Genomic DNA, 132,578 nt, shown 5'->3' with positions numbered 1-132,578 from the left:
AGTTTGAGAATGATTCCAGTCTTTTGAAAAACATGACGGCCATAACAAAAACGAGGGAATTATGCTTTTCAGATAAACTTAAATTGAAAATTGCTTAAAAAAATCAAAATTCCTTATCTTTTCTTAGTGTTAAATGATTTTAGTTAGGTTATTGATATAACAACTTTAAATGCTACGCAAAGTATAATTAAAAGCAGTAAATTTTATCCCATATTAACCTTTACTGACAGCACTCTGTGATGCAAATCATTAACTAAAATGCTTTAAATGCAGTTTTTAATACTTACGTAGTCAAGCTCGGTTGCTAGAGCGCAGAACCACAGACATCATGGTCGGTGGGCTCGATTCTTGGCCCAGAAACATGGCTTATTTAGGAGATAGTCATAACATTATTTATATGACCAGTCTCTTTATACAAACCTAATCATCCAAATGTTTCACATATAGATATGCCCGGTATCATCCGTATTCCTGCTGACAATACCATTTTTATGTTTTTAGTAATTTGTGAATTGTATACCTGGTATTTAACATGCTCATTAAAACAGTGTTATTTACTTGGTTGTCTTTACCTGTAAATGTAAGTAAATAGTCGTCTAGAAAAAAGGCCTTGGCAAACAACGTAGACCCAGATGAGACGCCGCATGATGCGGCGTCTCATCAGGGTCGGCGCTGTTTGCCTAAAGGAATTTCTGAAAGAAATATTCTAAATATAGAAATAAATATACAAGACATCCCTAATTATGGAAATAAATTGATCCAATTAAGAAGGATGGGAGAGTCCACTAGGCATATATGGGTTAATCCCTCCATCTGTTGTCTGTAATTTGTGGTGCATCATCCGCCGTCTGTCGTTAACTTATGAAACTTAAGCCCTGTTATCACTCTAGAGACCACATTCTTCGTCAAATATTCATGAAACTTGGTAAAAACATTGTTCCCAGTACAATCTCGGCTCTGATTTCGAACCGGAATCACGCGCGGTCAAAAGTTTGATCTATAGGACAAATTAGACGGTCAGTTTCCCTTATATAGACATCGTAAGACAATTTTAACACACTAGAAGTCACACGTTTGGTCTAAACATAATGAAAAAAGCTCAAAACATTTGTTCTTATAATATTTCGACTGTGTTCGAAAATGATATTCGTACGTTGAACAAATTTCCGCCATGGGGTTTGGGAGTTTGCATTACATGTTTTCACTTAAGCCATGTTAAAACATTAAAGTTGATTTATTTACCCAGAACATAACCAGATCTCTAACTGTATTATAATGCCATTTCAGCAACGATTAAATTGATTCTGGATAAAAAAGAAGCTGAGAAGCCATATTTATTTCTTAAACACCATACACACTGATAAAACAGTTCAGTTCCTTCGGGTCTCAGGGGAGCGGCCTAGTGCTTATGGCCTCTTGTAAAAATGAAACCTTCAACACCGTATTCTGTTTATAACGAGCTTTATTTTTATTAGTATTATTATTGCTATTATTTCAGATCTTTTAAGCCGATTGATCGACCATTACCGTGACAGTGTAATTTGCGTACCCCTGTCTACATTGAACCCCAGTCTCGATATCCGAGTACAAGAAATATATGCCAATCAAAAAATACACAAGATGAAAATTGAAAAAGATGGTAAACGCGTGAAACAAGAACAAATATACAAATATAGAGATTGCTTTTGCGGAGAGTTTAAACGTATATATTTACAAGGTGAGCCTGGCAGCGGAAAATCGTATTTTGCTGCCAAATTAGTTCACGATTGGTGTAATGTACATGCGCCGATCGTGAAATCTACAAACGAACAAATGATGTTTGGTGACGTTGATACCCTTCAGAAATTCAGGTTTCTGTTTTTCATCTCGTTGCGCGATTCGAGAGAACAGACACATGTAACGCAGATGATAAAAACACAGCTCATCTACAAAATCTATGCAGAAGACGCATGGGAGAGTGCGTACAAACTGGTCTTAAAAATCATGAAAAATATGATGTCTCTCATCATTCAAGACGGTTTGGATGAGTGGCCATGCAAAGAAGCTCTGCCTTCCATGGACAGAATTCCTAAGGACCAGCGCATTGTACTCACAACTTCTCGACCATGGAAACTCGCTGATGAACGTATCAGAAATTCACAAATTGACATTCTGTTTGACCTAGAGGGTATAAGCGATCCTGAAGAATTCAATGAAAAGATACTACGATGTCTACTTGACGAATCAAATGATATAAAAAAAAGCGTGAAGCTGTTTACAAAATTCCTCGAAAGTCGCAATCTTAAGTCAATATCATCTTCGCCGATGCTGAACACTCTCGTCCTCTGTACCTGGGTTGATGATAGAGCTGAGCGTCTCACCGGATCGTCACTGTGTGAACTGTACACTACCCTGCTTGAAAATTTGTGTAAAAAAGCTAACCCACAAATAAGTTATTTCGATCGAAATCACACATCACCAGTAAACTGCTTTTCTCGCACGATGTATGTTAAACCAAACATGAAACATATAGATGCCATAGCCAAAGCTGCGTTCACATTTTTGTTTTCAAATGAAAAGGAATCATCACTAGTGTTCAGCGACATACACTTAATGGCTCATTTGTCTCCAACTGCAAAACAGTTCGCACTCAATTCAGGATTATTATCTCAAAGAAAAGGTAAAAAATGTACTGATCAAACATTGTCGTTTGTCCATAAAACCATCCAGGAATTCCTAGCTGCTTTTCATATCAATAGGAATGCAGACGTAATTGATGACGTCATTTCCGGATATCTCAAACGCCATGACAATGCATATCGTGATATATCTCAAATGTTTATATTCGTGTGTGGCTTTAACATCTCGGCAGCGAATAAACTGTCTTCAGTGATGAATAAGCTTAACGTGTATAGTAAATATGGCAATTATTTCCAAGACTGCATTATCTCGGGTTATAAGGAGGCTGTAGCCAACGAGAACACTCCAATACACCTACATCTGAGTCACTTTTACTTAAGAAGTGATAATGCTGAAGATTTGATCCAGATCTGGACACTGAACACTTCACGTGCTCGATCTTTAAAGGTTGACTATTGTTTAGGCATGCATGTAACAATACGTTCACAAGACGCGTCGTCTGCAGATTGTCATGGACCTGGACCTGTTGCCTTACCTGCACGTAAGGATCATGGGCTCCCTACACTAGACGATGAGGAAGGAGTCAGGTGGTCTAAATCTTGTATTGAGCTCGACTTGTCATCGAGTCACAACCTCGAACGGCTTGAGCTCAGTGGGGATGTAACCGTGCTAAAAAATGCACTGGTGGGTCTGAAAAAGTTGAAACATCTCACACTGCGTTGTAAATATAATTGTAAAGCGCTTGACTTGTCACATTTTGAACAAATAGAATCAATTGATATCTCCAACGGAGTAAATTTATTACCACTCTCTGTTAATAAATATAAGACTCTTAAATGTATTAAAATAACAACAAAATATGGCGGACTGGATTTGTCAATGTTTGAAAATTTAAATTCCATAACTATCAGCAATGATGTGAAAGTATTACCGAAACCACTTCTCATACATAACAAACTTTCTCACATTAAATTGCAAGGGTTTGATTTCAACCATGTTGACAATAAAGCCATTCATACATGGTGTCTTCTTAACGGTGCTGATCCAGCCCAATTTGCAGACTATACTCCAGTACTGCCCTCCATAGAACACTTTGAATTTGAGGGAGTCACATGTTCCTCCACCTGGCTACGCAGTTTGTTAAGCACGCTGTTGACTCTCGATCATAGGGTGCAGTGTAATCTGTTTTTCTGTATCATAACTGCACTCGATCGCGAGATGAAGAGTACGCTGCGGGGCAGTGACATGTTATCGTGTGTGAAGGATGCAGCCAGATTGTCATATACATTGATAACAACGGATTTAAACAATACATGTAAATTCAATACCGATGATGACTCTCCTGGTTTATGGGGGACTCTGCATGGTCTTAATGTCAACAATCTGATTCTGCAAGGAGTGCTTAACTGTTTGAACGTGCATCATGTTTCGTCAATGTCACGATCACTAGCATCCCTCTCACAGCTGGAAACGCTTACAATGCATTTATCTTCTTATATCGACCTACCGCTACCTCCATGTCTGACGCATTTGATTGTCTGTTATAAAACATTGTCTCCATCAGAACTTCGCCATCTGTTGAACAAACTTTCAGCATGTACTCGCTCACTGGAATGTAGATTTGAATTCTCTTGTTGTTATACAATTAAAAACAACACGTTAACTTACATTCCACCAGAGGAATACATTCCCATCCAGCAGGATCTCGAAGCTCGGGAGCATGTTGAAGTGAAACGATTTCGAATATATGACCGGAAACCTAAAACCTATACATGGTCTGATGATGCATGGTCTATACGTGACAGTGTTGTTGATGATGGTGATAACAGTGATGGTATCGGTGAAGATAAGCTTTATGAAAGCTATTTATACTGGATTGATAAAAGCGTGCTCAATTGCATATCAATGAGACTTCAGATTAACTGTAGTAAAGAACAAGCCTTGATAAACTGAAGTAATACATGAGTCATGAAATTCATATTTACATAGTCATCATATATTTCCGGAATAGTTTGGAATATTGTGTAAATACATATAATTAAACAAAAAATGGTTTGTGCAGTATTTTGGCTCGGATACCAATGTCACTTCTGTTAAAGATCCAAATCTATGAACATAGCAATACATGCGACTAAATGACACCAATAATATACTAAAATGTATGGTGTACATTTCACGCAAAGTATAATAAACTGCAAATACATTACAGGCATACTTGACTGATTACAGACATGTAATGTGTATTTAAATATGTTGAAGAGGTAAATAGTGAACAGTTGTAAATGATTCCCGTGTGAATACGATGACTTAATGCCATTTCTTATTGTTAATGTAGTTCTAATGATTATGATAATCTGATGCAAAAGTAAGTTCAGCTGAGTTGTTTTACGTGTTATTGACGATGATGCTTTTGATTTTGATGATAATATTAAGAGCGGAAGAATAATGAGGATAATTGATGACGTTTGTGCACATGATTTGGCAAGAATACCATTAACGACGACAATGACTGTGCTGTTGTTGTTGAAGCTACTGTACATTATTACGATGATGATGATGGTGATGATTACGATAATGATCATGATCCTTATTATAATAATAGCGGCGATTATGAAATAATGATGAATGTTATTATTATGTCGATGGTGGTGGTGGTGATGATGATGATGATGATGATGATGATGAAGGCGATGATTACGATAATGATACTGATGATGGGGAGGAGGAGGAGGAGGACGATGATGATGATGATGATGATGATAACTATTGTTAAAGTTATTACTAAAATTCACCTTAGCAAATATAAATGGCGTCATCGCCTGCCAGTTGAAATTGTTCTTATTAATATATGTATTTTAATCCAGCTCATATAAAAATGTATAAACCATTATTTAGAAGATACATTTTTTACTTCCAGCATTTTGCATATGGTATTTTGTTTAAGAAATAATTCGTGTACGTTATAGTTTGTTGTCGAATAACCCAAGGCCGGAAGATTAAATGCGTAGGGATTTAATCACGAGTGCGAAGCACGAGTGACTTGAAACAATGCATCTTAATTTCCGGCCGTGGGTTATTCAACAGCAAACTATAACGTACACGAATTATTTCGATTCTAACACGGTTTTTGCTAAAGATTTTTACAATGTATCTTATTTTTGTTGTACTATTTTATGTGAAGTTCCGCCCATACAAATAACTTTTGTCTGTTCTGTCGATCAGATCTCCGACTTTCATTCATAAAATACGCTGGTGGAAAATGTATCGGCATGTTTTGTTTAGTTACAGTGCGCGCTTTCAGTGTATAAGCTCCGCCCATAATTATTGCAGAATAACCCATATACGATTTTTTTTTCTTTGTTTATATGAAATTTTGCACGTGCCGTGTTAGAATAATTGATATATTTTATAGGTGATTGTTAAATCAAAATACTTGTAGTTGGTGATGCAATTTTAATAGTTTAATCTGCTCTAATATAGAGCATGAATGTCAAAGCTTAACTGTTAACCGATTCCATGCACTATTTAATTGTTCAGTGGAGTAATGATTTAGAAATTTCTGACACCTAAATTATTGAAGGTATGATTTCATGATGTTGTACGATTATTATGGTCTTATCATAATATAATTGATACTTTGATTCTTAAAGCTACCTTGATATAATTGTATTATTTATAAGTAGTAGTATTATTTTCCAGGCTTGATGCTAAACCGAAGTACCGTTCAGTAACTTCCAACATTTTCTTTTGCATTCTGGTGTTTGATTGGTTGTCAATTTTCCAGCATCCAGTCCCAGCATCCTTAAGCCTATATAAGGCGCACGAATCATACAATAGGAGCTAGTCATTGACCTAAGTTTGCAATCGCCAAGCTTTAAAACAGCATATTTTCCCAATATGAATCGCAAATCCAGGATAGTCAATGGTTAAATATATAATAACTGTTATTTGCACATTTTCGATTATGTCTATTTTGCATTATTCAACAAATGTAACCAGTCTATTGACGAGATGAAGAACATAGTATATTATTTTATTGATAATTGTTGTTGTCAAACAATCCGAGTTTCGATGATGGGAAACGATGAGAAAGCAATAAAGTTGTTATTTTAACTTATTGTTAGCGTCTGTTTATTCGATTGTCTTGGTACCGCTCTAAAACAACTATTGGTGCGTACAATGGCAAAGCGCTCAAATGACCGTTCGCTTTAACCCATTTATGCCTAGTGGACTCTCCTATCCTTCTAAATTGGATCAATTTATTTCCAAAATTAGGGATGTCTTGTATTTTTATTTCTATATTTTGAATATTTCTTACAGAAATTCCTTTAAGCAAACAGCGCAGACCCTGATGAGACGCCGCATAATGCGGCGTCTCATCTGGATCTACGCTGTTTGCCAAGGCCTTTTTCTAGACGCTAGGCATAAATGGGTTTAACAGGTCAAACGCCTTTCCCAAGGCTTAATAACCCCCCTTTCAAAGTTGAACTCTCCGAAGACGTTTTTGTTATGAAACTGTTACATGGTTTTAAAACAAGAGGGCCATAATTGCTATTTATCATTAACCTGCTTTCACGAACAACAGATACTGAAGACTTGACCTGATAGAAGACACGAAATTAGTAGGAGAAAAGTAGGAAAGGCCTTAATTAACCAGACAGTGTGTCTATAGGGTAGGGATGCCCCTTTATTCACAAAAAGTGCGATCTTTGTAACTTATTAAATGCACTAATCAACACAATAAAACATAACAATATTGAAGACTCCCAATGATATTGTTTCATGAACATGCATTATAATCACAAAAAGAAACATTTATTAAATATTTTTGACGTAGTTATAGTACTGGATTTTTAAGTTGGGGAGTATTTAAAGTGGTTCATATATCGTCACTGTGACGATCACTAGCATCCGTCCCACAACTGGAAACGCTTACAATGCATTTATCTTTTTATATCGACGTACCGCTACCCCCATCTCTGACGCTTTTGACTGTCTGTTATTATACATTGTCTCCATCAGAACTTCGTCCATCATCTGGTGAACAATCTGTGTGCATTGACTAACTCACTTGAATGTAGATTGAAATTGTGTTGTGGTAATGAAATTAAAAACAACACGTTAACTAACATTCCAGCAGAGCAATACATTCCCGTCGAACAGGATCTCGAAGCATTGGATCATGTTAAAGTGAAACGATTTCGAAGATATGACCGGAAACCTTACACCGATAAATGGGCTGATGCTGCCTGGTATGTCCGTAACAGTGTTGTTGATGATGGTGATTACACTGATGATATCGTTGAAAATGGGGTTGTAGAAGCCTTTTAAGTCATTTCGACATCCGCTTAAAAGATATTGAATGCCTCAATTGCATATCAATGCAACTTGAGAAAAATTGTCAACAACACAATTAGGTTTGTACATTTACATGCGTCTGGTACCAATTTGACTTCCGACCGACTGTGTTAAAGGGGCCTTTTCACGCATTGGTAAATTGACAAAATTGAAAAAAAAAGTTTCAGATTCGCAATTTTTTCTTGAAGTTATGATATTTGTGAGGAAACAGTAATACTGAACATTTACCATGCTCTAAAATATCCATTATGTGCATCTTTTGACGATTTAAAACCCTGAAAATTATAAAGCGTTGCAACGCGAAACGATTGAATAATTTGGATAATTTGGATAATTCTGTTGTTGTCGTTGTATTTTTTGATACAACGAGGATTGCATATATGACGTAAAAAATAAATTTAATTGTATAGGAGCGGATGGTCTAGTGGATAGAGCGGTGGACTTTTGCTCCATGGCTCCAGGGGTCAGTGGTTCGAGGCCCGCTGTTGGTTACTTTTTTATTATTCTTTAATTGTATTCTTGTTTTTTTTTTACTGGATAATTTTAGACCCAATGTTTACATTTATCAAAATAAAGCAATGAATGACAAACTTCAAAACATGCCAAAATCTGTGAAAAGGTCCCTTTAAAAGTCAAGCAATGAACTAGTGAAGTAATACATGAGACTTTATGACACCAGATCGATGTAAACGTGTGTGTTCTACATTTTCCGAATCGTTTTATTGATCTGCGAAATAAATTGCATGCGTAATTGAATAATTACGATTATTGTAATGTGTATTTTATTCTTGTGACGAGGTAAATAGTTTCAATTCTTTAATTCCATTCTTTCGTATTGTTCATGTATATCTAATCATTATGATAATGAGATGCAAATGTAATATATTCGGCTGTATTAAATGTTCTTATTGTATAGCACAAGGATAATGATGGTACACAAAAATTAAGTTTGTTCAAATAATATGACAACAATACCAAATACGACGACAGTCACTGTGTTGCTGTTGTTGCAGCTGCTGAAGGTGATAGTGAAGATATTGATGATGATGATGATGATGATGATGATGATGATGATGATGATGATGATGATGATGATGATAACGATGGTGATTATTGTTTGTTATAATAACTATGCTGGAGATGACAGTGATGATATGATGTTGATGTTTATTTTCATTAATATTATTATAATAAATATTATTATTATTATTATTATTATTATTATTATTATTATTATAAGTGTGATGATGATAATGATTATGCCTGATGACCGCCCGTCTGCCTGGTAAACCCAAACCTGTTTAATACCCGCCGACTTGCCGAATAACGGCCAAAATGCCTTGAGAACCGCCTTTGTGCACGGTAATATTCCGCCTGCCTTGTTACCTCACACTGCCAACCTGCATTGTTACCGGCTGCATTTATGGTAACATTCCGCCTGCGTGTTAACATCACACTCGCTAGCAACCACCAACCTGATTGGTAACTGAGCCCGTTTATGGTTACCTCCTGTCTGCATGATAAGCTCCTCCAGCCTGATAACCGGACACTCAATCAAAGCATATCAATGTTACTTCATGTAAACGGTGTTAAACCCTTACTGTGCTGGAACCGAATTGTGAAGGCCTTTGCAAACAGTTTGGATCCAGATGAGACGCCACAAAACGTGGCGTCTCATCTGGATCCAAACTGTTTGCTATTCTGATAGTATTCTTTGGAAAAAAATGAAGAAAATGCTTATTTTACAAATTCAGCAGACGACATTTTAGCAGACTACAAATTTCCCAGCATGCAAAGGGTTAAGAAACAGTCTTGACTTAGTGAAGTAAGGCGGGACAATCTCAGTTTTCTACATGTGTATGTGCATTCTATATTGACTGAACATATAGTAATAATCTGTTAACTTAATTGCTTGAATATTTATTAAAACAAGGCACGAGTATTGTAATTTTGATTAACAAGTTGTTACGTTAATAAGTGCATTCCAAAGGAATGCACGTGTTGTTATGAAATGTAATTTCTTTTTGTTGATTTAAGCTCTAATACTTATGATAACTGGATTATATCGTTGTTGCAGCTGTGTTGTTTTAAATGTTGTATTTGTTTCTGATTACGATGAGCATTATGATTCTGATTAAGGAGAAGGATGTCGATCGTTCATGATGGTGATGAGGACGATGATGAGGATGTTGGTGGTGGTGGTGGTGCTGCTGCTGCTTCTAATGATGATTATCATCATCATCATCATCATCATCATGATAAGAATGATGATGATCATGGTGATGGCGATGATGATGATGCTAATTATCCCGTTTCATGCAAATACAGACTTCTGTTTAATTCAGTACATTTTAAGTAAAGATGCGATAATCTAGAAAATGCATGTATACTTGTCCTTATCAACAAATATTCCTAAATCTCATACTTTTGTCACCAGTTAGCTATAATAATGACGTTTTAATTATGGAAAACGTCCGATATTTATTTTTATAATGGTTTTATAAAACTTACAAAATACATTTATTGTAAAGAGAGGATGTGTGTTTGTTTCCGGCGTTATGCATACATACATACATGCAGTTTGTCCAAAAATCGGGCATTTTTCTTGCTTAATTTTAGGTTAACTTTTAAAAAAATCTCGAATTCCTTTGCGATACCACAGGTTCAAAAGCTAGGTAATTAACATCGCGTTATCACAGGTTCACTTCCAAAATTAGGTAATATCCCTCGCGTTATCCCAGGTTCACTTCCAAAACTATATAATTTCCCTCGCGTTATCACAGGTTTGCTTACAAAAACTTGATAATTTTCCTCGCGTTAACACAGGTTCAGTCCCAAAACTAGGTACTTTCCCTCGCGTTATCACAGGTTAATTTCCTAAACTAGATAATTCCCCTCGCGTTATCACAGGTTCACTTCCAAAACTAGATAATTCCCCTCGCGTCATCACAGGTTTAGTCCCAAAACTTGATAATTTCCCTAGCGTTATCACATGTTCACATGAAAAACTTGATAATTTTACTCGCGTTATCACAGATTCAGTTAAAAAACTAGGTATTTTCCAACGCGTTTTCAAAGGTTCATCCCCTAAACTAGGTAATTTCCTTCGCATTATCGCGTTACGTCCAAAATGACATTTTTTATTATGAAGCTGTCAACGTAGTTTAACTTCAACGGCAAAACTATAATAAAATGTAAAAATCTGATTAAGCTCGTATTAGTTTTTCGTATTAAGGAAGTATAACAATTAAAATTAATTCAACAATGCTACTTCATTTTTAAGTCAAATATCACGTGAATGTATATTAAAATACATTGTAATGTCAGACAATATTTGCAATACAAACACATGTATTGTCTGTGTAAGCTTTCAAATGCTTGCATGCAATCAAATTTGCTTATCCTAGAATTTTATTTTTGAAAAATAATTGCCACTTTTGGGTGGAGCTGTCTAACCCAGGATTTGATCCTCAACAGAAGGGTTAATGATGTCATTTTGCATTTGTATATAAGAGTTTGTATGAACGAAAATAGTATTAACTATATCCCCGTTACATAGAATAAAATGTCTCATATATCATAATACATTGTAGTCGGATACATATTATATAAAAGTAACTACGAAGTGGGTCACTCCCAGAGTATGTGTTAATAGTCTCTTAGCTACTTTATGAAATCTAAAATGTACGTGATGCAGACAATTTCATTGGAAAAGTACAGTATGCTGTGTATGCCATTCCCATATTCTGCGCTTAAAAAAATAAATAAAAATATGGTGTTATAAAATGGGTTACATTTTTACTGTCAGTTTATTGCATATCGCGAAATATGAATACCCCAAATATGGATTTTTTTTACCTTGGTGTAAAATAAATTCAATGTTCAGATATATATTTAGCATTTATTTCATTTTATGTAAAAAATACCATTACTATGTAACAGTTCGCATACATATCGAAGCCCTGCCATATAGCATGAATAAAAAATGATGCGTTCATTCCCTGTACATATTACTTCGTTATGGAAAAAGGGGCACAGTAAAAAGTGCTTGTTACATATTTGTTTCTTGGGAAACAACAAGCAATATTAAGACATCCTTCCAAAAATGATTGAATACAAGTTTCGATATTAATCATTGTAGCCACAATTGAAGATATTCTTTACTTAACGTTTTATAATTTACCCTGTTTTGTCTTTCAAATATACAGTGTAAAAATAATTTAGGTTTTCAAAAGATTATTAAATAACGATATCATGAATGTTTAAGTACTGCAAGTCTGCATATGCCATTTTATTATAGAAATCGACCTAGCGTAATCAAATTTATTGAATTACTAACAACTGAAAATAAAACGTCGCTGCACAAATTATGCTGTTACATATATAAATCATTTATAGTAAGGGCTAGTAATACATATGTACTATGTACCCTGTTGATATATATACGTATTAAACGTACCTGTAAAATCTTTTTTAAAAACTGTTTTTGAATGTTTTTGATCAATTGTCACTATTATCTTTTCATTGAAGGTTATCTTACATTATCGTGCCTATTGATATATATATATATATATATATATATATATATATATATATATATATATATATATATATATATATATATATATATATATATATATATATATATATATACCACAATATGTTTGCAAAGCAGTTTACTAATTGTAATGAGTTGAATTACAGCGTACATGTACACATATTTTACTACAATAATCAACCATGTACAAAGCATGAATTGTGTTACTTGGTTAAGTATGACGTATTATTTCATATTAAAACCTAGTTTATGTAAAAATTATTAATATATGTATTGTTGAAATTGTACGTATTATTACTTTGTATCATCATGATTATTTACTCTGTAAACACTGTACGCTTAATTTGTCCACTTGGGCTTTTGGCCTTCTGGATGTTATGTTCAAATAAACTTGAAAACTTGAAACATAATTATATGGGTGTTGAAATTCGTTATTTCCAGGTTGAAAAATATTCTCCGTGTAAGCTATTTTGTTTTCACAGTTGATGTCTTATTTCGTATGTTGATCTACATTATAACGAATCCTTAGCATCTGAAAACTTTGTTAATTCAATTGAAGTTCCCTTTTAGTTTTATTACTTTCGGTACGCACGAATTTCTTCCCAATCCATAGTAAGTTTATTTTATTAAAGTTACGTTTAGACCACAAAAACATAATATATTATACAATTTAAGAAATGTCTAATTTAGGCGTGTATCAGTTCCATCAATTATAATAGTTGTATCACAAGCATATGGTGACTATTTGTTCTACTGATGTTTTTATCTTTGAGGTCGTTATTGTTTAATTAACAAATGTTCAAAATCGCATCTAGACTATATTTATTTCACAAGCTTTACCAATCACCAGAGAGCCTTAATGCTTACTCCACTAGTGTTCATGATCGTGAGAAGACCGATGGGCAGGAGAAGAAGCACTGACAGTCTATCAGGTCTGTGTGGAGGTGTAGTTAGGAACCGTCTGACATGTGGGATCAGTAGCACAGGACATGAATCTCATATAGCGGGATTGCCGTCATTTAAAATACATGTATATTTAATACAAAAATCATGGTGAATAGTAAGATTTTAATATTTTGCTGGGTCTTTTAAAAATACTGTAAAGAGACAGTAGATTTTTTCTTTAAAGCTATTGGAAATTTCCTCGCCATATTCCCCTCACAGCTGTTGCAAACAATGGAATCTTTCGATAATCTTCTCATGCATTAACTGGTTTGCCCTAAATGCAGACGTGCGATTTCTCTACAACCCTGGTGATTTCCATCATATATAGCGATTGAAATTAGTATTTATTAAAATAATGTTCTATTTAAATATGTTTATTGAGTTATAAACGATCATTTGGAGTTCGGGTTCTAAGATATTCAACAGCGATGTCTTCTGGATCTGAATGCGCAAGAGAATAAAAAAATAATAATTAGCTGATAATCCACCATCATCGGAAAACAATTTACTATTTTGTCTTCAGAACCATCTGTGTAAGTCATGAGAGATTTACTCATCAACAACGCTGGTTTATTTGTTAATATCCAAATTTAATAATTAGCACAGTCATACAGTAAACTGGCATAAATACCGTAATGCAAAAAACAAGAACTACAAATTTTGTTCGAAACCAATAACAACAAAACTATTCTTTCAATATCAATGCAACAAGTACCCTTAGCCCATGGTGAACAATACAAAAGTGACTCGATGCTATGGGCATTAATATTTCATCAATGGTCTTCTATCCGAAATTATGGAGAAATTTACAATTCATGACCGAAAAAAAAATGCAATCATTATCCCAAATTATATGGGTATCCAACTTTAGACGTCCTTGTCAAATGACGTTATGTTTTAATGAATAGGAATCAAAACCTATAGAAGTATATAAATTACTAACATAGGATTTAAGAATGTGTTCATTTAAATGTGAAAAAATCTTCCCTTTAGATTGCGATTGCTTTTTACCAGACCTCCTCAAATAAAATAATTTTAGATTTAGAAACGTATTCACTGTCATTATAAAACTCTTTAAGGATTGAAAGTTGACATATTTATAACCATCCTCAAATAAATATAGGATATAATATATAGATTGCTAGTGGCATTAAATCATCACTGTGATCAACATAAATCACTGCTTTTTTATAGTCAATGTCTTAAGGTAATTATCTCAATACATGAAGAACATCGCTCGGTCTTTAACAAGTATAAAAAAAGCAACTCCACAGCCTTTTAGTTCATGTTGTTGAATGTGTAGATGAACACGCCAATAAACAGCCCTTTAGTCCGATTTATTGAATCTGTTGGTAAACACGCCAAACCAGACGGCCAATATGACAACAGGGGCCACAACGCTGATGACGCCGACGGCGTAGCTGATTCGCACCATGGCCCGGGCCTGGTTGGAGGCTGACTGAGCTCCATATAGGTGACCCCGGGCCAGGGCGTCACGGGCCTAAAATGGATAAGTATTGTTTATAATTCAGCGATTCTTAACCAAAATACCAGACTTGTCTCATTAGCTTTAACACTCGCCAAAAGATGAGACTGATTTCAAGATATCCAGACTATCAGATAAACTTCGTAAGCTTTTAAGCGCACCAGCAGAGCGCAATATATCACCGGCTTACTTCAATAGCTTAAAAAATCGCTAGAAGATGAGACATAATTTCATGATCGCCAGTGGACCAAATTTACTTCACTGGTTTTTAAAAATCGTCAGTAGACCCGACTTGATTTCAAGATCTCAGAAGGCTAGTCTTACTTTACTTGCAATCAAGTTCGCAAGAAAACCAGATTTACTTAACAATCTTCAAAGACCAGACTTATTTCACTGGCTTTAAAGATCGAATACCATATTTACTTTAAACTCTTTTAAGATATCCAGAGAACCAGCTTTATTTAACTTGCTTTCAAGATCGCAAGATGACCAGATTAGTTCCACTTGCTTTCAAGATCGCCAGACGACCAGATTTACTTCTCAAATTTTGTCGAGAAGAACTGAATAAAGTGACTTTCGTTAAATATTACCAGTATACTAGACTTAATTTCATGATCGCCAGAAGTCTATATTTACTTCACTTACTTCTACAATCTCCTGAAAGCCAGACTTACTTCACAAGCTTAAAATATCGCCAGTAGACTAGACATATTTCACTAGCTCCAAAGATCTCCAGTAGACCAAACTTACTTCACTAGCTTTCAAGATCGCCAGAAGACCGGTGGGCCAGAAGCAGCAAAGACAGGCTATCCAGGCCTGCGAGGTGTACAGTCGATTGGTGTATAGCGGATTTTAGTGAGTAGCGGATAGGTTAAGCTTTTTTTGCAAAATACATTCATTTATGTTAAGATTTATAGTTTTCTACTAATTGAATACAAAAAGCCTATCATTGTTAAGTCGATTCATGTTTTTGTTGATGTGTGTCAATGTTTACAACTGTTTCTATTTTCGAAAGCAAAACAAGGTCACGTTATGTACGCACCGTTTTTGTGACGACAGGAAAAGTGCAGACGAATGGTTTCTTGAATTTTGCAGATTTTGTTTGGTAAACATAATGTTCATTGATGTAATATTTTAGTATTATGTGTCCTTAACAAAAGTAAGAATGCTCAGAAACCAAATTGATGCGTACCATATAAAATAAGCATGAAAGCTGCAACTCGGGATTTAGTGAATAACGGACATGTGATGACCCATATTCAGGAATGTGGGGATTGTCTCAAAATAAATATAAACTCAATTGAAGTTGTCCATGTGGTAAGCGTGTGGCTATAATATTAATAAGTAAAAACATCATTTTTAATGAAAAAACAATCAAATTATAACGAACAATCGATTTCTCTGAAAACATATTTTCCGCTATCAAATCTATATATAGATTCAACTCAAAATGACCCGAATATAGGGTGCATCGCTTTGAATAGCAATTACTTCATCAATTGTGCAGCGATTTCCATGAATTTGGTCTTTTTAAACGCAAAAATGAATTTCCTTTCTGGAAATGTACATATATTTCAATTATTTTTTTACAAATGCTGTGTCAAATTTCAAGAAATAACACGATACACATGTAATCCGATAAAGACCTAAGCGATCCGGTAATGGCTGAATCAGTGTACCATGAAATTCGCGCTGTAAACAAATAATATTTTTCGGAAATTTAAAACCGCTGGCATGTTTCAATAGGAAAGACATGTGTCTTTCGAGATTTAATGGTTTAATTACCGAATGCATGATGTATTAATTGAAATTCGACTCGGAGTGCTTAGCTATCCGCTATACACCAATCGACTGTAGTCATGCGGTACCGTCTGGTATATGGGTCCCGTGGCTCCCCCTACCTGGGTTACCTAACAGCAGAAAAAAACGGAAGTTACGCTACGGCGACATTATGAACCGTCAGATAGCAACAGGGTAAGAATACTGGTACTTTATGCCGGTTACTTAGTTGTTGGAATATTAACCGTCCCTTAGCTATATACCGATACAGTTGAAATTAAATGGTAGCAATAAAATTACTAAAATACATACTGCTAGTTAACAAGAACCTTGAAAATAAACTTAAAATACCAAGTTCCTGTTTATAATACATCAATCAGTTCCAAGCAATAGAAAATGAATCAAACATTTTTATTACACTGAATTTTAACAAACCGTTGCACAGCATCTGTGCCACTCTCTTACACTGCGGTTCATTACATTCACATGTAAGTTGCACGAACGACAACTCTGCTAGGAGAATGGCTGAAATATGGAGCCCTGTGTGTTTGTTAATTATAGAAACAATTATAAGCACTTTCCGTGCGTCAAGTTTGTGTATTGACACATGTTGCATGTATAAACAAAAAAGGATACTGGGAATTCTCAGGAGTAAATTTAAACTTCGCCATTACCTATAATGACCGTTTTGACCAACCGGTTTGTTCAAAACTATCTATTCTCACAACAGTCATATTTTCTTAGTCACAAGAAATTAAGTGTCCACTTCCGTATTTATCGGAAATCTTGAAAAATATGACAATACTCACTTCATAATCACTTAAAAAAGAGGCTGACCAGCAAAGAATTGATCATAATCTGCAACAGTGAGAGTTTCTTTTGCACACGAGATTTGCAACACCAATGTAATGTGACTTTCATCATGTTGACATTTCGACGACTCAAAATCTCACTTCTTCCGTGTTAGATAATATTACACTAGAAAGTTATTTTCAAGAATCAAACGAACCTAATAACTGATTCATATGACCTGAAATGAGCGATACTTTCAAAAATGAGATACAAATGTAAGTGACACAACTGAATAGCAAGGAATTACACATTATTTTGTAATTGTTAACATGGCAGGGCCTGCATTAAATTTTACCCATGACAAGTTTCCAAGAGTAAAGGTACTGTATGCCTACCAATATGAGGATGACCATAAAGAACAGATCCACATGGAAGAGGGTGAAATATTTTATTTGCTGAATTCTGATTCAAAAGAATGGTTTTGCGTTTGTCGGCCAGATTCACCAGAAAGCGAGTTTTATGTGCCCTCTGCCTATGTGGAGGTATTAGCAAGTGTGAGAGATGGCTACTTGCCACAGTCCAAAGTAGACCAAAGCAACAACACTGGTGTTATTGAACTACGTTTAAACAAGGAAATCAGTATAAGTGGCCAGGTTGAGTCAGGTTCAACAAATTCAAAACAAAACATGGATGATGATGATGATGATGACTATATGAATGTTGAAAGCCATGCACTCAAAAGTAATGTGGGAGTTAGTTCATTTAAGGGTCAAACTTTGGAAACAAATGCTAATCGTCCACCAAGTTTGGATGGGGATGCTGATGATGATTATGTTAACCTGGCAGATTACCGTGAAAAGGCTGGTTTAACAAGCGATGGCTCAACTATTCCTGTAAATGACTCCAACCAGGTAAGTGGTATAAGGCAAGAATGTTTGGAATTTTTATTTTGGCTGTTCTAGACCTAGGGCTAGAAGAGTTTAAATGTATTTCTAGGAATTGGTTTGTATTCCTTGACTTGGTTTATTTTTTGACACATTAGTTCTTCTAACAGAAAATTCTTTAAACAGCAAAAGTGGGATGTGTTTTATTGATTAATATCACAATTTAGATTTCATTCATCATTGAATTTTTGTAGAAGCATAATAATATGTTCATTTGTTTACATCCTTGTTCTATCCGACCATGATGTAAATAAGAAAAATAAACAGGATCATGAAAAGCTTGCACCGTATTTTTGTTGCACTAGGCATGTGCATTTTCCAATATGTCTTCCAAATATTCAAGTTATATTTTTCTGAAGTTTTGATAATTGTAGTTAATAACATGGAAACAATATTTTAGTAACAAGTATGGGAAATTGGCTCTGTGTTTTGTAGACTGACAATTTTACATAACATTTCTAAAATGCTTTTATTAATGTAAGTAAATCAGCAAGTAATTAGCCCCAAAAAATAAAAATATTATAGATTAAACTTTATTATTTAAGATCATATTAACTATTATATTACACTGTAACTCCAATATAACGCGCTTCGTTATAACGCTGAATCCAATATAACGCGGAGGGTGCTTGGATCCCATTTTTTCTCCAACCTTCCATTTGATTTCTGATTCAAATCCGTAATATGCAACTTCATGTATTTTCAGACAATTCAAAGATGGCGGCAATCACATGTTGATTGCTTTACTCAACCTTCCGTTGAACCGATTATAATCGCCTCAAGGTTAAACAACACCGACAGCTAATTGGTGTTAATCTGTTGTGTATTGTCAATAAAGGTGTGAAAAACTCGTTTGTCAGTGTTTATTACATGTATTCCTCATCAGAGCGGTTCAGTGCGATAATTTCCATAAGTGCAAGCGGGATAGTTATAAAATTAAAGTAATTCAAAACGATTGAAACATTCTTACTTTGATATGGTTGCAGTTTGACTATATTAAATGAGCAGCTGTGAAATATACTGCCTACTGTATAAAACAACTTTTTCTGTCATTTCATTATCATTCTAATATTATGTCATTTAATCTTTCAGTTCGTGTATAAGAAATTAAATAATGCAGACAATTTATTTACATGCGAACGCAGTGTACCGGTAATTGTTTACAGAGTTTTACTTTCATTTTCGCGCGGTATCAGAAAGTCCCCCGGAAACACGTTTTTTGCATGCCTATGAGGCAAATGCAACATTTTTTGTACATGAGTCGTATTGCATTCAATCTAATTTTAAGTCGCTCGTCCAATGAAAGCTCTGCCCCATAATGCACTGTACTCTTAACACTTCTGAAAATGGTATATATGCGTACGGTTGTGTTTACGAATTTCTTAAACATATATCGTCATTAATGTTCAAGATTATTATTTTTAAGTGATGTTGCAATTTTATTGGATTATCGGATAAATGTGCACATAAGAAAAGCGGTATGTATACTGTTATCGATACGATTCGGTTTATATGCATGTATTTGCGTCAACACAGCATGGCAATATACATGACCTATATTATAGGCTATTCTATACCTGTTTTTTATAGCGCCCTGCAGTAGATGAGCTCAAAACCTATAACGCGGATCCGTTATAACGCTGTTTCACGGCTTGGACCCCATTGACCGCGCTATATTGGAGTTACAGTGTACAGAAATTATAGATAAAGTACATTATAATTGAGGCAATACAGATATTAACAGCTACTTAGTTAGAATGGTAACTTATTAAGAACAACATAATTGATACAACTGAATTTACATCCTGCTTTTCTTCCTTTAACAAATGAACTTGAATTTCGAATTAATGATGCATAGTAAGATAGTCATTGTCAAACTATATATTCAATGATTCTGTTTGTTATATGCACACTTTTCTATTCCAGTCGAAATGGCCAAAACTGTTCTTTCATAGGAAGGTAGTGATTTCTGTTCTGCAGTTCACCTTTGTTCTTTTTGTTAGAGATAGCAAAATCAGTTTAGGGGTGTGGAAATTACTATATATATTATTTAAATAATACGTCTTCTTGACCATATGCAAAAGTCTTTAAACATTGTGTTAATTATTTAATTTCAACCTATACATTATTTTAAAGTCCGGTTCATTTTAACCCATGTATGCCTTGTGTCTAGAAAAAAGGCCTTGGCAAACAGCGTAGACCCCATGATGCGGCATCTCATCAGGGTCTGCACTGTTTGCTTAAAGGAATTTCTGTAAGAAATATCCTTAATATAGAAATAAATATACTAGACATCTCTAATTTTGGAAATAAATTGATCCAATTTAGAAGGATGGGAGAGTCCACTTGGCATAAATGGGTTAAAGTAAGCAGGAAAAGTATATTTGTCAGTTGAAGGATTTCCACTCCTCATGCATGGCTTTTTTTCCTTCTTAGAGAAAGACCATTTTTCACAATTTTGAGAAGTTTGCCATTGAAAAGTTTGCAACTCATTTTTTCTCAATTATGAAAATTTAGCAACATAATTGTACACAACTTTGAAAAGTTTAAGACTATTTTTTTCACTAATTGACAGCCAAATGTTGGTTCTCAAAGAAGGGAAAAAAGCGCTACCACAGTGTTCTTTAGTAAGTGCTTACTGCGTATTTCATGGGTGAGGGTATTGTCATTAGAGAATATTTAATCAAGTTGATAAATGCGAAATAACAGATGTCAGATAGTTGAGTCAAAGAAAGGAATGAAAGTGCTGTATTTTATAAAAAGTTTGGTTTCTTGTAAATACAAATTAAATTGGTCATGAATTGTTTAAATGAAGACCTACTTAAAATCATACAACTTACATTCATATAATTGTTATGATAATGAATGTCAGTTTGTGTTCACAGTTTATTTCGGACAAAAAATTGTATACCCCTGTAAAAATTACATGTGTGTAGTTTTTACAAATGTATGCCCCCTTCGAAGAAGAGGGGGTATATTGTTTTGCACATGTCGGTCCATCAGTCCGTCTGTCCGTCCACCAAATGGTTTTCGGATGATAACTCAAGAACCCTTACACCTGGCCTAGGATCATGAAACTTCATAGGTACATTGATCATGACTCGCAGATGACCCCTATTGATTTTCAGGTCACTAGGTCAAAGGTCAAGGTCACAGTGACTAGAACCAGTAAAATGGTTTCCAGATGATAACTCAAGAGCGCTTACGCCTAGGATCATGAAACTTCATAGGTACATTGATCATGACTGGTAGATGACCCATATTGATTTTTCAGGTCACTAGGTCAAAGGTCAAGGTCACAGTGACAAAAAACGTATTCACACAATTGCTGCCACTACAGCTGACAGCCCATATGGGGGGCATGCATGTTTTACAAACAGCCCTTGTTATGTATATAACTTAAAGTCCTCCAAATATAATTGATGACATTTATTTACAAAAAAAGTGATTTATTTCAATGTAACTTGTCTGCAACATTTTAGTTTATCTCCTATATGATCTCTTAGTGTGTCAAATTTTGATTTTTGTGTTGATATCTGTGCTGCTTATTTTAAGATTACAGCCATGTCCTTGAGGTTATCATATAAACACTGCATTGAGCAAAATGCATCAGGGCATACACCAAGGTAGATGATGAAGATTCAAGTTAGGTCCTTGAATACATGATACCTTAATGATATCTTATTATCAAGTATTATACAAGTATTTGTATTGCAAGGGCATTCAACACTATCTCAATAATATCAGATTACTGATAATGTCTCGGGGTTTTATTCATTGAAGATGTAATAAAATGTCTGTAATGTTTTGATTTGCGATTTTTGTCAGTTGGGTTAAAAGCATCGTATATTTGAAAAGTATCATAGTGTTTCCAATAGTCTTAAAAACTGTAAAATTATGGAAAACTAGTTTAATTAAAAAAAATGCCTTTCACAGTATTACCGGTAGAAACCTGGACCTTTAACACAGATCCCAGTGGTGTAGTGGAATATGGCCCCATGTGTCAAATTCGCATGCAGCCCTAAATTCGACCATAAAAATAATGGCTATAAATAATGTTTCTCAAAAATGTGTAAAGTGTAGAATTTCCGTCGGGTATAGAAAATCAATATTTCTTGCTATTGCTTACAAATGTTACATTGCACATGTAATATCAAATGTAATACCGGTAGTGTTTGAAGGCTGATCTATCATCTATTTGGGTGGCAAGCTGATGAACCCTTTTCGAAGTTGGATTCTGTCATCAAGGATTGTAACTAACATTTTACGATTTGTTTCCCAGGCAGGCAACTATCTCTAAAACCAATGACCCTTTTATGAGCCTGAATCTTTAGTGTTTTTTTAAATTAACAAATAAAATGGGAGAAAGCTGTTTCAAGCTTTTTAAAAAGCTAATTGCCCGGACAGGCTACATGTACACAATTTTGAAATCTACTTGCAGAGACATAAACCTACTCACCCTGGGGAACTGGTCACTAATTTCTATCCCTGTGAATATACATGATTTTTCATACACAGGGCTCAGCTGTGAGGGAGAAATGGGAGATAACTTTTCCCAGGACATATTAACTGCTCCCTCTAATAACATGAAGGAGTAGTGACTTTTCCTCCTTAGATTTCCTCCCCTGAGATTTACTTTTTGCCAGAAATTTACCAATAACACTTTGATTTAACTCAGTTAAATACAATAATAACACAACATAAACACTTAAGTATCTTTGTTGATATTTTGTTAACCCCTAAACTGCCCTTTAATGTGAGTTGTTTTTAATTAATTACAATGATGATGGATGTGGTGTAATGAAGGGATTGAATAACCTATAAGTGAAGAGTTGATTAAGCGGTGAACATAAACCACTTCTCCTTTAAGTTGCCTCTCTTCTCCCTTATTTAATGGAGAAGTCACTTTTCTACCTCAAATCCGATCATATGCTGAGCCCTTATACATAAACATGTACAATGATGATTCTTTTTGTTGTGGACTATCCTTCAAGTTGAAAGCTCATTATGAAAGATAACCAGATAGGATGATTGATACAGATGTTGCATGTGTGACAAGCTTTAATAGTAATCAAAAGAAAGATTTAATATTCCAGAGTTTTCTCCCTTATTTAAGCTTTTATGAACAATTTACCATGCTTCTGTTGAATCTGCATACATAAAAAAAAATAAAGAGAATGTTCATTCATAAAATAGAATTAAGAAAGGCATACACGTTTTAAAGTTGATTTTTGTTTGTGTTTCTGTATATTATGAGATTTGACGTAGATTTATTAAGTTTCTCCCATTCTGGGGGCTATCTCATGGTCTATTTTAAGGACACCAATAACTGGTTTTACCCAAGTTACAGACTTGAGATTGTTTTAATAGGCCATAGGTGTTCAATGCAATTGAGTTAAAATGAATAGATTTGAACTCAGTCTTTTCCACAGTTGCCTGCAAGCTGTTTACGAAAAACAAAAAATCCAGGCCTTTTTATGGCCATTTTGGGAAAAATGCAATTTTGGGATTTTGATTTTTTCATTCGAAAATTCCTCTGAATTGGGAAAAATGTGGACTAACACTCTCCTTATCACATAAAATAAGAACCAAATAATTTAAATTATAGTTATTTACTTTGTAACATGCAATTGAAATGAAATTGAGATTTAATAAGCATTAGGCCTTTATTTGTATTTTTTTTTTAATTGTGATTTTTTTAAATTGGAAATTTTTGTTCCTTTCTACTTTTGTAATGGGTCCACTTATAAATGGACCCATAGAAACGGCTGAAAAAGGCCTGCTTTCGGTTTCTATTTCATGAAGGGGAACTCTCCACTTTAGACCTGTCAATAATACTCGCAAGGGGAGTAAGACAGTATAGATAGATAGATAGACCTATGAATTCTACATGTAGGCCAGGATAGATAAAAAAGGTTTGTGTATATTTTGTTTGTTTTACATCAGTTTGTAGGTCATGACTTGATAATTAAGTGAAGTTTCAGTAATTAAATGTTGCTAAATCATGTGTTTAAATCTATTTATTTAAGTTTGATTGCACCAAATTCCTAATTTTTTATTGAAACACTATTGAGTCCTTTCCTGGGTAATACCAATAGTAAGTGTCTTGAACACTACAGAACCCTCCCACAGTGGTGATCGAACCCATCACCTTCCGGTTGCTAGACGGACACTATATGAACCTGGCAACTCTTTCTGTAGTTAATTGGAAATGTTTGGCCCTGCACCTGAAATTATTAGTAGGACAACATTAAGAGCACTTAATTACAGTACTTAAAATGTTTTAACAATATGTGTGATGCATATTTCTCAGCTATACATGTTTATGTAAATTTCAAATACAATTTCAAATAAAATTGTTTATAACAGAAGTATAGAACTGAAGAACACTGTGTTTTCAGGGCCCTCAATCTATCAAATCTGCGGCCAAAATTTTGGCCGCAGTCCCCCACCTAAAAAGTATACTTTTTCCCCTTTTGAGGGGAAAAATTCCCCCTGAAAAAATTTTTTTTTTTTTTTTTTTTTTTAATAAGATGTGTCTCATGATTATTATATCTCAATTCTATTTCAATTTAATCTTGTCAACCAAACTAAATTATGAAAAATGAAATGAATATAGTGCAAACATGTACAAATGTAATTATGAGAGAGTAAGAAAAAAAATCCCCCCAAAAGCAAATTGCTGCGAAAATTTCCCCTCATGAGGGTAGCGACCCACTTACCCTTAGATTGATTGAGGGCTCTGGTTTTATAGTCAGTACATAGTTAGTTGTAGGGAATATGTTTGGTTATGCTTATTTGGTTTAGTTATCGGGTCAGTAGTTGATTTGATTTTTATGTTGCATGCTTTCAAAATCAGAAATGTTGTTTGTTTCAATGATTTCTTCATTAACCCTTTCCCACTTAGAGGCAAAATGAAAATGTCTAATATTGTGCAAACAGCATAAAACCAGAACAGCCTGCAAAAAATTTGCAGTCTTTTGAGGTTTTGTGCTGTTTGCTGCTCATCAGTATCTAAGGGTTGGAAATGAAGCCTTTAAAAATTGAATCTATTCAGAAAGGTCTTTAATAAAATTTAGCTTTCCAAGGAACTATAAACAAGTCAAAATACAGATCTAAGTGGTAAACGGTTAATTTAATGTTCCTGAATCTGTTTCACTATCAGTTTGTAAAGTAAATGTGTAAATTATATGGCTTATCTCTCCGTTATTTAGTGCTTTCATATGCATGATGCCATTATGTGTAAAAAAAGTGTTGTAATATAGAGCCTTGTTCGGGAAAAACTAGGCTTAATGCAAGTGTCTGCGCAGGCTAATCAGGGACAATCTCTCTGCTTTTATAGAATTTTTGTTTTAAATGGAGTCTCTTCTTAACAAAAATCCAGTTTCGGAGGAAAGTGTTGTGCCCAATCAGCCTGTGTGGACTGCACAGGCAAATCAGTGACGACACTTAACACACAGAACTAGACTCTATATTTCTCAAGGCTTTATGGACCAGTGGTAGTTAGATACATTTTTTTCTCAAAGGTCCCAAATTAAAATCCTGGCAAGAACACAATTTTTTTTTTAACCACTGCCAAAGGCAGATTCAATTAGGATATAGAATTGGCATTGTCCGTTCATCAGTCTTTAAGTCGTTCAGTCTGTTTGTCACACAATTTTCAGGACTATGTCTAAGAACCTATATAAAATATCAACATGAAACTTCATGGTTCTATATATATCAATAGGGAGAAGTGCCATTCACAAGAACCATAACCCTGCACTTTCTTAAATAAAAGTTAATGCCCTTTGTTGTTTTTTGTTTGATGTACCTTTTCAAGGCATTATCTCAGAATATGATATAAGATTTCAACATTAAACTTAATGAGTGAATAGATACCAATAAGGAAAAGTGCCATGCATTAGAACCATAACCCTACACGTTTTTAAATTAGAGTAAGAGTTATTGTCCTTCTTTGTTTTTGTATGATGTTACTTTTCAGGGCTATATCTCAAACTTGATAAAAAGATTTTAACATGAAAATTCATGGGTGTGAAGGTTTCAATGAAGAGAAGTGACATGCACAAGAGCCATAAGCTGTTGTGATCCCCTATTGTTTGTCCTCCGGCGTACGTCGTCCAGCGTCAACATTGACCTTTTTAACACTCTAGAGGGCACATTTATTGTCCAATTTTCATTTAAGTTAGTAAGAACATTTGTTCTTATGATATCTGGGTTGAGTAAAAAAAATGGTTTCAATCTATTTGAAACAATACCGCATAGGGGCAGGGCAATTTTCCTTATACAGGATTCTCAATAACTTTTGAGCCAACAGGCCCAAATGTGAAACCAACAGGCCTTCTAGGGGGGTCCGTGGGGCATGCTCCCCCTGAACATTTTTAAATTGAGCACTTGATCTCCTGCATTTTGGGCCATTTTATGGCTATTTTAGTGGTCAACCAGGCACTTAAATTTGAGCATTTGTATGTGCATTTTATGAATTTTAGCTTTTTTAACTAACAAAAGATAAATGGATAAAGCTCTTTATTACGTTTGTAAAATTTTAACTCAACATGGGATGAAAAGAACGTCAAAATATTTTACTGCTTTTTGACCGATTCCAATATGCGCCTTTTCATTGTTGTTGTTGTAATGCATTAAGGGAGATAATGAAGCGACATCTTAGCTTAATAGCAAATAGGAGCCAAATTACAGAAAAAAACACAAATTTTGAAAAGTCGATTGCCGATTTACCAAATCTGAGCGATTTTCAACCGACAAAAATCTGATTTCAAACGGCTTATTTGGCCGGCGGCTGGCTCTTATTGAGAACCCTGCTTATATGGCTATAGTAAAACCGTGTGAACACTCTTGAAGTCACATTTATGGTCCAACTTGTTCAAAACTTTTGGTCTAATGACAGCTCAGCTGAGTTTCAAAATGGTGATGGTTCTTCGAAAAACATGTCTGTCAGGGGGCGGGGCATTTTTCTTTATATGGCTACATTCTAGAAGTCACATTTTTAGTGCAATTTTTATGAAACTTAGTCAGAACACTTGTTCTCATGACCTCTTGGTTGAGTTTGAAAATTATTGCGATTTGTTGAAAAAGATGGCCACCGGGGGTGGGGCAGTTTTCCGTCTATGGCTTATAGTGAAAACTTGTTGACACTATTAGCCACATTTATTCGCCAGTCTTCATGAAATTTTGTCAGAACATTTTTTATTGTTCCAATTAAATCTTGTCTGATATTGAAACTGGGTTATATGAGCTCAAACATTAGGTCACTAGGTCAAATAAAAAAACAAACATGTTAATACTGTAAAAGTCACTTTTTTGGTCCAATCTGCATGAATCAGCTATCACTTTCTCAGAATTGTCTAGTTCCTTTGGGTCTCAGGTAAGTGCCTTAAGTTCCATTGCCCTTTTGTTCTATTTGAAATACTGAGTAGTCAGGATTTTAGTTGTTGTTTGTTTCTGGTATTGTTTAAATATATTTTGTTGTTTCTTGTTGTTCCCACCCTATTGCTTGGAACACCGTGAATGTAACTAACCACAAGAGTTTAGCATGCATTTAATTATAACAAAAATGTTTTTATTCACAGTATAAATGTAGATGTCAATTGACATTGAGATCGCATCATAGTGGATCTAAATTTTACAATTTATACTTACATAAAGACTCTTTCCAAATACACACACAAAGAATTTAGCATGCTTTTAAAATCAGACTGGCATTTTATAAATTTAGCTTAAGAACATACGAGTCTAGTTTTAAGCCCTTTCTTCACTAAACCTGAGAGCTACTCATATCTCAATGTCTCTTTTCTAAACCTGAGGATTACTGATATCTCAATATCTAATTTCTAAACCTGAGAGTTCCATATACTGATATCTCAATACCTCATTTCAAAACCTGAGAGTTACTGATATTTTAATATACCATTTCAAAACCTGAGATTTACTGATATCCCAATATCTCGTTTCAAAATTCGAGAGTTACTGATATCTCAATATCTCATTTCAAGACGAAGTCTGATGTTGGGGACATTGGGGACTACGCAAACCTCGACGAGATTCGTAGTCATATGAAGTTACCTCCCCAGCAAGAAGCCTTACCGCAACTTTCGCAGGGTCGTTTGGTCAAACCTCTTGGCGAGGATTGGCAACAATTCGAAGAAATTAAGACCAAGCGACCGTTCTACCATAACACTAAAACCGGGGAGTGTAAATGGAAACCGCCAAAGGGCAACTATCACCAACAAAAAGAGAAAAAGGTGAGGGAAATATCTATGACGACATTTTATGCAAATTTTGACAAATGTATTTTGTTTTAGATTTTGAAAGTTATTTAAAGATATTTTATAGGCTTTTGTAAAGTTAGACTTATAACCTGTTATATGACTTGAAGCATCCTGTCAATGGTTTCCGTGGCAACGTGGATATGGGGTCTGTAGGGGTTCGATTCCCACTTGGAGCGTACCTTTGATCTCCCCCAAAGACACCAAGTACTGGTTCTTAGTCCCAGGAAACGGATTCGAGAGCGTTTCAATAAGCTGGAGGATTTCGATGCAATCGAGCAAAAATAAATAGGTTTAAAGTAAACTAAGGATCCTGTCTTTTTGATGCAAGATAATTGTAAAAATATGGATATGAGATTACACAAGCAGGAATGTATGAATGTATCAAATATGGATAAATGTATACTCTCTTTCATGTTTCCTTCTTATAAGAGAAAATTAACATTACAGGCCCATGCTATGAAAGATAATGATAGATGTTTTATCAGTGTTTTGTCACCCTTTTGGGAATGGGGCCGGGTCCCTTTCAATTGGGAAATATCGCATTCTTTTGACTAAATTTGGGAAATTAACGTTGTTGATTTTATGCTTAAAAATACTTTCAAATTGATAATCAAAGTGATTTCAATATGATATTTTCTAAGGTTCTACTTATAGAGCTGAACTTAGAGATAATTTACATGTTAAACAAAGCCAAATTTGAAAGAAAAAACACACTGTTTATTCTAACTTCACCTCATGTACATATACAATTATAATTGTGATGTATGCTGTCATATTACACATACATGTCACATTTTCAAATTAAAAATCTAATTTTTACCAATATTTGTGTAAAATAATCACTAAGTTAACAATTTTCATGGCCTTACTCCATATCAGTTTGAGAGATAATCCATGCTTTCAGCTCAACGTTTTTTTAATCAGGTTTCTTTCTAGATTAAAGTTGTCTTTTTATGGAACAATTGAAGAGAGGAAGAATATTGTGGAAAAATCTCTTGAGGCGGCAAATACACTTTCATAAATTCGATTGTTCATATATGATTTTTTGTAGGTCATATTTTTTGTCAGTGTCGCCTCAGCTCATGTTAGCAACACAGAAATTAAATGACTTTGTTAAAGATTGAATTTAAATAACTGCTTATACAAATTGGTTTTCAGTTCTTTCGGACAGAAGGAATTTATTGTATATATTGTAATTATCCAAACGTTAAGAAAACGTTACAAGTAAAATAATTACATAAAGAGACAAGGAGATTACTAATATGTAAGTATTAACAACTTGACTTTGGCAGGTATTGCCCCTTATTTTCTGCCTGAGGAGTGGCTATTGGTTTGAATTTATGTGTTAGTGTGTTTTTTTTTAAGAATTCATTTTGATCTTTGGGAGGCTTTTGAAGGCACAGATTTAGACAAAATGTCACCAAAAGCCTTGAGATGAAAGAGACTCACAACGCGATTGTTGTTAAGAGCTAAATTATAACTGTGGGATGATGGGCTTCCAAAAGTTTGTATTCATGAATATTGAAGAGCCGCATTCATACTGCGATAAAATACCATTTACCCGCTATAATTTGTTCTCGGCACTCTGTAAATGCCCTGACTCTAACCACTTTTGTTCTATTTGTTTCAAGGACTGCTCAAATGTTGGCAGTAAATATGTAAAAAAATCACTCAGTCTATAGGTAACGTGTTTTAAAATAATGAGTTGTTAAGTTGGTTGATTTTTAGCTCGACTATTATATATGAAATATATATAGTGGAGCTATCCTACCCCGGCGTCGGCGTTCCCGTTCCCGTGTCCGTTTGCGTGCAAATGTTAAAGTTTGCGTACTACCCCAAATATTTTCAATGCCCTTTGATATATTGCTTTCATATTTTGTATACTTGTTAACCGGCATGACCCCAACCTATAAACAAGAGCAGACAACTGTATCAAACATTTTGACAGAATTATGGCCCCTTTTATGCTTAGAATATGCATATTATTGATAAATCTATGTTAAAGTTTGACAAAACAACACCTTACATACCACAATGCACTCCACCCAAACCATCCCCCACGACCCCCCCCCCCCCCCAGACCCCCCCCCCCCCAAAAAAAATTAAATATTTTTTTTCTTATTTTTGAAAGATCATCTATCTATTAAATGATCACACACCCACATTTTACCCCCCCCCCCCCAACCCCCCTCCATGATGGCTTACTTTATACTGTCAAGCACTCGAATAGTGGAGCGCGCTGTCCTCTGACAGCTCTTGTTTTCTCACCACAGATTGAATTAGATGTCACTTAAAAGCCATTAGTTGTTTTCATCATCAATAATTCATGCTGATTAAGTTTTTGGTAGCCGATCTAACTATTTTTCTTTATGTAGCTTAGTGTTTTTGAGCAAAGGTGCATTTTGATGATGAAAAAATGCCTTTATAATTTACATTTTTCACTTTGGATGAAATCTAGTGGTCATCATCATCGGACGATTACGAAAATGTGACCTTGTGCCAAGCGTCTAGCGAAGTAGCAATCACAAAAAGTTCGCGTAAGAGTCGCTCGCTAGATCTAGGGCGGCCTCGTTTTGTCGTTGAAAGCGAGATTCCGCAGGGGTGGTCATTTAAGAAGAACGACGATGGTGAAGAAGTATTTGTGAATGATTACACACAGCAGCAGGTTCACTGTGCATGGAATTATGAGAATGTCACTATAAATAGAACATACACATATTTAATGGGCTGAATTTTTATTCTGTAATATACCATTTCTTTGTATGATTTTGTTGTGCTTAAGCATTGACTTATATTTAGTTTGAATGTACTTTTAATTTCTGAAAATAAAAGATTTATCCAAAATTAAAGTAGCCTTTCTTGTAAAAGACTATAATCTATTATTCTTTCTTTTTTCATTTTTTTATCTAACTGTTCTCAATATAGCCAGCTCATTTTATTTTAAGACAAAGTTTATTTTGCTCCAGCTTAATCCTTTAATTTCTAGTTTCTAATATTTTGTTTTGAATAATCCATTTTATATTAAGAGTATGAAATTAAATTCAGATAAATTCAAATAGCTGTTGATGCATTTTTACCATTGTAAAAAAATGTTCTGCGATCAAAATTTCTTAGGTTTGATCCCTTAAGCGTTGGATTTAAATGAGCTTAAATAAATTGTTTTAACCCAATATTATATATTTATTCAACAGCATGTTACAAGGGTTTTATGTGTACAACGTGCATCATGCAGAAAATAAAAAATCAGAATTTGAATCAGGAGTAAGCAAAGATTATGGCACTTGGCAATGGTTCTACCCAGGAAATAGGCTCAAACGTGCCTCTTTGGTTTTATGAAAATATATTGATGAAAATCTGTAGGTTTAAAATTTACAAACAATAAAACATATTAAATTAGCCCATGATTGTGAGTCCTGCTAGATAAAGAACTACCTTTCTTATTACTTACCCTCGGAAAGTGGTCTATAGAATGCAAGGCCCTTTATACTGTTGAATTCCAGTTTATATTATTTCCTTCAAATAGTCAAGCAAAGTTTTATAAGTTTCTTGTAATTAGATTTTTAACCCTTTCAGTGCGGGAACCGAATTTTGAAGGCTTTGCAAACAGTTTGGATCCAGATGAGACGCCACAGAATGTGGCGTCTCATCAGGATCCAAACTGTTTGCTATTCTGATAGTAATCTTTGAAAAAAATTGAAGAAAAAGCTAATTTTAGAAATTCAGCAGACAACATTTTAGCAGACGACAAATTTCCCAGCATGCAAAGGGTTAAAATTAGATTTTTTAAAAATCTGGACATTAAGACCTTCAGTATTCTCAAGATATATTTTTTCATTGATGTCCAATTTGGTTAGATTTTTTTATTTTCTATTCAAGACAATTGTAAATAATATCATAATTTGTGTCAGAAAGAGACATTAGGATGAACGTTATTGCCAAATAACTGTTTGTGTTTCCTATTGCTTTTATTACTTGACTGAAAAAATCAACCCTTTAAAAATGTATTGGATGTGTACAGGACTATTGTCCCAAACTCAAAATTACTTCATTTGGCCGTTTACATTTTGAATAAATAATAAAAATGCCAAATAAAGCTTAAGAATAACGCTTGTATGAAACTAATCACATAAAATGCCTGAATACTAAATCTTCAATTTTCACAATATAATCTTCTTCATAAAACCTTGGAATGCCAAAATCTTCCTTGTTTCTATCATTGTTTAATTTACAGTCAAGTGTGGTTGAAAATTATTAGTTGGAATGGACCATTGTCATTTAAGAACTTTTAAGTGTTTTGTCTAGCATTGGTTAAGAGGCTTTGATTTCTTTCCCCGTGTTCACAAAACATTTGACATTAATTTTCCATTGCATTTGACATTGATTTTATTATTTTTTGTAAACAATTTTTTGCAATTTGGTTTTCACAAGAAAACAAATCAATGTATAAGGGGATTTGAAGACGGCTTAAAGGGGACATGTGAAATATATGAAATATTGTATTAAGTGGTCTTTAGTAGGTATGCAAACAATTGCTTTGACATGCGCATGTGATAGCTGTCATGTGACAGTGTGCACATCTTAGCTAGCATGTATGGATGCAGCCTAAGGAAACTCGTCGAAATGTCATCCATTTGTTACTAGTGCGCTGAAGACATCTGTCCATTTCTTTTATATTGGCTAACCGTATTGGCATTCTCATGGGTCAACATACATGTGCACAAGTCATTTGATAGCTATGACGTGGGCACGCAATACAGACCGCTAAATAAAATATTTCCTATGTTTTCCTAATGCCACCATTAAATCCAGCAAGATTACCAATAAAATCTTACCATTTTCGCATCGGTTGATTTCAAAGCCATTTCTGGGAACAATGAATGTACATGTAGATCTTTTCTTTTTATTTTGGGTTACCGGTAAGTAGAGGGGCAAGCAACACACTCATTGGTTGATTACAAAGCCATTTCTGGGAACAATTAATGTAAATCTATTCTTTTTATTTTGGGTTAAATTGAGGGGCAAACAAAGAGCACTAAACATAATCTTGTTGGTGGATCTTTTAATTTCGTATGTCCTGGACAATTGACAGATTACATTAGATTTATTGCAATCTCTTTTAAACTTGATTGTATCAAAGTAGTTTTAAGAGTTAGTTTTCCTGGACACCTTAACTGAACAAAGAAAGTAATGACTTTCTGCGGGACTGAGTCCGTCTCAGTCAATTAACTTATATCATATTGACAATTAAATTAATACTGATCTTATGTTTATCTCTTAAATAAACAGCATGGACATGTATCACTCCAACATTCGAGATTTACTCTACCAAGCTCGGAAATTGCACTCTTCTCTTGAATATATACACATCTGTGACATGGTTGTCTTCTCACACTGAGAGTTTGTGAGAAAAAAACATTTGTAACTATATAAATTGCCCGTGCTCTGTGAAAATGGGGTTTATTGCATGTGCGTAAAATTATGTCCCAGATTGGATGTGTAAAATTATGTCCTAGTGCATTCTGCAGAGGCTAATCAGGGACAACACTTTCCGCTTTTATTATATTTTAAAGTCTCTTCTTAGCAAAACTGCAGTTAAGGTGTCAAGTGTCGTCACCGATAAGCTTGTGCAGACTGCACAGGCTAATCTGTGACAACACTTTACGCACATGCATTTAACCCCCTTTTCACAGAGCGTGGCTCAAATACATTTATGGAAGATAAATGAGACAAAAACTCTGGAGGTTATTCTTAACCCTTTCAGCGCTGGAACTGAATTTTAAAGGCCTTTGCAAACAATTTGGATCCAGATGAGACACCACAGAACGTGGCGTCTCATCAGGATCCAAACTGTTTGCTATTCTGATAGTATTCTTTGAAAAAAAATCAAAGAAAATGCTAATTTTAGAAATTTAGCAGACAACATTTTAGCAGACGACAAATTTCCCAGCATGCAAAGGGTTAATCTTAGAGAGATTGATATTGTATCATCATTTCTTTTTGAAATCATGATAAGTAAATGTTATTGAATCTGCAAATAATCTTTAGTCACATCATATATTAATATATTACCATACATGTATGTATAACTATAAATTACATTTTGTTGTTGTTTCTTTTTTCATGTCTGATTCCAAAACATTATTGTTATAATTCATATTGTATGTTTACTTGCTTGAAATCTTGAAATAAAATGTGTTGGAAAAAAAGAACAACATTATTATAAAATGTTCAATTATTATGAAGAGATCTACTTTGGAAAGTAAGTCCATTATGTTTAAAGGTCAAGTGTTTCTAGTTTATTTGTTAAGAATCTGTGTTATGTGCTCTGTCATTTAACTGTTTCAGTGCTGGAAACGAATTTTGAAGGCCTTTGCAAACAGTTTGGATCCAGATGAGACGCCACAGAATGTGGCGTCTCATCAGGATCCAAACTGTTTGCTATTCTGATAGTATTCTTTGAAAAAAAATCAAAGAAAATGCTAACTTTAGAAATTAAGCAGACAACAAAATTCCCAGCATGCAAAGGGTTAAGTAGATCTCTGTTGAGTGCTCAACCACAAATCAGTGGGTCCTGAGTTAGATCCCCGGTCTGGCCTCATAACTTATAATTGTTTGGGCATTGGTCATGAAATCCCTTATAGGGCCATTTCACATACACTTTCAACTGGTAAACCAGCTATCGCACGAAAGAGTGAGTTGCTCAACTGACCACGGTGTCGTGATTGAAATACGGTTGAAAACCGGGAGAAATCCAACTAAACAAATAAAAAATTAGAATAGTGGAAAAGTTGTCGACCAGTTTAAAACGTTTGTGTATTACTACTCCTGACAAAATATTAAAGTAAAAGTTATGTTATGTTAGAACAATATACACATAATTAAATGGAAAGTAGTTAAAATTATGGAGAGGAGATTGTTTCAAAAAAGAGAGAGAGGGAGGGAGTTTTACAACCATTGAGATTATGTTTACATGTGTTCTTTTTTATTATTTCATCAGTGGATTCGAACACAGGACGAATCGGGTAGGAACTATTTCTACCGGTTCAGCGAAGAAATAACACACACTAGTTGGCAACTTCCAGTGAGTATGTGCATGCAAATTGCATGTTCATGAACGGTACGACTAAAGTGCATATATAACTCATATTCGCGAATATGACTAAAAGGGGCGGATATGAACAGATATCGGCTGTTTTACAATGATTTTCTAACATGTTTTGATATGGAAATCCTTCTATGAATAAAAATCTTCCTAATATATTAATACTGTTAAAGATCGAGTGAATATTTAAGTGTTTTTTGTGACATTTTGTATTGTGGAGTCGTCATGGTTATATTGTTGGTAGTGTGTAGTCTAAAAGCAATGTTCATATTCGTGAACATGACCTGTGTTAACAGGTTTAATACATTATGTATAATTTTAATTAATACAGTAATTTGTTGATAAAAACATTGCAGAAAAGCAGCAATATTGCCAATATTCATTCATATTCGCTCGTTTCATTCATATTCGCAAATATGAGTCATATATGCATTTTAGACAGACCCCTCATGAAGGTTCATTATTGGTTTCTTATGCCCTCCTGTTGGTATTATGAAGCAACTCCCTGCAGTGGTTGGTATAATGAACATGCCATGTGCATGCAATGTGCGTGTTCAACAATTTTCGGTTATAAGTTTCTTATTCCCTTCTGTTGGTTTTGTTGAAGAAAGACTTATTACAGTGGTTAGTAAGCGCATGCCTTTTGCCTGTTCATCAGTGTTTGTTATTAATTTCTTACATCCTTCTGCTGGTTTTTAGGAAGCAAGAACACATTAAAAAATTAACATTCCCTTCTGTTCCCTTTCTTATCTTTTTAACATTGACGATGAAAGTCTACTGTAACAAGTTCCAATTTGCATGATACATTTTTGTTCAACCCCCCCCCCCCCTCTTCTCCCATGCATGTTGAGTATATTTAGAATATGGGTGGTTAAGTTAAGTTGAGTTCTGGCCCTATATTTTTTTAATGATTTGTATGTTATTTTTGTATTTAAAAGTCATTAAAAACTATTGTTTAAACAGCTTTGCTTAAAAACATGCATAATAACAAAATGTGTTGTAATACTTCAGGAATGGAATAATAATGAAACTTTTGTGTAAAATCTTCACATAAAGTCTTTTTCAGATAATAGAACTTGTTTGGTTCATAATTAAATCTATAAATTAATAATGCCTTTTCAGAAGTTATTTTTTTCCAAGCCTGCTTGCAGAAAGCTTGATATTATAGACAATCATTATTGCAGAAAGCTTGATAGTACAGTCAAGCAATTTTGCAGAAATCCTGATATTACAGTCAAGCAATTTTGCAGAAACCTTGATATAACAGTCAAGCAATATTGCAGAAAGCTTGATATTACAGTCAAGCAATATTGCAGAAAGCTTGATATTACAGTCAAGCAATATTGCAGAAAGCTTGATATAACAGTCAAGCAATATTGCAGAAAGCTTGATATGCCACAAATGATGCCAATGAGAAGATGACATGTGATGTGTAACACCGGCCTCCCTACCTTGAAGGTCAAGGTCAATTTGAAACTGGTTCACATGGGGTCAAAAAGTAGGTCAAACAAAATAAAAAGCTTGTGAACACGCTATATTTCTCATTTATAGTCCAATCAATATGAAACATAAACATTTGTCCCAATCAAATATGGGCTGAGAAACCTGGTCATATAGGGTCGAAATCTAGTTTACTTGGTCAAATAAAAGCTTGAGAGGCCATATTTATTGCCTAATTATCATGAAACTTCATTTGTCACAATAGTATTTCAGCAGAGTTCAAATCCCAGTTTTATGTGGCCCAAAACTAGGTAAAGTTAAAGAAAAAGCTAATTAACATTCTTAAGCCCACAAGTATAGCACATGAACCTTGATAAGCAAATATTTCCCAATAATATCTTGGATGAGTTTGAAACTGGGTCAATTAGTGTCAAACACTAGGTCATAAGGTGAGATGCTGAAATAAAAGAAAAAAAATTGAACACTTTAGAGAACACATTTATTGCCCAATCTTCATGAAACTTGTTCAGATTGTTTGTCCCATCGATATCTCGGCCGAGTTGGAAACTGTGTCATGTGGGGTCAAAAACTAGGTCACAAGGTCAAATAAAAGAAAGAACCAGGTGTTGGGGGCAACTTTCCTGATAAGTCTATTGTTAAATCTTGTGAACACAACCTGCTCAGAACACTTAAGTTCCTTGGCGTCTCAGGTGAGCATCTATGGGCCTTTTGACTTCTTGTTTGTTGGTCTGCACAATTGAATGGAAATACCTTTTGTTATTGTGTAAATTGAGCTTTTGTTGTATGATGTGCTTTTGATCCCAGTATGAGACATGGGTGTTTTTGATTGGTCAGTTGCGCTGTTTAGACTTTATTGGGAAAAAATAAAAATATTGGGAATAAACGAGACTAACAACAATCATATTTGTAACAAATAATAAAAGTAATAATACAAGATGTTTTTAAAATTTCACAAAAATGTCTCATTGATATGAACTGTGAATAAACTCACATTGATAATTCTTCAATTAATTCTCAAAAATGTTATTAATACATTTCTTTCAAAACATTAGTCCTTGATATGAAATGTGAATTAACTCACATTGATAGTTATTGCAATTAATTCTCAAAAACAGGGTTCACACAGACCTTGAAAAGTGCTTGAATTTCGATGTTCTTCTTGAAAAGTGCTTATAAAGTCAGTGGAGTGCTTAAAAAGTGCTTATTTGCGTATAAAAACTTAAAAATGCTTAAAAAGTGCTTTATTTGGGCTTCAAAAGTGCTTGAAAAACATACTAAGGGTAATTTTTTTTTTTTTATTTCATATTTTTTCTATGAGTCCGAAGTCGTAGTTTTTGTTCCCGATTTATGATGGTTCCGATCTGTTCATACTGGCAGGTACTGGATTGGTACTGGTTTTAGAACGTAAGGGAGGCAACTACTACTAATCTGCCAATTGGTCTACTTCGTGTTTTTTGTACGCATTATGCCATTACGGTGCTGACAAGTTTAAATATGCCAGAAAATTAGTGCATTTTTCAGAAAGGGTGGCTTTTGAAGTACCCTTGGGTTGTTGACATCGCCAACAACTTAATAAGTATACTTTTTACAAGCTTCAATTCATACATGGCATTTATTATTATGGTTGAACTTAACTTTATTTTTAGGAAGTTGTGAGATTCTGTACATTTGTCTAGTTTAGCGAAAATGTTGTCAGTATTGGACACAGAATAATATACAGTTTTTAGTAGGTCGGACTAAAAAATTGCTTGAATTTGGATTTTTTTCCCTTGAAAAGTGCTTAAAAAGTGCTTGAATTTCATTAGATAAAATCTGTATGATCCCTGAAAAATGTTATTAATACTTTTCTTTCAAAACATTAGTCCTTGATATGAAATGTGAACTAACTCACATTGATAGTTCTTGAAATTAGTTATCAAATAGGTTATTAAAACTTCTTTACAAACATTAGTCCTTGATATGAAATGTGAACTAACTCACATTGATAGTTCTTGAAATTAGTTATCAAATAGGTTATTAAAATCTTTACAAACATTTGTCCTTGATATGAAATGTGAACTAACTCACATTGATAGTTCTTGCTATATGTTATTAAACATGGAACGTAGCTTCATAATTTTTTTCCATGGACTGAGATGTAATTATTACAGGTACATAACAAGATGTTGCTGTTTTCAATCAATTATTCTGTGGTTAATGCACACATTTCTTCCTCAGAATTGCAAGCAGAATTAATCACCCCATTGATGCATAAAGGTACCATGTGTCTACTAATTTCAATGTCACATGGTACCTTTTTGCACCAAGGGGGCGGAATTTATTTTGTGTATTCAAGTATTTCCGGTATTGGTGTTTTGTATCTAATTCTTGTTCATGGAAATGATGACTGTCCACATTACGCTGAAAATCTTTGGAATATGGGTGTTAAAGTCATTGAAATGAAAGATGAAGATATTATAAATTAAGTGCAACAACTCTACTTGACTTGAGAACATAATATATGTTCACTGTGTAAATTCAGTTTGCAGGATAATGGACAGTAACTTTTTAGTTTGTTTTGATGAATAAAAAGATAGTTTTATGAAAAAATTGAGGAAGTAGTGGAGGAAAATTATATTAAATATAACACATATAAAACGTTTAAAAACATTGTAATATATGTGTTGTACTATCTCAAAAAGTAATTATTTTGTTCATCTTAAGGTATGGGATGTGCTTGACATTTCATGCTCACTTAATTTTAAATTATTTGGTAAAAAAGTGATCTTTCAAAATGTTGTATTGTAATGATTTAATAAAAATATTTAAATACAAACAAGTGACAGGCTCTCAGACTTACCTTTTTTGACCTAACTGATTTTGGTTAATTTCTTCTTAAATACTTAACAATACACCTAATGGGTTCATATTTTTTTAACTGATTTAAAGTAAGATAAAATTTATGTATTGTTACAGTAAATCATTCATGCACATGGAAAAAAATGACGGGAAAATGCGCAAATGCACTTTTCCATGTTGTTGTGACTGCAGAAAGAAGTTTGTCAATGTATCAACAAAATTTATATATTGTTGTCAGATGTAGTTGACCATGGACATTATCAGGTTGCATGATCAGTCTGTTTGCAATGATCCCATAAACATATATGACAGTTGTCCAATTTTTTAACCACCCTTGGGACATTTTAGGTGCACATCAGGTTTTGCTTGAAACCCTTGTTCTTCTTTACTTTTATACATTTTTACATTGGGCAGTGCTCTGTGAAGAGGGGTTTAATGCATGTGCTGAAAGTTTAGTCCCAGATAAGCCTGTGCAGTCTGCACAGGCTGAACAGGGATGAAGCTCTTCGCTTAAACTGGATTTTCATCAAGAACAGTCTTCATTTAAACCAAAAAATTCAATAAAAGCGGAAGGTGTCATCTCTGGTTAGCCTGTGAAGTTTACAGGCTTATCTGGGGGGACACTTGATGCACATGCATTAAACCCCCTTTTCACAGAGCACGGCCCATATTAAATACAGTAGTTAAGTGACCAACCTTCGAAATTTGAAAAGTATGTCTTACTGTTAAGTGTTGTTGCAAATTTTTAACAAGCGAACATTTCCAATGGTTTTGGTTTCGGTGTGGGCACTTTTGACTCCAAAGGGCTTTATAATTAGAATTTCAAATTGAAGTGAATTACACTTATATTACATGTGTTTCTGAAGTGTTTTAGTACCAGTGGATATTTTATTGTCGACCATTTTGTGCACATTTTGTCTTGTTTCGTTAATTGACATCTTGACAAATATTTTACTATTACCTGAAGTGAATTAATTTATTTACGTGAAGTCTTTAAACAGACAACTAGATCTGTTACTGTTTTGTTAGCATATGCAATCATCGCTTGAATGTGATAATGTGAACAATAATGATTCTGGTCTGCATACTGGTAACTAAACATTTTCACAGCCTTATGATAATAAGATGATTTCCAACCAATAATAATTATTATTAATGAGTTATACTGTAAATTAAATGTATGATTACAGAAGGTAAATAAGTTATGAGTATTTCAAGTAGAATATGATCAGTGCTCTGCGAAAAGGGGGCTTAATGCATTTTCGTAAAGTGCAGTCCCAGATTAGCCTGTGTAGTCTGCACAGGCTAATCAAGGACGACACTTTCCACTTTTATGATATTTTTCATTTAAAGAAAGTCTCTATGTGGCAAAAATCAAGTTTAGGGGTAAAGATTTGTACCTGATTAGCCTGTGTGGACTGCACAGGCTAATCTGGGACGACACTTTACGCACAATGCATTTAACCCCCTTTTCACAGAGCATGGCTCATATGTATTTTCTTCTTTCCTAAAGTGTAAAAGTACCCAGATATATGATAGTACCAACAGTGCACATAGCTTTAATTTTGTGTTGTTACAAGCTTCCCATGAATTAATGAAATTTAAGATGCTCAAATGCATCCTAATTGAAGACTTGAGATATGTTAATTACCAGTGACTCAGATTTGGCAGAATCTGTTGATCTTGTGTGACGAAATTTCATTCTTAAGTGCGTGGTCCCAAAACATGTACAAATCAATGGCAAACTTATGTTGGTGCTCAATTTGGGCTTATATGATATTGTGTGATAAAGTGTTTGTGTTTTGGATCGTATAGATTTCACTTATGTGTATATAAGGAAAAAGGTTGATCATGATACAGAAGATCTGGGCTTTTATGTCATTGTTTATTGCTAATATGAATTCCTGCAATGAATTTGTATTATTTTAGCTTTTTTCTTAGTTTCCATCAACTTTAATGAGAAAAGAGTACTTGTAAATTAATTCATAGCACAAACAGGTTTTTTTGTAATATTGACATATTTGCAACCTTTCTGATAAAAATTATCGTTTATGATTCAAGATAATGAAGGGACATAAGTGGCCCGATTGGTGCAAAAAGGCACCATGTAACATTGAAATTAAATATCATATGGTATCTTTTTGCCTCAATGGAGCAATAAATGGTGTTCAGTTGTCTATTTTTTAGAATGTGTGTTGCAATGAAGGTTCTTTATTTTAAATATCTACCAAAGTATTAAATGTTTGTAATAATCTATTTTACTTTTTGGCGGTTTTATTGAATCAAAGAATAAAAGGTGATTGGATCACAGAGGCAAACATTTATGGCCCACTTGTTGCAAAAAGGTACCATGTGCCATCTAATTTCAATGTCACACGGTACCTTTTTGCATCCTGGGGGAGATTTGACATAATAAATAATAAATCACTATCCCGTTGGAGGCACAATTTTATCAATGCACTTGTGATTTAGGTTAATAATTTATGATTTAAAAAAACATCATGGTAGAAGATTTACATTTTGGACCAGAGTTATCCATTTCATATACTTCCTTTATTTCTTATTTAACATAGATAGTGGAATAGATAACAGAATACAGGGATTGTTCCTTATTGACTTCCTGAACTTATATAAAGAATGATTTAAATAAAGAGTCAAAAACAGAAGAACAAATCTGGAATATTGTGTATTAGTGTAGTAACATTTATGTTGATATTAAAAACATCTTATTTTGTGGACAATATTATATTTAAAATCATTTTGAAATGTAATATTTATCAGTGATAATTTTTTCCTGTTCATTTATCAATTATTTTTTGTTGATTTTTTTTTTCTGGCAATTCCGTTAGCTTACTCATGCTTGAATAAGTTTGTCAGTAATTTAAATGTGTTCTGTCTTATAAGGACATTTTGGCAGTAAGTTCAATGAGTAGAGTCTTTTTTTCGGATTTGACCAGTTATTTCTGTGAGTTATGTCTTCTTTAGAAATCTTATCAGTTTTTTTAGTGAGTTACCTCTCCTTTGGAATGTTTGTCGGATATTTCTTTTGATGTTGTGCTGACACCATCTGGCGTTTCCTCATACAGGCACATGAAGTTGGGAAAACGTGTGATTTTACAGTGCAGGTAAAAGACGCCCATTATGCAGTCTAGCAGAGGGAGTTGGACTGTACTTTCTGTTTTGAAGCTGTAGATTGTAGATTGTTGAGCATCTTATGATGGTCTGGAAAAAACTATAGCCGAGCCTGATGATGTCTGGGCAGATCAACTTTTGGTAGCATTGGTTCCTAGCAAAGGGGACAGGATAGCCATTTCCCACTCGGAAGCAAAAAGTGAAACTGACTATGTGCAAACAGCAGTCTGTTCAGGTTTTATGCTGTTTGCTGCTCATCAGTATCTTAGGGTTGGAAATGAAGCCTTTTAAACTTGAATATATTAAAAAAGGACTTCAATTTAATATGATTTTCTAAGAGGGACATAGATAAGATTATGAACAATGTGGTACATCATCGCTACCTTCAACTAGGCCAAATGTTCTTGTAGCGTCAGCCACTGTTGAATCTTTGGTTTGACACTAAATGTTCTCACTTTGTCTAACCTTAATGTTCTCACATTGCCAAACCTTACCGTTGGCATGTAGACTTAGATTCGGCTGAATTCTTCAATACATAGTTCAGAAATAATAACCCCAAATTCTCACATCAGCAAGGTCGGAGATTACGGATATTGCGGTATACCCCCAGAGTGGGTTATCACGTGGTACACAAGATTGCGACGACCATGCTGAGACCAGTATTTTTTGCCAATTAATACCTTTTATTATTTTTTTTTCAATGCTGCTTTTTTTGCAGCCTTATCATCAAAACAGTTACTAGCGCTCTATTGGTCATTGTTGACTTTGGTACTACTAAAATGTACCCCGGCTACTCTTTAGAATACTTAAATGTACCACAGCTACAGAAAATATACTGAAAAGTGCGCGGGAATTCTAACGCTAAATTGATGGTTGTCGGCTATTTTATCAAATTAAATTGGTTCATATATATGTCAATATTCTGCAAATTGGCCTCTATATTATCAAAACTGCTCCTAAAAAAGCACGTCTAGGCAGGTTTTGTTCAAAGAGAATTTTGTTTCATATTCCGTGTTTTACGGGAATAAAACTCAGGTACAGTCTAAATCGACTGGGTACGTGTTAGCATCTTTTCTGTTCCCGGGGTACATTTTAAGTATACTTAAGAGTACCCAGGGTACATTAAAGTAGTACCCGAGCCCACAATGACCAATCGAGTGTTTCTAGCTTTTATTTTATATAAATATTCACTCTATATCTTGACTTTACTCGCTATGAAATTTCTTTGCGGGATGACCTAATTACAGCTCCTATAAGAACATTTGCCGCGAGTAAAAGTCAAGATATAATGCAACTTTTTTTACGAGATAAATGCAAATCACTTTCTTACTTATATCGCTGGATTGAGCGTCATTTAAACATTAAACAATAGTAATAATGGGTATAATTAACCGGCAAAAAAGACCTGTCTCGATACGGACGGCGCCAACTTGACTATTGAGTGATTATCCCTTCTGAGTACCCCACTGGCTTATAAACAAGAATTACTTATAATTATGAGAACATACCAACAATAGTGTCAGTCTTGACTCAAATAACAATACATAAGAACAAATCATTAATTGTAGGTTCAATCAACTGACCTTAACCCTTTGAGCGCTGGAACCGGATTCTGAAGGGCTTTGCAAACAGTTTGGATCCAGATGAGACGCCACAGAACGTGGCGTCTCATCTGGATCCAAACTGTTTGCTATTCTGATAGTATTCTTTGAAAAAAATTCGGAGAAAATGCTAATTTTAGAAATTCAACAGACGACATTTTAGCAGACGACAAATTTCCCAGCATGCAAAGGGTTAAAACAAGTAGCTCTACGCAACTGTAGCAATATTGAATGCATCAACAATGTAGACATAAATACAGTACAATTTTATTGGGGACTATTGAAGCATGGCATCTTCTATATATCAAAGGAGTTTCAAATTCAGATAAACGAAAGCAGTGGCTCTTCTGGGATGTCACTTTCTGGTCCTGCATTTCTTCCAAAGAATTTGTGGTCTCTTAGATGCCACTCAATTAAAGGGGTTATACATTCTGTTTTTGTTATACTGCGAGTAGATTTTGGAAACTTATCGTAATTCAGAGTTGATTGAGAAGCGTATAATTCTTCAATTTTTAGCTCGGCTGTTTTCGGAGAAAACCCCAGATATTGTCATAGCCAGCTCGTCTGCCGTCCGCGTCGTGCTAAAACCTCAACATTGGCTCTAAAATCAAAGTGCTTCCACCTACAACTTTGAAACTTCATATGTAGCTGCACCTTGATGAGTTCTACATGCCACACCCATTTTTGGGTCACTAGGTCAAAGGTCAAGGTCGCTGTAACCTCTAATATAAAACTTTAACATAGGCTCTAAAATCAAAGTGCTTCCACCTACAACTTTGAAACTTCATATGTAGATGCACTATGATGAGTTCTACATGCCACACCCATTTTTGGGTCACTAGGTCAAAGGTCAAGGTCACTGACAAGCTATCATTTATTAAAAAATGTACCCACAGCCGAGTGTTGGCACCCACTATGTGGTGCTCTTGTTGTAAAATTAGTGCTCCTCTGTTTTGTTGTCAATTATACAGAAAATCAGTAGTTAATATAATGTGGTGGGTTTGTCACTGTGAGCACAAGATTATGCTCTCAAACAAATGCATGTTTTAATTGGCAAATAACAAAATGGTGTCACACGTTGTTTTTTCAGTACTTGAATGCACAAAGCATATACTGGCTGTTGTATAAATATACGATATTTACATTACTGGCCAATTGCTTCTCACAATATTTTGATGGCCACTTGTTGGTCGGAAGGAAGTTGTTGGTTGTGGTGTGTAGTTTAATAAATATAAACAGATTTCGAAAAGTTGCAAGTTATGATCCTTGTGTTTTGTGGGTAAAAATGTTGTTGTGCATTTGTTGGAAGATTATTATATAATTTTTTGTACAATATAGGGTGTGTTCTTGTGTGAGGATTTTGTTCAGGAATCACTTAAGAAATAATTAGGAGTCTGAACATTTCTTTAAATTATACTTAATAATCCAACCTTTATTGGGAAAAATCTGAACATTTAAACTACATTATATTCAACAAAGTTTTGTATATACCTGCAGTATTGTGCAATGGTACTAGAATTTTGATAACCATTGCAATCAGTATTTTCAAATACTGACTACATGTCATTTTTAATGTGTTGCTCGTTAATTAAAAAAAAGTCTCTTGCAAAAAGTGGTGACGTAACATACTTGACTGTAAGAAGGGAATCCAATACTTTCGTCTTGTTGCCCAATTTTCTGGGAAACAGCTGGCAAGTTTGTGAAGGGCTAGCAAGATTGGTTGAATGAGTTGAAAAAATTTTTGTTTTGTAAAAGTTGCTATTTAGTGTTGGGTATATAAGTTAGTGTGCCAGTTTCAAAAAGTTATTTAGAATTCAAGCACTGAGTAGACATTTGATTTGTGTTTATGTAGAAAATACATGTAGTTGGTGTTGTAAAATAAGTTTGATATAAAATCAGCAAATTTATAGCTAACAAAATAAATGTGGGCATATTCTAATTTTGTTTTACTTGAAACAATTTTTTTTACTTTTAGTAAGTTTATTGTTTGTGAAAAATTGCTCAAACAGAGGAATGCTTTGCAGTAAACATATTTAGTTATAATTCATCGCAAGGTAGGATTCATCACATGTTACATTTCATACAACTTGGATGTTGAATAGGAACCTAAAGCAATTTCGATCCATTAAGAGTGTTAACAAAAGTGAATACGGAGAAAAAGCAATTTTGATTCATAAAGAGTGTTAACAAAAGTGAATACGGAGAAAAAGCAATTTCGATTCATAAAGAGTGTTAACAAAAGTGAATACGGAAAAAAATGCCAGTCAACAAGATGGCTACCCTGCCCAGAGCAAACGTACCTTGGTTCAAAATAGACGCGAACGAACTCAGTCAAGCGCGCGGTAGGCTGAAGAGTGACACGCCACGGCCGCGACGCACCAGTGCGCCTGAGGTTTCGAGACTCAAGGAAACAATTTCGGTGCCTGATTTCTTGACTGTTGCCGAGAGTGAGAGCGAGGAAAGTTTGTTTGAACGTTCCAGCAGTAGTGAAGCATCCATACAAGATGATGACGAGGTAGATTAAAGACAGTCATGTTTTTGTTTGTAGCTTCGTTGCTGTTCTTATTATTGTTGCAGGATATGGAGAGATTTTTTTTCTCAGATATGTTAAAAACAAATATCAACATTTTCACTTATTTTCAATAAACTTTGGTCAGCATGTTAGCTATTTGTCCCCCATGCCTTGAAAAATTGGACCGCCAGGGGAGACAAAGTCTTCTTTTTCAATACCCTTTTTTTGGTCCACTTATTATTACTTATTAGAACACTGTATTATGTGAATTGGGAATAAAACATCAAACTGGGATTATATTACCAAAATATATGTAGATCATGAAATGAATAGTTTTGTTTGAGAAAATCACCTAAATGATGTCCATTAAGCTTAATAAGAAATTTTCCATGACTTTTTCATTAACAGTGATTGAATTTGTATCATTTAAAGCGTATTTTTAAACCGTGTCCATGCGCCGCATGGACACAGTTTCATTTCATGAGGATTTTTTTTTTAAATTAATAAAAAATCCAGTTTTTAAGTAAAATCAATTTAAATGATGCTATTATATATGCAAGTATATGTTTAAATTATAATTTGTAAAACTAGATAAATGCAACATATAAAACTGCATATTATGCACTTTTGATAAAACACAATTTATTCCCAAATTGATGTCTTATTCCCAATTTACATAATACAGTGTTCTGTATACTCATTCATATTATTGTTTCACATTTTGGAGAGAATGTATATTTCTTTTCTCAGATATTTTAAAAATATAATTTTAATATCAATCGAATTATTTTAATTCAAAATGGGTCATCAATTTTTGCATTTTTTCACTGAGTAATAATTATTAAAATACAATGGAAAGCCCTGATATCGATGGAATTAAGGGTGCTGTCTTTATAATGTTGAGACTTTATCCCATTATGTTAGTTCTTGGTTATGAGGTGGTACTTAGCACTCACCCATTTTCCATGGCAACCATATTAAAAAGGGAGAAGGAAAAATGAAAGTCAATTGCCTAGGCAGAACATTAAGTCAGTAAATACATTAACTAATTATATCATTTACTTGATAATCATGTACAAAAAATGAAATATTGAATTAACATAGAATTGTAGCAGATAATTAGTAGTCTAAAATGACAAAATTACAGTAACACAAGCGTAAGCCATTGTTTTCAAGAAACTCTTGAAATGTTTCTTTTTTAGCTCGGCTGTTTTTCGGAGAAAACCCGAGGTATTGTCATAGCCAGCTCCTCGTCCGCCGTCAGCCGTCCGCCATAGGCGTCGTGCTAAAACCTTAACATTGGCTCTAAAATCAAAGTGCTTCCACCTACAACTTTGAAACTTCAGATGTAGATGCACCTTGATGAGTTCTACACACTACACCCAAATTTGGGTCACTAGGTCAAAGGTCAAGGTCACTGTGACCTCTAAAAAAAATAAAAAATTATGACAAGCTTTCGCAGGCGAGCGTTGGCACCTGTTATGCGGTGCTCTTGTTTAAACATTTGTCTTATTTAACGACCTATCAGCATGGATATTTCCATTATATATGTGGACATTTTACAGAAATTTGCGTGTGCATCAGACAAAGGTTATTTATTTAAAATATTGACCAATGTATTGTTTGGATGTAATTGGTGCAACTCTTTTTAAGTGCGATTACTCAAACTGTACAGGCATATTGTTTGCTTGAAATATTGGCAAGTTCCACTAAAAGAACTTTTTTTACATGAATGAGTAAATGCACAGGATTATTTGACACTTACCACAGAGGAAATTGAATAAGTATGTCTGATTTATATGTGGATCAAGTTTCAATCATATTCAACGAGTTGAACAAGCAAAATCGTTGAAATGATATCCTCAGCCTTTACTAAAAAGTTTGTGACAGACGGACAGACTGACAGAAGTACGGACGGACTGACAGAAGGACGGACGGACAATGCCAAAACTATATACCTCTTCCTTTAGTTGGGGAATAACAACAATAAAGAATGTGTACCACTACAAGCATTTTAAGTGATTTTGAGTGTGTTTTGTTTTCATACCAACCTAATATATAGATTAGCATTTCTTTGTTCTTTTATCAAATACCTTTTTGGATAATATTTTTGTCCTACATTTAAAAATGGAAAGTTTTGGTTATTTTGTTTAGTGGTTAGTGGACTGTAATTCTCCCATGATCTGTGAAAGTTCACAATTTTGGATTCATTAGTGAATTTACCCTTTCACGCTCAGAAGCCAAGTGAAAAATAAAACTCGCAGGCTGTTCAGGTTTTATGCTGTTTGCTGGTCAGCGGTATCTTAGGGTTGAAAATGAAGCCTTTACAACAAGAATTTCATAAGAATTTTATTTGATTTTCTATGGGACTTCAAAAGTGTCATTATTGGTATCTGAGTGGTAAAGGTTTAACCCTTTACCCCTTAGATACGTATTTTAACCCTTTGCATGCTGGGAAGTTTTTCGTCTGCTAAAATGTCGTCTGCTGAATTTATAAAATTCGCATTTTCTTCGATTTTTTTCAAAGAATACTATCAGAATAGTTCTGTGGCGTCTCATCTGGATCCAAACTGTTTGCAAAGGCCTTAAAAATTCGGTTCCCGCATTGTAAGGGTTAACCCATTTGTTTTTCCTTGGAAAGTTTAATTTAATATAAGACTTTTCTTACTAGATTTAAGTTTTTAAAGCTTCAATGCCAAAATTTATATACTGATGAGCAGCAAACAGCATAAAACCTAAACAGTCTGCGAGTTACTCACAGGCTGTTCTTGTTTTATGCTGTTTGCACATAGCCATTTTCACTTTGCTTCTAAGTGGTAAAGGTTTAAAATGTTGTATAAGGATGTTTGGAAGTTTATTCTGGACTCATGGATTCAAGTCTGGGCCAAGAAAAATGTCAAGCTACCAACACAGGTGTTGGGCGCGTGGCCAATTTATTGAAACACTACCAATATGTCATAAAACAACATTTTTATGCCCCCCTTCGAAGAAGAGGGGGTATATTGCTTTGCCCATGTTGGTAGGTCGGTCGGTACGTCCGTCCACCAGGTGTCGGTAGGTCAGTCGGTACGTCCGTCCACCAGGTGGTTGTCATACGATAACTTAAGAACGCTTGGGCCTAGGATCATGAAACTTCATAGGTACATTGATCATGACTCGCAGATGACCCCTATTGATTTTGAGGTCACTAGGTCAAAGGTCAAGGTCACGGTGACTCGAAATAGTAAAATGGTTTTTGAATGATAACTCAAGAAGGCATACGCCTAGGATCATGAAACTTCATGGGTAGATTGATCATGACTTGCAGATGACCCCTATTGATTTTGAGGTCACTAGGTCAAAGGTCAAGGTCACAGTGACCCGAAATAGTAAATTGGTTTCCGGATGATTACTCAAGAACGCATACGCCTAGGATCATGAAACTTCATAGGTAGATTGATCATGACTCGCAGATGACCCCTATTGATTTTGAGGTCACTAGGTCAAAGGTCAAGGTCACGATGACCCGAAATAGTAAAATGGTTTTTGGATGATAACTCAAGAACGCATACGCCTAGGATCATGAAACTTCATAGGTAGATTGATCATGACTTGCAGATGACCCTATTGATTTTGAGGTCACAAGGTCAAAAGTCAAGGTCACGGTGACCCGAAATAGTAAAATGATTTTGGGATGATAACTCAAGAACGCTTTTGCCTAGGATCATGACACTTCATAGGTACATTGATCGTGAACCGCAGATGACCCCTATTGATTTTCAGGTCACTAGGTCAAAGGTCAAGGTCACAGTGACAAAAATCGTATTCACACAATGGCTGCCACTACAACGGACAGCCCATATGGGGGGCATGCATGTTTTACAAACAGCCCTTGTTGTAATGCATACTACTACTACAACTACTACTACTACTACTACTACTACTGCTGCTGCTGCTGCTGCTGCTGCTGCTGCTGCTGCTGCTGCTACTACTACTAGTACTACTTCTACAACAACTACGACTACTACTACTACTACTACTACGACGACTACGACGACGACTACTACTACTACTACTACTACTACTACTACTACTACTACTACTACTACTACTACGACTACTACTACTACTACTACTACGACTACTACTACGACTACTACTACTACTACTACGACTACTACTACTACTACGACTACTACTACTTACTACGACTACGACGACTACTACTACGACTACGACGACTACTACTACTACTACGACGACTACTACTACGACTACGACTACTACTACGACTACTACTACTACTACTACTACTACGACTACTACGACGACTACTACGACTACTACTACTACTACTACTACTACTACTACGACTACTACTACTACTACTACTACTACTACTACTACTACGACTACTACTACTACGACTACTACTACTACTACTACGACTACTACTACACTACTACTACTACTACGACTACTACTACTACTACTACGACTACTACTACGACTACTACTACTACGACTACTACGACTACTACTACTACTACTACTACTACTACTACTACTACTACTACTACTACTACTACTACCTACTACTACTACTACTACTACTACTACTACTACTACTACTGCTACTACTACTACTACTACTATACGTTCTACTACTACTACTACTACTACTACTACTACTACTACTACTACTACTACTACTACTACTACTACTACTACTACTACAACTACTACTACTACTACTACTACTATTTCTACCACCACCACCACCACCACCACCACCACCACCACCACCACCACCACCACCACCACCACATAGTCTAAGAATAAAGAATATTCTTTAAGTTAGAATATTCAAGAATTGCTTTAACCCTTTCCCACTAAGAAGCAAAATGAAATTGGCATTGTTCAAACAGCATGAAACCAGAACAGCCTGTGAGTAACTCGCAGCCTGTTGAGGTTTTATGCTGTTTGCTGTTCACCAGTATCTAAGGGTTGGAAATAAGGCTTTTACAACTTGAATCTAGTAAGAAAGGTCTTTATCTAAATTTGACTTTCTAAGGGACTACAAATGCGCCAAAATATGTACCTAAAATGTAAAGGGTTAGTAAAACTTGCCATTTACCACATCTATCTACAGCATTAGTCATGCAGAACATTTTGTCGATGACACAATCACCAGTGGAGGCCTGTTTATATTCAAACACTGGACACATTGTTCTTGGTTCTAAGTCGGGTCTTTATTCTTAACTCTAAGAATGGGTTGGTCAATATGGGCCCAGGTTTTACTAACAGATGATGCATGAAATAGTTAGCTTTGACCTCAGTGCCAAAAAGGTTACATTTTGAATGGAGCTTGTATCTTTTGAAAGAAAAGTTTAGAAAACAAGAAATATCTTTAAACAAGATATGAAGTGTAAATCCTTACTTTGAAATAAAGGTAAAAAATGTACTTTTCTTTGTTATTCAATTTTTAAAAAAGGTTGAAGAATAGTTGTGTTATTTTTTCACTTAAAAATTGCATTTCCACCGCATATAATGTTTGTCATGAAGTGCATGTATATTAAACCGTATAGTAGTGTTTGTAAATTCAAATTTTACTATATGAGATCACATCATAGGTGTCCTTACATGGTTTATTTGTTTATTATGAATTATTTATTCGGCATAAACGTATGGTATATTGATATTTGATTGAGATTTACACGTTCAAATTACACTGCTATTTATTCCTTTTAATTGCAGACAAATGAAATATAATTATATTGAAGCATGCTACTTTTCTTCCTGAATACATATTGTTATGTTTTAAAAAATTGCAATAGCTTGTTAGCTTTTGAAAAAAGTATGCCTTGCATTTGATTTTTTTATGCACGAATGTATATGTATAATTTGTATATATCTTTTCCTAATGTTTGAATTCAGAGCTTAAAAAGCTTTTAAGCTTTTAATGGACAATATTAGTATATCACATGACACAATTTGTTTCAAAATGCGTGCTCTTTTGAATATATGAGCCTCGCTCTGTGAAAAGGGGGTTTAATGCATGTGCATTAAGTGTCGTCCCAGATTAGCCTTTGAAGTCCGCACAGACTAATCAGGGACGAAACTTTCTGTCTAAACTTGATTTTTGCTTAAAAGTGACTTTCTTGAAACGAAAAATATCATAAAAGCGGAAAGTGTCGTCCCTGATTAATCTTTCTTTTCATACGGCTTATATGTATGCTTTGCATTAGAAGTACCATGTAAATGTATGAGAAATTAAAAATTCAGTAAAATATTTCTGTAATGTTCATGTTTTCTTTACTGAATGTCATCAATTTTCTTCTTTTTTTAAATGAAAAAAGATGACTCTTTTTTTTCTATTTTCTAAACTCATTACTTTTGAAAAAGTTAAATAAAACACAATTTAAAAGTTAAATAAAACACAATTTTTAAATGATGGCCCTAAGTTATATCCAATTTGTAGCCGGAATTACAACACAAAAAATCATTATCTTTTGGATGAAAATGGTATAAATGTAATAAAATGTAATTCATGAGATTTTTGTAACACATATTTTAAAAATAATTAGAAATCCACTACTGTATTATCCATCTGAAGCAACTATTACAAACTTTAATTTTTTCAGCGCCAAGTGGGAGGTCAGAGCCCTACGGGAAGCTTGTCCCCAGAATCACCAGACCCAAACAAAACGTTCTTCCCGCAGAACGTAAGCACCGCCGAACAGAAATTTGCAAACTTGTTCGCGCCCCCATCGCAGTCTCGAGTCAATCGTCCCCCCCATCAGAGACACAACACCTTCTCAATGATCCTTGAAACGGGAAGCGGGAACGGTCCCGCTACGGTAATGACTGGTCCCCCTCCTCCGAAATCGGCCACTCTGCCTAAAAGTTTTTCCACTCAAGATTTTTCGGCACCCGTTGTAAGTCGAAGAGCCAATGGTAACGTAAAATGTCGTAGATCCCACTTGTAGAGGCTTTTAGTGATGCTCACTGTCACGTAATGTATGTAAACCCTGCTAACAGTTGCAGCCATGCTAGATACATGTATATAGATAGCACCAGTGTATTTATTTTTTCCCAATTATTTGGTTTAGCTGCTATGCCTTCTATCTTTATCCTCCGTGTTTAACTCTTTACCACTCAGATATGTATTTTTACGCATTTGTAGTCCCTTAGATAGTTACATTTAAGTAAATACCTTTCTTACTAGATTCAAATTTTTAAGGCTTCATTTTCAACCCTTAGAAACTGATGAGCAGCAAACAGCATAAAACCTGAACAGACTGCGAGTTATTCGCAGGTTGTTCTGGTTTTATGCTGTTTGCACATAGCCATTTTCACTTTGCTTCTGAGAAGGAAAGGGTTAACAAACAAGTTTCCTTTCTAACTGAAATGTAAGTTGTAAGGAATAAAGGAAATGAATTGGTTCTATCTAAATTTGTGAATGACATTCTTATATTTATTTACAGTTGGAATTTGTTTAGTTTAATTGTTAAATTAAAAAACATCAATAATATCAATTATATTTTAGATTAAATTTCAATCATTAGGTTTGAGATATCAGCTATTATATACCTTGTTACTTCCATGATTTGATTTTGTTCTTTCTGATCCACGCAACCTGTGCTGTAAAACTTACCTTTTTTGTGGCAAGTGCTTTTAGATTGCATGTATCATAGGGCAGTGTAGATAACCAGAAAAATACTAAAGACATTGAAGATACATAGAAAGCATAATTTGTCAACTCTTCCATCAATTGTTTCAGTCAAGCAACTCACGAATAATACAACAACTGAACTCATTAACTTCGCCATTCAAACACTTAATAAAACTAAAACAGTGTTTTTTCTTTCAAAGTTGGGGCAGGTATTCGGCCCCAATCCCAAAGGAAAAATGTATATATTTTCCCCAAATGGGCCCTAAAAATTCTCAATTGAAGGTTTCCAAAAAAAAAAAAAAAATTTTTTTTATTATGTCCCCCTTAGAAGAAGAGGGGGTATATTGTTTTGCTGGATGTCAGTCAGTTGGTCTGTCGGTAGACCAGTTCGTTTTTGATCAATAACTTGTCAACAAATTGACAGATAAACTTGATTCTTCACATGTGCATTTGTCTTTGATAGTAGATGACCCCTATTTAAATTGTGATCACTAGGTCAAAGGTCAAGGTCACTGTCACAATAAGTGTGAAAATTGTTTCTGATCAATTCCTTGTCAAAAACTGGTCAACCAATTGCCCGATTGGCTTGATACTTCACATCTGCTTTGGCTTTGGGCAGTTGATGACCTCTATTAAAATTTGGGTCATGAGGTAAAAGGTCAAGGGTACTGTCACAATAAGTGTGAACATTGTTTCCGATCAATAAATTGTCAACAAATTGACAGATTGGCTTGATACTTCATATATGCTTTGGCCTTGGACAGTGGATGACCCTATTGAAATTTGGATGACTAGGTCAAAGGTCAAGGTCACTGTCACAATGGGTGTGAAAATTGTTTCCGATCAATAACTCGTCCACGAATTGACCGATTGGCTTGATACTTCAAATGTGCATAGGCCTTGAACAGTAGATGACCCCGATTAAAATTGGGGTCACTAGGTCAAAGGTCAAGGTCACTGTCACAATAAGTGTGACTGTCTGCACAGGCTGATCAGTGACAACACTTTCTGCTTTGATGATAATTTCTGTTTAAAGAAAGTATCTCCATCGCAAAAATCCTGTTCAAGCGGAAAGTGTTGTCCCTGATAAGCCTTGCAAAATGCACAGGCTAATCTGGGACGACACAACAGACATGCATTAAACCCCCTTTTCACAGAGCATGGCTCATATGTTTATAATACTTTTAATACATTTAATATTTTGTTTACACTTGTCGCCATATTTGCCATCAGCAGGGAAGTTATTAATAAATAATATTTATTAACAATTTTCATAAACTTAGCATCTTTAAAAACATTATGGTTTTGGGGTAGCTTTTAGGTGCTTGTGTCATAAGTAAAGTTTTGGTTTTCGAATTCTTGTTTATCGTTCTATTCTACGTCATTTTCAATAGCATTATTGAAGATTATCTGAAACATTGGTAATAAGTTCGAAACACTATTTTTTGCTGAAGTTTAAAAAATGTTATTTGTTAGAATCAACTGGTTTTGTTATATCGAAGGCACTTTTCTTGATGTAATAAAGAGAAATAGCACTCCATATTATACAAGAGGTTTTAATGTGCATTAAGTGTGTGTACGATACAATACAACTTGTTCGAGAAAATGTTTTTTATGCCACCTGTGTATGATTATAGCATCTAGACACTATCCAAGATGGTAGACGGGAATCGAACGAATCTATTAACTCCCTTCACAACTGTGTAAATATTAACGTAAGTCACATTTCGGTGTTTTTTATTAGTTATATTTTGTGTAATTGGTTGTGGTTTTTTAAATACTTTGTTGTTTGTTCATTTATTTTATCGCTAGAGGCAAAAATGTAATCAACAAAGTTAATACAAAGGGCTGAATGGGAGAGTGGTGTACGTGCTTTGAGCGAGTATACACTCTCTTACTCGAAAAAATCAAAACAGAAATAAAGTTGTTGAATATAAAAATGAGCCGTGCTCTGTGAAAAAGGGTTTAATGCGTGTGCATAAAGGGTTGTCCCAGATTAGCCTGTGCAGTCTGCACAGGCTTATCAGGGATGATACTCTCCGCTTTTATGTCATTTTTCGTTTAACCCTTTCAGTGCTGGAACCGAATTTTGAAGGCCTTTGCAAACAGTTTGGATCCAGATGAGACGCCACAGAACGTGGCGTCTCATCAGGATCCAAACTGTTTGCTATTCTGATATTATTCTTTGAAAAAAAATTGAAGAAAATGCTAATTTTAGAAATTCAGCAGACAACATTTTAGCAGATGACAAATTTCCCAGCATGCAAAGGGTTAAAGAAAGTCTCTTCCTAGAAAAAATCCAGTCAAGGCGGAAAGTGTCCTCCCTGATTGGCCTGTGTGCACTATACAAGCTAATCTGGGAAGACACTTTACGCTCATGCATTAAACCCCATTTTCACAGAGCATGGCCCAAATATAAAGAAGTGGGACCAAAATATCTACTCAATTAGAGTTATATACAGGTATAAATAATTTTGGTTTGTTCAGCTTAGAAAACTCATTCATGTACAAAACATGTACATCTTTTGGGAAAAAACAACTATTCTGTTTAGATGTGTTCATATGACATGTAAACACAATTTTTATTATGCATTCATGGAGGTTGAGAAAATTTTATTTATGGTACCATAATAAGACAATATAATTATATTGTTTAACATTCCTTTTTTTTGCACTCATTTAATGGGTTTCCGATTGAGAAAACAAAATGTTGACATCGTATATTATAACTTGCCTCAACATTTTAGTGGCACTAGCCTAGTCTCACATTCAGAGTTCAAAATATGCATGCAATTTTTGGGGATGAATGGAAATGGAACAATGCAAAAATAATTTTACTTAGTCCTCAAGACTGTATTGACAAAATAACAAGAAAAGGGAGGTTATCCATGTGACAGCATTAGAGTTTTATTTAGAGTTACCTATCTTGCCAGATATTAGTGCTAACTAATTACTAACAAACATGCTGACATGTATGTTTCAATGATGTTTTATCTTCACTTATGTCTTGTAGGTCACTGGTTAATTACAAACATAGTCATACATGCTTGCATTTTAAGAATGTACAAACGTACTTACTTAAGTTGGTTGTAACTTAGTTGTCCTAAACTCGCTCATATATTTTGTTCTGGCTACTTCCTAACAGAAGAGGTCGCCGTGGTGTAATGGATATGGTGTCGGCCTAGCGACCGGGAGGTCACGGGTTCGATCCCCACCTTGGGAGCGTTCTTTAGATCTCCCCCAAAGACACCAAGTACTGGTTCTAGGCCCAGGAAACGGACTTGAGAGTGTTAATATAAGCCCCAGGCTTTCGATGCAATCAAGCTAAAATATATAGGTTTAAACTAAACTAACAGAAGAGGTGTTAGCCGCGCTCTGTGAAAAAGGGGTTTAATACATGTCCTTAAAGTGTCGTTCCAGATAAGCCTGTGTAGTCTGCACAGGCTAATCAGGAACAAGACTTTCTGCCTAAACTGGATTGTTGTCAATAAGAGTCTTGCTTGAAATGAAAATTTCAATAAAAGCGAAAAGTTTTGTCCCTGATTAGCCTGTGCGGACTGCACAGGCTAATCTTGGACAACACTTCAGGCACATGCACTAAACCGCCTTTTCACAGAACGTGGCCCATGACCTTTGTGTATTGAACGCCAAAAATACAAATTGCAAGAATCAGATTCATGGAGCATCAACAGTGAATACTTTATAATTTAAAGGGACTCCAAAAATGTCTGGAGTTGGGCCCAGTAACAAATATCATGTGAAAATAAAACCTCTACGAAATATTAAATTTGTGAAAAAGTGGTCATGTTATATCTTTTATTGTAACCCAACACCATTAAGAGAGACAACACACAACTTTTTTTAACGCTCATGTAAAGAACTGTTTTATTGCTCCGCTTGAGTGATGATTTCTCAATATGTTTTGTAACCTGATTTCTATAGAAAAAGTCATTTTACCAGTTTTAATATCGCATATTGTTGCAAACAGACTGATGTTTTAGCACCACTTTATGCCAATACTTTGCACACTTAAAGGGGATATTTGTAGGATATGAAAATCAAATGACTTTTAACAATGATAAGGTTGGAAATCAAATGACTTAACAATGATAAGGTTGGAAATCAAATGACTTAACAATGATTAGGTTGGAAAGCAACTGATGAACAATTATAAGTTTGGAAATGACTTAATAATGATTAGGTTGGAAATCAAATGACTTAATAACAACGATTAGGTTGGAAATCAAATGACTTAACAATGATAAGGTTGGAAATCAAATGACTTAACAATGATTATGTTGGAAATCAAATGACTTAACAATGATTAGGTTGGAAATCAAATGACTTAACAATGATTAGGTTGGAAATCAAATGACTTTATAAAAATGATTAGGTTGGAAATCAAATGACTTAACAATGATTAGGTTGGAAATCAAATGACTTAACAATGATAAGTTGGAAATCAACTGCAGATAAACAATTATAAGTTTGGAAATGACTTAACTATGATTATGTTGGAAATCAAATGACTTAACAATGATTATGTTGGAAATCAAATGACTTAACAATGATTAGGTTGGAAATCAAATGACTTAACAATGATTAGGTTGGAAATCAAATGACTTAACAATGATGAGGTTGAAAATCAAATGAGTTAACAATGATGATGTTGGAAATCAAATGACTTAACAATGATTAGGATGGAAATTCAACTGATTAACAATTATAAGTTTGGAAATGATTAACAATGATTATGTTGGAAATCAAATGACTTAACAATGATTATGTTGGGAATCAAATGACTTAACAATGATTTGGTTGGAAATCAAATGACTTTACAATGATTATGTTGGAAATCAATGACTTAACAATGATGAGATTGGAAATCAAATTACTTTACAATGATTAGGTTGGAAATCAAATGAAAAATCATTTGGTTGGTTATCTGTTAAAAAATACTAACTCATGTGTTATTATTATTAATTCACACTTATATAATATATATTTATGTGTTTCATTATAGCAAATCTAACATTTTTGCACACACCAGTATTAATTAAATTATTATTTGATATAAATGCTGCATCATGTGCATGGCATGAAAGTTTTGTGAAATATATAAGCTGTGCTCTGTAAAACGTGGGTTTAATGCATGTGCGTCAAGTGTCATCCCAGATTAGCCTGTGCAGTCCACACAGGCCAATCAGGGCATGGCCGAAACTTTCAGTTTAAACTAGATTTTTGCTGAGAAGAGACTTTCTTGAAACGAAAAATATCATAAAAGTGGAAAGTGTCATCCCACATTAGCCTGTGTGAACTGCACAGGCTTATGTGGGACGACACTTTACGCACATGCGTTAAACCACCTTTTCACAGAGCAAGGCTCATATAATTTAATATTGTGGCAATAGATGACAATGTATAGCATGAACATTTTCTAATATATGCAGTTCATAATTTATGAATGATGAATGCAATTTATAATTATGCATGAATGTTGCAACATGTATTATGTGAAGTTAAATATAAGAAATCTGCTTACAAAAAATGTATGCACCATTTCCATCAATTTTAGGGAAAACATTGTACCAAAAAGTTTCAAAAGTGAAGACACATGTTTAGCAGTTGACCCTCTGCCATTTTGAAACCCTTAGAATTTCATTTACCTCTAACCTGGTACAGTATAACCAATAGTGTTTGTGTGAAATGTTCTTGGATTTTCATGGGTCAACGTTTATGAGCGTTTAATATCATCTTTATCAGTCATTATGAAAAAATCCAGGAAATTAAGATCCAACAAATATTACAAACCTTATAAAAAATCAACCAAAATTCACGAACGAATGTAAATGAATCCAAGTTTCGCGGTTTACAGAGTTCAAGAGTTACGTGCAAAACTATTTTAAAGCAATTGTTTAGCTGTAGCAACAGTTTAACAATCAACCATGGATTTGGAATGTTCAGAAAATACTTGTCTGTTGGTTGTCTTATCCTAACTTCAGATAGTCACATGTTTTCTGCATGAATTTTGTATTATGTATTATCTGGATGAAGCTTAATGCTATGGGATCCACAAAGAAGGTATTAAAGATCTCGTTATGCCCCCCTTCGAAGAAGAGGGGGTATATTGCTTTGCACATGTCAGTCGGTCTGTCGGTCCGTCCACCAGGTGGTTTCTGGATATTAACTCAAGAACGCTTGGACCTAGGATCATGAAACTTCATAGGTACATTGATCATTACTCGCAGATGACCCCTATTGATTTTGAGGTCACTTGGTCAAAGGTCAAGGTCATGTTGACCCGAAATAGTTAAATGGTTTCCGGATGATAACTCAAGAATGCTTAGGCCTAGGATCATGAAACTTGATTGGTAGATTGATCATGACTCGCAGATGAGCCCTATTGATTTTCAAGTCACTAGGTCAAAGGTCAAGGTCACAGTGACCCGAAATAGTTAAATGGTTTCCGGATGATAACTCAAGAACGCTTAGGCCTAGGATCATGAAACTTGATAGGTCGATTGGTCATGACTCACAGATGAGCCCTATTGATTTTCAGGTCACTAGGTCAAAGGTCAAGGTCACAGTGACCCGAAATAGTAAAATGGTTTGCGGATGATAACTCAAGAACGCTTATGCCTAGGATCATGAAACTTCGTAGGTAGATTGATAATGGCTGGCAGATGACCCCTATTGATTTTCAGGTCACTAGATCAAAGGTCAAGGTCATGGTGACCCGAAATAGTAAAATGGTTTCGGGATGATAACTCGTGATCATAGAAAAATAATTATTTTCTATTATCACTCATGAAATAACAAACGATCATACACTGACAAGAACATATATCCTCTATTTCCATTTAAAGGAGAAGACTCATGTTTGTAATATTATAAGGCTCAGAAAAACATATATAAATTTTCGAGGTATATATATATATATATATATATATATATATATATATATGGCATTATCTTTTGACATTATGGTATTTCTTTGATGGAATTTTACTGTTTTGTCCAATTTTCTTGACACCCTGGAATTTTACCATTTTTTTCTAGCCCCGCCTCTTTCTGGAAGATCATGATTACATATCAGTTGTTATGACCGTTCAAAATTCAACCATATTGCCCAATTTGTTTTGTACATGAAATTATTTGTCTATAATTAATTCGATACTTTTATTTCAGTGATACTTTAATTAAGAATTTATCTCTTTGCCTCGCAATAAAACTACATACAACAAAAGGTACTACAATATATTTGTCTTATGACCATCTCAATTCCAACCATATGACCCAGGCTGGCAATGACCTTAACATTCGACCTTGGCCATTTGGACTTTAAATAATTCAAATGGTCACTCAAGCACTTGAAAAAGGCATTGTTTTTGTTGACAGAACCATTTATTTAAAGACTTCTCACAGAATGTGCTGACATTTTTGGAGAGAAAAACAACAACAGCTACACCCACAGCTAGCACAAATAAAACTGACCAATTTAAAATCCTTTTAAAATCTTTATACATGTACCTTATAAAGTTAATAAATTGTGATTACTGAAATTAACTATCATTGGCACTTTAAGTGTCAGTGTTTTTAGCATTTTTGTCTCTCTAAAATGCTGCTCAATGTGGAAAGTCTTTTGGTTACTGTTAATAGAAGTGAAATTGCAAATACTTGGGTATTTTATGGTTCAGTTTAATTGAAGTTTTTTTTAATGTTTTACTTCTTCAGGAAACGGTCGAAGGAATGCTCAACAAGTGCAAGATAGCCATAGGGAAGAAACCATCGTAAGTTGTACCTTATTGTGTTCCACTGAAAAAAGAAGTCATTTTAGACCATAAAAGCCACTTTCTGGGAAAACGGGGCTTAATCCATGTACATAAAGTGTCGTCCCAGATTTTCCTCTGCAGTTTGCACAGGCTAATCAGGAGCAACAGTTTCCACCTAAACTTGATTTTCCTTTAGATGAGACTTAGTTCAAACAAAACAATCCATACACACTTAAAGTGCTGTCTCTGATGATCTTTTTATGCCTCCGGTAGGGTGGCATATAGCAGTTGAACTGTCCGTCAGTGTGTCAGTATGTCAGTATGTGTGTATGTCAGTCTGTCCGTCCGTCCGAAAACTTTAATGGCTATAACTTTTTCAATATTGAAGATAGCAACTTGATATTTGGCATGCATGTGCATCTCACGAAGCTGCACATTTTGAGTGGTGAAAGGTGAAGGTGAAGGTCATCCTTCAAGGTCAAATGTCTAATATATGGCGTCTGTCCGCCATCCAAAAACTTTAACATTGGCCATAACTTTTTCACTATTGAAGATAGCAACTTGATATTTGGCATGCATGTGTATCTCATTGAGCTGGACATTTTGAGTGGTGAAATGTGAAGGTCAAGGTCATCCTTTAAAGTCCAATATCAAATATATGGCGTCTGTCCGTCCGAAACTTTATCATTGGCCATAACATTTTCAATATTGAAGATAGCAACTTGATATTTGGCATGCATGTGCATCTTACGAAGCTGCACATTTTGAGTGGTGAAAGGTGAAGGTCAAGGTCATCCTTAAAGGTCAAATGTCTAATATATGGCGTCTGTCCGTCCAAAAACTTTAACATTGGCCATAACTTTTTCACTATTGAAGATAGCAACTTGATATTTTGCATGCACGTGTATCTCATGGAGCTGAACATTTTGAGTGGTGAAAGGTGAAGGTCAAGGTCATCCTTCAAGGTCAATGTCAATTATATGGTGTCTGTCCATCCGAAAACTTTAACATTGGCCATAACATTTTCAATATTGAAGATAGCAACTTGATATTTGGCATGCATGTGTATCCCATAAAGCTGCACATTTTGAATGGTGGAAGTTCAAGGTCAAGGTCATCCTTCAATGTCAACGGTAAAAAAAATAAATATTCAAAGCGGCGTTTCTCACGAAGCTGCACATTTTGAGTGGTGGAAGTTCAAGGTCAAGGTCATCCTTCAATGTCAAAGGTCAAAAAATAAATAAAAATTTCAAAGCAGCATTCCCATGAAGCTGCACATTTTGAGTGGTGGAAGTTCAAGGTCATCCTTCAAGGTTAAAGGTCAAAAAAAAAAAAGTATTTATTTTCAAACCTGCGCAATAGGGGGCATTGCGTTTCTGACGAACACATCTCTTGTTACATGATATTTCTTATACATTTGTTCACCATTGTATGACATTTAATTCAATAAAGATTGCAAGAATTGTTTATTTTTTCATTGTAATTGAAAATATAACGTAAGTATTTATTGTTTTGTATGGGCCAGTATTCTCAAAGCTTTTTAGTGGAAACTTATTCATGTTAGGAACTCGAAGTGTGCGTTTAAGGGAAACCTTGTAAGCACATTTGAATTTCCATTAATATCAAATTCGTCATGAAATTTTATATTTGTCCCTATGATACTTAGTTTAATTTGAAACCAGGCTTTTTGTGTCTAAAATCTGGTCACTGGTTTACTGGCATATCAATTCTTTTTTTCAAATCGCTAATGTCATAAACAAAGGTTAGCTACCAAGGCCCATAGCAACGTCTTGTTCTTTATTTTAGTTGCGTTCTTGAAAAACCAAGCTTAAAGCCTGTGCGTCAAGTGCAAACCCAGATAAGCCTGTGCATACTGCAATGGCTTATCTGGGACAACACTTTACGCACATGCATTTATACTTTGGTCAAAATAGCAAGGTATTTTTCAGCCTCTTGTATCTCAATTACCAGTACATTCCATTGATCAATGTTCTTAACTGAGCTTAAAGCATATGCCTAAAGTGTCATCCCATACAGTCCGCACAAGCTTATCAGGGACAACACTTTCCACTAACGCTGGAATTCTTAAAAAAAAAAAATCCATTAAAGCAGAAAGTGGAGTGCTCAGGCTTATCTAGGACAACACTATATACACGCACATGCATTTGCATAAATAATAGACATAATATCGTACAGATTCACAAGTTCCTTATGTTCCCACCTCATTTCAGCAAAAAATGGGCGTCCCAATATGCAAAACTGGACGGCTCAAACCTAGTGTTCTATAAGGACAAGAAGGCATCAATTCCAACGAAACAAGACGTGCACGGGAAGGTAGAGCAGATGGTCTGTCTCGTGAATTGTTCCGTGTCCAAAGACTCCTTCGACAAAACTAGCAAGAAAAACACAATAGTGGTAGGTCATCAAGGTTGTTGTTTTTTAACCAATTTGGTAATGGGGCCAGAGCTCTTTCGATTGGGACAAAGTGTGTTGTTATGACTGAAATTGGAAAATTGGTGTTTTTTATGCCCCCGAAGGAGGGCATATAGTGATCGGACCATCCGCCCGTATGTCTGTCTGTCTTTCCGTCACACTTTGCATTTAGGTTTCACATTAAGGTTTCGAAAAATGCTCATAACTTCTATATTTTCCTTCACATAGCAACTTGATATTTGGCATGCATGTGTATCTCATGATGCTGCACATTTTGAATGGTGAAAGGTCAAGGTCATCCTTCAAGGTTAAAGGTAAAAAAACATTATCAAAGCGGCGCAGTAGGGGGCATTGTGTTTCTAACCAACACATCTCTTGTTGTTTTTTTTTAATAATTACAAATTGAGAATAAAAGTGTTTTCAATATTATATTTACCATGGTTCTACTAAAATAGCTGGATAGGGAGATAAATTACAAGTTGACATTTATTAGTCCCCTACCGGTTTCACCAGGTTTGCACTCTGTGTGTCTGTCAGTCTGCCTGTCACACTTTTCTGGATCCTGCGATAACTTTAAAAGTTCTTAATATTTATTATATGTCATTTCATTTTGTTCCTACGTCAAAAATTCTGGTTGCTATGGCAACAAATATAAAAACAAATAATTTTATTTTTTTATTTCTGACAATGGTGGAGCCAGTAGGGGACTTATATTGCTTGGCAATAGTCTTGTTTTTATTATGCCCCCTTCGAAGAAGAGGGGGTATATTGTTTTGCACATGTCGGTCTGTATGTCCATCCGTATGTCCGTCCACCAGATGGTTTCCGGATGATAACTCAAGAACGCTTAGGCCTAGGATCATGAAACTTCATAGGTATATTGATCATGACTCGCATATGACCCCTATAGATTTTGAGGTCACTAGGTCAAAGGTCAAGGTCAGGGTGACCCGAAATAGTAAAATGGTTTCCGGATGATTACTCAAGAACACTTATGCCTAGGATCATGAAACTTCATAGGTACATTGATCATGACTCGCAGATGACCCCTATTGATTTTCAGGTCACTAGGTCAAAGGTCAAGGTCACAGTGACCTGAAATAGTAAAATGGTTTCCGGATGATAACTTAAGAACGCTTATGCCTAGGATCACGAAACTTCATAAGTACATTGATCATGACTTGCAGATGACCCCTATTGATTTTCAGGTCACTAGGTCAAAGGTCAAGGTCATTTGAAAAAAGTTATGAGCTATTGTCATCACCTTGGCATCAGCGTCCCGTTAAGTTTTGTGTTTAGGTCCACTTTTCTCATAAAGTATCAAAGCTATTGCATTCAAACTTGGTACACTTACTTACTATCCTGAGGGGACTGGGCAGGCAAAGTAAGATAACTCTGGCGTGCATTTTGACAGAATTATGTGTCCTTTTTATACTTAGAAAATTGAAAATTTGATTAAGAAAAAAGTATACTTTTTGTGTTTAAGAATATAGCCGAATTTCGGCTATAAAATCGGGCCAAAAAAAAAACCTTCCTAGGATCATGAAACTTCATAGGTACATTGATCATGACTGGCAGATGACCCCTATTGATTTTCAGGTCGCTAGGTCAAAGGTCACGGTCACAGTGACTCGAAACAGTAAAATGGTTTCCGGGTGATAACTCAAGAATACTTAGGCCTAGGATCATGAAACTTCATAGGTACATTGATCATGACTTGCAGATGACCCTATTGATTTTCAGGTCACTAGGTCAAAGGTCAAGGTCACAGTGACAAAATATGTATTCACACAATGGCTGCCACTACAACTGACAGCCCATATGGGCCCATATTTTACAAACAGCCCTTGTTTAATTTAAAAAGAAAATAAATTTGGGAGCCTTCAACTGAAAACTTAAGTCAATAATTTGGGACACATGTAGTCTTTTTCAGATTGGGAATGGAGTCAAATGTTGGACTGATTTAAAAAGGCAACAATGTTGACTGTAGCGATTTTCAGAAGCGGTTTGAGATCTCAATGTTCCAACATATCTTCAAATTTTTTTTTGGTTTTTAGCTCACCTGAGCACAATTTGCTGATGGTGAGCTTTTGTGATTGCCTTTTGTCCCTCGTGCATCGTGCTGCGTCAACATTTGCCTTGTTACAGGCCACATTTATTGTCCGATATTCATAAAACTTGCTGAGAAGATTTGCTCCAATGATATCTTGGACGAGTGTGAAAATGGTTCCAGTTGTTTGAAAAGAATGGCCGCTAGGGGGCAGAGCATTTTCATTATATGGCTTTAGTAAAACTGTTAACACTCTAGAGGCCACATTTGTTGTCCTATCTTCATGAAACTTGGTCAGAAAATGTATCCCAATGATATCTTGGATGAGGTTAAAAATGGTTCTGGTTGGTTGAAAACCATGGCCACCAGAGGGTGGGGTATTTTTCCTAATATGGCTATTGTTAAACCTTGTTTAGACTCTAGAGGCCACATTTATTGTCCAATCTTCATGAAACTTGGTCAGAAGATTTTTGCCCAATTATATCTTGGACAAGTACTGGTTCCAGAAAAACATGGCTGCCTGGGGGCGGGTATTTTTCCTAATATGGCAATAGTAAAAATTTGTTAACACTCTAAAAGTAAGATTTACAGTCCAATTTTTATGAAACTTGGTCAGAACATTTGTTCTAATAATATCTTGGATGAGTTTGAAAATGGTTCTGGTCTGCAGAAAAATGTGGCCGACAGGCAGAGGGGCATTTTTATTTCCCCCACTATAGTGGGGGACATATTGTTTTTGCCCTGTCTGTTGGTTGGTTTGTGTGTTTGTTTGTTTGTCCAAACTTTAACATTTTTCCATAACTTTTGAAATATTGAAGATAGCAACTTCATATTTGGCATGCATGTGTATCTCATGGAGCTGCACATTTTGAGTGGTGAAAGGTCAAGGTCATCCTTCAAGGTCAAAGGTTAAACAAAACAAAATCAAAGTGGTGCAAAAGGGGACATAGTATTTCTAACAAACACATTTCTTGTTCCATTAAAACCTTGTAAACACTCTTAGGTCCACTTTCATTGTCCGATGTTCATGAAATGTGGTCAGAAGATATTTGTCCCACTGATATCTTGGAATAGTTTGAAAATTGCTCCAGTTTGCTGAATAACATGGCCACCATGGGATGGGGCATTTTTCCTTATTTGGCTTTAGCAAAAACTTGTAAACACTTTTTAAGTCACATTTATTGTTCAATCTTTATGAAACTTGGTCAGAATATTTGTTTCAATGATATCTAGGACGAGTTTGAAAATGGTTACAAAAAACATCGCCACAAGCGGGCGGGGAATTTATCCTTAAATGGCGATAGCAAAACCTTGTTAGCACTCTAGAGGCCACATTTATTTTCCAATCATCATGAAACTTAGTCAGATCATTTGTTCTAATGATATCTTGGGCTGCAGGTGGGCATCTCAGGTGGGCGACTTTGGGCCTTTCAGGCCCTGTTGTTGATAGGTGTTGGCAATGGTCAAGTATATTCTTGTTTTCTGAACATTTTCTTTCCATCACCATCATAGACAAGTGAAATGGGGTTGGTATCATTTTTCTCAATTCTGTTTATTAATCATTATTGTGTTATGCATAGGTGTGCGTTATACATCTATGTGCATTATTCATCATAATTGTGAGTTACAAGTCAAGGTGCCTCATTCATCCCTGTGGGTTATAGGCAGTAGATTATGGTCAACTAATATTGCTATAGGACAGATTTTCATTCAACTTTGGGCACTGCATTTTGTTGCTTTCAGCTGGTTACCGCGAACTTAGCAAATTTACAGATCAGGTTAAATTCATGTCTTACGAAATGAATATGTCAGTATTTATGATTACCTCTTGGGAAATATGCGCTTTGCCCCTCTTTTTAGAAAAAAAATCAGTTTTCTATATTTGGGGATACTAAGCCCCGTGCCTTCATTTTGGGGCAGAAAATATTGTCAGTTCTATATTGGATAATTTTTTTGCAAGTTACTGGATCTGTATTCTGTTTCCTTAGTGCATTACCAGTGTGTTTTTAGCTCACCTGAGCTGTGCTCATGGTGAGCTTTTGTGATCGCCTTTTGTCCGTCGTCTGTTGTGCGTTGTGCGGCTTCAACATTTGCCTTGTGAACACTCCAGAGGCCACATTATTGTCCGATCTTCGTGAAACTTGGTCAGAACATTTGTCTCATTGATACCTTGACTGAGTTTGAAACTGGGTCATCCTGGGTCAAAAACTAGGTCACTAGGTCAAAAAAAAAGAAAAACCTTGTGAACACTGTAGAAGTCATATTTGATGCCCAATCTTCATGTAACTGTGTCAAAATGTTTGTCTTAATGATATGTTGGTTGAGTTGAAAAATGGTTCCGGTCCATTAAAAAATATGGCCGCCAGGGGGACAGGGCATGCAGTTTTTTCATTATATGGCTATATAGAAAGATTGTGAACACTCTAGAAGTCACAATTTTAGCCCAATCATCATGAAACTTGGTCAAAACATTGGTTTCATTGATATCTTGGACGAGTTCGAAAATGGTCCAGATCGGTGAAAAAACATGGCCGCCAGGGGGTGGGGCATTTTTCTCTATATGTATATAGTGGAAACATGTGAACACTCTAGAAGTCACATTTTTGGCCCAATTTTCCATATATTTATATAGTAAAAAAAGCTTGTGAACACTCTAGAAGTCACATTTTTGGCCAAATCATCATGAAATTTTAGTCTAAAGATAGATTTTATAGATATCTTGGATGAGTTTAAAAATGGTCATGATGGGTGGAAAAACATGGCCGCCAGGGGGTGGGGCAGTTTTCTCTATATGTATATAGTGAAAACATGTCTGTTAAAGAAAGATAACCTGTACATACTTTCTAATACCAGTAGTTAACTCTCTAGAGGCCACATTTATTGTCCAACCTTCATGAAATTTGGTCAGAAGATTGGTCTAAATGATATCTTGGATGAGTTTAAAAATGGTTACGTTTGCTTGAAAAACATGGCTGTCAAGGGGCGGGACATTTCCTTATATGGCTATTTATGGCTATAGTAAAATCATGTTAACACTCTAAAGGCCACATTTATTGTCCTATCTTCATGAAACTTGGTCGGAAGATTCATCCAAATAATATCTTGGAAGAGTTCAAAAATGATGCTGGTTGGTTTAAAAACATGGCGGCCAGGGGGCGGGGCATTTGTCCTTATATGGCTATAGTAAAACCTTGTTCTGTTGAAAAATGTGCCTGCCAGAGTGGACATGGGCCAGGGTGGACACGAAACTATTTCCAAAATGGTGAAAAAAAATCACACTCAAATCCTGAGTTACACTTGTTACAGTAAGCCAATAGATATTGTGTTATTGCTCTAGTAAACCCAGACGTTGTGTAATTGCTGTAGTGAACTGTTTTTCAGCTCTCAAATCCGGAAGGACATTTGTTGCTGCAGGCAGACAGTGAGACCTCGATGCAGGAATGGTTTATCAAGATACACACCCGAATAGGAGAACTGGTAATTATCAATAGTGTTAACCCTTTGCATGCTGGAAATTTGTCATCTGCTCAAATCTTGTCTGCTGAGTTTGTAAAATTAGCATTTTCTTCGATTTTTTCCAAAGAATACTATCAGAATAGCAAACAGTTTGGATCCTGATGAGATACCACGTTCTGTTCCAGCACTGAAAGAGTTAAGCACAGAACAGAACAGTTTATTTTTGACCTAAGCATATAAATCTCATTGTCATTAACATACATATGGGCTGCCCTCTGTGAAAATTGGGTTGAAAGGATGTGCGTAAAGTGTCGTCCCAGATTAGCCTGTGCAGTCTGAACAGGCTTATCTGGGACGACACTTTCCACCTAATATGGATTTTTGCTAAGAAGAGACTTTCTTTAAACAACCAAATATTATGTATGTGAAAAGTGTCGTCCCTGATTAGCCTGTGCAGCCTGCACAGGCTTATCTTGGAGGACACATAAGGCACATGCATTAAATCCCCTTTTCACCGAGCAGGACTCATATTCATTTACAGCATACGTTTGAAGAAACACAAGGCATACACATTTCAAGAAAGTTAATTTTACATAAGCAAGTGATAAGCATGTTTTCGTTTGAATGTCACATGGATGAGGTATATACATAGTAACCACATTGTGACATTGACCTGATCTTGACCCATGAATGAGGGCTCAAATTCAAAAATTTTAGCCTCTGGCTAAATGTTGCTAGTGTCCTATTTCCCACATTGCAAAAATCACAATCTGTATTTGCTATATACATGTACTTATCTATCTTGTTTTATTTTAGGGATGTATATTTTCTATATATTTATCTCCCTTGTTTTTTTAGGGAGGTACATTTTCTATCTACTTATCTCTCTTGTTTTTTCAGGGAGGTACACCAGACAGCCCGGATACACCCATCTCAGGTCAGGACCATGAAACCGCAGGGGATAAACCCCGGTCCTTCCCCAAATCGCGTTCGTTCATCAATCTAAGTAGACGCGGTATACATTAATGTAGTCAATGTATTAATGTATACCTTTGGCTTTGCTCAAGTTTCGATGTAAACCTTTGGCTTTTACTCCTTCTCTCTAATAGGCTTACACAATAATTAATTTTAGGTTTGAGAAGTGTGGATTGCAGTTATTAATTGTTGATATTAAATCTGCTAATTAAATTGCTGTTTTTATGCCCCTGTTAGGGTTGCATAAAGCAGTTGAACTGCCCGTCTGTCAGTTAGTCTGTCTGTCCGAAAACTTTAACATTGGCCATATTTTTTGCAATATTGAAGATAGCAACTTGATATTTGGCATGCATGTGCATCTCATGGAGCTACACATTTTGAGTGGTGAAAGGTCAAGGTCATCCTTCAAGGTCACAAAACAAAATCCAAGGGAAGTAACAATCTTTAAAGGGAGATAATTTCTATTTTATATCATTTGGCAGGTACAGATCATTTTCACACGTGAAGTAATATTTTTTAAAGGGATATGATCAAAAAAATATTTTTTAATTTAAAGCGACGCAGTAGGGGGCATTGTGTTTCTGACAAAAACATCTCTTGTTAGTTAGAAAAGTTCACTGCTTTAAACCTGAATTTGCTTAATTGTGAACAAAATAATATGTGCATGAAAAAAAAGGGAATGAAACTTTACATCCTTTGCAAAAGGAAGAAATGAAAATGGCACAAAAATTGATCGGTTACCACTTTCATTTGCACCGATTCCATCACTATTTTACGAAACTTCATAAAAATGTGTGCTTATTTAAAGCAAGATGGCTTGGATTTAAAATTGACATTTTCACTTTTTTAACCTAGAATGGCATAAACTTCATGAAAATGTTCGTAAATTTAAAGCAAGATGCTATGGCTTGGATTTTAAATTTGAAATTAATATCTGAGCTTTTTTTACCCAGAGTTGCATAAACTTCATAAAATGTTCATAAATTTAAAGCAAGATGTAATGGCTTAGATTTTAAATTTAAAATTAACATTTTAGCTTTTTTAACCTAGAATGGCATAAACTTCATGAAAATGTTCGTAAATGTAAAGCAAGATGTAATGGCTAGGATTTTTAATTTTAATTAATTTCTGAGCTATTTTAACCTAGAGTAGCATAAGCGTTCTCTAACAGCTCTGTTCTTTGGTCTGTTATTAATGTATCATTGCCTAATACAATCTTTGGGCTCAGCTTTGGTGATATTTGTGGATGTTAAAATATTGTATATGTTACATATTTCTTTCAGTTTGCTTTCAGAATATATTAATTTGTATGCAATGAAAGTAATTTTTGTGATAAATTTTAAGTATAGGTACTTTGCATTTCACTGTCGACATTTGCTTTGGTAGGTCTGTTGGTTCTTTAACAATTGTTCCCGTACTATATGTATGGAACGCTTCAACCTACAGCCATGGTATGATTTTTTTTGGTAAGAAAATAAGATGTCTATTGATTTTGACATCATCAGGTCGAAGGTTAAGCTCAGAGGTTCTTGTCTTAGCACATTTATTACTGCAAGATATTTCAAGAATTCTTGAACTTAAAATAATAAAAATTTGTAAGAGAGATTTTTAAGTCACAAGGTCAAGGTTGCAGGGTCTTAAAACAGTAAATACCTTTCAAAACTATTTTTTTAGAATGCTTGACATGTTATCATAGGAATTGGTTAAGTGGTTACATGCAAGAAAAGAAAACAGACATTTTGTTTATGAAGTCACAAGGTCAATGAGCTTGTATTGTATAGATTTTGAGGTCACCAGGTCACAGGTCATTGTCAAAAAAAGGCTTGTAACAAGAAATTTGTTTACACACAATAATATGACAATCATTAAACTAGGATCATGCAGAATTGGTTAAGTGTTTACTTAAATAGATGCCTATTTAAATTGAGGTCATCAGGTCAAAGTCACAGAGGCTTTTATCCTCAAATTCGTCTTTTATTAAGACCTTAAAAAGTCTCAGTATCATATAAAACAGTATGCTCTGAGGTCTTGACAAAGGGATGACCCCTGATGATTTCATTGCTTGATTAAGTCTGGGTGGGGGGGGGGGGGCATACATGTGTTTCAAACATCTTTTGTTACACAATTACTGTTGGTATCACTACTGCTAAAAGTGATTATTATGATGATGATAGAAATTATAATGATGATGATATTAGTAATAATGATAATAATAATGATGATAATAATAATTATTATTATAATAAAGATGATAATAATAATAATACAAAAATGTGTTGTATGGTTATTTTGTTGAAAAGTGAAAACCCTCTATACCAGATTCTCTCTAAACCGTGAAACTTTCCAAAGATGACATAATGCTACTGTCCCATTTTATTTCACTTTTTGTCCCCTACCGGTGAAACCGGAGGGGACTTATGGTCTGTCAGTCTGTCCGTCACACTTTTCTGGATCCTGCGATAACTTTAAAAGTTCTTCATATTTTTTAATGAAACTTGAAACATGGATAGTTGGCAATATGGAGATAATGCATGTCATTTCATTTTGTTCCTACATCAAGAATTCTGGTTGCTATGGCAACAAAGCAATCTCTTGTATTACACATACAAAAATGTCTTCCCTGTTTTATCCTGGTCAAGGTGATGTCCAGTTTAGAGGGGTTCCACTGTAGTTTAAAATTAATATTTCTTAATAAATAAATTGTGCTGAATAAGATGCTTTATCAAAAAATGCTTTTTCTAGCTGCAAGCTCATTGTTTCTTTTTCAGATTCTGGGACGTTGGAGCGTAAAGGAAAAATCAAGAAATCCCTGGAGAGTTGGATCTCGAAAAGAAGTGACAAGAAAACACTGGAAAATAAAGGCATCTATAAAGGTACAAAATGAATTTGTGTATAGTCTGTTGTTGCACTTTTTTTCACCTTTGGGGGAAAATCGGGTGGACACTGAATATCAGGAATTTTATAGCAAAAGGTGAATTTATGTTTTAATAAGCATGGCAATAATTTATATATGCTTCTTTGTTTTATACATTAATGGAACGATTTGCTAAAAAGGCTAAATTAGATTATGCTCAAACTTGGTTTCATGCAAATTTTTGGCATTTTTTTTTACACAATTGCCACTTACTTTGTCTTTTTATGCCCCCAGTAGGGTGGCATATAGCATTTGAACTGTCTGTCCGTCCGTCCGTCCAAAAACTTTAAAATTGGCCATAACTTTGCAATATTGAAGATAGCAACTCTATATTTGGCATGCATGTGTATCTCATGGAGCTGCACATTTTGAGTGGTGAATGGTCATGGTCATCCTTCAAGGTCAAAGGTAAAAAAATTCAATCCAAGGGAAGTAATAAGCTTTAAATGAGAGATAATAACTAAACCTGCCAAATTATATATTGAAGTTTTATTTCAAAGTGACACAATAGGGGGCATTGTTTTTCTGACAAACACATCTCTTGTTTCTCTGAATTTAGTCCTTTTTATACGCCCGTATAAAATACGGGACGTATTATGTGAAACCCCTTGGCGGGCGGGCGGGCGGCGGGCGGGCGGCGGGCGGAAGGCATCACTTTGTCCGGACTCTAATTCAAATTGTATTCATCCGATCTTCACCAAACTTGGTCAGCAGTTGCATCTAGTTGATATCTAGGCCAAGTTCGAATATGGGTCATGCCGGGTCAAAAACTAGGTCATAGGGTCAATAAGTGCATTTTCAAAGGGGCCACTTTGTCCGGACTCTATTTCAAATTGTATTCATCCGATCTTCACCAAACTTGGTCAGCAGTTGCATCTAGTTGATATATAGGCCAAGTTCGAATATGGGTCATGCCGGGTCAAAAACTAGGTCACGGGGTCATTTAGTGCATTTCAAGCATTTAGCATGATGTCCGCTCTCTAATTGAAGTAGTTTTCATCCGATCTTCACCACATTTTGTCAGAAGTTGTGTCTAGACAATATCTAGGTCAAGTTCAAATATGGGTCATGCCGGGTCAAAAACTAGATCACGAGGTCATTTAGTGCATTTCGAGCATTTAGCATGGTGTCCACTCTCTAATTGAAGTAGTTTTCATCTGATCTTCACCAAATTTGGTCAGAAGTTGTGTCTAGATGATATGTAGGTCAAGTTCAAATATGGGTCATGGTAAAGTTATCAAGTTGTCCAAAACCTTTAAACGGGCGTATCTTGTGACAGTTTGGCACTCTTGTTTCAAATGAAATCTTTCAACGAGAGATAAATTTTAAAGTTATTATAGGAGAATAATATATGCATTGTAAAGTAGACATTTCAACCCATAATAGCGCTTAAAAATCAATTCATATGGTGTTTGTATGTTCTTTCTCTTTTGCCATTGTTTCATGTGAAAGTTTGCACATCTAGTGATGTATGTTGAGTTGATTGTATCCAGCCCAAAGCACAGGTGTTGGGGGCGTGGCCAATTCACTGAAACACTATCAATATGTTATAAAACAACATTTTTCATCACTGACCGAAAACAAAATTGTTAAGAACAAAATTTAAATATTTTACCATTAATATTGTTTGCCTTTAGATTGACTACAAGCCATTCGGGTTGGTTAGATGTCATGTCTGGTTGTATGTGTGGGTCTTAACCCTTTGCATGCTGGGAAATTTGTCGTCTGCTAAAATGTCGTCTGCTGAATTTCCAAAATTAGCATTCTCTTCGATTTATTTCAAAGAATACTATCAGAATAGCAAACAGTTTGGATCCTGATGAGACGCCACGTTCTGTGGCGCCTCATCTGGATCCAAACTGTTTGCAAAGGCCTTCAAAATTCAGTTCCAGCACTGAAAGAGTTAATCATTGTTGTCTCCCTTTGCTTCAGAAAACATGTTTGGAGGCGAGATTAAACAGATTTGTGCCAAAGAGAAATCAAAAGTGCCTACTTTTGTGACGAAGTGTGTGGAGGCCATTGAGAAACGAGGTGAGATCAATTAGTGGCATTAAGCCTTGAATAATTTTTAGCCACGCTCTGAGAAAATCAAGCTTAATCATGTGTTGTTCCAGATCAGCCTGTGTAATGTTCACAGGCTGATCAATCAGGGATGCCACTTTCTGCTTTTATGGTATTTTTTCATTTAAATAAGGTCTTTTCAAGTGAAAGTCTAGTTTAAATGGAGATAGTTGTCCCAGGTTAACTTGTGCAGATGCACAGCCTAACCAGGGACGACACTTTATACGCACATGCTTTTTACCTCATTTTCCTAGAGTGAACCTCATTTCATATAACAAAAAATTGACTGTGAAACAAAAATTGTTTTCTTCAAAATGTTTAACAATTTGTATGCAATCTTATTGGTCCTTGTCAAGACGATTTATTTAGAAGTTTCTTCAGCAAAAAACCTTGAAGAATTTATACCTATTCAATTCAAATGTAGGGATTTTTAATAAAACTGGTTTCACCCATGAGATGTTTAATGATAATGAGTCACATAAACAATGTGCTTTTGAATCAGTCCCTTAACACAAATTGCTAAATAATTCATTTTCTGAAAGTTTCCATATTACTTTGGCCAATTGAGGGCTTACTCTGAATTAGACCAAATTAGCCAATGGTACAAATTTGCAAATTTGGCTGAAGAAAATTGTATTAGCCACATTATTATGATACCTTTTTAGCTCACCTAACAGAAATTTTGCCCAGGTGAGCTTTTGTGACCGGTCTTTGTCCGTCTTCCGTCCGTTGGTCGTCCACATTTGGTTTGTAAACACTCTAGAGACCACATTTCATGTCGGATCTTCATGAAACTTGGTCAGAAGATTTGTCCCAATGATATCTCGATCGAGTTTGAAACTGGGTCATGCTGGGTCAAAAACTAGGTCACTAGGTCAAAAAAAAGAAAAACCTTGTTAACAATGTTGGCCCAATCTTCATGTAACTTTGTCAAAATGTTTGCCTTAATGATATGTTGGTCGAGGTCAAAAGTGGTTCCGGTCCGTTGAAAAACATGGCCGCCATTGGGCGTGGCAGTTTTCCTTATTTGGCTATAGAGAAACCTTGTAAACACTCTAGAAGTCACAATTTTTGCCCAATCATCATGAAAGTTGGTCAAAACATTGGTTTTATTGATATCACGGACGAGTTCGAAAATGGTCCAGATCGGTGAAAAAACATGGCTGCCAATGGGCGGGGCATTTTTCTCTATATGTATATAGTGAAAACATGTGAACACTCTAGAAGTCACATTTTTGGCCCAATTTTCATGAAATTTGGTCAGAACATTTGTTTCCTTGATATGAGAGTTGAGTTTGAAAATGGTTCCGGTCAGTTGAAAAACATGGCTGCCGGGGGGGGGGGGGGGGGGGGCAGTTTTCCTTATTTGGCTATAGAGAAACCTTGTAAACACTATAGAAGTCACAATTTTTGCCCAATCATCATGAAAGTTGGTCAAAACATTGGTTTTATTGATATCTCGGACGAGTTCGAAAATGGTCCAGATCGGTGAAAAAACATGGCCGCCAGTGGGCGGGGCATTTTTCTCTATATGTATATAGTAAAAACATGTGAACACTCTAGAAGTCACATTTTTGGCCCTATTTTCATGAAATTTGGTCAGAACATTTGTTTCCTTGATATGAGAGTTGAGATTGAAAATGGTTCTGGTCAGTTGAATAACATGGCTGCCAGGGGGGGGGGGGGGCAGTTTTCCTTATTTGGCTAAAGAGAAACCTTGTTAACACTCTAGACGTCACAATTTTTGCCCAATCATCATAAAAGTTGGTCAAAACATTGGTTTTATTGATATCTCGGACGAGTTCGAAAATGGTCCAGATCAGTGAAAAAACATGGCCGCCAGTGGGGCATTTTTCTCTATATGTATATAGTGCAAACATGTGAACACTCTAGAAGTCACATTTTTGGCCCAATTTTCATGAAATTTGGTCAGAACATTTGTTTCTTTGATATGAGAGTTGAGTTCGAAAATGGTTCTGGTCCGTTGACTAACATGGCTGCCGGGGGGGGGGGGGGGGGCAGTTTTCCTTATTTGGCTATAGAGAAACCTTGTAAACACTCTAGAAGTCACAATTTTTGCCCAATCATCATGAAAGTTGGTCAAAACATTGGTTTTATTGATATCTCAGATGAGTTCGAAAATGGTCCAGATCGATGAAAAAACATGGCCGCCAGTGGGCGGGGCATTTTTCTCTATATGTATATAGTGAATAACATGGCTGCCGGGGGGGGGGGGGGGGGGGGGGCAGTTTTCTTATATTTATATATAGTAAAAAAAGCTTGTGAACACTCTAGAAATCACATTTTTTGCCCAATCATCATGAAACTTGGTACAAAGATTGGTTTTATATATATCACATAATTAATGCCATAACTATTGCCCTTAGATTGTCCAAATTTTCATTTTATTATACAAAATCCTTGTAAACACTCTAGAGGTCACAATTTTGTTCCAGATTTTATGAATCTTGGTCATAATATTTATTTTTGTAAGCAAAGTTTGATGTTCGGTAAGGGGGGTCAACTCAAAAAATAGGTCACCAGGTCAAATCTTACAAAAACAAAAACACTCCATATGTTAGAGTTTTGGTTCAATAATGATGAAACTTGACCAGGATGTTTGTCTTGACAATATCTAGGTCAGGTTTGACGTTTGGTAAAGATTGAATGAACCGACTCCTCTCAGGTGAGCAAACTTGGGCCATCTTGACCCTCTTGTTTCTAAATAAAATTGGGCAGAAGAAGGTTTTAGCCAGGGAAAGATCTGCAATTAAGCAGTTTTCTAACACATAATGCCCCAACAATCTAAAATATGCAAATATGGTAGCCTGAGTCTTGGAAAAATGGTCTTAATTCATGTGCATAAAGTGTTGTCTCAGATTTGCCTGTGCAGTCTGCACAAACAATTCCATAAAAAGCATAAAGTGTTGTCTCAGGTTTGCCTGTGCAGTCTGCACAAACAATTCCATAAAAAGCATAAAGTGTTGTCTCAGATTTGCCTGTGCAGTCTGCACAAACAATTCCATAAAAAGCATAAAGTGTTGTCTCAGATTTGCCTGTGCAGTCTGCACAAACAATTCCATAAAAAGCATAAAGTGTTGTCTCAGGTTTGCCTGTGCAGTCTGCACAAACAATTCCATAAAAAGCATAAAGTGTTGTCTCAGATTTGCCTGTGCAGTCTGCACAAACAATTCCATAAAAAGCATAAAGTGTTGCCTCAGATTTGCCTGTGCAGTCTGCACAAACAATTCCATAAAAAGCATAAAGTGTTGTCTCAGATTTGCCCATGCAGTCTGCACAAACAATTCCATAAAAAGCATCAAGTGTTGTCTCAGGTTTGCCTGTGCAGTCTGCACAAACAATTCCATAAAAAGCATAAAGTGTTGTCTCAGATTTGCCTGTGCAGTGTGCACAAACAATTCCATAAAAAGCATAAAGTATTGTCTCAGATTTGCCTCTGCAGTCTGCACAAACAATTCCATAAAAAGCATAAAGTGTTGTCTCAGATTTGCCTGTGCAGTCTGCACAAACAATTCCATAAAAAGCATAAAGTGTTGTCTCAGGTTTGCCTGTGCAGTCTGCACAAACAATTCCATAAAAAGCATAAAGTGTTGTCTCAGGTTTGCCTGTGCAGTCTGCACAAACAATTCCATAGAAAGCATAAAGTGTTGTCCCTGTTTAGCCTGTGCAGTCTGCACAAACAATTCCATGAAAAGCATAAAGTGTTGTCCCTGTTTAGCCTGTGCAGTCTGCACAAACAATTCCATAAAAAGCATAAAGTGTTGTCTCAGATTTGCCTGTGCAGTCTGCACAAACAATTCCATAAAAAGCATAAAGTGTTGTCTCAGGTTTGCCTGTGCAGTCTGCACAAACAATTCCATAAAAAGCATAAAGTGTTGTCTCAGATTTGCCTGTGCAGTCTGCACAAACAATTCCATAAAAAGCATAAAGTGTTGTCTCAGATTTGCCCATGCAGTCTGCACAAACAATTCCATAAAAAGCATAAAGTGTTGTCCTTGTTAAGCCTGTGCAAACTGCACAAACAATTCCATAAAAAGCATAAAGTGTTGTCTCAGATTTGCCTGTGCAGTCTGCACAAACAATTCCATAAAAAGCATAAAGTGTTGTCTCAGATTTGCCTGTGCAGTGTGCACAAACAATTCCATAAAAAGCATAAAGTATTGTGTCAGATTTGCCTCTGCAGTCTGCACAAACAATTCCATAAAAAGCATAAAGTGTTGTCTCAGATTTGCCTGTGCAGTCTGCACAAACAATTCCATAAAAAGCATAAAGTGTTGTCCCTGTTTAGCCTGTGCAGTCTGCACAAACAATTCCATAAAAAGCATAAAGTGTTGTCTTTGTTAAGCCTGTGCAAACTGCACAGACTAATCTCAGATGACACTTTAGCCAAATGCATTTAGCCCAGTTTTCCCAAATCTGTATTGGAATTGTCATTTTCAGGACTGGAGCATGAGGGTATTTACAGAATTGCCGGCAGCATGTCACAGATTCAGAAACTGAGGTGTACTGTGGACCAGGGTAGGTTTTTAACACCCCACAATTTGGTTTTAAACATCTTGTCTGGACTTTAACTTTGTCATTCATTGTAACACTTGTCCCCCATATTTCAAAGGTAAAGGTTAACCGAATTTTCCAGAAAACAGATCACCTGGCCTGTATTTTTGTTATTCCGTATGCAATTTTAAAATAATCTACTACAAATGTACACCATGAGATGAGTTACTCACAGAATGTTCTGGTTTTGTGCTGGTTGCAGAAACCATTTCTACTTTGCTTCTGAGTGGGAAAGGGTTAAATAATTCCATGCATTATTGACACTTGCTCAAAATGTTGCCAACATTTAAAAACTTGCCACAAATGGACTTCTTGTAGAGTAGCTGTGTTGCAAATAGTAATAAGATATAATTTCCTGAAAAAATAAAAAATCATCAACAAGTCTTCTTACAAAAATACTTTAAGAACATGACAAAAGTGAAAACATTCGTAGAAAAAACAAATGACCATGGTATTAACCCTTTCCCTCTTAGAAGTGAAGTGAAAATGGCTGTGTGCAAACAACATAAAACCAGAACAGCCTGCGAGTAACTCACAGTCTGTTCAGTTTTCATGCTTTTTGCTGCTCATCAGTATCTAAATGTTGGAAATGAAGCCTTTAAAACTTGAATCTAGTAAGAAAGGTCTTAAATTATATTTAACTTTCTTAGGGACTGCAAATGAATACGTATCTGAGTTGTAAATGGTTAAATATTTTCAGGTGAACAATATAACCTTGATGACCAGATGTGGGATGTACACGTGCTCTGTGGAACCCTAAAACTGTTCTTTAGGGAGCTAAAGGACCCCTTGTTCACATACGCCTTGTTTGATAAGTTCCTTAAGGGGTTTTGTAAGTATTATGGTTTACCAACAATTCAATTATTATGCTCCCCCCCCCAAAAAAAATTGGGGGGAGCATACAGTCGCCGCTTCGTCTGTCCATCTGTGTGTCTGTGCGTCCGCGTGTCCGTCCGTGCACAATTTTTGGCCGAGCTATTTCTCAGCAAATAATGGTCGGAATTCAATGAAACTTTATGGGAAGCTTCTCTACCAAGAGGAGATGTGCATATTATCAGCCAGTTCTGGTCGGATGATTTTTAACAGAGTTATGGTCCTTTGAAATTTTCCATTATCTGTACATATAGTGCAATTCTTGTCCAGCCTATTTCTCAGCAACTAATGACCAGAATTCAATGAAACTTTATGGGAAGCTTCACTTCCAAGAGGAGATGTGCATATTATCAGCCGGTTCTGGTCGGATGATTTTTCACAGAGTTATGGCCCTTCGAAATTTTCTATTGTACATATAGTGCAATTCTTGTCCGAGCTATTTCTCAGCAACTTATTACGGGAATTCAATGAAACTTTATGGGAAGGTACACTACCAACAGGTGATGTGCATATTATCAGCCGGTTATGGTTGGATGATTTTTCACAGAGTTATGGCCCTTTGAAATATTCCATTGTACATATAGTGCAATTCTTGTCTGAGCTATTTCTCAGCAACTTATCACGGGAATTCAATGAAACTTTATGGGAAGGTTTGCTACCAACAGGAGATGTGCATATTATCAGCCGGTTATGGTCGGATGATTTTTCACAGAGTTATGGCCCTTTGAAATTTTCTATAAACTGTACATATAGTGCAATTCTTGTCCGGGCTGTTTCTCCCCAACTACTGACTGGACTTCAATGAAGCTTTATGGGAAGCTTAACTACCTTGGGGAGATGCGCATGTTATTAGTGGGTTCTGGTTAGATGATTTATTTAGAGAGTTATGGCCCTTTGAAATTTTTAAGTTGCTTAACCATCCATCGTATTATTTTGTCAAAAGTTATGCCCCTCAAGACGTTTCCTTTTATCTGAATATATAGTGCAATATTGTGACAAAAAAAAACTTTGGGGAGCATCACCCGTCTCCGACAGTTTCTTGTTATTTTAGCCTTGCTGTGGGTAAATGGGTTTTAATGCATCTGCTTGAAGTGCCATCCCAGATTAACCTGTGCAGAATGCACAAGCAAATAAGGGACAACACACTTTTGTTGTATTTTTTTGTTTAAAGGAAGTCTCTTCTTAGCAAAAATTCAGTGAAGGCTGAAACTTTCATCCCTTATTAGCCTGTGCAGACTGTGCAGGCTAATCTGAGATGATATTACACGCAAGCATTGGCCCTGTGAGATGATATTACACGCAAGCATTAGGCCCTGTGAGATGATATTACACGCAAGCATTGGCCCTGTGAGATGATATTACACGCAAGCATTAGGCCCTGTGAGATGATATTACACGCAAGCATTAGGCCCTGTGAGATGATATTACACGCAAGCATTAGGCCCTGTGAGATGATATTACACGCAAGCATTAGGCCCTGTGAGATGATATTACACGCAAGCATTAGGCCCTGTGAGATGATATTTCACGCAAGCATTAGGCCCTGTGAGATGATATTACACGCAAACATTAGGCCCTGTGAGATGATATTACACGCAAGCATTAGGCCCTGTGAGATGATATTACACGCAAGCATTAGGCCCTGTGAGATATTTCACGCAAGCATTAGGCCCTGTGAGATGATATTACACACAAGCATTAGGCCCTGTGAGATGATATTACACGCAAGCATTAGGCCCTGTGAGATGATATTTCACGCAAGCATTAGGCCCTGTGAGATGATATTACACACAAGCATTAGGCCCTGTGAGATGATATTACACGCAAGCATTAGGCCCTGTGAGATGATATTTCACGCAAGCATTAGCCCCTGTGAGATGATATTACACGCAAGCATTAGGCCCTGTGAGATGATATTACACGCAAGCATTAGGCCCTGTGAGATGATATTACACGCAAGCATTAGGCCCTGTGAGATGATATTTCACGCAAGCATTAGGCCCTGTGAGATGATATTACACACAAGCATTAGGCCCTGTGAGATGATATTACATGCAAGCATTAGGCCCTGTGAGATGATATTTCACGCAAGCATTAGGCCCTGTGAGATGATATTACACGCAAGCATTAGGCCCTGTGAGATGATATTACACGCAAGCATTAGGCCCTGTGAGATGATATTACGAGCAAGCATTAGCCCCTGTGAGATGATATTACACGCAAGCATTAGGCCCTGTGAGATGATATTACACGCAAGCATTGGGCCCTGTTTTCCCTGAGTGAGGCTAAGTTCTTGTGTATTTGTTATTTATATTAGTATTCAAATTAATATTTACAGGTACAAAATTAATATTTACCGGTACATAATACTAATGTTTCCATGATGAATCCAGATTGAACAATTAATGTAATCTGTTATTTGTAAAAGTTAAAATAGCTGGCATGTTGCATGAATGGGATTTCGTGACAGTACAGTTAATTTGTAAATGTATTCTAGTTTTAAAAATTTCAAGTACAAATGCCTGTATAGGTATTTAGAAATTTTACCTTATGGTATACATGAGTCCAGTGAAAACTGGATACATATTTTCAAGACCAGTATAATATTAATGTAATGACTTTAGTCTTGACTTTCGATGTCTGGAAAGGCAGCTGCGAGATAGAACAATTTCAAGTCTGTAATTCTGTATGTAGTCTTGACTTTCAGTGTCTGACAAATTATCTGTGGTAAAGACAGATAAAGTCTTACCCTAGCCTTGATTTTCAGTGTCTGAAAAGGCAGCTGAGAGATTTCCACATATCTAGTATGTCTGTACTCTTGAGTTTTAAGGTGTGACAAGGAACCTTTCAGAAAAAGACAGATCAAGCTCAGCATGATATGCAGTCTGATTGCAGTCTTGATTTCCAGTGTCTGACAAGGAAGCTGAGAGATTTATAAGACATAGGTCCTCATTTTCAGTGTCTGACAAGGAAGCTGAGAGATTTATAAGACATAAGTCCTCATTTTCAGTGTCTGACAAGGAAGCTGAAAGATTTATAAGACATAAGTCATCATTTTCAGTGTCTGACAAGGAAGCTGAGAGATTTATAAGACATAAGTCATCATTTTCAGTGTCTGACAAGGAAGCTGGGAGATTTATAAGACATAAGTCCTCATTTTCAGTGTCTGACAAGGAAGCTGAAAGATTTATAAGACATAGGTCCTCATTTTCAGTGTCTGACAAGGAAGCTGAGAGATTTATAAGACATAAGTCCTCATTTTCAGTGTCTGACAAGGAAGCTGAGAGATTTATAAGACATAAGTCCTCATTTTCAGTGTCTGACAAGGAAGCTGAGAGATTTATAAGACATAAGTCATCATTTTCAGTGTCTGACAAGGAAGCTGAGAGATTTATAAGACATAAGTCCTCATTTTCAGTGTCTGACAAGGAAGCTGAGAGATTTATAAGACATAAGTCATTATTTTCAGTGTCTGACAAGGAAGCTGAGAGATATATAAGACATAAGTCATCATTTTCAGTGTCTTACAAGGAAGCTGAGAGATTTATAAGACATAAGTCGTCATTTTCAGTGTCTGACAAGGAAGCTGAGAGATTTATAAGACATAAGTCGTCATTTTCAGTGTCTGACAAGGAAGCTGAGAGATTTATAAGACATAAGTCCTCATTTTCAGTGTCTGACAAGGAAGCTGAGAGATTTATAAGACATAAGTCCTCATTTTCAGTGTCTTACAAGGAAGCTGAGAGATTTATAAGACATAAGTCCTCATTTTCAGTGTCTGACAAGGAAGCTGAGAGATTTATAAGATATAAGTCCTCATTTTCAGTGTCTGACAAGGCAGCTGATAAATCAAATCTAGTATGATATGTAGGTCTAAACGGAGTCTTGATTGTCAATGTTTGACAAGCAGCAGGGAGATAATAGTAGATCAAATGGGTGATATACAGGTCTGACTGCATATAATTCTGACTTATGTCTTGATTTTCAGTGTCTGACAAGGCAGCTGATACATTTTGGCATATCTAGTCTTACTTGTGTCTTGATTTTTAGTGTCTGAGAGATCAAATCTTGATTTTCAATGTCATAAAAGGCAGCTGAAAATAAGGCATATCTTGTCTGACTGTAGCCTTGATTGTCAGTGTCCCACAAGGTAGCTAATAGGTGAAGACATATCAAATCTGAATGTAGTCTTGATTTTCAGTGTCCGAGAAGGCAGCTGAGAGATTTAAACAGATCAAGTCTGTCATGGACGAGCTTCCTAGACACAACTATGACACCATCAAGGCCCTCTTCAAACATTTCTGCAAGTAAGTGAGGGCAGTGTTTTTTTCACCATTTTGGGACTTGCTCAAAGCCCTTTTGATTGGTAAGATCGCGTCATGTTGACAAAAATTGTGAAATTGGTGTCTCTTTGTTATCAATTTGGTTTTAATTGAAAATAAGTGTTTTCAATATTATATTTATTCAGGTGGCTAGGGCATAAATGAAATATTTTGGATTTTTAGTAAAGTGGTAATATCAGGCAGGCATTTGGGAAAAAAATATGGTAAAAAAAATCAACCCCAAAAACACTGGAGGGAGAAGTTTGTCTACTACTGACAGTGGAAGTGAAACTAATTTGGCAATGCAAAACTTTAACAAAGACTAAAGCGTAACATTGAGTGTCACCTAATATGGCAACATTTTTTATCAGGTTTTCTATTACTTTTACAATTGTTGTACCATTATTTATGTTTTACTGACATGAAATTTGGAGGATTAAAAGAAAATTTCAGATATTAAGGTTTGTTGAACATTTTATTTTGTGGTTTAGGGTACCCAACAAAAATCCACAAAAAATTAATGTCTAACTAATAATTTTGGGTTCACATTCCTTTTCTGTACTTTCAATATCAACCAATAAAAACAGCTGTTTTGTTTGAAATACCCTTTAACTTACTACAAATATAATTGCTGAATTATTCCACATTTGTGTCATTAAGAATTTTAAATACCTCTTTATTTTAACGTGATACATATTTTATACATGCATTATAAACAAATAGTACTACAAAGAAGTCACTCTTTCAGTCAGCTTTCTGTCAAACTGTTTGTCCCTTAATGTAAAAAATATTTTTGGAACAAAGTACTTTTGTAGTGCTAAAGTTGTAATATGCCATCACCATGAAGTGTTGGTGTGCAAGATACTGTTTTCTGGCCCAGTAATTTACGCATTCCTGAGTAATGTGTCCTCATACCTCTGTTGATAAACGGTGATGGGATGTTGGTCATGTCTGTGGATTAAAGGTGGTGGGATGTTTGTCAAGTCTGTGACAAAATGAACATTGGTGGTAAGATGTTTGTCACTTCTGTGACAGAATGAAAAATGGTGTTGGGATGTCTGTCGAGTCTGTGACAAAATGAATAAAGGCGGTGGGACGTTTGTCACTTCTGTGACAAAATTACCAATGGTGGTGGGACGTTTGTCAAGTCTATGATAAAACTCTTTCCATTCTGTTTCAGTGTCATGGATTTACAAAAGGAAAACAAGATGGCTGCTCATCAACTCGCCATAGTTTTCGGGCCAACGTTGATATGGCCTGACCCGCAAACAACATCTATGCAACTGGCCACTAGCTTAGTCTACCAGAGCCAAATTGTGGAGTTTGTGCTTTTAGAATACAAGAACATTTTTAGATGAAACTGAAATCGCGAACTATTAAAAATCCATTTTTTAAAGTTTGTGCTGTCAGAGTACAAAAACATTTTGTATTCCCTCACTAGAATACAAGAACCTTTTTAGATGAAGCTGAACAAATTGAACTATTGAAATTAAAAAAATTTGCCCTGTCAGAGTACAAAAAAGATTTTGTTTCCCATCAGCGATTGATTGATTGATTATGATAGGATATGAAAATGCGATATCATTTTTAGATATTCTAAAATTCTGAACTTTCCTCTGCTAATTCTTACCAAGGTAGCTGTGGCATAGTGGATATGGTGTCCGCCTAGCGACCAGGAGGTCATGGGTTCCATCCCCACTGTGAGAGCATTCTTTTTATCTCATTCAAAGACATTTAAGTACTGGCTCCACCCAGGAAACCGACTCGAAAGCATTTCAATAAGCATTAGGCTTTCAACGCATTTTAGCTCAAATAATTAAGGTTGAAATAATGCTTGATAATGAGAAGCAGGAGGCTGGCACTGCTGTCTGGAAACAAAAGAAAGTTTGTGCTCTTAGTATATGAGACGTTTTCTGATGAAACTAAAATTATTAACATTCCATCAGTGAGCCACTTTTGTGATAAAGTCTTGTTCAGGCTCTTTTTTTAAAATTAAAATTACATACTACATAGTCAAGTTTAGTAAAAAGCAACACAATGTCATCCACATTTTTTCAATCTAAATATGTTCATAAACACAGGGCATTTTATGATTATGTATTACTGTGCCTAATTCATATCATTCTGTCTGGAGTGTTTTGTGCTAAATATAAAGTGTACTGTTAATGGAGAATTTCTCTTTACATAATGTTAGCTGTTATTTGTAAAATTAATCATTTTAAGATTGGGATTGATTGTGAACAAACTACTATTTTAAGATTTCATTCAAGCATCAAAACTACATGGGTGTGTCAGGGCTCCGCCTACAATCAAATTTGAAGGAAGAAGTTTTATTTTATGCTTTCTGATGGTTTATAGAGTAATATTAGTGAATTAATACTGATATTTTACTAATTCAAACAGTGAAAAATAACATATTTTTAGATATTTTTGGTTTCCCCATGATGACCCCCCCAATGTTACCAAGGGTGATTACTCTGCATTGAAGTTTATAAAAACAAGCTTCCCTTGAACATACATGTAATAACATTTCAGGGCGCACAAAGGGGAATTATATTGTTCGGAATGGCAAAAATACAAAAATAATCGTTTGAATGCATAAAAGAAAAAATGTTTGATTTGGTGGAATTCACATGTGATCATAGAAAAATATATTTTCACAAGTGGTGCATATCATTTTCTATGATCACTAATGAATTAAATCGATATTCCACCAAAAACAACAAATATCCTCATCTCCCTCACGGCTGAGTCTTGACTGTGTGAAATAATTTGTTATCATTAATGTGGGAACAATTTGTAAAATAAATACTATTCACTATTGTTGAATTGTAAGCATGTTAATTACATGCGTGTGTTGTGTTAAAGAATGTCTACAAAATCCATGTACGAAATATGAGTCAAATTTGTCTACAAAATCCATGGACGAAATACAAGTCAAATTTGACATATATATAGATATATTGATGTTTCTCAGATATTGTGCTAAATCTGCAAATCATTTTAAGTATTCTGTGTTTTTGTTTATTGGTTAATGTTTTTTTACAATCTGAAAACTGGTTATTCAGTCATGCTTGTACGGTCAAGTGAAGTTATATGTATTTGTTAATTAATATAAGAACTATTTTTTTATACTTCTTTACTCAGTATTTGCATATCACTTTTAATGAACATTCCATTTTATATGACTATAGCGATATATTATCTAAATATGTATTAAACATTTACAATTGTAAAAGAGATGATTTTTAATAGGGAGAAAAAACTTTTGAAGTCATAAACGTCCGCAGCAGCCTACATTGGGCATTAAATTTGTAGTCAAAAAAAGATTTCTTTATGGGGATATTACACTGAAGTAATCAACGTTTGCAGAAGCCCCCCCCCCCCCCTCCCCCCCCCCCCCCCCCAAATAATTAATGTCAAAGTGCATTTTAAGGGCTTTTGATATCATTACGATATGATAAATATGATATTATGTGAAATGTGTTGTACAGAAATCATAATTTAAAGGTGATTGGTACTCAGTATGAATATTTTTGTACTGAACTTTTTATTTCATATGCAAAAAACTTGTTATTTTGCATGTATATTTTTTTTCTTATAAAATGTTTAAATTGCCTATTTGATTTTGGTCCTTTGCATGCTAATTATTCTAGAATTAATTTTCAGAATATATTCTAGATTAAAATACTCGCCTAAAATGAATATTTTTTAATGGATAGTAATGTCATCTATTCATTCTACCGTTCCCCTCATTTAAATGGAATTGTTTTGTTCAAAGGAGCTGATAGTCTTATTTCTTTTTTGTACAGAGTTTTTTTTATATTTTAATGCTACAAAAGCCAATCATATCATTATTGTGCAACATTTCATTGCGTTTCTTAAAAATGTATGCTATGGTAACAGTTAAATTATTATTAAAATTGTGTTCAATCATACTTTCAAATAAATCCCTATATTTTCCATGTATTAAAAGTAAAGACATTCCATTTCTATGTGCCTTCCAAGCATGAACTTTTTGGTATTTTTTCACAGTATGTTAACGTGCTATTCATTTTCATAAACATCTGGTTTAAAGTAATTGGAAATAAAAAAATTGGTAAAATATTTGGGCCCATCTCTGGTAAAATGGGGTTACATGCCAGTAAGTAGTGTCCCAGAATAGCCTGGTTTCATAGTTTTGTAGATTGATTTATAACCATGGTAGACTGTCATCAATATAGTCACTAAACTTATGATGTATACTCCATATGTTATAGGTATAAGAAACAATTGAACGCTGTAGTTTGTGCCAGTACGGTTTACAAGTCTGACATTTATCCAACGTAAATTAAAATTTTCTAGCCATACATTTTGAAAATAAGTTGAAACGCTCTTATTGAATATATTTGCACTCAGTAAATTGATTTCTTTGTACACTTTGTAATGTGCTGGCACAGAAAAATGGTTGTTGGCGTGTTCAGACAAATTTTAAATTGAGGGAGATAAAGTACATTAGAACTGTTACCGTAATTTAAAAAACATAGTTCTTTCTTTCTCATCAATAAATCGTCGCTGTCGTTCTCAAACCTCGTAGCTACAAAATGCCAACTTTTCAGGAGAGAAAAAACCGTCTCATTTTTTTATAGGAAACCTTGTAGTTGCAAATTAAAAAAAATTATAAAAACGTTTTTGTCAAATTTGTCCAAAACGAAACGACGTACCTATAGGTGAAATGGCGTCGCTACGACTTTTTGTGGGGAAAAAAGCCAACAATCATTCTACAACATTTTGTCACGTCACATGGCTTTTTCAAGAGCTCTGATTGGCCTAGAGCTACGAGATATAGCACAAAACACAGGCCAGACTTCATATATTCGGAAAAGACGAAAAAAATATTTTGAAAATTTTGGAGCTACAAGGTTTGAGAATGACAGCGACGATATTATAGTTCGATAACTCTTATATTGCAACTTTTATTGAAATACATGCAAACCATCTGGGCAAATTATTTCCCGATAGTGTTGTTGCCCTTGACAATTTTCAGTTGAAGATAATTCATTGCTACCTATGTTTAATAACAGTCATATTTTAAAATCTGTAAAGGGCTGTTTTATGTATTTCATTGAGCTCATCTAGGCGCAATATGCAACTAAACAAAAACCTGTACTTGTTTTGGTCAAAACTTATAAATATGTAATAGTGTGCATAATTAATTGATCAGATTCAGGTTAAAGGATTTTAGTTATTAGAATCATAAGCATTGTAATGCTAAAAAAAGACCTTAAAAAACACTCATAGAAAATATGTACTAAATATTTACTGTATTTGCTATGAAATTTATGTATAAGAAATTTTGGCTGTGTAATGATGTATTCACAATTATAACTTTGTTTTTTCCGTTAATAAGCTATGTGATGTATTCCAAGTTTTTTGTTGATTACAATGCACTTGTATCACTTTTATTAAGAGGATTGTGCTCTGTGAAAAGGGAGTTAAATGCATGTGTGTTAAGTGTCATCCAATATTAGCCTGTGCAGTCCGCAAAGGTTAATCAGGAAAAAAACTTTCCACTGTAATGATATTGTATGTTTAAAGAAAGTCTCTTCTTAGCAAAAATCCAGTTAAGCTGTAAAGTGTCTTCCCTGATTAGCCTGTGCGGACGGCACAGGCTTATCTGGGACAACACTTTATGCACATGCATTAAACCCCTTTTTTCACATAGCACAGAGTATTTTAAATTGAATTGTTGATGGATATTGACACAAAGCTTTCATAGCCAAATATTATTATGTATCATTTGAGAGTATATAATTATTATAATAATGTAAGTAAATTCCGATGTTGAACAGAGTCTTGTCTTGTTGAATTTACTCATTGTGAGCACAACTCACAGTGAACTTTACTCATGGTGAGCACTACTCACAGTGAACACTACTCATGGTGAGCACTACTCACATTGAACACTACTCATGGTGAGCACTACTCACATTGAACACTACTCATGGTGAGTACTACTCACATTGAACACTACTCATGGTGAGCACTACTCACAGTGAACACTACTCATGGTGAGTACTACTCACAGTGAACACTACTCATGGTGAGTACTACTCACTGAACACTACTCATGGTGAGTACTACTCACTGAACACTACTCATGGTGAGCACTACTCACTGAACACTACTCATGGTGAGCACTACTCACAGTGAACACTACTCATGGTGAGCACTACTCAGTGAACACTACTCATGGTGAGCACTACTCACTGAACACTACTCATGGTGAGCACTACTCACTGAACACTACTCAAGGTGAGCACAACTCACAGTGAACACTAATCATGGTGAGTACAACTCACAGTGAACACTACTCATGGTGAGCACTACTCACAGTGAACACTACTCATGGTGAGTACAACTCACAGTGAACACTTCTCATGGTGAGCACTACTCACTGAACACTACTCATGGTGAGCACTACTCACAGTGAACACTAATCATGGTGAGTACAACTCACAGTGAACACTACTCATGGTGAGCACTACTCACTGAACACTACTCATGGTGAGCACTACTCACTGAACACTACTCATGGTGAGCACTACTCACTGAACACTACTCATGGTGGGCACTACTCACAGTGAACACTACTCATGGTGAGCACTACTCACTGAACACTACTCATGGTGAGCACTACTCACTGAACACTACTCATGGTGAGCACTACTCACTGAACACTAATCATGGTGAGTACAACTCACAGTGAACACTACTCATGGTGAGCACTACTCACTGAACACTACTCATGGTGGGCACTACTCACAGTGAACACTACTCATGGTGAGCACTACTCACTGAACACTACTCATGGTGAGCACTACTCACTGAACACTACTCATGGTGAGCACTACTCACAGTGAACACTAATCATGGTGAGTACAACTCACAGTGAACACTACTCATGGTGAGCACTACTCACAGTGAACACTAATCATGGTGAGCACTACTCACTGAACACTACTCATGGTGAGCACTACTCACTGAACACTACTCATGGTGAGCACTACTCACAGTGAACACTACTCATGGTGAGCACTACTCACAGTGGACACTACTCATGGTGAACACTACTCACAGTGGACACTACTCAATGTGAGCACTACTCATTGTCTGCTAAAATGTCGTCTGCTGAAATTCTAGAATAAGCATTTTCTTAATTAAATTAAAAAAAATAAGAATAGTATAACAATAGCAAACATTTTGGATCCTGATGAGACGCTACGTTCAGTGGCGTCTCATCTGGATCCAAAGTGTTTGCAAAGGCCTTTAAAATTCGGTTCCAGCACTGAAACAGTCGTTAAAAAAGTCAAAAGTGGCTTTTTATTATTTGCATTTTTTTACGGTCAAAACATATTTATTCTGTGTTTAGTGATTAGTACAACGTAAGAACATGTCATTGCGCTCGTGTTGACACCTTGGTAAGATTCGAAGATCCAGGCGTTGTCATTTTATTTCGGTTCTAATTTAAGCACCCTATGTGCACAAACCTAATAGATGCACATAGAAACCTGGTAACACTCATAACTTCTGTTTCAAGCCAGCTTAAGGGCCGATGTTTGGCCTGCAGCTGGTATGCAGTGCCTACTTAATGGCCCACATCACTCTGGGTTGAACGGTACTGGGGGGGATTAAATTGGGTGGCGGTTGAAAGTCTACCCACCCATCCACTTACCGATTTACACTGTATCGTATAATGGACTGATGTTAATACAGATATATAAAATGCGCATTTACAAGTGCCCAGTATGCAAATCTGGACCCGTGTGGATTAGCCATTTAGGAATCTGTGACGAAAGTTTGAATGCCATTTTAAGCCCCATTCAGCATGTCAACAAGAATGTAAACTAACACACATATTTGCATACTACGCAAAAATCGTTCCAGATTGAAGGAAGGCCATGACTATCATATCATTCCACTCGTTTTGAAACCATGGCCTGCTCTGTAGACCCGGGCATTGCTGTTCTATTGCGGTTTTTATTTAAGCACCCTATTTGCACTATCCTAATACATACATATTATATATGGAAACAAGAGATGTGTTTGTCAGAAACACAATGCCCCCTACTGCGCCGCTTTGAAGCCATATATTTGATCTTTGACCTTGAAGGGATGACCTTGACCTTTCACCACTCAAAATGTGCAGCTCCATGAGATACACATGCATGCAAAATATCAAGTTGCTATCTTCTATATTGCAAAAGTTATGGACAATGTTAAAGTTTTCGGACGGACAGACAGACTGACGGATAGTTCAACTGCTATATGCCACCCTACCGGGGGCATAAAAACAAACAATAAACTATAACTAATCATAAATAAACAATGCATGAACAGCAACATATCTATATTCAACACTTTATTATAATAGTAACAATTATTAGGCATGTTATATTTATCACAGCAATATTTAAACTTGCGATACTATAAAAATATGAAATTTATGTAAAACAATGCTTTGAAGATATAATTGTACATTAAATATATTTAATAATTGCTTTTTGTTGTAAAGGACACAACATTTTGGACGCAGCTTTGAAAGAAAAACACAAAAAAAGAAATGCCACCATTCTTTAAACATCTTTTGGAGAAGACCCATATTTTATTTGTATCTTGTATGTGGAATGTTGTTGTAATGGAAATCTAAATAGAATATTTCCAATAAATTCTTGCTTGATAAATGAAAATCAGATTTTTTAGGACAGATTTGTTCATTCGTTAAGGAGTTTATATCTGAGATTTTCAGTATGAGCAGTGATAAATTAAATGCCTGTCAAAATTTACTATAACTACAACAAATAAACAAATCCTCTTATTTGAAGAAAACAACTTTTTCTAGGTTTATCTGATGGATGTAAATAAGTATTTTACTCCCCATTTCCAACATGTATGTTCACAACTTTATTATCACCCAGTTAAGGTAACAAATGTAAAATAAACATTTTTATTCAGTCAAAATCATAGAAAGTATAAATGATTTTTTTAAGAACATTCATGAATTAAACTTACAATGACAAATATCATTAGCGGTTCTTCTCGTTAAACTATGTAGCATTCTAAAATTTAAACACTTTACTCTATATAACTATACAAATTTTAGCATCAATCCCAGAAATTGTTTGCATCCTACAAAAGGACTTGTAAAAACTACCTGTACTAAATATAAATAACATATAACTATGTAGTAACAAAACAACAGCATCAACTGTATGGATGACTTGTACAAATACGAACGAATCTAAATTAACCAATTTATGCCTAGTGGACTCTCCCATCCTTCTAAATTGGATCAATTTATTTCCAAAATTAGGGATGTCTAGTATATTTATTTCTATATTTAGAATATTTCTTACAGAAATTCATTTAAGCAGACCCTGATGAGGTCACATCTGGGTCTACTGTGTTTGCCAAGGCCTTTTTTCTAGATGCTAGGCATAAATGGGTTAAAATAAAACATTAACTTTGTGTACACTTTTTTGTTTGCTGTATAATGGAAAACAAGGGACAAAATTGTCACAAAACCAGGTTTTCATTGTGAAAAAAAAATCTGATAAAGGGAGAAAACTCAAACTGAACTTTTGAAATGACCCAAAAAAATTAACCCCCTTTTTTTTTTTTTTAAATCTATTTTTAGTCGTGGCGACCTTGACATTGGAGATATTGACGTGATTCTTTCGTGGGACACACCGTCCCATGATGGTGAACAAATGTGCCAAATGATTTTAAAATCTCACAATGAATGACATAGTTATGGCCAGGACAAGCTCATTTATGGCCATTTTTGACCTTTGAACTCAAAGTGTGACCTTGACCTTGGAGATATCGACGTAATTATTTCGCGCGACACACCGTCCAATGATGGTGAACAAATGTGCCAAATGATTTTAAAATCTGACGATGAACGACATAGTTATGGCTCGGACAAGCTCATTTATGGCCATTTTTGACCTTTGAACTCAAAGTGTGACCTTGACCTTGGAGATATCGACGTAATTATTTCGCGCGACACACCGTCCAATGATGGTGAACAAATGTGCCAAATGATTTTAAAATCTGACAATGAACGACATAGTTATGGCCCGGACAAGCTTATTCCGCCAGCCCGCCAGCCAGCCAGCCCGCCAGCCAGCCAGCCAGCCCGCCCGCATTCGCCAATCTAATAACCAGTTTTTTCCTTCGGAAAACCTGGTTAAAAACAAAAAACAATTTTACCTGAATATTTTAAAACAAAAACTTAAATGTAAAATAATGGTTTAGAAACTAAACCATATATACACATACATACATCCACTTGATCTATCACTTAAAACATATAGGCAGTTACACCCACAGAGCGAATGAAGACTATGAAGACATTATATTTTTATCTGTTTCAAATTTTAAAATGTATATTCCTAGTGAGAGATAAGACTGAACAAAGCTCTGATGGAACATTTTCACATAAGTTTAACTAAAGTAAACATTTCAGATTATTATTAAAATTTCAGATCAATGTTTTCTTGTGTTATCAATGTTTTCATGTGATATCCAATGTTTCTTTTCAAGGCTAAAGGTAAACATTTAACAGTGATCTAAAATTATAACAGGCGCTACATTGTTTAATGTTGAACCAGGCTTTGCCACAATTGTCTATTTCATACTGGCGGGCCTGTTACATTTTATTGGTCAACAGGCATGTAACACTTTGTTTGATCTGTAAGATGTTTTTGTAACATTTTTTGGTTGGCAGGCCTGTTACATTTTATTGGTCAACAGGCATGTCACATTTTTTTGTCTGGCAGATTGTAACATTTTTTGGTCGGCAGCACTATTACATTTTATTGGTTGACAGGCATGTCACATTTTTTTGGTTGGCAGGCATGTTATATTTTATTGGTCAGCAGGCATGTAACATTTTATTGAACAACAGGCATGTAATATTTTATTGGTCGGCGGGAAATCTAACATTTTATGGTCGGCGAGCATGAAACATTTTATTGGTCAGCGGGCATGGAACATTTTATTGGTCCCTGGCAATGTAAAATTGTATTGGTCCATAGGAATTTAACATTTTATTGGTCTATAGGAATGTAACATTTTATTGGTCAATAGGAATAAAAAAAATATTGGTCTTTTGGAAGGTAACATTTTATTGGTCGGTTGGCATTTCACATTTTATTGGTCATGGGCCTGTACAATTTCATTGATTGGCCTGCATGTAAGATTTTATTAATTACAACAGGCATGTAACATTATATTGGTAGGCTAGCATGTAACAATTTTTTGGTCTGAAGGCTTGTAATATTTCATTGGTTGGCTGGTGTGTAACTTTTTTTTGGTCTCAGCATGTATGAATATAAAATTTGGGCTTCCTTGGTCAAACAGAATTTTTTTTTGACTGATTAAAGCAATATTTACCATTATTTTAAAACATTTTAATGGTAAAAGTGAAATGAAATAGCCTCTTCGAGGGATTGTTGGGAAAAAATAGTTGTTCATACATATTGTCAAATGAACTTTGCAAATAGAGGTCCAGAACAGATTCTGAATTTTTAAATGTAACAACTATTACAGCCACTGTTAAATAAATTTTAGCTAATGAATAAATCCCTACATGTACATGTATCTGAAAACCTTGTTTTCCCAGACTGATGTCAATTATGTCTCTAATGTACTTACATATAGACAACATTATATTAAAAATACAATGTAACACTAAAATTTATTTAAATGACTAAGTTACATATAAAACCATATGACATACATACATTACATAATGCTTGTCTAGGTTATAATATATTTATATAACTTTCACGTTTATTGGCACTAAAACCTTCCGTAGGTCTATGGATAATCACATTGTGCAAAAGTGAAACAATAAATAAGCTCAAAAATTAAATACATAATAACGCGGATGATGGGGCCTAGCAAATGCGCTTTCTTTCAAAATAGAATTTTATGATGTTATGACATGTCTTATTATGTTTTTTATGTCATTGGATGAACTTTGACTTACTCCAGTAAAGTGTGATAAACAAAATATTCACATATCGAGAAAATGAACAAGATGAAATTATCTAGAATAAATAATGTATTTGATTTAAGTATTTATCAATAAAAGAAAAAAGTCTGCTTTGATTGAAATGCTCTCAAACTTCTATTCAAAAACCGGTTCTAAATGTAATAGGAATTTATGTTTGTTGCGCAAATAGATTATCAAATGATCAATAAATATATGGATGATTTTGATAGGCTTAATGCAACATTTTCATAATGTCACAAATTTTAGCATTTCTGGTTAACCGAAAGTAATGATTATAATTATAATAATACAAAACAATATTTCATGTATCAATATGTTTAATGGAAAAGCACAACAATTTAATACTAATGAAGATGGTCCCAACCAATGCTTGAAATGAAATGTAAATAAAAAGCTGTTCATCAAATGACAAAATGGGTGCTTTTAATTGACTAAATGTATCCATCTACCCCCATAGGTTTTTTGCTCCACAACTAAAACTCCCAAAATGCCTTGATATTTTTTTTTTAAACAAACACTATTTGAAAAACTGTGTTGCTCAAATCAACCATAAATCTGTGGTCCAAAAATAGTTTAAAATTATTTAAATTAAAGTCAAGACTTTAAATAAATTATTGACAGTTTTTGAGGAAAAAAAACAGTGTATCACAATTTCTATGCATCTCTTAAACCAAACGACTGTAAGAGACTTTTAAAGTCACACTAAAAGCACATATGTTTTCATATTGCCATAAAAATAATACTAAAGTATCACTTTTATTAACTTTCTCAAGTCTTGTTGCGCAACAATAATTCCCCAATACTCCTCCTTTTAGCATCATCTTTAAAAGTGCCATGCTCCTTGAAAAGAGGGTTTAATGCATGTGCATAAAGTATCGTCCCAGATTAGCCTGCGCAGTCTGCACAAGCTAATCAGGGACGACACTTACCGCTTTAATGATATTTAAAAGAGTCTCTTCTTTTCAAAAATCCAGTTTAGGCAGAAAGTGTCGTCCCTGATTAGCCTGAGCGGACTGCACAGGCTAATCTGGGACGATACTTTACTCGCATGCATGATTGCCGCTTTTCACAGAGCACAGCCCATATATTTCACAATACGCCAGAGATTTGATACAACCTGAAAGTAATAAACATTTATAACCGCAAAAAAGCACAGCTATGTATATTATTAACAGCCAGTCTAGCAAAATCACAGTGCACGCTTATTTCTTGGTGATGAAACCATGGAAACCAAAGGTCAAAAGACGACCCAAGGTCAAAGTTGCTTATTGGTGTTGTCAATGGTCAGAATAACCATCCGTTGGCGCTACTATGGTAACAAGGAATCAAAAGTCACCAAAGGTCAGGAGCCAAGGTCACTCAGGGTCAAGGCTGTTTCAGAGCATGGTCAGTGGTCAGCTGCTGTTTCTTCTTTGTTTTTCGCGCTTGCTGCTTGGAGATTTCTTGTTTCACGATACGCATGGTCTGTCGCTGGTACCGACTTGAGGAGAACACTGGCATGGAGCCTCCGGAGAACAACTCCTGGAGAGGGGGTAGACGGACTGACAGTCACCTGCAGCAAGATGGCGGAAAAACTAGTTTTATTATTTTATTATCATTATTTGGCGAATAAACTATTATGATTATTTTATTATTATTGTATTTTTATTATGATCTTATTATTATTGTTTAATTCATGTTTATCCCTTTGTGTGATGAGATAAGCCACATTCTGGGAAAACTGGGCTTAATGCATATGTGTAATGTGTTGTCCCTGATAAGCCTGTGCCAGAGACTGCACAGGCTAATCAGGAACGACACTTTCGGTCTTAACTGGATTTTCTGTTAGAAAGAGACTTCATTTATATGAAAAATGCAATAAAAGCCGAAAGTGTTGTTGCTGGTTAGCCCGTGCAGACTGCACAGGCTTGTCTGGGATGACAGTTAATGCACATGCTGTTTTCCCAGTATAAGGCTCATAAAATCGTCATCACACAGAACAAAATTGTTTAATTTTAATTTTATCCTACTTAGTACTTTTACCTCATATAAAAAGTATTCCAGCACAGTGCCATTGAATTGACAATTTGTTTTCTATAGTTCATAAAATAAAACATTTTAAATCGCTTTTATTTCAACAACATAAGAGGTTTCCATTTTAGTATTGAAAAACAATCTGGTTCTGAATTAATATTTCTATTCAAAGGAAATAAATTGAACCTAAGTTTATTTCTCTAGAGAATCATACATGCCATAATTTTTCAGACCAATTCCGGGACATTGAGTTAAATTGCCCGGGACTTTTGGCGATTTTCCGGGACATGTATAAAATGTAGCGATATTTATAGACATATGCATTTTTGGTACGTTTTTTTTGTTTCGCATCGTTAATTGCAAAAGTTCGAAAGCCTATCCGAAATACACTTGATCTATTAACGTCAAATTAAACATTACTACTTCGGTTACTAGATACAAGCCACGTGTTTTCAGTGTAAGCGTTCTCAACATAGATGGTGACGTCACTGCGTTATTGTTATTAAGACCAGTGTGTAACGCGTAGTTGTTGATACGCCTTTATTCATTCATTCACTGGGGGTTTAGAAAAAGAGAATAATAAACCTAGTGAGGATGACGTTTTTATATGCTTACTTTTTTACTCAACTTCTTTGTCGGTTAAACGTGCGAACATAAACTGCTTTTAATTTTTTACTCAGCGATGTTGGACTTCAGATGTGTGAACAACTATCCTTTGTCCTTACGCAGCGGGAAATAATGACATAGTACTATTAGATTAAAGTCAATTAACAACCACATTAAACAATGCCGCCTTTCGGTTTGACCGCGAACGTGAGACAATCGATATGATAACAGGACCCCTGTTAATTGATCGATTTTGACACGTAGCGTAGTCTGCCTATTCGGGTAGGCATTGTCATGGAGACGCTGCAAATATACACAGATTCGAGGTGCAGTTATGCCTAAGATAAGGTACATGTATATATGGATTTTGTAAATTCCGGGACATTTGACAGATTTCCGGGACAGCGGGACAAGTTCTTCATTTCCGGGACTGTCCCGGACAATCCGGGACGTATGGCATGTATGAGAGAATATTCACAGTCAACAAACTACATTCACAAATATATGTTTATAAAGCACATTAAAATTTGTTACACTTGCTTTTGTTACTTGTATTTATTTGTATATTTTGATAGTTGCCATTTTATGCAATTTTCATAGTATTACATTTATATATATATGTCAAGGGCTGTGAGTAAATAAAATAGCAAAATATTATGCCTACTGTAAGAACTTAATTTAACAAAGAATCTGCAAGAGAAAAATATTCGAAAGATACAATGAAATTTGTTTAATCAAAATATAAGAGAACAAGAGATGTGTTTGTCAGCAACACAATGCCCCATAATGTGCCGATTTGATTAAAAAATTACCTTTGACCTTAAAGGATGACCTTGACCTTTCACCACTCAAAATATGCAGCTCCATGAGATACACATGCATGCCAAATATCAAGTTGCTATCTTCAATATTGCAAAAGTTATGACCAAGGTTAAAGTTTTGGGACAGACACACAGACAGACAAGCCAAAAACAATATAACCCCGATCATTCGATCCGGGGGCATAAAAAGAGACAAAGATGGAAATATCTTTTAAAACCCAGAAAGTGAAAACAAACCAAAAGACAAAAAAACAAACTATATATCAACACACCTGGCAAAATGCAAGGAAGTGTAAAATACAATAGAAATTAGCCTTGTTCTGGTAAAAAGGGGCTTAATGCATGTGCATAAAGGGTTTCCTTAGACTAGCCTGTGCAGTTTGCTGGGACAACACTTTCCGCTTTTATGGAATCTTTGTTTAAATTAAGTCTTTTCTTACAGAAAATCTAGTTTAGGGAGAAAATGTCATCTATGATTAGCCAGTGCAGACTGCACAGGCTAATCCAGGACACACTTTATGCACATGCATTTAGCCCAATTTTCCCCTGAGAAAACTTCCTAAGCCACACTTTCATGCAAAAATCATCCACTAGAAAAGATATGTAGAGAAATTCAAAATTAAATTTGCAGCAGCCAATGAAGAAAGGGCAAATAAAAGTTCAGCATTATATGCAAAATAAGATATCAGTGTACAAGGATTTTTAACAGATCCTTTTACATATAATTTTTATGTGGAACATACAAAAACATGAAAGAATTGCCAACAGAAAATAGGAGCATCTTTTAGTCACTTTAACTTGAAAAAAAAGGATCATCATATTACTTCTTTAAATCATAGTTCAAATTTTCAAATAAAATAAGTTAACTTAACATGACTGATATGAATTTTATTTACCATAATAATTTGGCCAATACATTTCAGAAAAATCATATCGCAGTTTGATTTTTCAGAACATTTACTGTCAGAGTACTGGGAAAATATCAGTGGTTGTTGTTTTTCTTGGGGATGCATGACAGAAAAAACCCGGCAATCTCACAATTTCTGACCCTGAACATGTGCTGCTGTGAGCTCAAACAGAGTACAAAGAGTGTTTACATCATAACCGGATACTCAATAAGTGTATATTAATGACTGAAATGCATACACTGTGAAGACATTTAAAACATGTGTGCCCAAAACCACATAACAGTTCTGAGATACAGACTTAACAAGGGACAAAATTGTCACAAAACCAGGTTTTCATTGTGAAAAAATATCTGATAAAGGGAAACAACTCAAACTGAACTTTTGAAATGAACAAACAAAATAACCCCCTTTTTAAGTTTGTTTCAAAATAAATCTATTTTTAGTCGTGGCGACCTTGACATTGGAGATATTGACGTGATTCTTTCGTGCAACACACCGTCCCATGATGGTGAACAAATGTGCCCAATGATTTTAAAATCTCACAATGAATGACATAGTTATGGCCCGTACAAGCTCATTTATGGCCATTTTTTACCTTTGAACTCAAAGTGTGACCTTGACCTTGGAGATATCGACGTAATTCTTTCGCGTGACACACCGTCTCATGATGGTGAACAAATGAAAAAAAATCTGATAAAGGGAGACAACTCAAAATGAACTTTTGAAATGAACAAACAAAATTAACCCCCTTTGTAAGTTTGTTTCAAAATAAATCTATTTTTAGTTGTGGCGACCTTGACATTGGAGATATTGATGTGATTCTTTCGTGCGACACACCGTCCCATGATGGTGAGCAAATGTGCCAAATGATTTTTAAATCTCACAATGAATGACAAGCTCATTTATGGCCATTTTTGACCTTTGAACTCAAAGTGTGACCTTGATCTTTGAGATATCGATGTAATTCTTTCCGGCGACACACTGTCTAATGATGGTGAACAAATGTGCCAAATGATTTTAAAATCTGACAATGAACGACAAAGTTATAGAAGGACAAGCTCGTTCCGCCCGCCAGCCCGCCCGCCGACATTCGCCAATCTAATAACCAGTTTTTTCCTTTAGAAAACCCGGTTAACAATATTCAAAATTTGACCCATAAAAACATGCTTCTACAAACATTCATTCTAAATCTGTTTGAAACATTGAAAAGAAAAGAAAGAAAAGATTTCTGGAACAGAATGTCAACTTAAATGTACATGATTTAAAGTAATGGAAAGTAAAATCAATAAGTTTCTTAATTTTTCTCTTTATTTCATTCTTTCTTTATTATATTTTTTCAACAACCATTACATTTGTATTATTAAACAGTTTATAGGTGTTCATTGGGGGAAAAAACAAAGACTGAAACAATGTCATACTTCTGACTGAAGTAATGTCACACTTCTGACTTAAAGCGAGATTATACGATTTTTATATGTGTTGAATTGTAATATTATTGATACAAATATGTTATAATAACACACAATATGCAAGAAAAATGATGCATTTAAGACGAATTTCATAAAATACAGCAAATACAAATTAACGTCCCGAGCCGATTGTGACGAAGATAATTCGTACATATTTTCCTACAATAACCGATGCATTCGTCTTTTTAGTAAGTGTTCGTGTGTCGTATGAACCGATATCGCTGCAGGAATTTCAAATGAACCGTTAAACTAAATTTAGATTCACATCGTACATGCATGATATACAGCCTTTTTCGATTTCAGAATAAATATCTGGCTTATTTAGCATTTTTCGACAAATGTTCTTCTTAACTTTTATTTTAGTTTATATTGAAATATATGTATAATAAGTTTTTTTACACATTTTATATTAATTAATAAATATTTGACAAGATCGTATATACCCGCTTTAAGTACTGTCACACTTCTGACTGAAGTAATGTCACACTTCTGACTGAAGTAATGTCACACTTTTGACTAAAATCATGTAACATTTCAGAACTGTTCTCCAAAGAAGCTCATGTCTAGAAAAAGTGCCTTTGAAATTGTTCACCTTAAGCCCCTGAACAATTTTTCTACCTGGCTCTGAGAAAATGGGGCTGAATGCATGTGCAAAAAGAATTGTTCCAGATAAGCCTGCGCAGTCTTCACAGGCTTAATCAGGGACAACACTTTCCGCCTCAACTGGAGTTACAATAAGAAGAGACTTCCTCTAAACTAAAAATTCAATAAAAGTGGAAATAGTCGTCTCTGACTGCACAGGCTAAACTGGGACCACACTTAACACACATGCATTAAGCCCCCTTTTCACAGAGTGCGGCTCGTTTCTACCTGGCTTTATGCCGCTTGTGGACAGTGGGCCGTGGGCATGTGTCCTCAAAACAGTACATACCCTGCATCTCACTAGAATATTTGAAACAAATGACCGTTGAACAGCAGCACGGTGGTAGAGGCAAACAAGAGATGTGTTCGTCAGAAACACAATGCCCCCTATTGTGCCGCTTTTAAATAAAATTTCAATATATCATTTGGCAGGTTTAGAAATTATTTAAAAGCTTATTACTTCCCTTGGATTGTATTTTTTTACTTTTGACCTTGAAGGATGACCTTGACCTTTTAGCACTCAAAATGTGCAGCTCCATGAGATACAGATGCATGCCAAATATCAAGTTGCTATCTTCAATATTGCAAAAGTTTCCTACTGGGGGCATAAAAACGATTTATAGTGGGTAAATTCCGGGACCTTCTAAATACAGACACATGAGTGGGATATTTCAAACTGCAAATGTTGTCAGAAGCCAACGCTATTTACCAAGGGTAATTTAAACAAGAGCTGTCACCATAGGATGACATATGCCCCCTGTAAACGCTTTGATAGAAGTAATGAGCATTTTTCGAAACCTAAACACAGATTTCGAAACCTAAACGCTGACCCTAAGTTCAAGGTCAAGGTCACCAGGGTAAAAAATGTTGTGCGTATGGAAAGGCCTTGTCCATAAACACATGCATACCAAATTATGAAGGTTATATCTCAAGGGACATAGAATTTATGAGCATTTTTCGAAACCTAAATGCAGATTTCGAAACCTAAACGCGGACCCTAAGTTCAAGGTCAAGGTCAAAGGGGTAAAAATGTGTGTGCGTATGGAAAGGCCTTGTCCATATACACATGCATACCAAATATGGAGGTTATATCTCAAGGGACCTAGAAATTATGAGCATTTTTCGAAACCTAAACGCAGATTTTGAAACCTAAACGCGGACCATATATAAGTTCAAGGTCAAGGTCACAGGGGTAAAATTGTTTGTGCGTATGGAAAGGCCTTGTCCATATACACATGCATCCAAATATAAAGGTTATATCTCAAGGGACATAGAAGTTATGAGCATTTTTCGAAACCTAAACGCAAAGTGTGACAGACAGACGGATGGACAGACAGACAGTCCGATCACTATATGCCCTCCTTCGGGGGCATAAGGATACTTGCAGTAGTCAACTTTTGAGAGGGTACTTTTAAGCAATAACAGAGTGGGTAATTTAAAACTTTGGCACAAGTCAACAGTCTTTTTAGAGGGTATATAATTTCAAACAGTAACAGTTGGTAAAAGTAAACAGTCTATTGAAAGGGTAATTTCAAATTGTAACATTCGGCAGAAGTCAACCCTTTGAGAGGGTAATTTCCAACAGTAACATTTTGCAGATGTCAAACATCTTTTGAGAGGGTAATTTCAGTTACAGTCGGCAGAAAGCAACAGTCTTTATTAAAAGGGTAATTTCAGACAGTTGTCAGAAGGAAAAAGTCTTCTAAGACGGTAATTTTAATCAGTGACAGTTTGCAGAAGTCAACAGACTTTTCAGAGGGTAATTTCAAACAGATGCAGCAGTAAAAACTCACATTTTGGCCATGGTTGCCCACCCTTGTTGTTCCAATACTTTTTGTACAAAGAACTCTTTACTTTCCGTAGTGGAACCCCATTGTAATGCCTCAATAAATTGTTTATTTGCTTTGCAGTTTATATTGAATTCATCGAAACCTAAAATTGAAGCTTCAAAACAGGAATGATTCATACCCATTTTCTAATGGTATGATTATTTATGATATTAATTTTTATTAACAAACCTTCAGTGTTGGAATATTGCTGAATTTTTAAGAAAAAATTAGTACTGGTCATGTTTTGTTATTTGTACATTTCTGTTTCATAGCAGAACCAATACAAGTTGCCATTAATAAACATCACTAGAGTCGATGAACTAAACCAGAGTTTATAAACATTACAAAAGTTGACAAACATCACTAGAGTTGATAAACATGACTCGAGTTGATGCATAACTAGAGTTAATAAGCATAACCAAATTTAATAAACATCCCCAGAGTAGATACCATCACAAGAGGTGATAAACATCACTAGAATTAATAAGCATCACTAGAATTTATAAACATCACTAGAGTTAATAAACATCACTAGAATTGATAAGCATCATATAGGTGATAAACATCAAAAGATTTGATAAGCGTCATAGAGGTGATAAACACCACTAAAATTGACAAGCATCATATAGGTGGGTGATAAACACCACTAAAATTGATAAGCATCATAGAGGTGATAAACATCACTAGAATTGATAAGCATCATAGAGGTGATAAACATCACTAGAATTGATATACATCACTAGAATTGATAAGCATCACTAGAATTGATAAACATCAATAGAATAGATAAACATCACTAGAGGTGATAAACATTACTAGCATTGATAACATAACCAGAATTGATAGAGATCACTGTAGGTGATAACCATCACTATAATTAATTAACAGCATCAAATTTAATAAACATCACCAAAGTTGAAAAACATCCACAGAGTAGATACACATCACTAGAGGTGATAATACTAGAGTTGATAAACATCACTAGCTTGCTCTCTTAAAAGATGACAGATTCATGAAATCCTGTTTGGACTGGAGACGCTTCACCTCTCTTGTCAAGGATGCATAATACAGAATTTTCTGTGGGGAACACAAACTTGCCAGTGTCATAACCTGCGTCATACTTGCTTTGTACGTAGATTGACCAGCAAAAATTATTCAATTTAAAATTTCAAAAAGAAGCCATGAAGCTTTATGAGAGCAATAACAATAAAATACAAAAAACATCACTCATATTATTAGCAACACAGCACTCTAAATAAGACCTTAATCCACTTTATTCATTTTTTAAATACGCCACTGTAAATCACCTTTAATTTCACGCAAATTTTGAATTGTGTTAATACAAAATGGTATTATGTTAAACAAAAATCGTCAGAAAAATTTGGTTAAAATCGGTTACGAAAATTAGAACGTTAACAGCGCCATACAGTTACACTGCCTCCACACACCAGCCGTGATCACATACCTATTGGGCGCTTTTCCCTTGGGCGTCAAAATATCAACAGGGGGTGGAGTAAGGACTAGATTATGAATTGAGGAAACGCTGCTAGATTGACTATTCGACCGATGGTGCAAGACTTTGTTCGCTGTGGAGCGTTTCACCTGCATCGCCCTGTGCAGATGAGACGAAGGAGAGACTGAGAAAAGGGGAACATTGGGAGGGGGGAGGGGGGGGGGGGGGTAATAAGCCAACACACAACTATACCATAGGCTCACAGTTGGACATAGGTTATGAGTTGTATACCAATAGGCTAACTACAGCAATTATAGGCGAAAAGTTTCCAAGTTGAAGACAAATACTCTGATGACCTTTATATTTTATAGGCAATACGTTTAAGTTATATTTTATAAATAGACAAACATTTTTGGGAGGATAAGGGTTACATAACATATACAAATAGGCAAAGAACCATTTTTTGGCGGAAAATGGTTAAAGATTATAAACAAAAATGCTAACAACTGCACTTTTAGGGAAATGGTTCACAGTTATATACAAATGTGCTAGCAAGCACATCATTAACAGATACTTTTGAAAGAAAAGTGCATACTTCAGCGTTGAGTTAATCTTTACAGGATGAAATACAAACAAAATTAAATAAGAACATTTTTGGAAGGGCTTTAATGAGCCCCAAATTCTTTATAACAAGGATGGACTGTACAAGTAAATGGAAAATACAAGCTAAATTGAATACACAAGCAACAGAATCTGTGTATAACACAAGATCATTGAATATTTACAAGTAAATGGATAATACAAGCTAAATTGAATACACAAGCAACAGAATCTGTGTATAACACAAGATCATTGAATATTTACAAGTAAATGGATAATACAAGCTAAATTGAATACACAAGCAACAGAACGGTGAATCAGACACAAATAAATTATGAGCAGCGCGACTGGACGACCGGGCTCAATGCATTTGCATGAACTGTTGTCCCAGATAGGGGTGTGCATTCCGCAAAGGGTTATCAGGGACGACACAAGTTAAATACATTTCTTCATTTATGGAATTTTTTGTTTAAAAGAAATTCCTTCTAAACACAAGAAACCGTCGGAGACGGGTGATGCTCCCAAAAGGTTGTTTTTTTGTCACAATATTGCACTATATATTCAGATAAAAGGAAAGTCTTGAGGGCACAGTAGTTGGGGGAACAATAATTTTTTTATAGAAAATTTCAAAGGGCCATAACTCTGTGAAAAATCATCCGACCAGAACCCACTGATAATATGCACATCTCCTCTTGGTAGTGAAGCTTCCCATAAAGTTTCATTGAATTCCGGTCATAAGTTGCTGAGAAATAGCCCGCACGAAAATTGTGGACGTACGGATGCACACACGCACGGACAGACAAAGCGGAGACTATATGCTCCCCCCAAAATACATTTTCGGGGAGCATAAAAAAATCCAGTGAAAGCGAAGAGTGTTGTTGAAGATTAGCCTGTGAAAACTGCTCAGTCTATATTCTCTGACAACAGTTTATGCACATGCTTTTAGCTCGAGTTTTCCAGAGCAGCTCGAATGATTGCGCAATTTGTAGAGGGTGTTTAGCATAATTGTGCTTGGTGTATATAAATATAAGCGTATAAAAATAATCAATCCAGAGAAAGTCAATGTGGCTTATCAGCCTTTATATGTTTTGACTTTCAGTGGAATTCGCCCAGAATTTGTTCAGAGATGTACATATTAGATAGAAAAAAACCTCAAAGACATGCAAAATCATTATTCTCATTACCGGCCTACCTCGTTTCAATTCCCTGAGCTTTCATCACTACAAGTGGAAAATTGCACAAAAAATGTTGGATTTTGTGTCTTATTCATATGAAAATGTTTTGTTTCATTTTCTTTGTTCTTTCGATTGTCACGGTAACAAAACATGGTGGTTGTTTTCTTGGATATTTCTCACACATTGTCCAACCATGCCCGTGGCTAGCTTTTACCAGTGATATTTATATATAAACAAACATTATGAAAAGTTATAATAGGTCAACCTGTTGCTCTATGAGTTAAATATTATTCGAGCATAATAACTACACTGATATCCAAACAGTTTAATAACTGGGATATGTAAACACAAATTCTATGATATTGGAGCATTGTTGAACACAGTATTCTCCAGAAAAATTTGAAAAGCCAGTTATGTTTTCAAAGTAGCAGGACGTGATGAAGCAATAAAACGGGTGTTTTTAACCTATTTCAATTTATAATTATGTTTGGGAAAAGTAGCCGGGGTCTAGATTGAATGTAAACGGTGAAATAGACGGCTGTCGGAGTTTCTAGAGAGCACTGTGTTATCATATGATATCTCAATAAGCTATGTAAGATAACTTTGTAGTATACCATTTTGAAATTGCCATATGATTTATAAGCCGCGTTAGCATTATGGTACTAAAAATGTGTCCATGATTTATAAGAAGTATTATCATAATGCTTTCAAAAAGAGGTTGTTTGATATGTAACAGTGTGTTCATACGGTAACACTGTTACCAGGATATCTCAATGAAGCATCTAAGTTATTTTAGTTTTAAATCAAAATATCTCACGCATATGTCCATGATACATGGACAACAAGTTCTTCAAATTGCCAACCAATCAAAACATTGATATTGTTATGACAACAATGTGCCAATGATATCTTAAGATTGTCTTGCGATTTTTATAAAACACAAATAGGCATGATAATAAAAATATTTATACAATTGTGACATATCTCAAATTTCTTCATAATATGTAACAATGATATCGTTATGACATATCTGCAATGTGTTCATAATATGTAAACAATGATATCTCAATTTTTTTTCATAATAAAAATTATATCATTATACCTGAATAAACCCGAAACGTTATTTAAATGACTTTATAAAGGTCAACAAAAGTGCTTTCATGCATTTTTCAAATGCTGGAAAACATAACATTATACTTGCAGTATCTAAACACTGATATCAACATGATACGTAAACATTGTGTACACAATGTCCAAAAAAACAAACTCCAATTATGATATGTGAACAAAGTTTTATGATAATTATTCAACAATGTTCAACATATAATGAAACAATGACCATTCTGCCGAGCAAGATTTCAAAGCATTACAACCACTTCCCATGCAAGTCATGCAAACTGGAAGAAACAAAATCAAGTTCAAATACGCGAACTTGTCCATCAAAATACACAAACATGCTTTCATGTCGGGTAATAAAAATTCATTATCGTTACCTAGGGTTACTAATTTTTGTTTCTTTTCGCATAAAGATCAATGCTGGTCACCTAAAACAATATTGCATTTCATGGTAAGTATTTCAATAGATGAGAAGGTCTGATGGCAGAAAACAGAATTCAAAAATGTGTCTTTTATTTAAAAAAAAATGTTTTGATAACATTTTTTTTTTTAATTAATTATATAATATCAGTGTAATTACAATTAACAGAAGTGTAATTACGATTAAAAGAAGTGTAATTACAATTAACAGCAGTGTAATTACAATTAACAGAAAGGAAATATCAATAAATAAGAGATATTGATAATTCAAATAAAACTGATAATTTTACATGCTTTACACAATCTCGCAGACAAATATGAATATCCCTGAATAAGATATATTGCAAATTCATGTAAAACTGAAAATTTGTACGCTTTACACAATCTCTAAGAAAAATATTGCATTGATCACAAACTGTACGTATCATGTAAGTCACAAAAAAGCATGTTCTTCATACTATTTTTAATTTCAAATTTTTACCGTGCTGAGAAGCATAATTCGGCGACGGTAAAGGACCATTTGCGATTTTCTTTTACTTTCCCGAGATTCTGCCCTGGCAGGGTCCTTGGGAAGCATTGGGGAGTGCGTGTAGCGTAACGGGGTGGAATTTTGAGTGGCGGGGTTTTGCATAGAGTTTCTAGGCAAAGATTCTCTCTTCAGTGGGGATAAAGCGCCGGACGATTTGCTGACAATAATGTTAAAAATGAAATTACTGGGCAAATGTGTTGTTGATAAGCCAAGCTTTGGGAAAACGGGGATTAATGCATGGAAGTAAAGTCTCTTCCCCGATTAGCCTGTGCAGTCTGATTAGGCTAATCAAATACGACACTTTCCGCTTTAATGGAATTTTTTGTTGAAGGAAATTCTCTTCTAAATGAAAATCCAATTTCAGCGGAAAGTGTCATCCTTGATTAGCCTGTGCAGATTGCACAGGCTAATCTTGGATGACACAATAGAGCACATGCATTAAGCCCAGTTTTCCCACAAAGTTGCTGCTAGTGTTATCAAGAGAAAGACTTTAGGTGCATACAACCTACACAAATTCATAACTTATAACATATACATGGATATATTTAGTCATCACATCTCTTTGTCCCAATTTAATAAGTATAATTACCACAAATAACTGTAACAACAACAACAAAAATAGTGGACAGTCTTTGTACAAAAATAAACCAAATCACCTTACGTCAAAGCAATGCTACTAGAAAAAGGTCACCTCATAGTTTGCTTGACATAACATACTTAACCAAACCAATATATATTTTCACATTATTATAGTACAGCCAAAGCGGCACAAACATAATCCGCGGCTACACCACGGCCAGATTATTAGCGCGGCGGCCGAATCGTGTGTTCACGCGGCGTATTGCCATGGCACTCGGCATCGATCCACGCAACGCCGCCGAGTCTGTATTAACCTCGGGTACTTTCGCGGAGTAAATCCGCCGCATACGTACGCAGCGGATCGAGTGAAAAGATATTCACCTACATGTACATACATGTATGTGTAGCGTAGAATTAGTTACGCACAACTGTTTATGTTTCGTTCGATTATCATTAGTAAATTTGTAATCCGAAACACACTTCCGAATTTCAATGCTAACGCGTCCTTTGGCAAATTCTAGCGTCAAATAAACAGTGCTAAAATATCCTTTGTTTCATAAAAAGCGCGCGAAAATTATGCAGACATGTAGAACGTCGTTTGCAAAGTTTGGGTGTATTTTGTGTTGTATAAATACATGAACATCACGTCAGGCATAAATGGCGTGTTCAGTGGAAAAATAACGCCCCCATTAGACGTTATTTCATCATCTCTATAAATAGTAACAAATGCCAAAATGTATTTGATACTTTAGGAAATATCGAGAATGTTTGTGTATTGTAAATATTTACCAACATTTGCTTTAAAACTGGAATATACGGGATTATTGGATAACTAGTAGCGATATTAACTGTATAATATGAACAAAATAAAACGTGTTTATATACGCATATTCAAACAATATTTATAATAAGCTGATAATTTACAAAACAACAAATACGTCGCTGTCTTGATTATTGATGTGGCTTCAAACTGCTTATTTTCTCAGCTAAAATATAATAGCAGAATCAACATGCAATTAATTTATAAATCCACCATATGCTGGAGCCTTGACCACTTGTATGTGCGAAAACATAATTACGTGACCTTGTTTATGTGTGAAATACATACATTACGGGCGGGAAACAAACTTAATTGGCCAGACACATTAACTATGCTTACATGCTAATACAATCCGCGCACAATAAATTTATTATGATTTTAATTATTATTATAATTGTTCTTTCAAAATTTGTTAACTACATATAACTAATAATTTTAAAAAGATTTTTTATTTCATGATGCGCATCGACTCGGCATCATGTCGCGGATCGCGGCATGCCTCGGCGGACAGATGCTAAGTTTTGCGGCGAAATGGGACTTGCCGCCGCATACTGACGCGGCTTCAACAACTGACGCCGCATCGACTCGTTTCGCCTTGCCGCCGCGGATCGCGAAATACTTTTGTTCCGCTTTGGCTGTATATAACATTAATCATACATAGATATACTAAAGAGATTGCATGTCAGTTACCATATCCAAAACACTTGACAATAGTTAATTTTATGGTTATAAACTCCCACAGAGCTTATATATCACACTGATGCGTCATTCAAGTGACATTCAAGAAACTTTTATGTAGCTTACTACCCCTTCCATTCACAGATCCGCCCAGTTTAAGCACTAGCGCTTTAATAAAAGTTCGCTTATAGTAATCCACTCAAGTTACAATCTCTAACTTTGCACCAAGTGCGTGTATTTCGAAGTCTATGAGATCCTTTCCAAACCAGAGGCTGAATTATGTGTGGACCCGGAGTGGGCCCCAGCACTCACACATAATTTACTCACTACACTCACAAAAATTGGGGCGAATTTTGAAATCAAGCTGCAATTTCCAGCTTCTTCTTTAATACTGAAAGTTTTTCAATTTTTTCATTGATACTGAATTTTTTCATTTTTTTTCATTGATACTGAAAGTTTTTCAATTATGGTGACTAACCCCAACCTGTCCAGTATGATGACCATCAACCAAACTCACATGCTGCCGGTAACGGGAATTGAACCCAGGTTGTCTAGGTGAGAAGCGAGTGAACCAACCATGGTGTTAGCTGGACAGCCACTTTGCACCATTAGTCTTCAAGACACGATATTTGAAGCATTTGTAGTCCCTTACAAAGTTAGATTTAAATAAAGACCTTTCTTAATGGATTCAAGTTTTAAAGGCTTCATTTCCAATCCTTAGATACTGATGAGCAGCAAACAGCATAAAACCCTGAACAGACTGCGAGATACTCGCTGGCTGTTCTAGTTTTATGCTGTTTGTACATAGCCATTTTCACTTTGCTTCTGAGTGGGAAAGGGTTATCAGTCCAAAACACAGCCCTAACCCACTCATATGTCCAAAATTAGTGAAAGATGCAATAAATCATGTCCAAAATTAGTGAAAGATGCAATAAATCATGTCCAAAATTAGTGAAAGATGCAATAAATCATGTCCAAAATTAGTGAAAGATGCAATAAATCAATAGTGATTTAATAATTGACCTTTTTCTAGTTCAACATAATGTTAATATAGATACAAACAAAACACTTGCACCTCTTTAAGCTGACAAAACGACGAATGATACATGATATACATGATAGATATCATAACAGGACAAAATTTACCCCTACCTTCATTATACTTCCATGAAAAGTCCGTTCGCGTCTGATATGGTAATAACAAATAAACAAACTTTATTGTATGCTATCCGGTGGTTTATAGAGAAATATTAGTGAATTAAAACAGATCATTTAACAGTGATTATTATCAATATTATTCACTGTTATACTGTGAATTGACGTCGTTTTCCTGAAAATATGACGTCATTATTTCAGTTAAAATACAAATATAATCATTTGTAAGCATAAAATAGCAGAAAATGTGTTGAATTTGGTGGAAAATCTATTTTAATTCACTCATAATTATACAACAAAATATTTTTTAAAGATCACTCGTGAATTAAATTTGATTAATTCCACCATCCAACAAATATCCTACATTTAATGCATATCAAAGCTAGCTAGACAATGTCACTGTGAATTCCAGAACACCCCCCTAAAAAACGTTGTGGAGGGTAAAATAATTTTCACAAACGTTCAAATTAATTTCAGTCAAGATAAAACATGAAACTATTGTATCTCATGAACATATATTCAGCAGAAACAAAACTTTCAGTTCAACTAGTGAAATACATCACTATATCAATTAATGAACAGCACTTTAAATGATGTCAACAAGCATTTATGTACAATACATGTAATATAATGGTCATGTTAAAGTGTTGTCTATGATACTGTGACATATTTGGACTTGTACACAGCTAAGGTACCAGTCTATGATACTGTGACATATTTGGACTTGTACACAGCTAAGGTACCATATTGGATGTGTCAAAGTTGAGTTTGCCAGTTAGTTACAAGTACAACAAGATGTGTTTGTGAAAAAACAACACACTATGTCCCCCAACTATATATTGGACCTTTGACCTTGAAGGTTGACCTTGACCTTTCAACACTCAAAATGAGATACACATGCATGCCAAATATCAAGTTGCTATCTTTTATATTGCAAAAGTTATGGCCAATGTTAAAGTTTGACGCAAACAAACCAACAAACCAACAGACAGGGCAAAAACAAAACTGGGGGACAAATAAAGCACTGTATTAGGTCGCCGTGGTGTAATGGATATGGTGTCCGCCTAGCGACCTGGAGGTCACGGGTTCCATCCCCACTGTGGGAGCGTTCTTCGATCTCCCCCATAGACTCGAAAGCGTTTAAAACAAGCCTTAGGCTTGTTTGCAATGAAGCTAAAATAAATAAGTTCAAAACTAAATAGCACTGTATGCTACACAATGCTCTTAATTTTTTTTTTATATGTACCTACTTTATTGTGTGTTTCAGAAAGATCAAACTCGAACTGTCCAATATGGAATAGGATCTCCCTTTAAGCAGGGAACAATTTCATTAACTTTTCACCTAATAATGGCTTTACAATACCTGCTGCAGTAATGATTTGTTGAAACTTCACCTATGGCTTATTAGTTAAAATGGTGTCAGTAATACGCAACATTTACCTAACCAAAGTACCATTTTACCACTATCACAATTAAGTATAATTATCTAACAACACCAAAATGGTATTCAAAAACCAGAATCACATAAAAATTAATTTTTTTTAAAAAGCATAATAGGATTTACTGAGTATTGACCCTCAACCACCAAACACCTAAATCAACTGCATACATTATGGCCACAGATCATAAAAGCTCAGTTAAGATATATACAAACTACCCTCTTCCATGACCCAAAAAAGTTTCCAGACACGAATTTCTTACTGTTTTGATATATTTGGTAGGCTGCGCACATACCAGCCTACCCGATCATGATCATGCAGAAGACTTGTGTTCGTATTCTCTGGTTTACTTTCCCTACTTTTGCGCCTGAAAAAAAATGGCGACTTCATCCGTCTTACAGAAAACTTTTTAATAATTGAAACTGAGAAAATCTCATAGGACCTTGGCAGTTTTGTGTCATTTTGGAACCAATCTTTGAAGCAAGTCTTCAAGATACTTTTAAAAGAGAAGGACGTTGTTTGGCAATGGCCGATTTTTCATATTAATTACAAAAGTTCTGGTTATCGTTTAATTGAAATATAATTATCATTTTATAAACAGGCACAGACTGAAATCTTCATTTTGATTTGTCAAACAAGAGTAAATCTTCTAAACATTGGTCAAACGAAAGTATGTCATTTGAACATTTGTAAAACAAAAGTATGTCATTTGAACGTTGGTAAAACAAAAGTTTAGCAATTGAACATAGGTTAAAACAAAGTTTTTCATTTGAACATGGTCAAACAAGTTTGTAATTTGAAAATTGGTCAAACAAATGTTTGTCATTTGAGCATTGGTCAAATAAAAGTATGTCATTTGAACATTGGACAAACAAAAATTTAGCGAATGAACATTGGTCAAACAAAAGTATATCATTTGAACATTGGTCAAACAAAAGTTTGTCATTTGAATATTGGTCAAACAAAAGTGTTATTTGAACATAATATAGTCAAACAAAAGATAGTAATTTGAACATTGGTCAAACAAAAGTTTGTCATTTGAACATTTGTCAACAAAAGTATATCATTTGAACATTGGACAAACAAACAAAAAGTATGACTTTAGAAATTGGTATAATAGATAACAAAATATGGCAATTTAACATTTTGAAACAGCAGGATTCTAAGAGCAAGAGCCACTAAAAAAAACCCAGAAAACAAGAGATGTGTTTGTCAGAAATACAATGCCCCCTTCTGCGCCGCTTTGAAGCCATATATTTGAACTTTGACCTTGAAGGATGACCTTGACCTTTTATCACTCAAAATGTGCAGCTCCATGAGATACACATGCATGCCAAACATCAAGTTGCTATCTGAAGCGCCATAGAAGTTATGAGCATTTCTCGAAACCTAAATGCGAAACCTAAATGCAAATTGTAACGGAAAGACAGACAGACAGAGAGACGGACGGTCCGATCACTATATGCCCTCCCTCTGGGGCATACAAATCTATTGCCCTGATTAAGTATTTCAGTAAAGAGGGGCAATCAAGACATTTAAATGGCTAAAAATGAAGGATATGTTCTAAAAAATTAACAACAGCTTGTTAAAGTAGAAATAGAAACCCCTAATGCCACATTAGAAAGTCACAATATTTTTTTCTAGAAATAAAAAATGAAATTTTTGAACATATGATTATGATAATATTGAATGTTGTACATTGAAAAGTGTAAGAGATCTTTATGAGAGAAGTTTGTTTCTAGGAATGGACAGACAGACAGACTGGCAACCATGGCGAGTACAATAAACCCCCTTCTTCTTTGATGCAGGGGGTATAATACATCCTGTTACATTAAGATTGTAAACAATTACAACTAAAAAAACCTCAACTAAATTACTCTGAAAGAGCTAACAACAAGATTCAAACTTAACGCTTAACATTAACATTCTAAACTTGAAGGATAACAAAAACAAGAGGGCCTGAAAGGCCCAAAGTTGCTCACCTGAGATAACAAGATATTATTGGGACAAATCTTCTGACCAAGTTTCACGAAGATCGGAAAATAAATGTGGCCCCTAGAGTGTTAACATGGTTTTACTATAGCCATATAAGGAAAAATGCCCCGCCCCCTGGCAGCCATGTTTTTCAACCAACCGGCATCATTTTCGAAATCGTCCAAGATATTATTGGGATGAATCTTCTGACCAAGTTTCATTTAGATAGGACAATAAATGTGGCCTCTAGAGTGTTAACAAGATTTTACTTTAGCCATATAAGGAAAAATGCCCCGCCTCCTGGCAGCCATGTTTTTCAACCAACCGGCATCATTTTTGAACTCGTCCAAGATATTTTTGGGATGAATCTTCTGACCAAGTTTCATGAAGATCAGACAATAAATGTGGCCTCTAGAGTGTTAACAAGATTTTACTTTAGCCATATAAGGAACAAGAAATATCTTTAAAAAAGATATACGGCGTTGATAGTTCAATGAATGAGATCAAGGATAGCGAATGTCTTTTTTCTGTGCAGTTCTTAGCTGCATCACACGCAGTACGGGATGTTACGCGGAGTTTTCGCGGCTTATTTTACATTTTTACATATTGCTGGTCATAAACCTATAGATACAAAACAGAAAACCAGAAGAAGAATGGAAGTGAAATTAAAACATACGAGTCAACCGGCCACACAAGAAGTATCCGTATTTATAGGCGCGTTCTTCGAACAAACCTGTTTTAGTGGTTTGATTCGATTATTAACAGTATCGATAATCATCGCGCTCATGCTTAATACATTGGTCAATATGGTGGAATAATTATTGTTAAATTAATCAAAAATAATATTTATCATTGTTTTGTTGAAAACACATTAAGAATCTACATATTTCTGGTCTAAAGAAAATTCCAGGTCACCTAGTTCACGGATAGCGTATTTATTATATAACTATTATTTTACTGGCCGCGAACTCCGGAGATGACCTGTATATAAACTCTGACATTCATACACTGGCCGCGAATTGACCCGGGTTGAAATGCAATGTATTAAAGTGAGGCCTCGCTTCCACTGCTCTTTATACTTTTACATGTTAACATGTTGACAAGAATATGGAAGTAAGTACTAAATATGAGAACATAGCCTTTAAATATAAACGCGTTGCGCTGGTAATTCTCTGAAAATTAAAGGTGTACGCACAAACTGTTTTTATGTCGAGAATTGAGTGTAAAACTGTTCTATCTATTAAGCCTTTTCATTAGAAATAAAATTGTTTCATGCAGTAAAACAGTGTTACAAAGACGCGGATATGTTTCCAATGTTCTGGTGGAATACTCAAATCAGCCAATGGAATAAATGAAGTGTATTCATTCGTACCTAGCCGCGGAAAATTTTATTTGAATTTTATTGGACACTTACAAAGGTCAGGAGAGGTGAAAAGCTGGCTTAATTCAGCTTACGCCGAAAAATGCCCCGCCCCTTGGCAGCCATGTTTTTCAAGCAAACGTAACCATTTTCGAACTCATCCAAGATATCATTGAAACCAATCTTCTGACCAAATTTCATGAAGATTGGACAATAAATGTGGCCTCTAGAGAGTGAACAAGGCAAATGTTGACGTCGCACAACGGACGACGGAAAAAAGGCGATCACAAAAGCTCACCATGAGCATGTTATGCTCAGGTGAGCTAAAAAATAGCGCATCATTTTGTTACCATGTTGTATTACAAACACGCTCCATTTCATCTGCTAGAAAACAAAACCATCAAAAACCTGTAAGCATTATATTATGACACTTAATTAGTTTACACACATATAATGTGCTTTAAACTAGAATTACACTTTCTGCCATTTGAAGACATAAAAGGCTAAATAGTAAAACTATTGCTGACTTGTTAAACAAATACTTTTGTTTGTCTCAAAATGCAGGCAAATGCATGGGGACTTCGTTGATGTTAAAAGTACAACATTTACAAGCTAAAAACACCAAATATCCCCACATGGCAAATTTCAAGATGCAGCCCAATGTAATATAACAGTGGCCGATTTATTTACAGTAAAAGTGCAAAATTAATAAACAAAAGCAGGCCTAATTGTTTTTTAATTTGAGCCCCACCCTGGGAAAACGGAGCCTATTGAATGTGCGCAACGTTTTGTCCCAGATTAGCCAGTGCACAACACTTTCCACCTTGACTAGATTTCTGTGTAGAAGACACTGCCTTAAAACAAAAAATTCATGAAAGTGGAAAGTGTCATCCCTAACTAGCCTGTGCAGACTGCGCAGGCTCTTCTAGGAAGACACTTGTTTTCCCAGAGCTCTGCTCATTTCTAATAATGGAACAAGATGATTAATGCTCCTGTCTTTATTTACCTGGACTTCAATGCCTCGCCGTCTTTCAAATGTTTTGAGACCGGGGCACTTAGCAAACGATCTCCCCGATACGAGTGGCAGGTGGCGTTCGGGGGGTTCCACTAAAACAGAACATGTACTTTTAAAAGCAGGCCTTACTCTTCCATTGGCCAATGGCTACATATTGACACATTTCGCTAAAGGAATTCATACTTTGCTACAACAATTTCTTCATAAAAACCAATAAAATAGTCAAAACAAGAGATGTGTTCGTCAGAAACACAATGTCCCCTATTGCGCCGCTTTGAAGCCATTTATTTGACCTTTGACCTTGAATGATGACCTTGACCTTTCACCACTCAAAATGTGCAGCTCCATGAGATACACATGCATGACAAATATCAAGTTGCTTTCTTGAATATTGCAAAAGTTATCGCAAAACTTTAACCAAGATTAAAGTTTTGGGACAGAATGACAGACCGGCCAAAAACAATATTCCCCCGATCATTTGATCTGGGGGCATAAAAAAAAAAAAAAATTGCCATAGAAAGGAAAATGTGGCTAAATAAAATGTTTACCCAATGGAAGCCTGGAAAAACATTTCTATTCAAAAAAGTTTTGTTAAGTTGCCATGGTGCAGTGAACATGGCGTCTAAAGGAAACGGGTTTATCCCCAATGTGCAAGCGTTCAGCTAATACCTTTTATTTTGAGCTTGATTGCATGAACAGCAAAAGGCTTATTGAGAAGCTCGGGAGTCCTTTCCTGGGTAGAACAAGTACTTAGCTCCTTTGGAGAAATTTAGGAACGTTCCATCATTGGATACCAAACATATGAAATCCCAGTCACTAGTATTGTAAAAACTCAGTAACCATTTTATTTCATTAGATCGATTTACTATCCCCTAAAAACCATTTTCTGTACAGTCCTCCTAAATGGAATTGAATAGAGCCAAGTTTTGAAAGAACGCATGCAATGTAACAGTTCTTGCATTAAAAACGCATGCAATGTAACAGTTCTTGCATTAAGAACACATGCAATGTAACAGTTCTTGCATTAAGAACGCATGCAATGTAACAGTTCTTGCATTAAGAACACATGCAATGTAACAGTTCTTGCATTAAGAACGCATGCAATGTAACAGTTCTTGCATTAAGAACGCATGCAATGTAACAGTTCTTGCATTAAGGTCAGGTGAAAGAACGCATGCAATGTAACAGTTCTTGCATTAAGGTCAGGAAAAGGTTAATCTTTGGAAACTTGGAATTTTAGGCAGTCATCAGGATAAATATATACTTTTAGAGTAAGGGAATAGGGCTGAATTTTGGCCCAAAATTTGACAAAAAACAAAACCACTTCAGCAAATAGCAACCCATAGGCAGAGTTTCCTGATAGCAAACTTAAAGCAAAAAATTCTTCCAATAGCAAACTTAAAGCAAACAATCTTCAAATAGTAAACTTAACCCTTTACCGCTTAGGTATGCATTTTGACGCATTTGTTGTCCCTTAGAAAGTTAAATTTAATTAAATACCTTCCTTTCTAAATTCAAGTTTCAAAGACTTCATTTTCAACTCTTAGTTACTGATGACCAGCAAACAGCATAAAACCTGAACAGACTGCGAGTTACTCGCAGACTGTTCTGGTTTTATGCTGGTTGCAAAAGCCATTTTCACTTTGCTTCTTATGGGGAAAAGGGTTAAAGCAGAGTTTCCTCCAGTAGGGCACCTGGTGGTTGTGGTTCTCCGTACAAAGCTCCAGATGTAGGCCTTCCGTGCACAGAGACTGGAGCAGAGCAATCCCTGGAAAATAATCAAGCAACAAATGCTGTAGTCATTTACATTTATTTGCATGAAATTTTGTTTTGTTGCTATTTAATGATTTTATGGTGGGAGGTAAAATTTTGTTTTTTTTTGGTCCAGAAACAAGACCTGTGTTTGTGAAGCACGATGCCCCCTACTGCTCTTTGAAGCTGCACAGCAGCTATTTTAGAGAAAATTGTCCAAGTCCAAGGCCCATAACTTCGCCAAAAATCAATGGACTGGAATGAAACTCACACTTCATATGTTATTCATGTAGATAGACTCACATACCAAAAATCAGCTTAATATCTAAGGGGTTGCGTAAAAAACCTCCGGAATATGGTTTATTGCAGAGAAATTTCCTAATTCCTAGGCCCATTACTTCGTCCAAAAATCAATGGCCTAGCATGAAACTTAAACTTCATCTGTAAGTCATATAGGTATACTCACACACCAAAAATCAACTCAAAATCGGAAAGTCGGAAAATTGGAAATTGTTGCGTAAAAAACCTGCAAAAAACGGAATGCCGGACAGACAGTTGGACTGCTGTATGCCACCCTACAATTTAATAGTACAAAGACACCAAGTAATGGTTCTACCCAGGAACAGACTCAGGTGTCTCAATAACCATAAAGCTTTCAACACTTTGAAGGGAAAATAAATATTAAACTATTATGGCACCCATTCTGTCAGTTTCACTTCTTTAAGGTAATACAAACCACTCTTCAATCATTTCAAGTGCTTTTTTATGTGAAGCATAACTTTGGAGGTCTAACACTGTTAAATTATTTATATTCATCAGCATGACATTTCGTGGTTTCTCAAAAAAGGACTCTTTCAAAACAAGAACAGTGGATTTCTGATTTTGAAAACAAAATTGAGGAATTGTCATTAGTTGTATTGTGATTAGTTTGTATGATATTCCTAGATTGGTCATCCAACAAAATAAAAGAAAGTTATTGTTGCAATAATAATAATAATCTTTCAGTAATCCAGTGGTTGTTATTGATTGAGCATATTTGTACATGTCCAGCGTATCGATAATAAGATTCTTGACCAAAAAGCATGTTACTTAATAAGCAACATGTTTTTGGAGGTCCATTATATTCAAATAAATGTCATATATTTGCTGTCCTAAATACCTACCCCTCTGCTCCATGCGATTGAATCGCTGCACCCACTGGTTGAGTAGCAGGTTGTAGTAGCGGGGCGTCTCGAAGTACTTGAGGTATTTGTGGGTGGAAGGCGTGGGAAAGACCCTCTGAAACCCACCCTTCCTAGAGTCCTCGTCAATGGACTCCGTGAGGAACCGTACATCGTCCGGAGTCAGGATGTCCAGTATCGTCTGCTGTACTTGCTGAAAAGGTAAAAAACTTTTGCAATTTTAAACTAAAAAAGTACATAACTTCTTATATTTTAAACAAAAAAGGAATTCATTTATCAATATTAAAGGAAAGACAATAACGATTGCAATTGCATAACTTTACATCCTGAGCAAAATAGATGCCGGTTTGAGGAACTTTACATCATCGGGATGTCCAGCATAGTTTGTTATACTTGCTGAAAAAGGGACATAACTTTTGCAATTTTTTAACAGGAGATAATAACAATTGAACTTGCACGACAATATGTCAAGTTTTTTCCCCTTTATTTGCTAAAAAAATTGCATAACTTTTGAAATAGTTAACGAAAGATAACAACAATGCCCGTCGTCCGGCGTCAGTATATCCAGTATAGTCTGCTCTACTTGCTAAAAAGGGGGCATAACTTTCGCAATTTTAAATAAGTTATCACAACTGCACTTGTAAAACTTCACATGGCATGAAGAACAATACATGCGGGTTTGAATGTTAACTTTGCAGGACAATTTTGGGTCTACAGACAGACAGAAGTTTATGGTAATTTAGGTACGTGGATATTGCCCTCTACGTTGTAGCAGGGTGTACAATCAGATGTTGAGAACTGTGTGAATAAGTTGCTCCAAATTCAAATAATTCATAAATATTTAGAACTACAATGTTGTAAAGATCAGTCTGGGTTTTGAAATGAATAACATGCCACTATAAATGACCCTCCTGATAGGCTACATAACACTATATATATTTACCATGACATTATACCGTTGACTTAAGCAGGTCAACAATATAAACAGGTTACACAGCAATAAGTTACTACAGGTATGGTGTCCGTCTGGCAACCAGGGGGTCAAGTGCTCGGGATCAAGGGCTCGATCCCCACTGTGGGAGCATTCTTTTTATATCCCCCCAAAGACACCAAGTACTGGTTCTTTCAAGGAAACAGACTCAATGGCGTCTGAAGCTTTCATCGCATAATCAAGCTTAAATAAACAGGTTAAAAATAAGTAATTATAGGCTACATTACACTATATATTTACCTCATCTTGATACCGCTGGCTATAGTACGCATGCTTTGCTCTCTCATCTGGGGAGAGTTGCTGACTGAACAAGCGTTTGTCCATGCAGACATTATTGGGTGGCACATAATTGCTGAAAATTAATGAATTTTTATCCCAAAATGTTCTACATATTTAGCATATCATGCATTTTAACTAACATAATAGCTTTCTTGCATTGTATTGTAGCTATCTAGCATTATTTGAAAGCTATCTAGAATAATAAATTGATACACAAAATGGACTTAGATTGTGTTTATGATAACCTAACACAAGAGAACTTGTTACAGAAGTGACAAACGTCATTCAACGCCATAAATAACAGGTAATTTCTTAAAACTTTGTTTAACCTTGAATACTAAAAATTGCACTGGCACAGATTCATATGATAATGAGAATGCATGCAATTTTTAATGTTCAACGGACAAATTATTTCTAAAGGCAATATAATGTAGGAACCAATGTCTGGACTGTCAAAATAACGTAGGTATGTAAGAACAAATGTCATGGCTGTCAAAATAATGAAGGAACAAAATGTCTGCGTTGTCAAAATAACTAGGAACCATTGTTCCTGCTGTCAAAATAATGTCGGCCTGTATAGCCATTTTGGGGATTTTTTTTTAATTCAATTAAATGGCAAATGAGAATTTTGGACAAATGGACAAAATGGAACAAATTGGGATTTTTTTATCAACAAATATTGACATATCAGGACAAAATCATATAAAATATAGGTATATGTTATTTTTGCAATTTCAGTTTGAGATCATGTCCATTTGCTTAGGGATTGGGTCCGTTGTACAACATGTTATAAATAGCAGAAAAAAACCTGGTTATATCATGTGTGATGTGTATCCGGATTAAGGCAAATAGGTTGTTTTTTTTTAATTCAAGAGTCCGAAAAAGTTATGTCATTAAACATTTGAAAAAATCTGGGTGTCTGAAAAATTGGCAGTCCCAAAAATAAATTTTGCTAATAAGAGGGTGTCCAAAAATTTAATAAGAGTTTCTGTAAGTTAAGAGTAATTACTGTATGTTACCCAAAATTATTTACACCTCTACCTAATGCACTGAATGTTATTACTGCCCAAAACTACTGCCAGTTTTGTTTTTTACAGAACTGCCTATGGTACAGTGGTGAATAAAAATGTCTTATTAATGTGCAATTGATTTTTGAAACCATTATGGTGAACTAAAAGTGTTTTTCTAAATAGCAGCATTATAAAATATGTCACTCTAAAAAAAATCAAACAGTAATCAAGTTTCTTTAAAACTGCAAAAATGACTTGACTCGTGTAACCTGACATGCATTAAAATAATGCACCTATTATAGCTGATTATCGTCTTATCTTTTGTGTTCAAAGGAACTAAATGCATGACATGCTTTCTTGTCAGATCACCTGAGATTATCAGCAATTACTATCTAGCGACTTAATAACTACAATTATACCAATGGCCAACTTTATGGCCCACATTCAAATGGTAAAAAAATGATCATAGAAAATGTAGCCAAAGTGGATTTTGCCCTGAAGTGTATCTGATCTAACATTTCCAACACACTGAATTCAATAGAAAGAAATTACTGATTTAAATTGATGTGCACTCTGCAGTAAAGATTCAATAGCATTTAATTTGCTCAATCTTTAAAAAACCTGAACTCAAATTTAGATTGCTACATTTTTTCTCATACACAGATAATATAATGCCAGGGAGGGTTTGCAACACCTGCAAGATATAAACTTGCCATATTTAATATCAGTTTTTTTCTTCTTTAGCAAGGGACTTATAAAGGCCACTTCCCCACAGAGAAAGGCCACTTTCCCAAAAAGAATTTCTTTAAAATGATGCAATATTCCCCAATTTTCAAGCTTACTTTTGGAAAAATTTCCACTTTCTCAGTTTTGTCGATTATTTGTTCCCAAAAATGGAAGGCCAGGCCCTTTCCCAAAATCAAGAAACTAAGGCCCTGTTCATATGCATTGTTAATTATAGAGAATTGGCATAGTGGATATAGTGTCCCCTTAGCAATCTGGAGACTGTGGTTTTGATCCCCCCTTAGTGAGAATTCTCAAGATTTTCTCAAATACAACAAGTACTAGCTTTACCCAGGATATGGTCTCAATTTCTTGATAAGCCTTAGGTTTAGGTGTAACAAAATACTTCCATGAAATCCGAAAGTAAACAAGCAAATTTGTTGAAATGATATCCCCTGCCAAATAAAATTTTTTAATGAATGGGTGCATATCCCTTGATATACGGTACAAGTTTTGTGACCAACGGACAGACTGACGGACAATGCAATTTTATACCCCTCCGCCTTTCGCAGGGAATTACAACACCAACCAATTTGTGATCACATCTAAGCCATTAAGTAAGTTAGGTTAGTGTACCACCCAAGCTGTCCAGTAAAGAGCACATGTTTTTTTTCTGACTAATCAGCAATTTACATACAGACCTCTATACCCATTTAAACCTGTCTATTTAACACAGAAACAAATGGAGCATTTGTGATATTATCCGATAATCTCACAACATCTCATTTGTAACCCGGTATCTGTCTCATAACAATTATAATTTGATGACTATGGGTAATGGCAATTGAATAGTTTTTGTCAACACTGTGTTTTAGATAAGATTTACACATTTAAAATGTCAGGTGAGGTCGAATTACCCACAATATATAGGAAATACAATACCATATAGTTATTGTTTGAAAATGCAGGATGTTTTCAAGGGTTTTGTAGTCCAAATATATAGCAGTGTAACCGATAAGATCTTTTGCCATGATTACATGTAGGCAGGACAGAAAACTGTTTTTAAGAGCTAACTGGAAAAAACGAAATCAAAACAATATTAAATAACGGAAAAATTTAATCTATGAAGAAACAAAAAGACGTTTATACTTTTTATCTTTTTCCAGTTTCACCATTAAATATTAACTGTTTCAGATACCTTGAGTGAATACTGAACTCACACCTCTTGACTGACACAAAATGAACCTCTTTCAAAAAGATGATTATTGAAAGATAGTATTATTGATTTATGTAGTTAATTATTCAAAGTAAAAAATGCTTCAAGATTCATACTAATAGCATGCATAGCAAAATCATTTTTTTAAAGATGGTTCTTTGTTCTCAATTGTACAGCACAGTTTAAAGTCATAAATTTATTGTCATGAGGTCAAAGGTCAACAAAGCCTCAGATCAGGTAGTGTAACAATCAGATGTCAAAGGTAAATACTACATAAAGCTGTGCATGTGACATGAGTTTAAAATTCTCCTAATTATTATCAAGTCCAAGGTCAACCGAAAGCCATGAGGTCAAATGCTTACTGATTACCATGAGGTTAAATGTAAACTGATTGGAATAAGGTCAACTAATTGGCATGAGGTCAAAGGTCAAACCATTGCCATGAGGTCAAATGTAAACTAGAGAACATGAGGTATATGATAAACTTATTGGCAGGAGGTCTAAAGTAACAAAATTGACATGAAATAAAAGGTCATCTAATTGACATGAGAAAAAAATCAACTTATTTGCATGAGATCAAAAGTAAAGTCATTCGCATATGTTCAAAGGTCAACTCAGTAGCATTAGATTAAAAAGGTCAAGTCATTTGCATGGGGTCAAAAGTCAACTCATTCGCAAGAGATAAATGGTCAACTCATTTGCATGAGGTCAAAGGCCAAATCATTTGCAAGAGGTCGAAGGTCAACTCACCTGAGATCTGGAGGGCCGCTGGTCTGAGGTGCATGCGGCACGACGTCGTGCTTGTCGGGCACTCGCATTCCAGAGATGTTCATGAGGTCTTTGATCATCTGACCCTTGATGTTCACGTCCAGCTGCGAGTTTGAATGCAAACTGAAAAAAAAACGCAATGATTAATACGATTTTTAATCATTAAATCTGAAAGCAACATTAGTGTGACTATTGCAATCAAAATATTTTATGTATAATTGAGATTTCAAATGCAAACTGTGGAAATAAACACAAATAATAAATGCTTTGGATCATTAAATCTGAAAGTGCCGTTAGCGGGAAAAACACAACTAAACATAGCTGGTAGTTTGAATGCAAACTGCGGAGAGAAAACCACAAATATTTTTTTGGGGGATAATAAAATCTAAAAGCACCATTAGTGTGATTAAGAAAAACAAAACTGTAACTTTGACTCAACAAGCAAAATAATCTGATATTATTAAACTGATTTGTAATTTAGGAAGCGCTAAAGAGGAGTAATATATCCCGCCCCCACTAAAAGGGTCAACAAGCAAATTCGTTGAATTGATATCCCCCGCCAATATACTTCTGGACACAAAAGTTTTCTGGACAGATGGACAACGCCAACGTGCATCATCCTCTTATCCATGTATATATACTCATACCAAGTTTCAATGAAATCCGCAAAAGCACTTCCAAGATATGGCTCCGGACAAACAAAAAAGCATTTTTTTCAAGATACAAAGGGCCATAACTCCATTATTATCCGATGGTGTACGATGCAATTTATATGTTGGCGTGCATCATCCTCTTATCCATATACATAATCATACCAAGTTTCAATGAAATCCGCCAAAGCTCCTCAAAGATATGGCTCCAGACACACAAAAAAGCATTTTTTCAAGATACAAAGGGCCATAACTCCATTTTTAACAGATGGTGTACAATGCCATTTAGAGTGCATCATCCTCTTATCCATATATATATATATACTCATACCAAGTTTCAACGAAATCCGCCAAAGCACTTTCAAGATATGGCTCGGGACATAAAAGTGCCGGACGGACGGAAGGATGGAAAGACGAACAACGCCAAAACAACATCCCTCCGCCTATGGCTTATTTATTAAAATAACTTCAAACCATTTAAAATAAACTTGGCATTGGAAGAGGTAAATCTGATAAGCTAAAAAGTTTAAATAAGTAAAATTCTGGTAGTTATAATAAGGATATAATTGAACCTCACTCTGGGAAATAAGCCCGCGCAGTCTGCACAGGCTAACCAGGGAAGATAAGCCAGTGCAGCCTGCACAGGCTAATCAGGAACAACTCTTTCAGCTTTTAAGGTATTTTTCATTTCAAGGAAGCATTTTCTTAGGGAAAATTAGCCTGTGCAAAAATTAGCCTGTGCGAAAATTAATCTGGGACGACACTTTACCGACATGTATGAAATCCCATTTTCCTTGAGGGAGGCTCAATTATTGCCATAAACCTCAGTTACTTTATAAATTCCTATTTAACGGACAGACCTAGGTGAGATGTTGACTTCTAGGACCCACGGCTTTAAGCTCTCATCCAGTAGAATGTCAAAGCCAAACAACTCATGAACGCAGTAGCGACTCTTGCAGTTCGCTTTAACCAAGCTGTTCACTGGGCCGTCAGCGCTGTAAAATGTGTGTGTTTCATAGTTTATTTAAGAAATAATCGACGGGTAACCGTTGGTTATTGCGGTAATAACCAATGGTATGGAGTTCCGATGTGTAGGAATTAAACCACGAGGGTGTAGCCCGAGTGGTTTGATAACAAGCATCGGAACAACATACTGTTGGTTATTACCGCAATAACCAACGTTTACCCGTCGATTATTTCCATTCTAACACGATTTCATTAAGAAGTTATCTGCGATTTAAAGGTTATAAATGAGAATTATATTAACCGAACGTCCTCCATTTTTCCGCGAAAATGTGACGTCACCACAACAATTAAAATCAATTGACGTCGTCTTCATTCATAAACAGTGCGCGGACAATCAAAGTGACGTCACTTTGAACAACCGTTGGTATATTGGGGTAATAACCAACAGTATTTTTCCTTCTTTGTATATAGAAAACAAGTCACGTGCCGTGGTAGAATACCACTCAGAGGCAAAGTGAATATGGCTGTGAGCAAACAGCATAAAACCAGAACAGCATGCGAGTAACTTGCAGTCTGTTCAGGTTTTATGCTGTTTGCTGCTCATCAGTATCTACATGTAAAGGTTTGAAATGAAGCCTTTAAAACTTGAATCAAGTAAGAAAGGTCTTTAGTTAAATTTAACTTTTTAAGGGACTACAAATGCGTGAAAATACATATCTAAGTGGCAAAGGGTTAACAAATCTGTCTGCATGTATCGATGGACATGCAGCGGTGACCTTTCCCGGAAAAACATTAAATTTTAGAGCTAAAGTAAGTCCGATAAACTTCAGCTGCCCAGGTATTAGCCAAAAATATCATTTGATTTTAATGGACCAATACACGGTGGCCAATAGGACCTTAATGTACATTAGTAGCAAATAAGTACAATGTTTAAATGACATTATAACGGTGGGTATATTTATGTTTGATATAGGACATACACCTGGTGACAACGACACAACAAGATTAATTGACAAATATTATCGGTGTAGAAACAACATGCACATGTGAAATGAAATACATGTTTGTTACAACTACTAAAACAAAAAGTACGCTGGGGACATATTGTGTGTCTTAAAATATTTATTTTTTTCTATTATTTAAAATGCACTGAAATTTACTCAAAATAATATCTATATAGAGACTATTTTAATTAAATTCTAATTGAAGCTTTACACAGGAGAGTGGTTATATGTGATTAAAAAGCAAATCGCAAAGTTCGAAAGTATCTTTTTTTCACTAGTTCAGTCTATTTTTAAGGAAATTTGTGATTACAAAAAACAATAATTGTCATAGTACTTGTGTAAATGTTGTTGTTTTTTATTTTGCATTTGAACAAATGTCAAATTTCAATGTTTGCAAAAAAGTTTCTTTACAAAAAGAACACATCTGAAAAAACAAGGAGACTTAAATACATTTTTTTAAATTTTATTGTGAAGTTAGCATTGGTACTTTCCCTGTTGGCACCTGAATACAAACAACACCATGATGATGATTACACTGAATACAAAAGTGCTACATTACAACTCACTAACCATTCTCCTATCATCTGAATTAACATCTGAAAAAATATATACATGATGCACAAAGAAGTTTTCCAGCCTTGCAACACAATGTATAGTATTTTCATTACCAAAATGCAAACAACGAGAAAACGTCTTGATAAATGTTAATAAAGTCCAACTTGTGTTCTAAGTGTCCACTTTAAAAAATGTTGCTCGTACCACAAAATGGTCTTGATATAACTATATTGGTACCAGACTATTGTTTTACAAATGAATTACACCAACTAAAGGCATTTGTACCAAGTGAAGATCTTACAAATGTTGTTTATACCAAC

General features: G+C 35.2%; 2 protein-coding genes across 20 annotated transcripts in view; one reads left to right on the top strand and one right to left on the bottom strand.

Moving 5' to 3' along the window:
* The first annotated feature begins 17,471 nt into the window (after nucleotides 1-17,471).
* LOC127854941 (rho GTPase-activating protein 15-like) lies at nucleotides 17,472-92,330 on the top strand. Of its 12 annotated transcripts, none has more exons than XM_052390119.1 (17): nucleotides 17,472-18,448; nucleotides 20,408-20,440; nucleotides 28,492-28,740; nucleotides 31,226-31,432; nucleotides 35,765-35,848; nucleotides 54,037-54,252; nucleotides 56,705-56,782; nucleotides 62,802-62,857; nucleotides 65,071-65,254; nucleotides 70,704-70,799; nucleotides 71,679-71,793; nucleotides 74,522-74,626; nucleotides 76,600-76,698; nucleotides 81,190-81,267; nucleotides 82,004-82,135; nucleotides 86,378-86,483; nucleotides 87,679-92,330. In XM_052390119.1, exons 1-17 carry the CDS (start codon nucleotides 17,867-17,869, stop codon nucleotides 87,854-87,856), a joined length of 2,598 nt encoding a protein of 865 aa, XP_052246079.1. In that variant the 5' UTR covers nucleotides 17,472-17,866; the 3' UTR covers nucleotides 87,857-92,330. The 12 variants fall into 12 exon arrangements, with proteins under 12 accessions (XP_052246079.1, XP_052246078.1, XP_052246076.1 ...); XM_052390118.1 differs by having other exon boundaries at nucleotides 54,037-54,330; nucleotides 71,679-71,715; XM_052390116.1 differs by having other exon boundaries at nucleotides 54,037-54,330.
* A 2,552-nt stretch (nucleotides 92,331-94,882) lies between these two features.
* The window catches only part of LOC127856446 (tubulin monoglutamylase TTLL4-like), an 87,989-nt gene continuing 50,293 nt past the window's right edge, over nucleotides 94,883-132,578 (bottom strand). The window contains exons 13-21 of one of the 8 annotated variants that reach the window (XR_008038034.1): nucleotides 130,594-130,728; nucleotides 129,066-129,206; nucleotides 125,328-125,439; nucleotides 124,079-124,289; nucleotides 122,858-122,931; nucleotides 121,155-121,255; nucleotides 115,373-115,406; nucleotides 96,515-100,114; nucleotides 94,883-96,352 (exon numbers count right to left, since the gene is read on the bottom strand). Coding sequence is in view for 7 of the 8 variants with exons in the window: in XM_052392653.1 (XP_052248613.1) it covers nucleotides 100,111-100,114; nucleotides 105,250-105,321; nucleotides 108,316-108,462; nucleotides 121,155-121,255; nucleotides 122,858-122,931; nucleotides 124,079-124,289; nucleotides 125,328-125,439; nucleotides 129,066-129,206; nucleotides 130,594-130,728 (997 nt within the window). In the remaining variant the exon portion in view is untranslated. Of the gene's footprint in view, nucleotides 100,115-105,249; nucleotides 105,322-108,315; nucleotides 108,463-110,095; nucleotides 110,124-115,372; nucleotides 115,407-117,076; nucleotides 117,182-120,498; nucleotides 120,533-121,154; nucleotides 121,256-122,857; nucleotides 122,932-124,078; nucleotides 124,290-125,327; nucleotides 125,440-129,065; nucleotides 129,207-130,593; nucleotides 130,729-132,578 lie in introns of all 8 variants that reach the window. The other 7 variants (XM_052392653.1, XM_052392654.1, XM_052392656.1 and 4 more) reach the window with 7 other exon arrangements.

The sequence above is a fragment of the Dreissena polymorpha genome, chromosome 13 (assembly GCF_020536995.1).
Source record: "Dreissena polymorpha isolate Duluth1 chromosome 13, UMN_Dpol_1.0, whole genome shotgun sequence".
In the NCBI taxonomy this organism is placed as follows: Eukaryota; Metazoa; Mollusca; class Bivalvia; order Myida; family Dreissenidae; genus Dreissena; species Dreissena polymorpha.
The sequence above is the reverse complement of the archived record's forward strand: the minus strand, read 5'-3'. Positions and strand labels throughout refer to the sequence as shown.

Bases quoted from the DNA above. Each gene is read 5' to 3' on its own strand.
- LOC127854941 (XM_052390116.1), top strand. From the start codon at position 17,867: ATGGCAGGGCCTGCATTAAATTTTACCCATGACAAGTTTCCAAGAGTA. The intron at 28,741-31,225 runs GTGAGGGAAATA...GATGAAATCTAG, and splicing joins ACCAACAAAAAGAGAAAAAG to TGGTCATCATCATCGGACGA. The intron at 35,849-54,036 runs GTGAGTATGTGC...TAATTTTTTCAG, and splicing joins ACACTAGTTGGCAACTTCCA to CGCCAAGTGGGAGGTCAGAG.